Source organism: Thunnus maccoyii, chromosome 22, assembly GCF_910596095.1.
Source record: "Thunnus maccoyii chromosome 22, fThuMac1.1, whole genome shotgun sequence".
In the NCBI taxonomy this organism is placed as follows: Eukaryota; Metazoa; Chordata; class Actinopteri; order Scombriformes; family Scombridae; genus Thunnus; species Thunnus maccoyii.
The window spans coordinates 25644548-25788726 of NC_056554.1; the positions used below are offsets into that span (position 1 = coordinate 25644548).

At 37.6% G+C, this 144179-nt stretch overlaps 6 protein-coding genes and 1 pseudogene across 9 annotated transcripts in view; 1 reads left to right on the forward strand and 6 right to left on the reverse strand.

Moving 5' to 3' along the window:
• nfxl1 (nuclear transcription factor, X-box binding-like 1) overlaps window positions 1-691 on the reverse strand; it is a 23631-nt gene extending 22940 nt beyond the window's left edge. The window contains exon 1 of the mRNA XM_042401658.1: window positions 641-691. Within this exon, the coding sequence (XP_042257592.1) occupies window positions 641-679 (39 nt within the window). The 5' untranslated portion in view covers window positions 680-691. The remainder of the gene's footprint in view (window positions 1-640) is intronic.
• Window positions 692-2870: 2179 nt separating this feature from the next.
• On the reverse strand, window positions 2871-14109 carry cnga1b (cyclic nucleotide gated channel subunit alpha 1b). The gene is made up of 15 exons (XM_042402041.1): window positions 13617-14109; window positions 13084-13213; window positions 12010-12078; window positions 11742-11795; window positions 10984-11115; window positions 10711-10815; window positions 10300-10406; window positions 9168-9342; window positions 8155-8291; window positions 7894-8066; window positions 6137-6262; window positions 5468-5620; window positions 5157-5388; window positions 3530-3705; window positions 2871-3441 (listed from the first exon to the last, which is right to left on the reverse strand). The coding sequence occupies exons 2-15, from the start codon at window positions 13188-13190 to the stop codon at window positions 3217-3219; spliced, it is 1971 nt and encodes a 656-aa protein (XP_042257975.1). The 5' UTR covers window positions 13191-13213; window positions 13617-14109; the 3' UTR covers window positions 2871-3216.
• A 3476-nt stretch (window positions 14110-17585) lies between these two features.
• Window positions 17586-20872, reverse strand: LOC121889064 (high affinity immunoglobulin gamma Fc receptor I-like). Its single transcript, XM_042400753.1, has 5 exons — window positions 20842-20872; window positions 19472-19741; window positions 19154-19393; window positions 18037-18219; window positions 17586-17824 (listed from the first exon to the last, which is right to left on the reverse strand). The coding sequence occupies exons 1-5, from the start codon at window positions 20870-20872 to the stop codon at window positions 17715-17717; spliced, it is 834 nt and encodes a 277-aa protein (XP_042256687.1). The 3' UTR covers window positions 17586-17714.
• Window positions 20873-29742: 8870 nt separating this feature from the next.
• On the forward strand, window positions 29743-37384 carry LOC121889772 (hyaluronan and proteoglycan link protein 4-like). 3 transcript variants are annotated; one of them, XM_042402004.1, is made up of 4 exons: window positions 29743-29861; window positions 33638-33955; window positions 35814-35884; window positions 36405-37384. In XM_042402004.1, the coding sequence occupies exons 1-4, from the start codon at window positions 29789-29791 to the stop codon at window positions 36444-36446; spliced, it is 504 nt and encodes a 167-aa protein (XP_042257938.1). In that variant the 5' UTR covers window positions 29743-29788; the 3' UTR covers window positions 36447-37384. The 3 variants fall into 3 exon arrangements, with proteins under 3 accessions (XP_042257938.1, XP_042257939.1, XP_042257936.1); XM_042402005.1 differs by having other exon boundaries at window positions 35817-35884; XM_042402002.1 differs by lacking the exon at window positions 35814-35884.
• A 14034-nt stretch (window positions 37385-51418) lies between these two features.
• Window positions 51419-107159, reverse strand: LOC121889716 (annotated as a pseudogene).
• Window positions 78009-83505, reverse strand: LOC121889065. The gene is made up of 6 exons (XM_042400754.1): window positions 83235-83505; window positions 82807-82971; window positions 82475-82576; window positions 80897-80986; window positions 79675-79764; window positions 78009-78248 (listed from the first exon to the last, which is right to left on the reverse strand). Exons 1-6 carry the CDS (start codon window positions 83503-83505, stop codon window positions 78205-78207), a joined length of 762 nt encoding a protein of 253 aa, XP_042256688.1. The 3' UTR covers window positions 78009-78204.
• Window positions 107160-128495: 21336 nt separating the features above from the next.
• LOC121889672 (low affinity immunoglobulin gamma Fc region receptor II-like) lies at window positions 128496-141775 on the reverse strand. 2 transcript variants are annotated; one of them, XM_042401830.1, is made up of 10 exons: window positions 141727-141757; window positions 141359-141486; window positions 137461-137496; window positions 135991-136254; window positions 135673-135912; window positions 135249-135383; window positions 134903-135004; window positions 132130-132216; window positions 129720-129770; window positions 128496-128731 (listed from the first exon to the last, which is right to left on the reverse strand). In XM_042401830.1, exons 2-10 carry the CDS (start codon window positions 141387-141389, stop codon window positions 128655-128657), a joined length of 1023 nt encoding a protein of 340 aa, XP_042257764.1. In that variant the 5' UTR covers window positions 141390-141486; window positions 141727-141757; the 3' UTR covers window positions 128496-128654. The 2 variants fall into 2 exon arrangements, with proteins under 2 accessions (XP_042257764.1, XP_042257765.1); XM_042401831.1 differs by lacking the exon at window positions 141359-141486 and having other exon boundaries at window positions 141727-141775.
• Window positions 141776-144179: the final 2404 nt, after the last annotated feature.

The window sequence follows — 144179 nt, forward strand, 5'->3', positions numbered from 1 at the left end:
CATTTCAGGACATCATCTCCAGTCATTTCATAGACCAAACAACTAATCGATCAATCCAGGAAGTGATCATTAGGTCTGATTCTGTCCTGCAGTGTTTGCTCTGTTAATCACTGCAGTGCAGCAGCAGTCACAGCTAACAGGAAGACTTGAGCTGCTGTCTCATGTTTCCAGCAGGGACCAGACTACAACCTGCTGTGTGTCCACATTCAGACTCTGTCAATGTACAGAGATCAATGTTTACGTCTAAAATAAGAACACAAACAGCTGGTTTTCCTCCTGTCAGACTGTTTGTCAGGTTATAATGTTGCTGTAGCAGCTTCATGACTCCGGTAACCCACAGTAACGTGATGATAAATGATGATAAACTACTGTAACGCAGTTCTTCACCGGTCTTCAGCCCTTTAAACACGTTACCGACAGAGCCGGTTAACGTTAACGGTCAAGTTCAGCTTAAACTGGAGTTAGCCGGCTAGCTACGATAAGCTAACTGTAATTAAAATTAGCAGTAAAATATGCGGAGACAAACGTCACATCCGGGAAACAGTTCTTATTAAAATATAAATATCCACCTGAGCTGATGTACGTGAAAGTTTTAGATTAAAAGACGAAGTGAAAGCTAGTTGAGAAGAGTTACACACACCTCAGCAGCAGCAGTAGTGGTCCGTTGCTCGGCTGTCATGCGCAGTGCGTCGCGGTGCATGCCGGTACGTGTAGTCCTAATAGAGAACGTTTGCAGTGGATTGACAATAAATAAAACTACAAGTCCCACCGCGCACAGAGACACACGGGCAGTGCGACGTGTCAACGCCGTTTCATTCATACTCCGACAAATAAATTAATAAATAGAATAAAATAGAACATAAAACTAAAATCCTCATACAAAAATTAATTCAGAATTCCGTTAAATTCTGGGAAATTAGCAGCAACGCACAAAGTGTTTGCTACGTGAATCTGCTGCAGCTGTTTTCCTTGAAAATTAAATTAATTAATAAATAAAAATAAATTCATTGATAAAAAGTAGCAAAACAGAACAGAAATGATTAGAAAAGCATTTAAATAAATGTAGTATTTAAATAAATAAATACAAATAAAATTTAGAAATAGATAAAATAAATTAAAAGTGGTAAAGTATTAGTGGTGATAGCAGCAGTATTAGCAGAGTGCCTGCAGTAATTTCTATGAGTTTCTAGTTACTATTTAGCTTTTTAAAAACATTAAAACTGAAATTCAGATGTCCTGAATGTGTGTGAATGTGCGACTAATTGAAAAATAAAGACGCAGTTCTGTGTTTCCCTTATAAAATATATTTATTTCAGCACAGTGCTTTAAAAACTTAAATTATTTTGGTATATATTTCTGCTAATTAGCTTTAACAATTTGTTTTTGTTTTTTTACACAAAGCTGTGATGTGATTGGCTGGGTGAGCCCTGACAGAAAAAACAAACATGCAAAAGAAACGTCAGATCTTCTTCACAGAAAAGCAAACTATATGGATGCTCATGCTCTAAGTGTCTTCTCTCTGAAAAAAAAACAACAACCAGTCCAGGTTTACAACAAGATGCAATCAGCACTGATGACCTTTGACCTCTCTCTCTGGTTTTACAGCAGGTGATCTAGGAAGTGAAGCATGTTCTACGTTAGACCTCAGTAGAGTCTGTTTGGATAAAAGTCAGTAAAAATGTCAAAACTGAAAACTGAGCTTCATATTTTAGAAATTGCACAGTTTATATTCCATCAGGTGTGCTGTTTACAGACTCCACTCATTCATGTCCACACATTAACATATAATTTTTGATCATGTTTGTCACATAGTTAAAAATATTTAATGTCTTAAAGATGCAGTCAAATGTAGCCTATGTAGCCCTACACCACATTCAGCCCTCCGAATTGTGATTAATTTTTTTACTTAAGTAAAGGATCTGAATACTTCCTCCATAAACACTTCTGCACCGAGAAGAAAGCTTGTGGGAGTTCAACCAAAACTTTATAGGTTGTAAACAAAGGGGAAAATGTTTCATGAAACTTTTGGTTATTCTGTTAATTAACCGTTTTGGTCTCAAGTGATTATTAAATTGTCTCAAATTGCAGTTAAATATTCTGTTCAATCGTAGGTTTATCCTCAAATATGTTACACTCGACTGCATCTTTAAGACACAAAATAACTTCCGTACATTCTTAAATGTTTACAGCCAAAAGACAAAAACTAAATACAAGTAACTGGACATTATCAGATTTATAGTTCATAAATTGGATTTATACTTTTATAACATATGATGTTAAAACTATCCTGAGTAATAGCTGTGTTAATTTTAATATTTTATATATATTATACATTATAATAACAAAATTTTACATGAGAAACTTTTTCTCTCTTTCCCTCAGTTGTCCTGAACGTTGGTCGTCCTTCAACCAGTGTAATCTGGAGTCAGTTCATTTCCACTTCAGTTTGTTTTCCCAGTATAAACACGGCTTCCAGTTTGTGAAAGTTTGCAGGATTTTAATTACTTTGAAGGGGAAATCTAGACATTTCTGTAAGCGTCGCTCAAAAAGCAGCACGAAGTGCACAATGATTGATCCGATTAATTAATTAATTAACGATCAGAGAATGAAGAAGTTCAAATTCGGTTCTTTACACTCAGATTCAACTATAAACATCCAGGGAGGGAAGAAATGTGATGTTCTTTCCTTTTTTCGATCGGCTGAAATGGAGTCATGATGTGAAATGATGCGACGTACGGAAAGTCAAAGGGGTCAAAAACACATGAAACTGACATTAATTACAAAAATCCCAAATAATAAAATTTATATATGAAATGAATAAATTAATCAAATTGTTGATTACAATCAAAAAGTATATCTTAGATGATAAATAATATTAAATTAATACCTAAAACATAAAAATAATAATAATAAATAAGTAAACATGACTTGACTTGGGAAACAGGAATTTGACTGATTGAAATACAGACTTTTAAAGTGGTTTGTTTTTTTATTTACACCTCTGGACTTAATGTGAATCTGAATTTAAGGAACAGAATCTGAAGTTTATCTTTAAGCTGAAATGTGAAAATCAGGTTTTTTGGAACTTATTTTGATTAAACCCTGATCCCCACCCGCCTGGCTAACCCAGGCCCTGCAATCAAACACCCCCGTCTTTCCGTGAAACTTTTCATCTCCACTCCGTTTCTCCTCTTCTTCTTCTTCTTCTTCTGTGGTCTATGTCTCAGGTGTTGGAGGGGGCGGGGCGTCGCCGGGCTGGTCGGATCGAGACGGCAGCGGCAGCTTCCTCTCCAGTCTGGTGACTCGGTGTTTGATTTTGCTGTGCATGGCTTCGTGCTCGGCCAGCAGCCGGGCGTAACGCGTCTGCAGGACATCCAGCGTGGTCATCATCCGGTCCACCTTATCCTCGATCTCTTTGGGGTCGGGGCCCTGCGCTGCCACCTGGAGGACAACAGGAGTTATGACTTCTACTTTATCAGCCTCTCTGCTGTTTGTTTTCTGGTCTGTATGAGATCATGTGACGGTATACCTCCAGGTCCAGCAGTCCATCCTTCATCAGAATCTGTCGTCCCTTCTCTTCCAACATCGCCTTGGCATCCGGATACTCCGTCAGCGCCTCCATCAGGTCGTCTTTGGAGAGACAGAAGAGATCGGAGTAGCCGATGCTCCTGATATTGGCTGTCCTCCTGTTTCCTGCCTTACTGCCTGTTGAAGAAGAACAAAGACATAAGGTTCTTAATATCAGGATCAGTTCTTACCCCCCTCATATAGTCGAAAGCCAAATATTTGGAAGACTAAAGTAAGCAACATTTTGCTTTACAGGTCTCACAACCAAATTGTTCCAATTTCTTAAAAGTTCACTTTGTACTACACTGTAAATTTCTCACAGAACTTATATCTATAAAGTCAGAGGTTGTGATCTGCAGCGCAACAAGCTAGTGAAGCTGTAAACAGAACAGCGTTCCTGCACATGCTCAGTGGCGTCTGCCTTACACTGAACTACTCTCTGGAGACTGAAAACATGATGCTGTTATCAGACTTTGGAGCCGTTTCTAAACAAACTAACGTGACCAAACTCTTCACGATGAAGGAACATGTCACCCAGTGCAGCGGTGTGACTCACTGACATGTTTTTAATAGTTTTTGAAAAACAAAACACACAAGTGCACAAGATTAAAAGCCTAAAAACTTTAGAGGAAACACTCTAATTCCAGAAATGCTACAAATACCAAAACATATACAAAAAGACAAATGTTACTGTACAAAACTAATCGTTACAGCAGACGCTACCTGTGTGAATGACTGCTAAAGGTTCCTCTGACTGACATTCTGATGATAATGATAGTGATAGTGATTTCCTATTTATTTCAGGTTGGCAATATTGTGCCAATATATCACCACTATTTCTATTTTCTCTTGTCTGTCTGGATGTAGAGACACTATACTATTGTTATGTGATGGATGTTCTTTTTCCCAGACTGTCACATCTTGCCTGGACTTTGGGTGTTTTTTTTGGTCTTATGTTGTGTTCTGTGGGGTCTTCTGGTTTTGCACATCTGTTTAGTCCCTCGGTTCATAAGGGTTTTCTTTGATTTGGGTGGTGGGTTTTAGAGGACTGCATCATTAGTTTGTTGGGTTGTGTGCTTGGGTTTGTGTTTGTGGTTGGTTTTGGATGGGTTAGTGTAGATGGCATTGAGTTTGTTTTCTGGGTTTTTGTTCTGTTTCCCTTGTGTGTTCATGTGCTCCTCCACACCTGCCCTGTGTTAGCCTCGTTAGCCCTGCCCTGCTCCCTGTATGTCCTCAGCCAATCAGCTCCCTGTATGTTCATTCCCCTCTCGAGTTCTCCACCCATCTCCCCACCTGCACCTCATCTCCTTGTTAGTTCAGTTTCTTTAAGTTCTGGTTTTCTGTTCAGTCCTTGTTGGATCGTTTTGTGTTGTTTCGTCTGCTAGTTCTGTTCAGCTCTGTTTTGCCTGTTCATGACCATCCACAATTAAAGGAGAGTTTTTCATCATATCTGCGTTCCGGCCTCTGCGTTTGGGTCCAGTCCTGCTTCCCCGAGTCTGACACAGACTTGAGATGAATAAATGTGGAGCCGTTCTATATTTCTTTAAAAAGTCAAGGTGACAAACTGAATTAAGACCTCAAAAGTTTACCTTTAATAGCCAGGATGCTGATTTCGCCGAAGTAGCTTCCATCACTCAAGACGACAAACTGTGTGACGCCGTCGTCTGCGACAACAGCGAGTTTCCCCTCCTTGATGATGTACATCTCTCTGCCGATATCGCCCTTCTTACAGATATAATCTCCTGGACTGTAGACCTGAGGCTGCAGCTTCAGCACCAACTCCACCAGCAGACCGGCCTCGCAGTCCGCAAAGATACGAACCTGCAGCACAACACAGAGATTACGCATCAGTTTTTTTTCAAGGCTAACGTTTCATATCTTTTTTCTGTCGGGTGCAGACCTTCTTCAGGGTGTCCAGGTGGACGTTGATGGCGATCTCGGCTCTCAGTTTGTCAGGCAGGTACATCAGCACCGCCTTTTCGTCCACTGCTTTCTTATTGGTCCACAGGAAGTCAAACCACTTGATCACTCGCTTCTCCAGGTCAACTGTTACCTGGAGGGGGTTAAAGTTTAGACTTTAGACTGGTCTGTCAAGGACCAAAATTGGTCTTGTCCAATATTTGATAGAAACAACATTTATTTGTATATTTTTAACTTATCTATTTAACCGATTTGAAACATACAAACTTAATAATATTCCTTAACAACAAAACTTGAATAGCAGGACAAATAAAATAAAACTGCAAGTAAAGTAAGAATGATAAAGAGAAAAATGCACATTTATACACAACTGACTTCACTGTTGCACAAAAACTAGGCCTTAATTTCCTACTTTACCATCATAATTTGAAAGGTGGACACTGAACCCCCAAATGTCTCCGGATGTGCTTATATGTGTTTAACTTGTTTAGGGCAAAAGCCAAAATCAATGTGATTAAAATCCAACATTAGTAAGACATTGTGTGGTACGATCACCCCTGAAACACATTTTATTTTGCTGACTTTTCTTAAATCCACTCTGTGCAGCATGCGGACAGAAACATAACTAGTGTCTGACTCGCTAACTGACCTTTCGGAAGCTCATGTACTGTTTGATGGCGTCGATGCGAGCCTGGAAGTCGGCTCTTGCGGCGTTCATGTTGGTGATCATCGAGCCGACGTTACCGACGATGGTGGCGAAAATCAGCACACCCACCTGGAAGAAAACAAAATGAAATACGATATCAAAATAGTTGACCACCTGAACATTCCCTCGATTATTCCTGGATGACTGGATGACCTCTTATCCTCTAAAGCTTTTAACAGCACATACAAGTATCATCCAAGCATCATGATCATCATCTTAACCACACACCATAAAACATATTTACCTTCCAACAGTGATCTGAAACAGTTTTGGAAGGCACAGAAAGGTGATGTAGTCAGATCAGAAAACACGTTAATGTGTCGTCCTGTAGTACGCAGGCTAATGATATATTTTGTTGTTTAAATTGGAGGACTTGTTGGATTCACCACACATTCATAACACAATCTGACAACCTCAAACTGATATTATGCAGTAAACCTAAACCATTATTGTTGTTGTACAGTCTAAAGGCGCCTTTGGGATTATATTACATGACTGAATCAACCTAAAATACAGCATTGTTAAGTTTCTACTATAGCTTCTACCGATGCTAAGAAACCCAGTATCTGTCTTTGCCTGATCCTACACCCACACCCTGATCCAGCGTAAAATCCTTCGCCATGTGCGTCCGACCAAACGGCTAGAATCTATGGTAATGTCGACATATACATTCACATGCTTTGGTTGTGCCCTTTGCTGCACAGTTATTGGACAAAAATCTTTAGCACCATTTCAGTAATTGTTAGAACAACATCTCTCTCCCCCCCAAAATATCACTGTCAAAGTACAAGGCAGACCTCAAGGCCGATACTACACTCCTAACTCTACTGAAGCAGAAATCTCCGACCCCACCTGCTCATTCTCTGTGTATCAGACATATTCCTCATTTCATTAAACTGGAAAGAAGACAGGTTTAAGAAAACATGAGGGTCTTCCTTCATGGTAGCAGATAAGTTACAGTTCCCAAATATTCCAGAATACCGACTTCTAGTACTGATCTTCAGCCGAGTTGCTCTGAAATGCGTTGGGCCTGTTTATTGATATGTTTATTATATTGTTTCTCTTCTTTTCCTTGTATAAGTGAGGTACGCACATAAATATGTATCCACACATTGTCTCTGATGGGTGACCAGACTATGTGAGTCGTTTCCTTCTTTTGTTGTTGTTTTAGGTGTAAATGTTAACTCAGGGTATAAATTTAACAATTATACTTTTCCTTTTAGAAACAGTATGGTAAAGTTAATTTTCTCTCTTATCCTTTATTGTAATTTTTTTTTTGTAAATTGTATTTTTATTTTATTTTTTATTTATCTGTCTTTAATTAATTTTTGCTTAGATTTTTAGTACCACTATTACTATCTCTCTATTTAATTTTTATTCATTTATTTCTTTTCTTTTTTTTATTATTGGTATTATTTTTATTTATTTATTTAAGTCAGATTTATTATTATTTATTATTTATGTCATTTTACTATTTTTTTTTATCACTATTACTATTCCTCTATCTCTCCATGTACAGTGAGTTATTGAACTATTGATCCATGTATGTCCTGAAAATTTCAATAAACAAAACTGTTAAAAAAGACATCTGTCAGTTTACACTCCAAATGTGCAGATTTTGTCTTTATGACATTTTAGATGCGTATAAATGCTCTTACTGATTCCCAATCTTAACAAAATCATCTTTAAGTCACACTCACCAGGAAGTCAGTGACGACAAAGAAGTACTCCGAGTTCTCCTGCGGGGGCGGCGTTTCTCCGATGGTGGTGAGCGTCAGCGTGGACCAGTACATACTGTAGGCGTACTTCCTCACCAGACGACCGAACTCTGGATCTTTCGGGTCGGGATACACAAATCTGTCAGAGCCAAAACCTGCAGGAGCAGAACGGACACGATGGGTTAAAGGCTTTATAACCACCAACCAAACACCCAGAGGCAAGATTCAAACTGGCAACCCCACCAATGGCCTTGGAGAAGGAAAAGTACAGGCAGGCGTTCCAGTGGATGATGATGACGATGTACATGACAAGGTTGGAGATACGAAGAGCGTTGGGGTAGTTAGTCCTGGTCTCTGTCCTCTGGAAGAACTCCAGCATCCTGAGACAGGAGGAGAGTTTACAAAATAATTTCAGTATTTGTTTTTAACATGATACCGCCACAAGGGGTCGCTAAAGTTTGACATATTCAACGTTCACAAAGAGGCTTTAATCACATCTTTATGTGTGTTCAGACTAAACGTGAAGCAAATTTTAGACACAGAGTGATTCCAATCACATTCAGTACAGAGATGCAAGTGAAAAACATGTTGGGGATGCAAATATGAAGCTATTTGACATAAATATTGTCAAAGAATGTATAGTTTTATGATTATAGCATCTTTCAAATTAATCAGTAAATGAAACAAACCCAATGAAAACTGGTGCAGCCAATCTGCCACAGCATAAGTCTTAATGATACCACAGCGGGCGCCAAAATGAGCAATTTTCCAATTCTACATATATCTGCTTTCACATGCATGTTTATTAATATTGGACATTAATATACTGATGTTTAGCATGTAACATTTGATATGTTAGCATGCTAACCGTAGCATAGTAACATTTAGTACGTTATGAAGTACAGCTGAGACTGACGTGAGCTCATACATCAGTTAAAGATATCCTGTAAAGTATGGGACAAGTGTATATTTGACCTCATGGTGGTGCTAAAGGAAAAGTCAGAGGATAAGTAAAGTCACCAGGATTCATCCTCTAACAAATTCAGCGTATTTCACTCTGGATCAAAGCGCTGGGCCAACAAACCAAATTATATTTCCATGTGTAGACATCACAGTTAGACCCAAAAAGTGTTTGTTGTGATCCTAAACTTCATTTGTAACACTGTCCTGTTTACTCTAACATCTTCATTTTGTGTTTAACTTTAACTTTTTGTTATTTTCTTGTTTTTTTTTTTTAAATTGCAAAATGTGTGTACCTGTTGAACCTAAACAGCTTGTTGAGGCGGATCTCTGGATAAGTGATGCCAAAGACTAAGTATAGCAGGTCAGTGGGAATCATGGAGATCAGGTCCAATTTGAACTGGAAGCTCTTAATGTAGCGATCACGTAGCTTCTTCTCATCCTTCACCAGCAGACCCTGCTCCAGGTAGCCTGCACACACACACACACACACACACACACACACACACCATATACACATTTGCAGATTTATCATATTTGTTTAAGTCTATTGTGTGTGTTTGCATGTGTGGTAATTCATACTTGTCTGTATGTTTAGTAGAGATGTGCAGAGAGTCCAGTATTTGTATCTGTATTTGTTGAGGCAGCAAAATTATTTGTATTTTTATTCAAATGAAAGTGGGAAGAAAATCCTGTTTTTGTTATTATTACGCTTTTAATTTTAGAAAATTAAAGTGTTACAATAAGTGTTCATGAATAAACTACCTTACGAAGGAGGTCCCCACATTGGGTCTCGAACTAGAGTCTCCCAGATGACTACTGAGCTAAAACTTTACTCATCGCCTCATTGCAGACAGACCTCTACCTGTTTATACACCCATAACACAGAGACAGCACAGCATGTAACGTGTAGGGAGGAACTTCAAAGGTGATTCTTGCTTTGCTAACTTTGCTAGCTTTGCTAATTTTGTGGAGAGCAGAAGGGGAACAACAGGTTATGGAGAGTCTCTTGGGAGCACTTCACATGTGTCAGTAGCTCAGCTTTATCTCTGGGGAACACCCCCAACTCCAGGACTGATGTCCAAATTAGGAAATGTGCATCATGTAGCAGGTGGATGTGACTCCCCTTGTTGAGACCTGCTGATAGACGTCACAGCGGAGCAGAGGAGAGACACTGAGATAGTGATGTAACCGACATGCACGCTGGTATTTAACATGTTTTTTTCTTCCCAAAAACAAATAATTTTTAAAATATTTGTATGAAACAAATATTCATAAAAAAACCCACTATTTGTGCTTTGCACATCCCTAATGTTTAGTCATGTCTACACAAATGCATCTGTGTGTGCATTTACCAGTCTAACGATATATATGGTTTGTGTGTGTGTGTGTGTGTGTGTGTGTGTGTGTGTGTGTGTGTGATCAGACCTGTCCTGGTTCTGAAGATCATGTCAGCAACGTACACGATGTCGCAGAAAAGGTCTATAACGAACCAGTAAATCAGATAATCTGTCTGCAGCTCCTCGAAACATGCCCTGAAACACACACACATACACACACACACACACACACACACACACACACACACACATACACACACACACACACACACACAAGTAAATTAGTGTATTTTTTATTAAACAGGCTGCATGCACATTGACATTGAGGGGACCAAAACTTATTTTTTGTTAATTTTGTTTATGGTTCAGATCAGACTTCAGGTTAAAAGGTTTAGGTTGAGAGTTAGTAAACTTACTGCAGTCAGCAGAGAATCATGGTAAGACGTGTGTGTGTGTATGTGTGTGTGTGTATGTGTGTGTGTGTGTGTATGTGTGTTACCTGGCAATAATCAGGGTCCAGTTGTACATGACGGGCATGGTGATAATGGCCAGCCAGTGGTAGTATGTGTTTCCAGCTGGATCAATCACTGAGACCTCCTTAGGACTAAACATACACAACAATTAACTATACTTATTATTATAATGGATCATTGTATTAAATGACTTAATTTCATTCCAGTTTACATATCAACTCATAAACTTTAGCTGCACTGATTTATAAAAACAGGTCCTCTGATATCTGCTTCAGAAGGTCCCAATAAACCAAACCTACGCCTCCTCTTTGGCCTTCTTCTCTTTCTCCTTTTCCTTCTCCTTCTCTTTCTCCTTCTCCTTCTCTTTCTCCTTCTCCTCTTTCTCCTTCTGTTTCTTCTCCTTCCTTTCCTTCTTCTCCTGCTTCTCTTTCCTGGGAGAAAAGAAGAAGACGCAGGAAATGGAATCAGATCGGAATGGTTGATTTAAAAATGGTACTAATAATATTATTTTAAAATAATAATAATAAAACACATCATAACAACGGCCTGTTCTATAGTTTTCCATACAATTTTATTCCTTTAGAATAATCTACAGTTTTAGCACCATGATAACAAATAATAATATCATAATAATAATAGCTTTGTTTGTGTAGCACCTTTTAAAACACAATGTTAACAAAATGCTCCACACACTAAAAGACTAAAACATATATTATAAATGAAAACTTTCATGGAAAAAGTGAATCTGCTATGTTTTGAGAATGTGTTTACTATTATTGTTGCCCTGATACACAGGGGAAGGTGTTTAATATGAATATTTGTAAACAGGAAGCAATATTCAGGGTTTTTTTTGTATCTATGTGATGACAAAATGACATAACACTATAATAACAAAACACTTATTTCAAGTTATGTCAAGAATGGCAGTTCATTTTTTGTGATCATGAGAAACTATTGACATTTATCCAAAAAAAAAATACACTATAAACTTTATTAGTGGCTTCTCTGGGCTTCCATAGTTTTCAGAAACAAAGGTTGTAGTGAAGATCAAACTTACGCCCGCTGCTCCTTTCTCTCTTTCTTCTCTTTCTTCTTCTTCTTCTTTTCCTCCCTGTGAGACAACAGGAAACACATCATCCAGAGATCATACGTGTATGTTGTTTCACATACATTTGGAAAATACTAAATATAAAGAGCAACACACAGGTTGACAGGTGTGTAAACTCTACAGAGAAGCGCTACTGTATCTGTCTGTGTGATGCATCTGATGAGTACTATGAAGGTTAATTGGATGTAGAAATGTGTATTTTGTGTGTGTTTCTTACTCCTCGTCTTCGTTGTTGTTGCTGTTGTTAACGTTGAACAGAACTCCTGGTTCTGATGTCTGAGCAGCTCTGGAACAAAGAAAACAAGTCAGATAATACAACTTATTATCAACTGCACCTCAATCAATCAACTAATTTAGCCACCACTTTCTCACAGGACCTTCGTGTTGGTTTAACTAGACCTCAAGACCTACATTTACTCAACAGTACTTAAGTACAATTTTGAGGTACTTGTACTTTACTTGAGTATTTCCATGTGATGCTACTTTCTACATTTCAGAGGGAAATATTGTACTTTCTACTCCACTACATTTATTTGACAGCTTTAGTTACTTTTCAGATGAAGATTTGACACAATGGATAATATAACAAGCTTTTAAAATACAACACATTGTTAAAGATGAAACCAGTGGTTTCCAACCTTTTTTGGCTTTTGACGTCTTACAAAAAGCAGTGTGTAGTCGGGGTCACATTTCACATGTCTATGAGTTGTTAACAGCTCCACCAAATAGTGATTTTTCCCTCTAAACTTCTCACATGCTTTCATTTCAATAAATGTTCAAATGATCCAATATTTCAGCAAAAATCAAAGATTAGAGAAAAAGTCCAGAAACTGAAAACAGATTTGTCATTAATCATCTCACGACCCCTCAGATTTATCTGCTGACCCTTTGGAGGGGCCCCGACCCCTAGGTTGGGAACCACTGGACAAAACTAGCTAACTGTATATAAAGTAGTTGAAACTAGCTCCACCTCCAGCAGCTATTTGTGTTGACAGTTGCATTATGGGTAAACACCTCTTTTTCTTGTGGTCGTCTTCCCAGGCGGACCTTCCTCTCAGCTTGTTTGTGGTCCTTTATAAACTCCATCAATTAAATCTCACTAAACTATTTCTAACCTTCGACCCGCACTCACACAGCTCTGACCCGAAACCTCAGACTAAAGTTGTGGCACTTATTGGAGGATGAACTGCCTGACAGCCTGAATTCAGGGTAAGAAGTTCCACTGTCATCAGTATGTTTAATGTTTGCATTGAAATTTTTTTTTGTTTTTCTTGTTTCCATGACAGCTCACCTGTCCTCCTCCCTGATCTCTGGCTCCTCGTCCATGTCTTGCAGGACGATGGTGGGCGGTTTTAACCTGGAGACAGGGGGTGGGACTAATGGTGCCACTTTGGCCATGATGGTATTCTTCCTCTGGCTTTCTGTTGGCAGACAGACACATCACTGTCAGTTAAATCCTCCAAACAAAGCAAAAACAAACAACATTTGCATTGTGTTTAACTCAAATTTAAAAAATCTATTCCTGACTTTATACATCAGTCCACAAGCTTTTATCTTCTTACTATTGGATGGATTTGACATTCAAGGGATGAATTATATTCACTTTGAACGCTACATAGAAAAACAAAGCTATGATGACATTCCCATCAGCCTCTGCTGTACTTTGTGTTTGGTGCTAATTAGCAGATGTTAGCATGCTAACATGCTAAACTAAACTGTTTATTGTGTTTTTTTTTCTATGTTTCATATTGTCTGATGTTATTTTGAATATAACTCGTATAATAATTACAGCTCTACTCTCACTTTCATTATCTCCTTACTCACCTGTCAGCTGATAATCCTTGGTTGGCCCTTGGTTACGTGGCCTACATCCAACAACCACCCAGAAAGGTAATCGCCATGGAAACACAAGAGTTCCCCCCTACACACACACACACACACAAACCTCACCCCTTTAAGTCCTTTAAAAGTTTTAAATCCAGTGAGAAAAGAGGGGAGAATGGAGGGATGAAGGAGCGGAGGAGTGGCGGGTTCGGAGGATCCAGCAGAGGAGTCTCCTCTGTCACCCTGACACGGATAAAGAGATTAGAGGAGGGATGATACCGTCTGTTTCACATACACCTGCACTCGTAGATGCACCTGAATATCCACCCTGATGAAAAACTCACCTGTGAAAACTTCAGCTTTAAAGAAAAAAAAACAAAAAACACTTTTCACCTGTAAAGTTTAAAAGTTTCAAAGCTGTCAGAAAGCATCCAACTGTCCCACAGTGATAAACATCTCAAAGCAACTAACAATTCAATAGAAACATCGTAAAGAGCAGGAATACAAACAATACATGAAAAATATCACAAACATAAAAACACATATCTCATATATTAAACATTACATTAGATTCATCATCACAAATATCCAAAAACAACATCACATATGCTCAGAAAATACACCTATATATGCCTAGACATGCCTTATATACTGTATATATGTATATACCTATATGTTCCTTCATGATCCTGCAACACAATAATTTGTAAATATAGTACATACGTCTGTCAATTCTCTTAATGTTACCTGATCTAGTTAGATACCTCTTTTTGTACAAGAATTTAAAGGTTCCCTTTCCTCGAGCTTATTATGGTACATTTTAGAACATATATGATGTTTTTTATATATTTATATGTAATGATGAATCTGATGTCATGTGTTGGACTCTATTGAATTGTGTATTGCTTTTAGGTGTTTATCACTCTGGGCGGTTGGTTAACTACACCTGTCATCATAGAGCCTATTGGTATGTATGATGTATAAAATATGGATATGTTTTTCCATTTTTACAATTTTTCTGACCTGACGAAGATCCAACTAGGATAGAAATGTTGTCCTTACTGGTTACATTTTGTGTCTTAGAGTAAGTGTGCAGGCGTTCCTACTTTTTTCACAAAATACCTGCAAAATTAACGACATTCCCATCATCCTCAGCTGTACTTTGTGTTTAGTGCAAATTAGCAAATGTTAGCATGCTAACATGCTAAACGTCTTGACAAAAACTCAGCGTCAAGTGTAAAAAAAACATCACTCGTCACTAACAGAGTTGGATCTTGTTATTATTATTTTGCATGTTAGTAAAATTGAAGGTGCTAAATAGAACTAGAACATGAAATAGAAAAGACAGTTTCTTGATAAAAAGGTCTTCCTCAGGTGGATAATTTAGAGAGACAGAAATGAAGGCGTGAAGGATAACTTGAGGACATAAGGAGAAGCAGCAGGAATATCAGAGAGACATAACAAAGCAGGAAAGACAGTGAGAGTCAGCAAGCAGTGAGTGAAGTGAGGAAGAAACAAGGAATAAATGAGAGAAGGAAATAAAGTGAGGAGGAGCAGATTAGTAACAGTGGTGCTGATTTCCTTTAATCCTCCTGAGTCAGCACTGTAACACTAATGACACACACACACACACACACACACACACGGTTTAACAGGCAGCTTTGACAAGCTTATTGGGAATTAGACAATGTGTGTGTGTGGGTGTGTACCAGGTATAACTACCGTTGTGGGGACATTCATCTGTTTACAGTCCTATTGGGGACTCACCTCCCTTTTAGGGACAAAAGTCAAGTCCCCATAATGTAAATAATTCAGTTTTAGGGTGTAGCCTTGGTTTAATGTAAAGGGTAAGTGTCCAGGAAATTAATGTAAATCAGTGTAATTTCTTCTGAAGTGATGGAAACATGACTGTGAGTGTGTGTGTGTTAACATATGTTATATGTGTGTATGTTTATTAAATGCATTTAATAGTATAAATAAATAAAAATGGTAAATGACTGCATTTATAAAGCTCTTTTATCCACAGTGTTTTACAATGTTTCTGCTGCTCATTCTCCCATTCACACACACTCACCGATGGCAGTGAGTTACCACGCAGGGTGCTGTTGCAGCCATCGGTAGATATTTGGGGTTCAGTATCTTGCTCAAGGACACTTCGACATGTGGACAGGAGGAGTCAGGGATCAAACCACCGACCTTCTGATTAGTGGATGACCCGCTCTACCTCCCGATGCAGGAGTAATAAATACATATCAAGTCTGAAATGTTGAAGAGCTTCTCTGTTAAAACAAACAAAAACATAATTATTAGGTGGATTTCATGCCATCTAAAATATTTAACTGGATGTAACAAACATAGAATCATCTGATTAATGCAGCATTTATATGTTTTGATCCCAGGTTTTCATCTGCCTTACAAAGTTACAAGTTTCATACTTGTTTTGATATCACTTATATTTCTAATATGTGGTCAATCAATTCAAATTTGTCAGTTTGCTCCAACATTTTCAGAGATTCTCTCTTTGGTAATGCACCGTTGACTCTAATGTCTAGGTAAGATTTTGATATATGAGAAAAAAGTTCAGTTACACAGATGAAATCTGATATTTGTTACTGCTACATAAATTTACAGTGAATCTTCATGTTTTTATTAGTCAGAACAACAGTGTTGCCTCTGTGGATTTTGGGGTCCTTATATATACAGATATCACATTTAAATTGAAATCAATAAATATATATAAATGAAAATAGACAGGGGCAATGCGGTCTCCGCTAAATTTAGTTTTATTATTTAATTACACATTGGAATCAAACATTGCATCTTGCATCATTAACTTTTTTTATTATTATTTCCCTTAGGAGCTGGTAGAAACCAAACAAGAGCTAAAAGGAGAGAGAGTATTTGACTTACATTCATCAGGTGGACACAAACACATCTTTAATGGGATGATTGTGCTGCTGAATGTCTGTGGAAGCAGGTGTATAACATGTTTGCCCTGGGTTTTGTCTCTCAGGCTACAAACATGTATGCAGAGGAAGACTGCAGAAGCTCATCATGAAAAGTCAGATTAACATTGTCTGTTTTTTCAGGGTCCTGCCCACTTATGAGACAAAGATGTCAAAGAGATTTCTTGGAAGAACTGCGAGAAAACCACACAAACCAAAACCACACAAAGTGTTTGTCTCATTTGTGAAGTGCTAAACACAAATAGGTCAACTTCAGCCTGATGTGTTAAAAACGTCCACGTTAAAAATGTTCTCACATCAAAAATTCACTTTCACTTTCTCACTTTGGGGATCTATCAAAAATAGAGGTATATCACACACAGAGTTTTTTTGTTATTTAAGAAGATGTTGCATTGACTTACATTACAAACTTTAACGTTTAACAAAAACAAAATCTGAACCCTTGAATGTCATGATTACAGAACACATTTCTGTCACAGTGTGTGTAATTTAATATAAAATGACTATAAAGTCGCAGTAGATCAGTCTGGTAATAAACCGCAGTTGTGGTGGCCTAGTTTTCGTCTCACTCTGCCTTCATCAAATCACAACAAGAAAAGCTGTCTGACTGCTCTGTAGAACAATAACTCCAAATTAAATATACTGTGGTATATGGTCTAATACGTGGTTTGAACATGTGAAAGACACATAGACACATTTCTAATCTGGAACTTTGTTAAGGTTAGAGAAACATGCAGTGTGAGCTAAAGTTACTACTTCCTTAAAGTTAGGCCACCTTTGTCATCACGGCTACAATAATAACCACAGGGTTAAGGTTAGGGGACAATTGTAGTTATGCATAGATGCATCTGTCACTCAAACATTATGACCTGTTCTGTGGTTTTTCTTGGGAAGGTTTTCATTTACTCTGTAGTCACTCCAGCACAGATGAGCCATCAGGCATAAATACTGAAATAATTAAAAAAAACTTTATTCATAATATTCAAAGTTGCAAAGATGGATGTTTCTGGCAGTAAAGTAACAGAACAAACTTAAAGCAGTAACTTTATATTTTAAATGTTCAGCTTTTCAGCTTCTGTTCTAGTTCTCATGTTCACTACTGTCACTGTAAACTGTCTCTGATGTTTTCAGCTCAGAAGTGATGCTCAGTGGTGACCACCATGATGTCATCAAACTCCTCAGCCAATCCCTCCTCAGCCTGGGTGGGTGGGGGTGTTGCCATGGAGACAGGTAGGTCATTTCCTGATGTATGAGGAGTAAGTGATAAAATTTAGAAACATTTTCCAGAACACAACAGAGGAAAAGGTCTGTTGTAAATAACACGTAAAAAACACCATGTAACTGATAGAGATACTGTGCAACACATGATTGATTGATTGATTGACTGATTGATTGATTGATTGATTGATAGTTGCTGATTGTCTGTAAGGTGAGTGAATGATTCAGAGTGTTACCTGTGGACCTGTGTCGATATAAAGACACCATGATGAGCGTGGAGATGAAGTACGGACAGAACACCACTAGGTAGCAGACCAGTCTGAACACAAGCTGGAGGGAAGCTGAGGCAGGGGGCGGTGCTACAGATACAGGGGGCAGGGTTGCTGAGATATGGGGTGGGGCTTTGGTTGTAGGTTTCCCTACAGAGAGAAACACACCTGGTCAGGGGAACATGTGGATGAAATTAGGCTGTGGTCGATTAGCCTTTTTGAAAGCCTAACCAAGGGTTGATCACTGCAGGTATTTAATAATCCTTCTTCTGTAGCTCAACCAGGAAACACCGTCAATTAACATTAATTAATATTACATCCTTACGGTCCTGTTGTCATGTCTGGAAATTTGACTAATAAATGAAGTTACACTGCTTTCCACTTTTTCTTTCTCTGTACAGTATTTTCCTGTTGAGCTGCAGTGGACGGATCATAACAAAATTGAATTTGGCACTAAAACAACTATAACATTTCTTGAGTTTATTAAATACTTGCAGGGATCACCCACATTAAGAGAGAAGCTGTGCGCATTTACCCACCAGGCACAGCAGTGTAACTTCATTATTTAAATCACCAGACAAGCCGTTTCTTCACACGAAAAACAGCAACTAAATAATGCATTGTATATTTGTTTATCCTGTTATCAAACGAGTTGACCACAGCTTTGGATGGAGGGTACATGGACCTGCAGCCTGTATCAACCATAACAACTTTAACACACAATCAAGTTAACATTTCAAGGTGTCTGGGTTTGTATATGGTGGTTCTTAAACTGTTACACATTTATATAGACTGCATGAAAGATGCACTTTTTGTAGTCCATCTTCAGAACATTGGAGTATCACCATGGCAGACCACATCAATAACATCCACTGTTGCATAATTCCGTAGCCCAGTGTAAGTGCAGTTGGATTCCCTCAGTGCCGCAGTTGTCTTTTCCTAAGTCCTTATGAATTCTCCTTCACATCTTTCGATGACCTCGGTGGAAAACGTCACGAGGTCAAGAAAAAGTGGTTAGGAAAAGACAATAGGAGGGACTTTTCGATTGCAGCCTAAGTGGTGAAATCAAAGGTAACTTCCTCACCTGTGACAGTGATCCAGCTGGATGGAGACTCTCCATGACTGCTGCTGTTACACTTGTAGAGGCCTTCATCAGACTTGGAAACATGGTGGATGGTCATGTGACTAGCAGGCTCAGTCCTAATGAGGGAGCCATCTTTATAGAAATCAGCTGGGAGGTTGGAGGTCTTTGTTTTACAGTGCAGAGTGACATCATCTCCCTCCATCACAGGGAGGACAGGACTCTGCAGGATCACTGATCCATCTGAACACAGAGACAAACTACAGCATTTCATCATTTACACTCAGCTTCATCAATACTAACTCCACAGTCTGATCTTACCAGTGATAGTGATGTTGATGCTGTTACTGGTTGTTCCTCTGGACTCACACCAGTAAACTCCACTGTCCAGTGGGTCAATATAGTTGATGATACAAGAAGAACTAACTATTTTACCCCAGTCAACTCCACACAAAGATCTGGATTCTTCAGTTATGTTCCTCCTCAGCATCCATCCAGCAGAAGTGTCGTCCTCCTCACAGCTCAAAGAGACAAACTCATTTTGAAACAGCTGAGAGCTGCTGGGACTCACAGTCAGAGAGGCTGTGAGGGCTGAAATGACAAGTGACACTTTGCATTTTTCTCAAAACCAAAAGTTGTGATAAACAGCATCCAGCCATTCTTCATGAGGTCAACAAAGGCAGAAATAGTAACAGACAACTATATCAACTACCTCTGCAGCAATTGACATATTTACCATTATTTTGAAAATATGGCCCCTGCAATGGCTAAAGGCTAAAGCTAAAAGTAATAATCCTCACTGGCTGATGATCCACGAGGATCATAAATAAACAGCATTGTTCTTGTGTTTCTGGCAGAGCTGGTTAGTAGTTTAACAACTGTATCTATCACAGCACTGTTCAGGTGTTTACTGCAGTTACTTGTACAAGCAATAAAGAGGTCAGATTTATGCTTTGTTTGTATTTTTAAACTATTTTTAAGGACGAGTATCCTGGGCCAACTTCCAAAAATCAAATACTGAAGACATGTTAGCATAAACCCTTCATCCAAAGGTGCTTTTTAGACCTGCACTTTTTAGTCTGGTTGAATCGGACTCTGGTTGATTTTCCTCCCTGATTCATTTGTGCAGATCTGAACACAAGAATTGTTCTTGGACCAAAACAACTAGCACAGAGACCCTTTAGAGAATGTGTTCTCTGTCCAGTCCAAAGCAAACTCTGGAGCAGTTTATTAATGTTGTATCTCGGTATCTCAGACATATATATTTTTTAGGAGGCACACCACAGCGTAGGCACTGTAACTACGCTGTGATGCCTCAATGCACAGCTACAAATCAAGCTTGATGGATAAACAAATTAATTTACTAAAGAGGTGAAGCCCCATGATGCCTAAAACCTGACTTGCAGACAAATGATGTTGAGATACGACCTTGTAAGCCTGTCAGACTTCCAGCTCTGTCCTCAGCTCTAACTTTCCTCTCAGGGTCTCTCAGACTGAATCAGTGGCTTTCTGATTGTGATGGAAGACGTTTACTAACCTTGGTTTGTTGTGCAGCACAGCAGTGAGCTCAGAACTAAAGAGAAATGACACTCAGGTTAGTTTGAGCATTAATGACTGGTCTGCTGTGGGAAGCAGCAGTGATCATCTCTCCACATTTACACATCAACACACATCCAGCAGATTGGACTCACCCAGCAGCCTCTGGACAGATGTTTCCTCCATTTTGAAGCTGTATGAAATGAGAACAGCAGCAGTTTGACTTCTTCCTCTTTGTATAGCAATACGTCAGAGTGTCTGTGTGGTTTTTCTCTGCAGCAGCTACGAAGAACACTTTGACATGCGAGCAGAAGAGATGAAGCCATAGACAGAACCACAGACCACACGGTACCAAAACACACAGAAACATCTTTATCCTTATTTTTATGTGATGTTATGAGTTTTAAAAACTGCCAAAGCTCTTCTAAATAATGTAAACCCAACATGAGAAGGAAAGAAAAAAAAACAAAATGACTGACAATGAGTTACTGGCCATTAAAGATGACCTGGTGAAATGGAATAAATCATTATTACTGCTCTTAATCAATGTAGATATCCCAACACATGGACTGGCCTTTCTGTCTGACTTCTATAAAGAATTGAAAGAAGCCACAAACAAAATCATTTATCGTGCAAAAAAAGCTTGACAGACTCTGCCCACCAACTTCCAACCTCTACTTCCTTTCACATCAGATTAAGTATGTCTGGCAATAAAAAGGGCACACAAAACCACCCCAGCTGAACATGAAAAACAATAACTCAAGAAATCCCAAATAAGGAGTTTTTCATTGACAAAAGTATCAAATAGTACATACAGTGGAAAGCAAATGATGTTATGTCATCTTCAGCCTTCACCCCAATCAGGCTCATCCCCATATTACATACAATAAGAAACTTTTTAAGAGAAGATGGGAGACAAATATTTAATGGTGGTCTGTTCATGACCGATTGCTGTCACGGTCAATATATATAACTGAAAGAAACCATGTGGGAGAAACTTAACTGCCCCACCTTTACATTCTAAGTTAAATCCACTGAAACCTAAAACTTTATCTTGTTGTCTATTTATTACAAGATAATACAAGAAAAGAAAAATATGGCTTTACAATGCAGTAAACAAAACCCTCCTCTTTCCTCTGTGTCTGTGGCTGTCAGTATTGTGGTTTCCACTCCAGCAATAGTTATGAGAAAGGTTGGGTAGATTCGCTTGTTTTGTTTTGGTAATTTAACTGACAAAGTCAGATGCTGCACCAAATCATGAAGTAAAAAAGACAAATAAAATCTAGAAGCTGAGCTGGAAATCCTGCATGATGCGTTCACCATTGTTTTATTACCTGAGGTGAAAGAATAGGCAGATCTTTTCACCAGAAAGATCCAAAATCTTTAATTGAAGCTGTCAGATTCATTAGAAAATGTTATTTATTTAATTTTTTGTCTTATTTTGTCTTATAACCGAAAGGCTATGTTTTCCTGTAGGTGGCACGGGGTTGGTTTAGAGGAAGAGAGATGGAGGTGGTTTTCTAGCTACATGTGTGACAGCCTCTCTCTGCATTAACCACAGAAATGTGGTGAGAAAGAGACATAAATACACCATGTGGCTGCATGCTATCAAACTGCACAGTGAGCAGAAAAATGTGATTCATTCTTGGACACTCTCAACCTTTACACTATGTAGGAATTGTGCACTCAGATATCCTTATAGTTTATAGTTTATAGTTTATTGTGCACAACTCCAACATAAAATTATTCGTCCAGTGACGTAACTCATATTAGAGTATGTATAATAATAGGGAAATAATCCTCCTTGTTGGACACACAAGAGAGGTCTATTAGAATTATGATTGTTATTAATTGTAATTATGATTTTGCGAGGGTATAGGTCTTTCAAGGTTAAGTGACTGAGATGCAAGCACAAGAAAACACAAACAAGTTCACTTTAGTTACATGTACATTTATTACTAATACTACAGTTACAAGTACTTAACACTACAACATTTTACAAACAAGACACAAGAGGGAAAGGGAAACTGGTATACAAGGCTATGGCTAGTGAAAGTTCGAAATGCATGATGCAGAGTTATGTATTGTGTAGTTGGTAGGAGAGACCTGATAAACAGATGAGATGACCGGAGAAGCAGTGAGTCAAATCAATGGTACAACAGCTTAGTTCAGAATTGCCAATTGAAATTACAAATCATGAAAGCACCAGGGTTTAAGCAAGTTGATGGAGGTTTTGTACGAATACTTGCTTGCTCTCTGGGGTGGCTTCTTGTGGAGAATGGAGTCTGTGGTGCTGAGGTGAGGAGCTGGAGTCTGGATCTGGTAGTGATGAGTGAGTCGGCCGGTCCAGACTTGAAAAGTTCCCATTGGGAGAGAGCTCCTGGTTTATGCTCTCGTGCTCTCCTAGGCTTGACCCTCAACTCATGACTCCAGATTCAGAAGATGCTCTGAGTCACATCTTCAGACTAGCAAACTGCAAGCTTTCCACCGGCATGGCAGAACAGAAAAGGCAAAACAACAGCAGCAAAACAGCAAGACAGCACAGAGTCTCAGATAAAACAGTTTTAAAGTTTCAGTCTGTCCACCCAGAAGGTGCATCCTAGCCAATCCCAGGGGTTGCAAAGTTCTGGGGGAGCAAAGTCAGTCCCCCCCTGTCCACAGACAGGCGGGAACAGTTCCTGAATATGGTTACTCCATTAAACAAAGAATTCGTAATTTAATAATTTCATGATTCCTAATTTTGTAATTTGGATAGTAGCTTTAGTGTTCTGACAGTGAAACCAGCAGAATGGTACAAAACATGATATGATGGGATTATGTTAGTGGTACATGTCTTGGCTTAAAGGCAATAGAATAAAAGTCTAACCAAAGTACATAACAACACACATACGATATACACACATATCAACATACAACAATAATTGTCTTTGGACAAAATCTAAAACTAATCCATGGGTTTTATAGTCCTCTGGTCTTTGGTCTGACTGCAAACGGCAGGGGTCCATGCCATTTGAGGATATGTGTATGTGTGTGTGTGTGTGTGTGTGTGTGTGTGTGTGTCACTGGAGAATGGCATATTGTGCAGCATGTCTTGTGCCTTATGCGGGTCTGCCTAGTGATCAGTTCTTGGGTTGGTCACTCAAGTCCTGAAAATCAAAATCCACAGTGAGGTTAAAGTTTGGTGCCACTTCGTCTCTGTGTGTGACTGGCTCTTAGGTGGGGATTGTTTGTCAAAATGGTGCTCTCAATTCACACTGGGGTATGAATTGGTCTTCCTATCTTGCTGGCTCTTGTAGCTTGAAAGATCAAAGATGGTTTGGGTCAGTGGTCTGGTTTAGTGACCATGCAGGAGATGGGGGTTCCTTATCTGATCATTTCTGTTTGCACAAGGTTGTTTAGATGGTCTGGTTCTGGCTCTCACTTTATGGGCCAGCATTCCTTGGGTGTTGAAGAAAGAGCTGGTCTGTTGTTTGAGGCTTGTGCTGTCTGCCTTTGAAACATGCAGGGACTTTATCCTGCAACTATGAGCCTGCTGACATCTGACTGCAGGTACAAGACACACCAAGGTTGTGCAAATATACCTATAATTCTGGGCACATCTTCAGTGATGTTCCTGGAATCATCGGGTCTTTCAACATCATACACCCTCCTCCAGGCAACCCAGCTTAGGCTGATTAGACCCAAGTTTGTGTCTAGATGGCAAACTAGCTACTCTGTCCCCATGGCCCTCCTCTCTTGAACAACAGCCACATGAGGCCCACTCTGCCAAGTCGCTGGTACTGCGGATGGCTCTTCTGCTCCTCTCTCCCTCAATGACAGCTTACTGAGCCAAGGGCTCTGGATAGAGATCGGGCTGCAAAGCCTCTGCACCCAACCTCTATTGGCAGACATCTTGCTGTCAAGCCATCTTGCTGACATTCTCATTCTTGGTGAGCTTTCTCTGGAATGCCCCTTCCTGGCGGTCCTTCCATGGTACTGTCAACTCCAGGAGCACGACTTGCTTTCTGGAATCAGACACCAGAACCACGTCAGGTCTTAAGATTGTAGTCACAATGTGCTGAGGCCAGTATTCCTGCTGTTGTTCTAACAGAAGGTCCTGGCTGCTCCCCGGCTCTGAAGAAGGTGATGGCTTGTTTTGAGGGGCAAGTCTTTTGGCCCACTCGACTCCAACCCTGATGGATTCTGCAGTGGTCTTCATGACCTGGTCATGCCCCCATCTGTACCGCCCCTCTCCCAGTGCCTTGGTGCAGCAGCTTAGGTAGTACTCGAAGGTTCCACGTTTTGAGCAAAGTGGACATCGATTGATCTGATTGGGCTTAGCCTTCTACAGCTCAGCCCAGGTCACTTTCTGCTCCATAGCATTGTCCCATCTGGTCCATGCTCCCTGATGGCTCATTGCCACTGTTCTGCAAGTCCTTTCCTCCTTTACCACTGGGGTCGGAAGAGATCCCAGTCCAGCTCTGCCTCGAATCACCACTCCCACCAGCCTTTTGTGATGGAGCCACAACTCTGCCTGCAGAACAGCTTCCTCTGCTCTCCACTTCCTCCCAGTCCTCACCTGAATTCCAACTTTGGGCACCTTCAGATCTCTTGACTTCTTTTTTCAACCAGTGGAGTAGCCCTGTCCTGGCAATCAGAAAGAATGCACGTTTAAGGTACTTCCACATTGACTTCACTTCTCAGACCAGGAGCTACACACTTGATTGTACTTAAATGGTTGTACAGGTGAAGGTAAAACTTTATTGATCCCAAGGAGGCTAGTTAGGAGCACGATATAGATTACTGAAAAATATATATGGTAAAAATAACAAATAAATTAGACTTAGGAAGCTATATACCTTAAGCAAACATAAATACATTCAAATTAAAGGTATATACAAACCAATAGTGCAGTTTTCTGATAGTCTAGATCAAAGTAACATAGTAGATAAAGAATATTTGAAATATACCTTTTAAAAAAAAGTTTTGTTCATACATAATATGTTATATATGCTTTTACTCCGTGGAGCAGTTTGTATAAGCTGTGATGGTATAATATATATTCCTATACTTGAGTGTTGATTAAAAGACCAGTGTGTAAGATTTAGTGGCCTCTAGTGGAACAGTCTTGGCAGAAATTGAATATAATATTCAAAAGTATGTTTTAATCAGTGTATAGTCACCTGAAAATAAGAATCATAGTGCTTTCATTACTTTAAAATGAGCCCTTTATATCGACAGAGTTAGCAGGTCCTCTTCCATGGAGCCCGCCATGTTGCACCGCCATATTTCTACAGTAGCCCAGAATAGACAAACCAAACACTGGCTCTACAGAGGGCTTTTTGCATTCTTTGTGAGCTTCGCGACCTCTGTAGGTTCTCCTACACCCTTGGAAGGGGTGGGGGGGGTGGGAGGGGGAGTATTCAGTTGGTTCAATCTGCAACCTCACTGCTAGATGCCACTAAATCCTACACACTTCTTGGTGGTTCTTTCAAGAGTTGGAAATTTGATAGCCTCTTTTTGCATAAAAGAAAGGCAAAAATCTTAAAGACATCCTAATCTCTTCAGATTTGAGAAGCTGCCCTAAAGTCCATGATAACCTGAATTATCCTTATTACTCATGCACTCGTTGCAACAACACAACCCGCACATAAGAGTTCAGACATCCCCATTCAGGACAGACCTTTAATGTACAGGGACAAATTACTTGTGCCACCAGTGGGGTGGTTTGTATGCTGAGCCCATTTAGCTTGATGTATGCATGAAAGACAAAACAACAATTGAAAATTCCAATTTCAGAGCACAAAAGCCCTATTAGGAGACAGGACATGAAGCCTTTTGGAAACATAAATTAAACACACTATCGCCACTGGGACTGAATGAAGAGCACTTGAGGTGTTTCCTTACAAGCTTAGTTTATTTGATACAGTTTGTTGAAAATTATATTGGAATTTGAGTTTTGGCTTGCTCTTTTGTCTGGATTGATGTGTTTAATTTAACCACCAGATGGCACCATAATGTGTAAAGCAAACATAGGTGACAATACATGTGACAGATGATGGCTTGATTACCAAATGATGTAATCATCCTACAGGATTTTTGGAGATATATAAAAAGTGGTTTTCAACCCAGTATTCCTGTTTGGCCGCTGATGAAGGCATAAGCTGAAGTGTTGTACATACACATATAATATATACATAGATATTCATTCACATATTATAGGTAATGTTACGTGTGGCGCGTAAGTGCATTATTGCACTACCTGTGGGGGTGTTTTTGTTTCTTTCTCTCTCGCAGAGCTGCATCATCTGTCCATTGTTTTGTTACAGCCTACCACTGTATTTTATGATCTCTGTCAGATGAACATGACAGTGTTCATGGCAACTTATATATTTACTTTTAATTCAAATCATAACATGGAATAATATGGCAAGAATGTATGGATGTCATACATTGCACACACACACACACACACACACACACACACACACACACACACACACACACACACATATCCTTTATATATTTTATTGTATGAAGCACTACAAATGGTTTGTATATTCCAGCTGTGTGTCATGCCTCTTTTATACATCATGGGTGCCGAAAAGACTTCCACAAAGGATACACCTGTGCATAGCTCCTCCAGCAAGCCTCCTCTCTCCTCCTGATGCATTTTAGGAATTGAGACATCCTTAAACATGACATGCTGAGATCGTTTTCCGGGTCATGGCAGGAGGATGGAGGAGAGAGGAGACGAGGAGGCACAAAATAGAGAAATGAGAAGAGCCTACTCTCCAGCGCACTTCCACCTCTCTAGCTGTCTTCCTTTGTAGGAGTGAAGCACCTGCAGCCAATTAACTATGAGAGAAAAGTGGGAGCTGAGGAGCAGTGTGGAGACACACACATGGAGTGTGTGGCCTTTGTATGACTGGAATCGGAGTGGTGATGGGGTGTGTGGAGGACCCAATCATGGACGGATTCATGCATGGATTAATGATCAGGCTTCCTGGGCTCTGGGGGTCCTTGAGTCAGAGCTGCTGTTGGAGGTTTTTTATTGGAAAGTCACAGAGCTTTGTTAAAAGTTTAAACAGTTAAAATCAGGCTGAACAGCCCTTAAACTGTAGAAAAATAGAGTCTGCATGCTTCATCTTGGCCTTCTTTGACAGTTCTTTGTAGTATTTGGGGGAGGAGTGTCAGTGTAGATCTGCTGTGGCAGGAAGCTTCAGCCATGAGTCAGATAGCCACTTTCTGAAACAGCAGCACCTGACAGTTCTGGCTCACCTGTAAGATGTCTGCATTGCAATTTCATATAATACTCTAAAATTGTTTTCTGTCTTTTGCGATGTTGTCTCATGTTTCAGAGTCTATGAGTGATGAATCAGATGAGTCTATTGCCAGTTGCCTTCAGACTGTACTGTACCTAAGTTCAGTTTTGAGGTACTTGTACTTTACTTGAGTATTTCCATGTGATGCTACTTTCTACATTTCAGAGGGAAATATTGTACTTTCTACTCCACTACATTTATTTGACAGCTTTAGTTACTTTTCAGATGAAGATTTGACACAATGGATAATATAACAAGCTTTTAAAATACAACACATTGTTAAAGATGAAACCAGTGGTTTCCAACCTTTTTGGCTTTTGACGTCTTACAAAAAGCAGTGTGTAGTCGGGGTCACATTTCACATGTCTATGAGTTGTTAACAGCTCCACCAAATAGTGATTTTTCCCTCTAAACTTCTCACATGCTTTCATTTCAATAAATGTTCCTCTCCCATTAATCATCTCATGACCCTTCAGATTTATCTGCTGACCCTTTGGAGGGGCCCCGACCCCTAGGTTGGGAACCACTGGACTAAACTAGCTAACTGTATATAAAGTAGTGTAAACTAGCTCCACCTCCAGCAGCTACAACAGTAACATGCTGCTCTAACACTGATGCTTCACTATTAATAATCTAATGATGTCATATATAATAATATATCAGTCAGAGGGACCAAACCACTACTTTTACTGCAATACTTTAACTACATCAAGCTCATAATACTTATGTACTTTTACTGCAATACTTTAACTACATCAGGCTCATAATACTTATGTACTTTTACTGCAATACTTTAACTACATCAAGCTCATAATACTTGTGTACTTTTACTGTAGGAGGGTTTTCAATGCAGGACTTCTACTTGTGATGGAGTATTTTTACATTGTTGTATTGGTACTTTTACTTCAGTGAAGGATCTGAGTACTTCTTCCACCACTGGTTCTGATTCTTTTACTTTTCTTTTCTAGAGATGGACTGAAAAGTTCATTAAACCAGGGTGAGCTTGCCAATCAAAAAACAAGGGTAACACTTTAAATTTCTTACAGTCGCTTTGAATGGCTCACAAGTGATTCATAATATATCAACAAATAATTAATTAATTATCTACTAATTAGATATGTTTACATTGCTGTATTGGTACTTTTACTGAAGGATCTGAGTACTTCTTCCACCACAGAGCTGGTCTTCTGCTGCTGGCATCACCAGCCTCAATGCCTCCTCCTATGAAGTGCTGGCTTCAATAAAGTGACTGAAGATCTTTCGCTTGATGCACACTGACGGATCTCAACAATCAGGTTCACATAGTCTCTAGATTAATAAAGGAAAATATCACAATTATCAATCAATTAGTGAAAGTCCCATCAGACTTTCTCCACAGGGTGGTAGCATAACATCACATATGATGTAGCTTATTAGACAGTAAAAACTTTTACAAGGAATGTGTGGATACAGCATTACAACAAAAATTTAAAATCTTGTCACACGACTAAAATAGGATATCTATTTGGCCGTATGTTGTGTTAACTCAGCAAATTCATCAAAACATTGATTTCAATGTTTTTACAAGGCAGTGAACTCATGAAAGAGAGAGGGAGCAACAGCGTTGCTGAGGCCACGTTTGGAAACAATCCGCCATTAAATCGAGGAAATGGTGTAATGCTGTTACCTGGCTACCTGTGGATGCAGAGGTGTGCCAGTTTAGGTGCAGCCTCCCAACCAGGAAGTGATTTAAAGGGAAGTATCGGTGTTTTCAGATAGACTGGAATATTTTCAAGCAGCTGAAGGAGACGGACGCAGAATGTCTTTTTTTAGATATGGACTTATTTGGGCGGCATGCCTGCAGATGCTGGACCCTGTGTATTCTCCGAAAGGTGAGTTTAAAAACATCTGGGGGGTCTCTGCTGTGACTGCAATGTGGTGTAGCAAAGCTGTGAACGCGTCTGGTTTATGTGAGGGAAGGATTTGTGGTTGGAGTTTAAGCAGCCAGATGATCAGTTAAACCTGCTTTCTGGAATAGACACGGTCCACGGTTTATGCGCTCTTTTCTCTGTTCTACACCGGGTCTATTTTTGCCTGAGAGCCTGAAATTCAACTGTGAATGTACACAAATTCATGTAAGTGTAGGAATTGACTTAAAAGGGATTCTTATTCACCTGGCTCACTGTTAACCGTGGTAATCACCATGGTTGCCATCGCACGGCTAACTGCAGAAGATCAGATCCAAACCTGAGGACCTGTGTCATCGATACATGGATATGAAGTTAATTAATAAATGCTCATTCTCAGTCACCCAGTAGTAACAATATTGGACCAATAATAAAAGCCAGCATTTACTGATAAATCATTTTACTTAAAATAAAGAATTAATACCATTAATTAAGTTAATATTTTAAATGTATTTCTTATATTTTGTTCAGTTAAAATGAGCTTATATTTAAGATGTACTACGAAAACAAACAAAGCAGGTATGACTGCAATGACAATTTTCATGTTTTCATGTTTACTAGCGATTAGGGAGCCACATCACACAGATATGAATTCGGAAAGATGTAACACTACCATGAACAGTGCTGGATATCTGTCTTTCACAAGCAGCCAAACCCTGCCCGTTAACCGTCAGCTGACTATGCTCAGATTCAGTGGTCTGTGTGGTCTCTCAGTTGTTTTTGAGTCAAATCTTCGCACCGCTGCTCTGACGCTCACTCTGCTGAACTCTGAGATATAAGTATTTAATGTAAATGTTTGATTGTTTTGTGACTCATGCAGTTAAAAGCGTTTGATTTTGATGCAGCTTTTCTTTTTGTTTTATGTGCTCCTTTTATGGTAACATTGTGGGAATTGAGAAAAATTGCAAGCAAAGGAACTTAATGTGTTTTTGTAATAGATGTATTAGTTATTTCATTCTCAAATTCAAATTCTGCTCTTCACAACAAACCTGAATACCAGAAATTAAATTCTTCCTTTCTACAACAATCAGTTGATTGCTATGGTATTAGCCAAATTATTATTAAATTACAGTCATTGTCTGAAGTTACACAAATATTAAAATGGGAGTTATTGAAATATTAATGTCAAAGTTTCTAAATATGATTTGTGAAACTGCATTCAAAAGATCAAAACATAGCTTATGTTGATAATATAAAAGATTTGAATGATATATTAAATATACCTTTACCAAACAATGAAGATAAAGAGAGGTTAGACTCATTAAAGGAAAAATTTAATCTTTTTTTCCAGACAAAAGTGAAAGGAGCTTTCATGAAGAAAGAAATTCTTTCTTTTTTTATCTTGAGAAAAGACATGGTGAGGCAAGGAAAAGTTCTGCATTATATATTGATAACAGTCTTTCTAAGAATTAATTTTCTTTATTTTTGATGCTTTACAATATTTTGGGTTTAAAGAGAACTTTAGGAATATCATAAATACACTCTATACTAACACTAATAGTTGTGTAATTACTGTGGGATTAAACAAGGGTATGTTGATCAGAAAACGTATGCAGCTATTGACTCACTCTTATTCATTTGTTTGGAAACAAAATGTAAAGCAGAGGGAAAACAGACAATATTCAGAGAGTTGTTTTAATGGTTTAGATTTTCAAACTATTAATAGTATATTTAAGATTAATCGGCTAAAAAATTGTTTAGTTCATAATAATTCCCCTTGGTTTTTTATTCCCAACCTTGTGTTTGATTAGTGTGGGTGGATTAAGGTTCTTCTTTCCTGTAATTTTATTTCAGGTAATTTACCTGTTAAACTTGCTGACTTACATAAACAAGCCCCTGACACATGGAAGATTGCTTTCAAGCATAACTTCTATCCACACATATTTATCTTATGGAACAATTAACATACAAAAATAAGACCCCATTTTTTAAGGACTGGTATGACCAAGGTATTGTATTTATTTCTGAACTTCTAAATGACACGGAGGACCTAGCTACCTATGAAGAATTCATAAATATAAAATATGATTATAATATAAATTATATGAACCTTTCTTAAGAGTGACTGTAGCTTGGTGGAAAAGTTCTCAAAGAATGTTCTTGTAATAATGTTCATACCAGAAGTGTTCTTCAAAGTGTTGAATTCAAAGTCAGTGTCCCAGTCAGTCAGACTCCTTTAATAATTGGAAAGTGATGTTTTCTCACATTAACAGGAATGTTTGGACTGAATTTAATATATTTTTTGTCCTCAATAAAGTGAAAGAAATTCATATTAATAGCTGTACTATTCAAGTAACTTTGAATCAAATTTCCTTATTAATCTGGGAGACTCATAAGGTCTTGGTCCCTATTACAGAAAGTATGGTCTTTTTGTTGAATGTAGAGTCTAACAACAATGAAGTTAAATGTGCGATGTATGACATTCAGCCCCACTAGACACACTAGAGCACCAGCATCTCAGATCAAATCAAATGTGTGCATTGTTTACTTAATAAAGTTGGAGGGAAGAAAAAGCAGCCCGTGACACATGGCACAATCAAACTGTCAAACTTGGCAGAGCTGATCAAATATGCATAATGATTCTGTTACTATATTGTCTATTTCTTGCCACACATGTTTTCAGGAACATATTTCAGTGGACTGTTAAGCTGTAATATGTGAACATTTGTGAAGCAGTCGCTATCTTGGAAACAGACATGGAGGACACAGAGGGACTCACATGCGGTAACATGCACAAGCGGCTAGACCAGCTTCCAAAACACAGAACAGAGAAGCTTGGATCACAACACATACAGAGGGAGTGTGACTTCATTCTTTGCTCAGGACACCATTACTCAACTATATCTTTACATAGCAAATATTGGTTTGCTGTCATCTAGTGAGGCTCAATGTCATTTATTGCACCTTTAAATATACTGTATAAACTTACCAGCAAACATTTTACCAAGTTACACTGAAAACTTTTTAATACTTTTTCAATATAATATAGAATGCATTTTAATACCATTTTACCATCATACAATCCAAAGTATGATGTAAAACCAGCAGGGACGATCTGACCTACAATTTTTTTTCCCAGTACTTTCCCAGCTGTATATAACAATAATTTCTTATGATATCATTAATCTGAATAATGTGACCAGGAACTGGATAAACGACAGAAAAAGGATAGATGGATTAACTATGACAAATGATGAATGTAAGTTTCCTCTAATCTCTCCTCTTGTCCATGGTGAGTGGATGAACTTCCTGTAGCTGCATTAGTGACAATGTTTACTGCAGGTCTGATGATGTTGACTGAAACTCTTCCTGCAGCTCAATACACTCACACACCATCTCACTGTTGTTTAAAAACCTGAAAACACACACACAAAAACCTAACGTTACTGTCTACAGCAGGAACACATCCAAAACAAATTATGGATCAAATAAAAGTTTGGTCCACCCACGTGTTTTCATCAAAATAATGTGATCGGAAATGTCTATTAATGGCATCTGTAACACATAAACTTGGGATTCAGATGGTAAAATGAGTTTCATTTGAAAGGGGTTTGTGTACAAACAAAGGGGAGTATTAGTCCAAGTGCTGACTGTGGAGTTGTCTGATTTTTAACTGCTCAAAATGAAAACATTTCTTGACTGACTTTTTGTTTCTGCTTTTCTCTGTATCTTTTCCACCTGTTTTTGATGGCACCAACCAGTACATGTGAAACCAGGAAAGGATGTTACTCTTCCTTGTCAGGGTCACAATCCCATCGAGCTCTTAAAGTGGACCAAACAAGATCTGTATATGTATGTCTTCTTCCACCGAGACAACCGCTCATATGAAATCTACCAGAATCTATCTTTTCGTGGTCGAGTGCAGCTGAGAGATCCAGAGATGAAGGACGGAGACGTGTCAATAATTATAAGAAACGTGACCATCAACGACACTGGAAGATATGAATGTTCTACTGCAGAGAAAAATATTGGAACCACACCTAAGCTCAATCACATCGTTGACCTGAAAGTTGACTCAGGTGAGTTTGAAGTGCAGTTGTTTCATCACAGATCAGGTGTTTGTGTTTATAAAAGTGTTGATGAGACTGTATAGAAAACAGGTGTTATGAGTGATGTGATCAGAGTTCAGTAGATAATGTCTGACATGAGTGTTGGGACTCAGTTAGGAGCAGGTTTGGTTATTTAATAACCAATAGCAATAACCTAAACAGCTCAGAGAATTACAGACCTATAGCTTTAGCCAGCATTCTATCCAAAGTGCTGGCGAGAACTCTTCTAAATAGGCTGAAACAGTACATCCTGACTTCTGACAACCAGTTTGGCTTTAAACGAAAACATGGCACTGATATGTTCATTTTTGCTTTAAAGGAGATTTTAGATAAATATACTAGGCAAAATTCCACAATTTTTATGTGTCTTTGACCGCCTAGTTACCAATTCTATCATTGACCACCTCATGTACGCACATGACTTGTTTATTTTCTGTCCATGTAGTGCTGGTCTTCAACAGTTATTGAGGGTATGTTCACAATATGATATAGATTTTGACATCAAATATAATGCAACTAAGAGTAATATTATTATAGTCAGAAGTAGAGAAGACAGAAAATTGGTATTTCCTGATTTCTTCCTGTCTGGCATTGCCCTTAATGAGTGTAATGAGGCTAAATATTTGGGCCATTATATAACTAATGATTTATCAGATGACAGGGACATTTACAGACAGTGTCAAAAGTTGTACGCGTAAGCAAACATGTTGGCTCATAAATTTAGTATGTGTTCAGTGACTGTGAAGATCTCTCTTTTTAAAGCTTTTTGTATTGCTATACATGGCCCACCTGTGGCAGTGCTACAGAAAAGGCAGCATGCAGAGACTCACAGTGACTTATAATGACAGTATAAGGCTGCTGCTTAAAGTTCCAAGAAACTGCAGCACAAGCCAAATATTTGTTAATGTTGGAGTACCTACCTGCTCTGCTGTTATACATAATCTTATATATAGATGTATGTGCAGGTTATGTGATTCCGCCAACAGTGTTGTTTCAGCTTTGTCCAACTCTGAACTGAGTTCCGTCAGGTTCTTATCTAGACTGTGGAACTGTGGCATTATTACCTAAATGCAAATGCCTGATTATTGTGGAATGCCTTGTTTGTTTGTTTTTTGTAGTTGTGTTTTTTGAGATTGTTTATTAATTTATTCTTTTTTGTTTGTTTGTTTGTTTGGTTGGTTGGTTGGTTTTGTTTTATACTTTATTCTATATATTTTATTGTGCTATGGACCCTCCATGAGTTGTGTCCTTAATAAAGTTTGAATTGAATTGAATTGAATTGAAATGGAATAATTATTAATTATTAAAAATCAATAAAATTATTAATATGAATTAATAATTACAGGGCACCGGGGGAGATCAGGGACCAATAACCAAACAATGAAAACAGTCTCAAAAAGGGGTGTTCACTCTAAAAATGTCAATATCTGAGAGACATTAACATTTATAAGGTGAACAATGAAGGTTTGAGTCCAAGCACTGAGTCTCAGCCTTTACCACAATGTGTATACAAATAATAACAAAAAAAATCTTAAAGGTATAACAGAGTTTATTAATGTTAGCAATATCAATTAACAATTACCAAGTTTTCTGCTCACCACATGTATGTGTGCGTGTGTATGTGCATGGTTAGTAAAAGGAGAAAGGAGGTGGAAGCACCAAAGAACAAAAGATCTCAGTGATCATGAGGAGAAGTGGCACTTGCTTTTATTTACACAGAGACACAGTGTGTGAATGTCTTTATTCGCCGGCCGCAGTCTGATTTCAGCCGGTTCCTCAGCTCGGATGCTGACAGAACTGTCCTCTCCCTCTGTTGGCTGGTTCACAGCAGCTGATCCTCAGCAGTGTTGCGGAGGAAACAGCCGAGTCGACTCAATTAAAGATGAGCGGGGATCAGAGGTTATTGTTTGTCTTTCTTCTGCAGGAAAGGGTGAGAGCACTGGGTTGCACAGTGGTCTTCTTCAGATCTGGTAATGTGCTTGGTTGAACACAAAGAAAATCTCTACCCATCCAATGAGGTTGAAATTGTGTGGCCTTGTAACAGTCACTTATGTACGGTAGTTACTTCATTACGTTAGCTGGGTGACCAGCTGGAAGCACAGTTAAGGGAGTTTCTCCAGTGTTTATACTGACATCACGGCCAGGGATGGGTAATCCCTGTGATTTGCTGTGGGTCTCGTCCAATGGGAGCTGAAAGTTTGGCTGGGTGTAAGTTGAGCATAGCATGATGGGAGTTGAAGTCTGTTTGGAATCCTTTTGTTTGACTTGGCACCTTTGTTATCAGACTTTGAAACTGTGCAGGCCTGCTTTTGTCACCTGCATGTGGTCTAAGGCCCAACATTAGTTTGAAGAGTTTTTCAGTCATCATCTACCTGACAGCTGATACCTCACACCTGTTTCTGCTCTGTTGATCACACAGATGGAAACCCCCGGACTGAAGGAGACAAGAATGAAAACTTGACTGTTGGACTGGCTGTGGTTGCAGGTTTGATTGTTGTTGCTCTTGGTTCTCTTTTGATCTTCAAAACATGGCCAAGGAAATATTTTCACCTCTCTTCAGCTAAGAAATCAGGTGACCAACAGGATGTCTGAAATATGAATAGCAAATGTAAAATAGATGATGTGTACACTTTTATCTAAAGTTCTTCCTGTAACAGCAGTAGACAAATCAGTGAACCTTGATTCACTATCCAGCACTGAAAATACTTATAGAAATACCAGTGAAAATAAAACATTACTTATTAAAAATCTAAATCTAAAAGTGAGAGCTGGAATGTGGTTAAATCACGATGGTATGGTCCAATAGTAACAGCAATGATATTATTTCAGTCTTTGTGGAATTGATAGCTTATCTAGGTGGAGCTTTTAGTGTTCAGATGATCCTGAGAGCTGTTTTGTCACTCATATCCAAATGAAGGAGCATCAGATCAGAAAACACTTCTATGTGTTGTTCTGGACTTCATGGACCAACAATGTATTTTGCCATTTTGTTTTTTTTGTGTTTTTGCTGATGTTATTTTTACTGTCTGTGAAGTTATTGAATGACCTGAAAATAGGAGCAGCTGTACAAACCAATTCAGTTCATTACAACAGCTACAATGCTCTTTATAAAGACATTTTAATGTATTTGTAATTATATTTAAATACTTCATGCTTTAACTGATGTTGTGTCACAGAGGAGTTGATGGAAGTCTTTGGTCCTTTTGGAGGCTGTAGTCAGTGGTGGTGCAACAGACTGCATTACAGCAGGGAATGTGTCTGTGATGAACTCATGTTACTCAGGTTACATTAAGATTTGTTGTTTATGAAGCTTTTATTACTGAACTGTGATGATTTGTACACATGTATGCTGCACAGCTCTTTGAACTGCTCATATAAATGTAAATGTGTAATGCAAAAGCAAATATATATGAATGAAATGTATTTTTGAAATCAAATTAAATCAATCTTCTAATCAATTAAATTTAAAGCATCAGTGTAAGATTTGCTGGAGGGTGGGTGTTTCTCTCTGTAGAAGTGAATTAAAATGTTGTTTAAGCAGCTGCCACCACCAGAGCACAGGTCTACACCTCAAACACCAGCTCCTCACAGTGCAGCCGGCTGTAGAACCTGCTATTCCAAAGGCAAGGCAAGGCAAGTTTATTTGTATAGCACATTTCAACAACAAGGCAATTCAAAGTGCTTTACATAGAGAATAAAAGGCATTAAAACAGAATATAAAAGCAACACAAGTAAAAAGACATATAAAAACAATTAAACAGTGTTAAATTTGTAAATAAAAAAGAAGCTAAAAAGGGAATAAGACAGATAAAACAAGAGAATAAAAGTCACAGTGCAGTGTAAAATATTAACCCTTAATGTGGTTTAATAAAAAGCGGCAAACAGAAAAGTCTTCAGCTGTGATTTAAAAGAACTGAGAGTTGCAGCAGATCTACAGTTTTCTGGGAGTTTGTTCCAGATATGTGGAGCATAAAAACTGAACGCTGCTTCACCATGTTTAGTTTTTATTGTGGGGACAGAAAGCAGACGTGACCCAGACCACTTGAGAGGTCTGGATGGTTCATAATGTAGCAGCAGATCATGTATTTTGGCCCTAAACCATTCAGTGCTTTATAAACCAACAGCAACATCTTAAAGTCAATTCTTTGACAGACAGGAAACCAGTGTAAAGATCTGAGAACTGGAGTGATATGATCCACGTTCTTGGTCTTAGTGAGGACTCGAGCAGCAGCGTCTGAATCATCTGCAGCTGTCTGATCGATTTCATTACAGTAGTCAAGTCTACTGAAGATAAATGCATGGACAAGTTTTTCCAAATCCTGCTGAGACAAAAGTCTTTTAATTCTTGATATATTCTTCAGGTGATAGTAGGCTGACTTTGTAATTGTCTTAATGTGGCTGTTGAAATTCAGGTCTGAGTCCATGACGAGTTAAGTTTTCTGCAGCTGAATAGAGATAAAATGTAGTTCATCATCACTGGTAACCAAGAACAACAATGAGATATAATTCTCTTATCCTAAAAGCTGAAAGGATGTCAGAAATCTTGGAGTTGTTTTTGATTAGCAACGTGTCTGCAAATTATCTTTTTATCACCTGCGTGACATCTCCAGGGTTCATGACATGCTCACAGTGAAAGACTCTTACACACACATGGATTAGATTACTGTAATGGTCCCTTGTCTGGTTTACCAGAACACTGTTCACATTCACAGATTGCGTTTACATGGACCCTAATATTCCCATAAAAATCTGAATAATAGCCCAATCAGAATAAAAATGCCTCATGTAACCACATCAATCAGAAGAGACTGGCCCAATCTGGCCTGATCGGAAGGAATTTTCAATCGGGTGGTGTAAACCTTTGATAATCTGTTCAATACAAAAATATTAGCACTTAATAACCATGTAAACACTTAAGCCGATCGATTCTCTCTGGTTGGAATAAATATATTCTTTCTGTGCATGTTTCATGACATGATAGTAGAGAGAGAGAGTTTAGTACAGTTTAGTCAGTGAATAAATGCCAAAACTCCTTGCCACCTGCTGATTAAAGTGAAGGGGGTTAGCCCCGAAGTTAGCAACAATGGGTTAGCCTAACCTGACCAGGCTCACTTAAGGTGGACTGACTTAAGCTATTCTCATTGTAGTGACTATGTAGTGTATTGTAATGTGTAGATCACATCACAGGGAAACAGTTGACCTGAAATCTTCAATGGAAATGATTTCAATCAGAATGAAAAAAGAGAGAGACACATCACTCTAGTTATTAAATCCCTTTACAGTTGATTTTAAGGTATTTCTTTAGTCTTTAAGTGTCTCCATGACCTTTGCCCTGTTATCTCAGCAATCTGATGAGAAGGTTTGTTGCAACCAGATCACTTAGACTGTGGCGCAGTTACTCATTAGCACCCCTCCAACCTGGAGAATAATGCACGAATGGAGGAACTGTGACCTTCAATCCCTGACAGAGTGTTGAACCAGACAACCATCCAGGTGAAAAACACTGAGACACACTGAAACACAGAAAATGAGAGCCCAAGCCTGTCCCAGTGATTAGAGGCAACAAGATGCATTGTGGTTTGAAACTGTACTAGGCAGATTTTAACTGCAGCAGATCCCCCACTGTCTCAGCCTGAATCAGGAAGAGTAGTTTCAACAGGTAACACTAGTTCCTGGTGTGGTTTCAATGTATGAATCAGGGGCTGTTTCATGACAGCAATTTGCGAGCAATGTTTACTCGCAGATCTCAAATGATGCCGCTGTTCCGTTTCACAAATGATTGTCACTGTCACTTGCAGATAAATTTGCGTGTCTTACAGTCCTCTCGCATGCATATTCAGGGGTCGCAAGTATGGTGTTTCTTTTGTTTAGCTAAATGTGTTCAAATAAATTAAGGGGAAATGGTTGCATGTCACAGATTTGGCGAAATGGGCCCCAGATACTTACTCTAAATGTGGGTATTTTGTTGGAAAGGAGAAATAAATCATACTCCAAATCAGTGGTAGGTAAATAATGCCCTGTGTGCTAAATCTGGCATAAAATCTTTAACATGATTAATCATAAATCTGCAGTAGTTAACAATATTAACACAAATACCAATAAATATGACTTTGTAACATCCAAACTTACAAGATGAATAACATAACAGGTTAACAGGAACATGCTGGGGCGACCTGTGGCATAGGCGACATTTGACTAGGATGCAAAATTTCATGGGGGTGCAGCAAGATTAAGGTTTTTTTTTTTTAAAGTGAACCATTGTAAGATACTAGCTGCGAGAATGTTATGTTAAAAAATTAAATGGTGTTTAAGGTTTAGGGTTAGGCACATATGAGGCTGTGTGGGGAATGCCAATCTTAAATCAAATACTGACAGGGCTGGCCCTGGGTACATAATTTGTCTGATCTGAGCAGACAGATTTGTGTCATTAGCATTCAAACATAAATGAAGCAGGATACTGTTTGTGTGTGGAAAAGCTATTAATTACAGAACATAAGCTGCTGTGACTCTGACTAGACCTCACTTATTAATTACTATGAAACGGGAGTTATGAAATCTGAAAACCTCCTCTATATACAGTATGTACTATAGATATATTTGCTTTCTGTCTTTGTCCATGTTGAGTCTTGCGATGAAACACAGTTTTGTTGAAATGTTACATCATCTGTTTGAATCATTTAAAGGCTTTAAATCAGTCTGCCTTTAAATCTGGCTGCCTCCTGCTAAACTTAAATTTAGTTTAGTAACCCACTCTCTGATTAGATATGGACTGATTATCAGAGGTATCAAGCTGAGTTGTAACCCTTTCTGACAAATGTCAGAGGATCAAACTGATAAACAAAAACTCTGCATCTTAACTTGGGTGTGTTTGTCTTCTGTGAGTCATTCCAAACTGATCTGATCAGATCTTCCTGATGTCTTTGTTCAGTGAAACTTGGCAGACCGCCACCGAGTCAAGACCTAAACAGCTCAGAGAAACATGATGCTGACACAGCAAGAAAACATGGAACAAAAAGGATTCATGTTCTATGATTCAACATTTTGCCTCCACATGTGGATTAAATTCAGTTTAATTATTGACTGAATAAAGTTTCCACTCTTCACCAATCAGAAAGAGGATTTAGACATAAACAACAGACATAAAGAAGTTATTGATCGTTGTTGTAGCCTACAGCCACATTATAAATACTGATGAACAGAAATGTTTATTAAACCAGAGTGAGCCCTCTAATACATAAAGACAAGAAATGAGAACCTGCATCCCTCCCAGAACCACAGAACCACAGAACCACACCACCAAACTGAATGAACGTTACAATAAATAGATCAAATCTTGACTGAAGTGAAACAGATAACTTGGAGGTTGAAGTTTGTGGAAGATAGCAGCACGTTAAATAACATGAGTTCAGTCTGAAAGGTCTGTGAGCAGGTAGAAGCTTTAACCAAGCTTTCACCATTACTGTAACTGGGAATGTTGGTATCGGCAGTAGATGAAGAAGTACTCAAAGCTTTTCTTTCTCTTTATTAATACCCAACAGTCAAAGTCCTGCATTCATGTTTTTACTTAAAGTGAAGTCAAGTCAAGTTGGAGCTTTTAATTCTGTTTTATATAATGCTGGATAGTTTAATCAATAATAAATCATCATGTAGAAGCCACATACATAAGACTCCTGTATTTTCTATGTTTTATAGTCTTGTATTGTTCACTACGTGGTCATTTTAGGTGGTGGGTGTGTTCACCAGGGCTTGGGCGGTAATGATAGTGGTTATATTTGATTGCATTCATCTGTTCACCTTTCTTGGCAGAGAGAGGCTGTGAACATGGGAGTGAATAATTTTGGTTGACTGCACTCATGCACACCAAAGTATGATTCAGTAACTGGCACAAGTTGTATGTTTTCATACAACTTTCTTTTAACTATGCAGCGTAACCAGTAACATTCACCTGTCAGGTAATTGTAGTGGTACAGTGTTTTCTTCCAAGTATACAGTTGAATATATTTTGGATGATTTGGGGTCAATTTTAAGTTATTTCAGGGTACAATGAGTTAGAATAGTAACATCATTTAATATTTTTAATTTCCAAACATCATAATTAATCTATAACAGTTTGAAGCACCTTTTAGTTGGTTGCTCCAGGCATCGCCTACCTTGCCGGGGGTAAAGTAAAGTCCAGCCCTGCAGACGACTGGACTTCGCTTCTGTCTGAAGGACACAGCTGTGTACTGACGGCAGCTTTTATTTGTGTTATCATTTCCTGTTGGTTTCTACACAGAATCACAACACAGATCAGACCTGTTGAAATGTGAAATAGCCTGCTACATCTAAACTCCACAGACAGATCAACAGTAACAATCAGGTCCGTGACGTAGGTGGTTTTTTTGGATGGTTGACATTCTCTCTTTTTATTCAAGCTTAAACAACAAGTTTAGTTTTCAGTCCTGACAGTGTCAGAGTTGGAGGCAAGTGTTGTAAGTAAAAGTGCCAATACAGCAAAGTAAAAATACTCCATTACAAGTAAAAGTCCTGCATGAAAAATCCTCCTAAAGTAAAAGTACATAAGTATTATGAGCTTGATGTAGTTAAAGGGTTAAAATAAAAGTAGTGGTTTGGTCCATGTGACTAATAGTTGAGTCAGTGATGACACAAAAAGGAGAAAACAAGATACAGTTTTAAGGCTTTCCGTTGACGGTGAAGAGTAGTTTGAAGCCCGTTTTAAACATGACTGTAGAGGACTAAAAGCAGGAAGTTTTGTTTCACAGAAAACGAGAGCCAGAGAGCAGCAGCTCTGTAACTCCACCTGAATCTTTACTGAGTAGAAACCCCACAGAGATGTTTGTGGATTCTGTATTGTGTATTTTTCTCTCTGATTGGTTGCTGTGGATAATGGAAACTTTATGTCATCATTTTAATTATTTACTGATTATATCAACAGCTTGTTGTTCAGGCACCAGTTTCAGCATCGAGATAACCTGTAAGGCATGTTTACTATGTAAAGAAGAGAATCCAGTCAGTTTGTCATATCACAAAAGTTTCCAGCTCACATCTTCAGACCTGTGCTGATGTTTTTAGCTGCGTCAACCTGACAGCAGATCAGTCTTGTTTGAAATGAAACCTGTTTGTTTGTTTCCTCACACAACAATAAAATACAGAAAAAACAACATTATACAGCGTTTTTGGAACAGATTTAACTTGTGGGACTTAATCCACATGAATGCAGATCATGTTATGTCTATTAAAAATGTGACCTGATCAGTTTTACCTGAAGGCCACATCAGTGATACATGTCAGCAGAAAAGTGTCAGATGGAGACTATCTGTTTTGAATCCCAAATGTGGACGCAAAGTGTTTGACTTTCTTCCAAGCTAATAACATTGGTTTGAATATCTGTGTGTTGTTTTCTCTCTGTGTGTTTGGCACCATTTTGTTTCCTGGTGACTGAGACATGCTGGCTGTCTGCCAACATACTGAACAAAGAGATGAAACATGTATTTTTTTAAATACATTTTTTAAAAACAATTCTTTTGTAATGAAGAAGAGCCAATAACAGTATCAATAAGAGTGTCAATCAACCTCCTGTCAAGTCTTTTCACACATTGAAGTTCTTCTGTTTATGTTTTTTCATAACGTGATTGTTTTGACAGGATAAAGATTTTTTTTTTAAAGATGTGTTTCCTTATTATGAATTCAGTGTTTATGAGTGTAGTTGAGTCTGGATTGTTTTTATTTTAAACTGAGTCTGAACTTGTTGACTCATGTCTGAACTTCCTGGAATAAAAAGCAGTTGAACCAGTCTCTGTTGAGCTGTGATTCAGTTTGTGTCAGTTTTTGTCCAGTGAGGAGAGGTTTCCTGCTCTGAGAAGCTTCATGAATTCAGGCCCAGAGTTCACATCTCATCACAGACCTGCAGTGAAACTTTGTCTTTACATGAGCTGTCACCAAGATCTTCCCCTGACCTCAACCAACTGTAGTTACCATCAGTAGATGTTGTACAAGAGTTGTTTTTTCTACAACTGTGTCTCATATTGTTTTATCTGTGTGTGTTCAGCATGTCCACCAGAGCCAGAGGTTGTCTACTCTTCACTGAGGTAGACCTCCACACCTTCACACCAGTCCAACCACTGACGTCCAGCTGGCCTGTTACTGGTCTCCAGAGCCCCTCAGGCAGCAGTACATTCATTTTTTATACATATTTTATATATTTCATCTTGTTCTCTCTAAATAAGAGTCATGCAGCAACAGAAAGACAAACAACAGAATCATTTTCAGATGTGTTTTTAGTGAATTAACAATGAAATGTAAAAACTAAAACTAAAATGAACACATTTGTGGAAATATATTATGTACTATAATAATAATATATTAACTTTAATACGGAAACATGTCTTCAATAAGATGTTTCTGATCTAATAATGACCAATTAGTTGTTTTATGTTTAATGTCCTCATTAACTTAACTGTCATTTACATATATTATATAATATATATATTTGGAGCGTGCTTTTGTTGCTGCAGCATTAACTTATTTGCAGGATCAATACACTTTGGTCTTGCTTGTTGTTTTCTTCGTGTGGTTCTGTGGGTCTCACAAAGATGGAAAATTTGACTTGTTCTGGTTTTATTGTGGGTAACTGATCAACGCACACCTCTGACTATCTGTGTGTTTGTAGCTCTGCAGCACCGAAAACAAACGTACAAAAACTGCAACCGCAGTCTATAAACAGCAGAAATACCATTTAGCAGATGGAAACTCTGCACACACACAGCTGCAACACAGAGTGTGTGAAGAGTTTGGTTCATTACTTAGTGAAACATGAAGAAAATTCACTATAAAATGTCTCCTGGTTTATTTCAGAAGCTGTTTAATTATCATGTGATTCATCTTTTTCTATTTTAAACAGTCACAATTATTAATATCAGCAACACACATGAAAAAACATCCTGTACCTGCAGCCTTTCATTTGTTAATAGATTTTTTATAATAGATATTTGATAGATTTTATTTCAAGCATGAATATCCGATTGTATTCTTTCTGTAATTCGTTTGAACTGTTTATTGGTGTCATTTTCATTCAGTCAGAGGATCTATAATCGATCATGTTGCAGCAGCAGATATAATCAATGAGTGTGTTTACATGCACATTAGTCTTGAATCTTCTCCTGGTTTTGATTATATTCAGGATTTGGCATTTATATGGAACATGAGAAAACAGCTCTCATATTTATCAAACTGCTTAAAGTAAAAATTTGGGCTTCAGTGAAAGATGAAAGTAAAAATTCTTCACTTTTACTCACAAACTTAAGCCTTAAGCATGTTGTTGGCATTCAGGGACAGGCCCTTCAGTGGTTTGCTACCTACCTCCAAGACTGATCAACCTCTGTTTGAAGGGATAATACGTCTTCCTCTGTACACATTTCCTGTGGAGACCTATTTTGTTTTCCCTGTATATGCTTCCTTTGGGGTCTATTTTCAGAAAATATAATATCTCCAACCATTATGACACCCAGCTGTACCTCCAACTGAAACCGTGTGATCCATGCAGTGTTGACTCCCTCCTAAATTGCATTGAGGATGTAAAATCCTGGATGGCAAAAAGCTTCCTTCAACTGAAGCAGAATAAAACTGAGGTCCTAATCTTCGGCCCTGCAGACAACTCCACAACCACATTCAATGCCCTCGAGCTTCTGTCAATGAATGTTAAGTCCCACACAAGAAATCTTGGTATTATTTTCGATTCTGGTTTAAAATTTGATAAGGTGCAAAGCAGGGGTGCGCAGAGCTCAAAATCTTAAGCAGAGTATCAGGTGCACAGTAGTGGTAAATATGCGTTTCAGCCTAAAGCTATCATAAGTGTCCATTTCTGTAATTTCTGTCCACAATAAAAAAACATAAGAAGATGGATCAGTGAGTGCTGCTGTTTTGCTGTTTCAAGTTAAAATCATTCCTGTCCGCTAAAGATTTGGAGACCATAGTTCACGCTTTTATTTCTTCTTGCCTCAACAACTGAAATTCTCTCTATGTAGGAATCAGTCAGTCAGTTCTCATCTGCAGCTGATTCAAAATACAGCAGCGAGACTCCTCACTGGTACCAAGAATTCAGACCTGATACTGGCCTGTTCTGGCCTCTCTTCACTGGTTACCAGTTAAGTACAGAGTTGTTTGTTTGTTTTTAAAGCACTGCATGGACCACCAGGTTACATCTCTGAACCCTTCAACCCCTATTCTACCTCCAGACCCCTCAGATCTGCTGACCAGTCACCGTTCTCCATTTCCAGGCACCCAGTTAAAAACTAAAGGTGAGGGACTTCCAACGTTCAGCCGCAAAGATGGCAGCATAAGAGAAATTCTCACCCAACAACCTAGATTAAATAGCCCTGTAAACTTATTAAGCTCACGTAAAACTTGAGCTTAAGTCACAGATGAGGGCTGAATCATGACGAGAGACAGGCAGAACAAAATTAAAATCAAGAAATCTGCATAGAACGTTGATTCACACGACAACCTAGCTGAGAGTCCTCTCCAGCTAGCAGCAGCTCACCAGCTAATACTAACGGAGAAGAAGATGTGGATGCGGACATGGAGGTCACTCTGAACACCATATTCGCCGAGATAAAAAGTTTCTGACAAGATAACAAGCAACAACTGAAAGAAATCAAAGAAGAGATCAGCAAAACTAAACTAAGACTCGACGAGGCTGAGGAACGAATTGCAAACACAGAGGAGAGAATACAATCTATGGGAGAAGTGATGAAGGAGCTAATAAAACTTCAGACCCACATGGAAGCAAAACAAACAGACCAAGAGGGAAGATCGAGGCGAAACAACATCAGGATCTACTCTGTAATTGAGGGGTCTGAGAAAGAGCACCGTGAGCAGGAGCTCCCCCGAAGTCCATCATCGTGAAGTTTCTCAATTACAGAACCAAAGAGGAAATTCTCCGAATAGCGTGGCAGAAGAAGGACTTTATCTGAAAGAATAAGCAAATAATTTGGACAATGACTATGCACCAAGCATAATTAAGAAAAGTCAAGAATACGCAGAAGCAAAGAAGGTTCTGAAGGAAAAGGGAATATGGTTCCAGACTCCCTTCCTGGCTAGACCACGAGTCTTTTACCTGGACTGGACCCGCACCTACAACACCGCCGAAGCGAAGAGGGAGATGGCTGAGGAGGGGTTGTCGGTCACTCAAACCACCTGAGTCACTGATGGAGCAGATCCAGAGGCTGACATGGACAGTCAGCGGTAGACGGGGACAAACACAGGAGAGTAAACGAGGGTCAACATTTAGAGACAGGCTCCAGAAATTCAGCTGGGACCCATCATTGAGAGACCAGGATAGGGATGAGTAGACAATGAACATAAATATTGCTTGAATATGTAGATTACATACTGTGATATGTCATGTTTAAGTCAGGACGTGGTAAGGCTTAATTATCATCATGAAAACATGTCTGACCACACTCTGGCTTTTATTGGTTTGTAGTTTATTTGTTGTTTATGAAATGCTGTTTGTGTTAATTTTCTATCTTATTTATATCTGTGTTGTTATTTTGATCCTGTGTTTTTGTTTGATTGTAACCATCAATCAAATAATCCAATAATTTTAATCTCTCTGTAAAGCACTTTCGTCGACATCTGTTGTTTTAAATGTGCTCCATGAATGAATAAATAAATAATATAAATAAATTGACTTGACTTGACAAATTTTAGAATAAAAACTATTAATCAAACTAGTTTTGAGTGTAAGATGCCATTAGATGTTAGAAAGCTAATTTGTTTGCAGTTTGTTCAGTTTGATAAATATGAGCTCAGGTTTGTTGTTTATGTGATAAAGTAAGTTGCTTTGAACAAAAGCGTCTTCAAAATGAATATGATGTAATAAATGTAGGTCAGGCAGCAGGCTGATATTAATGATCTCCATACATGTATTTTATATTTACAGAATATAATGCAACAAATACTAACTAGAAAACAAGCATCTCTTGAACAGAAACGTATGAAAAGCTGTGAAAGTGCATTAAAAGAAGGAAATAAAGGAGGAAAGATGGGAAAGTAATCAGCAGCTTCCTCTTACTGTCTGAAGGGCTTTTAGTTTGAAGTCAAACCAACTCAAGATGAAAAGATGATGAGGTCTTCAGTCAGGACTGTGGCCTGTTTCCACAGCTGTAATCAATAATATTGATTATTAATTGCTTCTTTCAGTTCAGATATGACAGGGCCTGATCATTAACTGAACTGAGTCATTAAACAGAGAGAAAGAGAAGAAGACATTTTATGTACCAAAGTGAACCAAAAAAGGAGCAAAATAATAATAATAATATCTTACAATAATCTGTTATATGTTTAACTGCTGTGCAGTTTTTAATCAAACTAAAGAGTCTGCTGTCACCTACTGGCAATAAGTAGGATCACATCAGAGCTGCTGGGTTATAAATGAGTTACAGTTTCTCTTATATCGATTTTTCATTGCTTTTTATTTTTGCAAAATATTTTTGGTTTTATTGGTGTTCATTTGTCATTGTCTTTTTTATAGACCTTGTTATGTGCAAGTTTGTTGATTTTTTATAATTTAAATATATTGACTTTATTATTTATTATTTTGAATACTTTGCAATTGTCAATTGTATCTTAACTTCTCAAATTTTAATATATTTTTTATATATTTTAATAAAATATTTTTAATAGACATTGTTTTGTTCATGTTCATTCAGTTATGAGCAGTGTGTGTGATTTAGTGGTTGCGCTGGGAGTGTTTTGCTGCCACAACCATAATTTTGTTTAGGGCCACCAAAATTCTACGGCCGGCCAGAATAACTGAGTCTGGACTTCATAAAGCTCTCCACCTAAACCAAAGAATTTACACAGTGCTTCTATACTCTTTGCCTAAACACTAATACAACTACAACTGTAATGTCTGCCATGTTTCTTCCTGCCGAGCTCCAGGTAACATCTGCTCAATATCAACTCACAAGTAAGTGTTAATGACTAATTTACTGACATTTCTGACTCATTTCTAATCACTCTGATGGCAGATAAAAAAATGTATTTGTACTCTGTAGAAAAATGACAGTTTTTTAAACTTCTAGTTAATTCTAATATGGTCCTCAAGCAGCATTTTAATAATGGATTTAGTCCTTAAACAGCATAATGAGCTTTAGTCATTCAACCGCATTTTAATATTTTTAAATTTTTAAATTTTAATTTAAACTGCATTTTAATGATTGTAATTGTTCACCGTATTTTAATCATTTAATGGAGTTATTATTATAACAAAGGTTCAGGAACAAGACCACGCCCCTCCCTCTCACTAAATTCAATCATCCGTGCATACCTATATAAGCGTGTCTATTCCCTTTCACTCCCGTTCGTCTCAGTTCTCACAGCCCTCCCCCCAAACCCCATTTCCCTCCTTTTTCTCCTCTCAATGGGTGGCTCATAGTGGTTAGCACTTAACCTCACAGTAAGATCCTGGGTTTGAACACTGGCCATCCCAGGTCCTTTCTGTGTGGAGTTTGCATGTTCTCCCCGTTTTCGTGTGGGTTTCTGCAGAGTGCTCCGGTTTCCTCCCACCATCAAAGACATGCTCGTTAGGGTTAATACTTCTGCATAAGTAATTCTTCTTGTCCTATTCTAGGAACCACAGGGGGATGAGGAAGCAGAAAGCTCATCGAGACATGTCCCCCACCCTGAGTCTCGACCCCTGGGTTCCTAGACACTCAAGCCTCTTTGTGATTCCATTTGGTCCCTGGTCATCCCCCAGCAATCGACCCCCTTCATCCCTTTCCTCGACCCTCATCCAGCCCACCATACACTATCCTCATCCAATCCTGAACCCTCTTGACAATCCAAATAAATCTACTTTTTATACCGTTCAAATGGCGTGGTCTTTGTTAGTGAAAAAGCATTTTAATATATAACATATGTTATATCTGTGTATGTTTATCAAATGTGTTTAACAGTATTAACTCTGTCAATAAATAAAAGTGGTAAATGGCTGCATTTATGAAGCTCTTTTATCCAGGGTGCTTTACAATGTCTTTTCTGCTGCTCACTCTCCCATTCACACACACTCAATCACATACAACCTCTCACACTGATGGCGGTGAGTTACCACGCAGGGTGCTGGTGCAGCCATCAGGAGATATTTGGGTACAGTATCTTGCCCAAGGACACATCAACATGTGGACAGCGGAAGTCGGGGATCAAACCACCGACCTTCTGATTATTGGATGACCCGCTCTACCTCCCGATGCAGGAGTAATAAATACATATCAAGTCTGAAATGTTGAAGAGCTTCTCTGTTAAAACAAACTAACAAAAACATAATTATTAGGTGGATTTCATGCCATCTAAAATATTTAACTGGATGTAACAAACATAGAATCATCTGATTAATGCAGCATTTGTATGATTCGCTCCCAAGTTTTCACCTGCTGCACAAAGTTACAAGTTTCATACTTGTTTTGATATTTTTTCATGCATAAGAGTAACCATTTAGATTTCTAATATGTGGTCAATTCATCCAAATTTGGCAGTTTGCTCCAACATTTTCAGACATTCTCTCTTTGGTCATTCACCGTTGACTCTAATGTCTTTGTAAGATTTTCATATATGAGAAAAATTTCAGTCTTGCAGATGCAATTTGTTTATTTGCCACATTGGTTTAAAGTGAATCTTCATGTTTATATTAGTCAGAACAACAGTGTTGCCTCTGTTGAATTTTGGGTCTTTATATGTACAGATATCACATTTCAATTGAAATCAATAAATATATATAAATTAAAATAAACAGAGGCAGTGCAGTTTCTGCTAAATTTAGTTTTATTATTTAATATACATTACCGACTGAATTTTTAACACACATCACAAATTGGAATCACAGATTTCATCTTGCATCTTTTTTTTATATTATGTAAATGGACCTTTGAGCTGAGATTATTTCTCTCAGGAGCTGCTGGAGACCAAGCCACAGCTAAAAGGAATATTTGAGTTTCATTCATCAGGTGGACACAAACACAACTTCAGTGGTATAATCCTACTGCTGAGCGTCTGCCAGATGTAGAGTTAGGTTTCCCTGGGTTTTGCCTCTCAGGCTACAAACAGGCTGCCCCTACTTATTGTTGGAGGCTTTTGGGGATGTATGTGTTACACCCAAGAAAATAAAGAATACAAATGACAAAATGTTGCTTTGGATTTATGTTTACATTGGAATTACAGGTATGTATTTATTTTTTTATTCTATTAATACTTCTGTTAATAAACTAGACATCACATGGCTGTAATGGTGTATTTTGTCATTAGAGGAGGTTGCATTTGTTGGAGCGCTGCCCCTTTAAGAGAAGTTCTGGGTAAAAGGGGGGGGGGGGGGGGGGGGGTTTGTGGAGTAAAAAAATTAATAATAAAAAAAGACGAGAGTTGGAGACGAGAGGACAGTGGGCCTTGTCCATTTTAAGGGTGCAACATATGCAGAAGAAGAAGAAGAGGACTGCAGAAGCTAATCATGAAAAGCCACATAAACACTTTCAGCATCATAGATGATTTGCTAGATTGATATAAATGCAGGAAATAGCATTCTTTGTTTTTTTGTGTGTCCTACTCACTTCTGAAACAAGCACATCGAACAGATTTCAAGGGAAAACAAAACTGCAAGAAAACCACACAAACGAAAACCACAAGTGTTTGTCTCATTTGTGAAGTGCCAGACACAATTAGGTCAACTTCAGCCTGACACGTTAGAAATTTTCTCACTTTGGGGGTCTAACAAAAATAGAAGTATATCACACACAGTTTTTTGTCATTTAAGAGGACATTTCAAATGTTAAAGCTAAACAAAAAACAAAGCTGAACCCTCAAATGTCATGATCATAATGATGTTTTATAATGTGACAACACTGGTTAAGGTCTGGTTAGGTTTAGTGAAAGATTATTTTTGAGTTTGGGTTGAAATGATCACTTTTTTAAGGTTAGAGAAACATGTGGTGTGGGTTAATGTTACTGCTTCCTTAAAGTTAGGCATGGCTACAATAATAACCACAGCGTCAAGGTTAGGGGATGATTGTAGTTATGCACAGATGCATCTGTCACTCAAACTGATCATAGCTTGTTTTTTGGCGACTGACATCATGACTTGTTCTGTGGTTTTTCTTGGGAAGGTTTTCATTTACTCTGAAGTCACTCTAGCACAGATGAGCCATTGGGCAGAAATATGGAAATAATAAAAAAAAAACTTAATTCAGAATATTCAGAGTTACAAAGATTGATGTTTCTTGCAGTAAAGTAACAGAACAAACTTAAAGCAGTAACTTTATATTTTAAATGTTCAGCTTTTCAGCTTCTGTTCTAGTTCTCATGTTCACCATTGTCACTGTAAACTGTCTCTGACGTGTTCAGCTCAGAAGTGATGCTCAGTAGTGACCGCCACAATGTCATCAAACTCCTCAGCCAATCTCTCTGCAGCCTGGGTGGGCGGGGGTGTTACCATGGAGACGGGTAGGTCATTTCCTGCCGCTGAGGAGTAAGTGATAAACTTTGGAAACATTTTCCAGAGAATTTTCCAGATCTGTGGTAAATATCATGTAATCAACACCATGTAACTGATAGAGATACTGTGCAACAAATAATTGATTGATTAATTGATTGAGTGATTGATTGATAGTTACTGAGTGTCTCTAAGGTGAGTGAATGATTCAGAGTGTTACCTGCAGGCCTGTGTCGATATAAAGACACCATGATGAGAGTGGAGATGAAGTACGGACAGAACACCACTAGGTGGCAGACCAGTCTGAACACAAGCTGGAGGGGAGCTGAGGCAGGGGGCGGTGCTACAGAGACAGGGGGCAGGGCTGCTGAGACAGGGGGCAGGGCTGCTGAGACAGGGGGCAGGGCTGTGGTTGGTGGTTTATCTGCAGAGAGAATCACACCTGGTCAGGTGAACATGTGGATGAAATAAGTGGTGACATCAAAGGTGACTTCCTCACCTGTGACAGTGATCCAGCTGGATGGAGACTCTCCATGACTGCTGATGTTACACTTGTAGAGGCCTTCATCAGACTTGGAAACATTTATAGAAATCAGCTGGGAGGTTGGAGGTCTTTGTTTTACAGTGCAGAGTGACATCATCTCCCTCCATCACAGGGAGGACAGGACTCTGCAGGATCACTGATCCATCTGAACACAGAGACAAACTACAGCATTTCATCATTTACACTCAGCTTCATCAATACTAACTCCACTGTCTGATCTTACCAGTGACAGTGATGTTGATGCTGTTACTGGTTGCTCCCTCTCTGGACTCACACCAGTAAACTCCGCTGTCCATTGGGATGATGTGTGCGATGTTACAAGAAGAATGAACTGTCTTCCCCCATTTAGCTCCACACTCAGCTCTGGTTTCTTTGGTTGTGTTCCTCCTCAGCATCCATCCAGCAGAGCTGTCGTCCTCCTCACAGCTCAGAGAAACAAACTCTCCTTTAAACATCTGAGAGCTGCTGGGACTCACAGTCAGAGAGGCTGTGAGGGCTGAAATGGCATCATAGTGACCCTTTACATGTTCGAAGCCATATGTGGTAATAAACAGCATCTAGTCGTTTGAGTCGAGATCAGTACAGACAGAAACAGTAATAAACCACAATATCAACTACACCTGCAGCAAATCCTTGTTTAACAACCTAAAACCCTTCATGTGGATACTGACAAACACTGGTGCCTTTTAGTTATCATTTAGTTAAACTTTCATCATTATTCAAAGAATGAAGCCTTTTTCTTGTATTTTTTGTATAGGACCAGAAGCACAACAAGACTTTCAAGTAGTATGACACAATTTTATCAGATCAACCATAAAAACCTGGAGGACATTATACAACATCTGAAATCCTCCTACTGCCTTGATATTCTACCTACAGGCTTTTTCAAAATTGTTTCTAACTACATGGTCTTAGATGTTCAACATGTCTCTTCTCTCAGGTGCCTTCCCACAGGCCCTGAAAACTGCCATCATCAAGCCACTCTTAAAAAATAACTTCACTAATGAGCAATTATATGCCTATATCAAACCTCCTTAAGTAAAATCAAAACTGTTTTACAACAGCTGAACAACTTCTTGGCACTAGACAACCATTATGATGTCTTCCAGTCAGGATTTCGACCACACCACAGCACTGAGACTGCTCTTGTTAACGTCTTCAATAACATACACTTAAACACTGACAGTGGCAGAATTTCAGTCTTAGTATTACTGGATCTCAGTGCTGCATTTGACACAGTCAACCACAACATATTACTAGACAGAGTGGAAATCTGGGTGGGACTTTCTGGCACAGAGGACAAGGACAGGGACTACTTTGTGTCTATAGGTAAATACACATCTGAGCAGACAATACGGAGTACCCCGCAGCTCCATTTGGGGGCCTCCTCTGTTCAACATCCTCATGCTCCCACTGGCTCAGGTTATGGAAAACAACAAAATATGTTATCACAGTAATGCAGACGACACACAAATTTACATAACCACATCACCAGGAGACTATGGTCCAATACAAGCACTGAGTAAGTGCATTGAACAAATCAGCGATTGGATGTGCCAGAATTTTATTCAACTTAACAAAGATAAAACTGAAGTAGAAACGGGGTTCTCCACGCATCTTCCAACAAAAAGCAGCTGAATCAGGTACTTCTCAGTTTGAGGACAGCAGACTTCAAAAATCAGAAGGGACTGGAGCACACTGATTAATCTGCAGCCCTTAATAGTGCAAACAGACTAATGTTTTGACACTACTGTGTCTTGCCTGACTCTGATGAAGACACAGTAGTGTCAAAACATTAGTCTGTTTGCACTATTAAGGGCTGCAGATTAATCAGTGTGCCCCCAGTCCCTTCTGTTTTATAAAACTGAAGTAATTGTTTTTGGAGCCAAGAGAGAACGATTAAAAGTCAGCAATCAGCCTCAGTCGATAATGTTAAAAACCACAAACCAAGCCAGAAATCTTGGCGTCGTCATGGACTCAGACCTGAATTTCAATAGCCACATTAAAACAATAACAAAGTCAGCCTACTATCACCTGAAGAATATATCAAGAATTAAAAGACTTTTGTCTGAGCAGGATTTGGAAAAACTTGTTCATGAATTTATCTTAAGTAGACTCGACTACTGTAACGCTGTCTTCACAGGTCTCCCAAAAAAAATCGATCAGACAGATGCAGCTGATCCAGAATGCTGCTTGAGTCCTCACTAAGACCAAGAAAGTGGATCATATCACTCCAGTTTTCAGATCTTTACACTGGCTTCCTGTCTGTCAAAGAATTGATTTTAAAATACTGCTGTTGATTTATAAAGCACCAAATGGTTTAGGGCCAAAATACATTTCTGATCTGCTGCTACATTATGAACTATCCAGACCTCTCAGGTGGTCTGGATCAGGTCTGCTTTCTCTAAAAACTTAGTAAAAACTAAATCTTTATAAGCAGCGTTAAGTTTTTATGCTCCACATATCTGAACAAAATCCCAGAAAACTGCAGGTCTGCTGCAACTCTCAGTTCTTTTAAATCACAGCTGAAGACTCTTCTTTTAAATTAAACCAAATTTGAGGATTAATATCTTACACTGCACTGTAACTTTTATTCTATTTTAGCTTCTTTTTATTTCCAAATTCAACACTTTTTAATTGTATTTAAATGTCTTACATTGCTTTGTGTAGTTTTTATATTCTGTCTTGATGCCTTTTATGCTCTATGTAAAGCACTTTCAATGCCTTGTTGTTGAAATGTTCTGTACAAATAAACTTGCCTTGTCTAAAGCTGGATTCTTAGGGGGTTAATGTGAGTCCAGAGGGTTTACAGTGTGTTTGTTAGATGTGCTATCTCTGTATCTCACACATGGTGTAGCTACTACGTAGCCCCCATAACTACGAAGTTACGCCTTAATGCAAAACTACAAATCAAACTGGATGATGAACTAAGTAATTCACTGAAGAGGTGAAGCCCCATGATGCTGAAAACCTGATGAATAATGTTGAGAGTCGACCTCGTAACTCTGTCAGACTTCCAGCTCTGTCCTCGGCTCTAACTTTCCTCTCAGGGTCTCTCAGACTGAATCAGTGGCTTTCCGACTGTGATAGAAGAAGTTTACTAACCTTGGTTTGTTGTGCAGCACAGCAGTGAGCTCAGAACTAAAGAGAAATGACACTCAGGTTAGTTTGAGCATTAATGACTGGTCTGCTGTGGGAAGCAATCTCTCCACATTAACACATCAACAGACATCCAGCAGATTGGACTCACCCAGCAGCATCTGGGCAGATGTTTCCTCCATTCTTCAGCTGAATGAAATGAGAGCAGCAGCAGTTTGACTTCTTCCTCTTTGTATAGCATCACATGTCAGAGAGTCTTTGTGGTTTTTCTCTGCAGCAGCTACGAGGAAACATTTTGATATATGATAAACAGAAGAAATGAAGCCAGAGACAGAACCACAGACCACACGGTAACAAAACACACAGAAAACATCTTTATCCTCATATTTATGTGATATGATGAGTTTTAAAAGCTGCCAAGGCTCTTCTAAATCATCTAAACCAAACAGGAGAAGGAAAGAAACAAAACCAAAATTACAAATTAAACCACAATGTTTGTACCCAGCTGGTGATCACTGTACTTTTATCAGTGTCAACGTTTGAAGGGAAAAGGCTCAGGAACATGGTGTATGTTAATGCTTCCACTAACGACATTCAATATATGTATGGGGTTTATTGAATTTCCTTTTTTACAGGCCAAGATGAGATGGAATAAATCACTATTGCTGCTTTTAAATCACACTAAATAAACCATTACAGCAGTTATCCACTCCTGGACTGGCTCTTGAATTCCCAGTATGGAAGAAGAGGGAAAACAAATATTTAATGGTGTTCATGACCTTCGACACAGAAATATAACATACCCGGCTGCTGTCACTGTCATTATATAAAATTGAAAAAACCATCTATCCCACCTCTGCATCTTAAACTAAAGCCATTGAAACCTAATACTTGATGTCTATTTATTACAAGATAATATGTAAGAAAATAAAAATATGGCTTTTCAGTGCAGTGAAGACAGAAACCCCTCCTCCTTCCTCTGTGTCAGTGTTGTGGTTTCCACTCCAGTAACGGTTATGAGAAAGGTTGTGTAGTTTCATTTGTTTAGTTTTGATAAATGAAATGACAAAACCAGACGCTGTACCAAACCATGAAGTAAAAAAGACAGAAATAAAATCAAGAAGCTGAGCTGGAAATCCTACATGATGCATTCACCATTGTTATATTACCTGAGGTGACAAAATCGGCATCTTTCATTGAAGAGGTCAGAGATTCATTATGAAATGTTATTTTTTGTATTTTTTTTATCTTATTTTATCTTATAACCAAAAGGCCGTGTCTTCCTGTAGGTGGCAGCGGTTTGGTTTCGAGGAAGAGAGATGGAGGTGATTTTGTCGCTACATGTGTGACGGCTTCTCTCTGCTTTAACCACTGAAATGTGGTGAGAAAGAGACACAAACACATCATGTGGCTGCACGTTATCAGACTGCACAGTGAGCCGGACACTCTGAGCCTTTTTACATGATGAGCCTGCTGACATCAAGCTGCAGGTACGAGACACACTAAAGTTAGAAATAAGTGTCACTGTGTCTGTACTAAAGTAGCCTCCAGTCACCATCATGTGTCTCCTGTGATGTTTCATACTGTAAAGAGGCTCTTACATCCAGCAGACATAACCAGGTTTTATGTAACAGGTCATCTGAGTTAGAAGCAGCATCAGAAATATTTTGCATTGATGATAGTCTACCACAGGGTGGCGCCACCAGCCTGTTACTGTTTATGATGATATATCTGATTGCTTTGTTTGGGGTGTCTTCATGATCATCAATAGTTGTGGAGTTAATAATCACCACCATCGCCACCTTATCGTGGTAGAGGTGACCCTGTGACCCTGTTATCAGGTATAATAGTCTCTGGTAGGGTCTCCCAAGGTAAACTGGTCCCAGGTGAGGGTCCAGACTGAGAGAGGAACATCTGTGGTGTGCAGGAACTTCGACTGGAACAGGGAAAATAAAAATAAATAAAAACATTATGTAGCCTAAAATCATAATAGGTTACCTTGAAACCTGTTATTGGGATTAGTCAGAAAGTTTCAGAGAGACAGAAACAGTGTCCCTGTAACCATAGTAACTGACTTTCACTCCTGCCTGCGGGCACAAGAGGAAAACCACACAGGAACCATCACTTTAATAGTTGTGAAACACTAAGGAGCGGCACTTGGACTACTGAAAGAAGAAAACAAGGCAGGTAACCTGCGTCTACAGGTAGGCTGGAATCATTTTCATCGAGCTGAGGACGCAGGATGTCCAAGTTTCTGTTCCTGTGCGTGGCTTTCCCGCAGCTGTGGAGCCTGGTGTTTTCTCCGGATGGTGAGTAGATCGATTGTTAAATAAACCTGGATAATTTCTGCTGAGAGCTGCAGCTGTGATCATATGTACAGCAGTGTAATGCTGCCACCATGACGAACAACACTTGTATCATGTTATCATGTTATGTATGTATTTTACTGAGGGTATCAGTTCTGTGCTGCCGTACATTTACATTTAATAATATCTGAGGTTAACTAATGAAAGATAAAACCAGTGATGACTGACAGCCTCTAACACATGAACATATAGACCAGATATATCCTGATTCATAGTCTACAGCAGAATTTGAACATTTATTGAAATGAAAGCATGTGAGAAGTTTAGAGGGAAAAATCACTATTTGGTGGAGCTGTTAACAACTCATAGACATGTGAAATGTGACCCCGACTACACACTGCTTTTTGTAAGACGTCAAAAGACAAAAAGGTTGGAAACCACTGGTTTCATCTTTAACAATGTGTTGTATTTTAAAAGCTTGTTATATTATCCATTGAGTCAAATCTTCATCTGAAAAGTAACTAAAGCTGTCAAATAAATGTAGTGGAGTAGAAAGTACAATATTTCCCTCTGAAACATGTTCCTTAAAATATCAGATTATAAATCAAAATCTTGACAAAAAATAATGCTACACTTCTACAACTGTGTCACAACTACTGCTTACTGTATACTAATACTATTTACTGTTATTACTACTTCTACTGTTACTACCTCTAGTGCTGCAACAGTTACCACTATTATTTCTGTAACCTACAACTAGTAGCACCACTCTTACTACTAAAACTATGACATTAGTTTTACTGCTAGTACTAACGCGGCACATACTTACAGCTCTGAGTCATAACAACAGTCTGAGCTGTTATGACATGCAGCTGTAAAGAACACGTTTCTCTCAACTATTTAGTTCTATTTCTGTAACCCATTAAATACCAATTTAATATAGAAACTCATTAATATAACAAAAACTAACTTTATATGTGAGTAAATGTACTTAGTTATTTTCCAGCTTCAACACTGACTAACCTAGACTGAGTCTCTCTTATCAGTCATCACATCCAAATCATGTTCATAATCAACCCAACAGTCGTCATGTGACCCTGCTTATGGAAAGTTGTGTTTTGTTCGCCACAGCCGGCTCTACTACATATCTGAAATTGTTCACTGTGTTGGTGACACAGTGTCCTACTAATTAAAATAACCTGACTGACTTGAGTTCTGATTTATTATTACTTATTTTGAGTTTCGTTTGGAATTCCGGGGAAACCCGAGGCGGATTATTTTGTTGGAACTGGACTGTTTAAACCTGAACTGTATTGAGAAACGGGAAAAACCCGGAACGGAGCACTATTTTTGTTTATGGACCTGGACTGATTGGTGGAAGAGTTTTGTTTTTTGTGTGAGTGCTCTAATATAATTTTGGGAAATTCAAATGGTGGTGTGTTTGTCCTTATTAACTTTATTTAAGTGTTCATTTTGTGTTATTTATATTGTTTATACAATACCAAAAGGTCTTTCGAAAGCATTTTTTTTTGTGGGTCATGAGTTAACCATGTATCCTTTGTGGGGTTGAGGATAATACAAATTGTCCAAACCGCTACAACCTCTCTGCTGAAATAAGCTTATTTAAGTGCTGATCATGTGACTGCTGTTAAATGTGGTAGCTGTGGACAATGGATTATTAGACATAAGTCTAATTTTATGTGTATTGTGCTGTTATATTGTTCTACCTTGTCCTTCATATTTGGTTTTCATAACAAGTTTTCTAAAGAGGTTTGTTGGACATTTCACTAGAATCTGATGAAGACCATGTAAACTTGAAATCGTTGTATTGTACAACTCTGGATATTAAAAGGAAAGCCGCCTCTAAAGTCAAAAAAGCTGCTGCGACACAGAATATTCCTTGATATTTTTACAGGAGGCTCTTTGTGATGGTGTGGTAGTGAGGGTGCTGGACGCCGGATGGTGACAATATTTAATGGACTGTAATGATATTTGCAACAGATGTTCAAGTTTCTCAAAGTATAAAGTCCAGAATCATCTTTAAGCCCTGTGACTGTGTCTGTGTAGACAGCACACTGTAACATAACAGCTCCACTGTTCAGACTAACAACCTGCAGCAGGATACATACCAAGACCTTCTGCATTATCGTGAAGTTAAACACAGAGACAGACAATTAACTGCCAGGAAGCATTAATGGATAACACCTTTCTTCCCTTCAGTAGACTTTGATAAGGCTGTAACATCCTGTTTGACATTTACCTGCAGTTACAATCCAGATGGGCACAGTTTCACTTCAAAATTTAAAGGAGACATATTCTGCCTTTTGTGTTTTTTTTATTATTTATATCTTGTTCTGCTGTCAGATGTCAAACATGGTTAAAGTTCAGAAACTTGAGGTAGAACATATGTAAAAAGTCAGGGCCTCAACCTGCTCTGAACACTTCGTTAACGTTTTTTTTTTTCTACCTTGCTGTCGAGCTGATATTCGAGGAGAAAAAGAAGTGAAATCCTGCTACTATAGTTTGTTTACATAGTCTCCGGAGCCGGAGGAAGCTTCTTGAAGCTGACCAATCAGAACAGAGTGGGCTCATCAGGAGGCGGGCCTTAAACAGACAGGAGCTAAAACGGCCTGTTTCAGACAGAGGCTGAACTGAGGGGCTGCATAAAGGACCAGCAGAAGATAAATAAGGAGTTTTTAACCAGAAATCATGTAAATGTATTCCAGTAGAACCCCAGAATATAAATATAGAGCTGGAAATGTGCAGAATATTTGTCCTTTCTTGAAAATTGGGGAACATGTGGCTGCAACAATGAAATTTGACAAAGAAAATGATGATATTTTTATTTTAAACTAAAATGTGCACAGTGAATGAGTTGCTTTGGTTCCTGAGATAAAAGCCCACTGCTCCAGAGCAGGTTAACTGTTCAGCACAAGTGACCATGATTAAAAGTGAGACAGGAAACCTGAGTTGAACCCAAAGACAGCTGTGTGAAAAGATTGCTCCCATCAATGGACCCTGGTTACCACATTACTAGTGTTTTGTATTAAATCATTAAGTTCAGTCCAGTGTTTCTATTAATTTATCAGGTAGAAATGTAATACAGCTTTCAGTTGTTTGTGTTTCACAATGTTATATTTTGTTGAAGGGCTTCAGTCCTGGGGTCCGTTTCACAAAGCAGGTTCAACAAACTCTGAGTCTAATCCTGAACTCTGAGTTGATCTACTCTGAGATAGGAAACTCCGAGTTTCCGGTTCCAGAACAGCTGATTTGAGTCAACTCGGAGTAGTTTCACCTGGAGTTAAACGCGTGCACCACAACTATAAAAAGCCAGCATCAATTGAGCCCCGATTCAACGAGTCACCATGGCAACAGGGAAGCGGAGGGCTGCGTTTTTCGTCCCACTAGGGCTAGAAATCTTAATGCGATAATACGGCGAGTTTGAACATGTTTTCAAAAGGAAGTGCAACACCGCTGCAGCTGCAAAAGAGAGGGAGACGGCGTGGGAGAACATCGCTGCTCGGGTCAATGCGTAAGTTTAAATGTAGTCCTTTGCAATCACAATAATATTACAGAGGAAAACTGCTTGATTGGTCGCCTATTAATTTATTTTATTTAGGTCCAATCCCGCGAGGGAGAAGCGCACTTGGCAGCAGTTTAGGATGAAATATAAAAACATTGTTCAAACAGGTGAGACCTCGGCATAATCTGGGGGAACCTCACTTTGATCATGTTTTACATTGTAAAGTAAATATTAAGTGGCTGTTTGACTGAGCAGCTGTTTTATCCCCAACATAATGCTGGTTTCACACACATAAATGTCTTCTCATCTACATCATGTTCTGTTAAATAATTAATCCTATTTAAACTAACACAGACTTCTACTCAGCCAACAGAAAGAAGGCAGATGTCCGTAAAACGGATGGTGGTCCAGCACCGCCACCTCTAACGGAGGCAGAGGAGCTGGCCCTAAGCCAGACTATAGGAAGGCCAGTGGCTGGCCCCGACACTGTACAAGAAGCTTCCGTTTGCAAAGAAACGCAGCGCAACACACAATATCTGCTGGGATGTGAGAGCATGACTACGATTGGTAATGTTGCAAATGTAAGGACGGATTAGGTTGTGCATGTAGATGATGGACTGTGACGTGAAACGGTATCTCTCAAAAAGATAATTGTCTGGAAATGTTAGAACATCTATGCGCGGACTGATAACCATCTCTCAACGAATATTTAATTCTCTGCGCAGTAATGCTGCACCTTCATCCACGAAATCGTTATCAAAAGGACATGCCATGTTAGTGAAAAATGTTACTGTGCCTAATGGGCTTCTAATATACTGACTGATTTTTTTTTTCTTTTTAATGATTTTTTTAAATGATAGACGGCAGAACTCGCCTGCTGACTGAATGAATGAGGAAATCAAATGGAGTGTGTGGCTCTGAAAGAGGGCGGAGACTGAGAGAAACTCGAGGTTCATTGAGGAAAAACCTGGTCCCGACCAGGTTAGGTTCATAGAGTCTGTTACTACGGTAACTGACCGAGAGCTTAAGTTACCCCTCTCTGTGAAACAGGCTAGAGTTATCCCTCTTTCTCTGGTTTGAGTTACCTCCCTTTTTGAAACGGAAAACTCAGAGTTTCCCTCATTTCAGGGTTAACAAACTCTGAGTTTTCACTAAACCTGCTTTGTGAAACGGACCCCTGTTGTGATACTGTGAGAGTTGTGCTGTTGGCAGATCGTTTGCTTAGTCAGTGATAGTGACAACAGGTGTGCATCATTAGCGCAGTAAGTTGTGAGTCACGGCTCTGTCATGTGATTTTTGTAACATCCCTTTAAAGGTTTCCAGTGCCAAAAACAGGTCCTGACTGTGAAGCTGTTTGAATTCAAACTGCTCAATGAAAATTTTCTGAAGGAGATGTGTTATTGATTTTTTTCTTCACACTTTTCTGTTTTATTCTGTTTTTGTTTAGATCAGCAAGAGATAAAAGCAAAGTCTGGAGTTGATGTCGCTCTTCCGTGTCAGAGTCCCAGAGATGCAAACATAACAGTGTTAGAGTGGATCAGACCTGACCTGAAGACAGATGGTTACGTCTTCTTCATCAGAGAGAACCGATCATATGAATCCTTCCAGCATCCATCTTTTCGTGGTCGAGTGCAGCTGAGAGATCCAGAGATGAAGGACGGAAACGTTTCTGTGATTCTGAAGAACGTCACCATCAACGACACTGGAACATACAAATGTCGTGTTTCTGTGAACAGCACAGAGCTCATAAACACCACCATCAACCTGAAGGTTGAAGACTCAGGTGAGTTTGAAGTGCAGCTGCTTCATCACAGATCAGCTGTTTGTGTTTATAAAGGTGTTGATGGTGAGATGAGTGATGTGATCAGAGTTCAGTAGATAATGTCTGACATGAGTTTGAAGAGTTCTTCAGTCATCACCTACCTGACAGCTGATACCTCACACCTGTTTCTGCTCTGCTGGTCACACAGCTGGAAACACCCGGACTGAAGAACACAAGGATGAAGGAGACAAGGATGAAGGAAATCTTGGACTGATAGTAGGTCTGTCTGTTGCTGTTGTTGTTGTTGTTGTTATTGCTGGTTTTGTGATTCACAAAAAATGTAAACAACATCCTGACCGATCTGTTCATTATAGAGCAGCTGTCTCCCAGCAGGTCTGAAAGGTCTCAGATCTCAGACATCAGTTGTCTATCAGCCATAAAATGTCTTTTCTCAGATCTCTTTACACCTGAATCTGTGTGTCCTGCTGTTGTTCTCTGTGCAAAACCAAACCAACAATGTGTTAGTTGGTCTTGTTGTTTAAAGCTGAAGGAGAGGATGGAAACATGGGAGGATGTGTTGCACTGGCAGTTGGCCTGCCACTTACTCCTTCTGTGATTGTTGCTATTGCTGGTTTTGTGATCATCATGGTCTATAAAAAATAAGAAGTATATACCTCCCTCCTGCTGAGAAAGCAGTTGACTAACAGCAGGTCTGAAATATAAATAGCAAATCTAAAATCAGTTGTATGCAAATAACACGTTTGTCTAAAGTTCTTCCTGTAACAGCAGCAGACAAACCAGTGAGTCTTGATTCACTGTCCAGCACAATAGAAACACCTGTAAAAGTAAAAACATCACTCATCTACATTTCAGGTGTAAATTCCCCCCAAACGACTGATTATTGGATCCACTGAAGACAATCTGTGAAGGAAACATGTCAGAAAGAAATCTGTTGGTTATTACTCAGAGTTCATGATCACAGGTGAGAGCTGTACGGTCCAACAGTAACAGCAATGATATTTCATTCTTCATTGAACATCCACCTTATCTAGGTGGAGGTTTAGAGGAACCTGGGAGCTCACATGTGAAAAGAATTTAAGCATGTTGTGACAAAAAAAACAAAAAACTATTTCAGATTTATATGGAAACACTTGACGACTGAAACTTCTCTGATTCTCTCACAAATAACATCTCTAATCAATGTGATAAAACCTATGCAAGCAGAGTCCTGGACAATATAACCTCAAAGTTACCATCATTGTAACATATTTATTAGATATTGTGCCCTCTGCTGGGAAAAGTTTATTAAGTTTCATGATGTTTGTTTTGTTTGTTTATCTGCCTCCATTTAACTCCTTCAACCAGATGAAGAATCAGAGGAGATATTTAGTCCTGAGGAGGAAAACATCTTCTGTCCAGACAGCCTTAGAACATCCTTCTATTAAATATACAACAGACTGTCACTCCGACTGTTCATGTGCATATAATGTTCAAATATTGTACTGAATCACGAACATATCAACTTGAAAGCTGATGATATGTCAGTTTTGTGTTTCTGATGAAAACTAGTGGACATTAGTTTAAACATAACGTTTTCCAACAGTGTTGTGTGACGGTTTTTGAAGGCATCAGATCAGTTTGTAGTTTAATTTGAAGGACTTGTTTGAGTTTATATTTTAATGCTTTAACTAATGTTTTTGACTCATTACATCCTCATATGAGGCTTTTGTGACTGAACTGTGATGATTTTTACACACATATGCTGCAGAGTTTATACTGTTTGTATAGATATAAATATTTATATTTTATATTTATTTATATAAATATATATATTTATGAATAAAAATGTATTTTGAAGTCATAAGTGTTGGTTTCTCCTTCTGTAGAAATTAATTGTAAAGTTGTTTAAGCAGCTGCCTCGACCAGAGCAGAGCATTTATGCCCAAACTGATCCACTGTTATATCTGTTCTTAGCACCTGATGTCCAGAAATCTGTTAAATCCCTGCTGCACTTAGATCATATTAATGTCTGGATGTCTTTAAGTTTTCTGCAGCTTAATAGACATAAAACTCATATCTTCTCTTCTTAAAAGCTGAAAGGATGTCAGAAATCTTGGAGTTGTTTTTGATCTGCAAATCATCTTTTTATCGCCTGCGTGACATCTCCAGGGTTGATGAATCGCTCATAGTGAAAGACTGTTACACACCATTGTTTCAGCTGGATTAGATTACTGTAATGATCTCTTGTCCTGTTCATCTCCTGAACCAGGAGGAGACACACATCACTCTAGTTAATAAATAAATCCTTCTACAGTTGATTTTAAGGCGCTTCTTTTAGTCTTTAAGTGTCTCCATGACCTTTGCCCTGTTATCTCAGCAATCTGATGAGAAGATTTGTTGCAACCGGATCACTTAGTTACTCATTAGCACCCCTCCAACCTGGAGAATAATGCAAGAATGGAGGAGCTGTGGTCTTCAATCCCTGACATTTCAACACTCACCATGAGTATTGAACCAGACAACCATCCAGGTGAAAAACACTGAGACACACTGAAACACAGAGAAAATGAGAGCCTGAGCCTGTCCTAGTGATTTGCATTGTGGTTTGAAATTCCTCCAGGCAGGTTTTAACTGCAGCAGATCCCCCGCTGTCTAAGCCTGAACCAGGAAGAGTAGTTTCAACAGGTAACACTAGGTCCTGGTCTGGTTTCATTGTATGAATCGGGGGCCTGTTTCATGACAGCAGTTTGAGAGGAATGTTTACATGCAAATCTCAAATGGTGCCACTGTTCCTTTTCACAAATGATTGTCACTGTCAAGTTGAAGATACATTTGAGTTTCTGTTTGGTGCGTTAAATCTGTTGGTTTATATGTTCATCATGTCATGTTGAATCACAGTTTTATATCTCTGATAATCACTCTATATCTAAACAAAGATTGGGTTACTAAACTAAACTTAACACAACTTAGATAAAGTCAAACTAGTGTTGACTTTACAAAAGTTAACTAAATGTGAGAAGTACAACTAGAACTAAAGCTCTGTCAAAACTGCCAAATAAAGTATGATTGTGATGTATGAAACAAAAGCTGTCATGTTATTTAATTGTTGCTGATGTTTGAGTAATAGATGTGATAAAGTAAACTAAATTAGACAAAATGTGAAACAAATGTAAACTGTAGAGAAACTAAGGTGTGAGTTCATCGGAGGATCAAATTAATAAACAACAACTCTGCATCTGAACTTGGGAGTGTTTGTCCTCTGTGAGTCATTTCAGACTGATCTGATCAAATCTTTCTGAAGTTTGTTCAGTGAAACTGGGCAGACCGCCACCGAGTCAAGACCTGAACAGCTCAGAGAGAAACAACACGATGCTTGAAACACAGCAAGAAAACTAAAAGGATTCATGTTCTATGATTCAACACTTTGCCTCCACATGTAAAATGAATTCAGTCTAATTATTGACTGTATAAAGTTTCCACTCTTCACCAGTCAGAAAGAGGATTCAGACATAAAGGAGTTATTGATCATTGTTGTTGTAGCCTACAGCCACATCATAAATACTGCACTGTGTCTTTTCTAGAGATGGACGGAAATGTTCATTAAACCAGAGTGAGTCCTCTAATACATAAAGACAAGAAATGAGAACCTGCATCTCCCCCAGAACCACAGAACCACAGAACCACAGAACCACACCACCAAACTGAATGTACGTTACAATAAACAGTTAAAATCTTGACTGAAGTGAAACAGATAACTTGGAGATTGAAGTTTGTGGAAGATAGCAGCACGTTAAACAACATGAGTTCAGTCTGAAAGGTCTGTGAGCAGGTAGAAGCTTTAACCGAGCTTTCACCATTACTGTAACTGGGAGTGTTGGTATCGGCAGTAGATGAAGAAGTACTCAAAGCTTTTCTTTCTCTCTATTAATACCCAACAGTCAAAGTCCTGCATTCATGTTTTTACTTAAAGTGAAATCAAGTCAAGTTGGAGCTTTTAATTCTGTTTTATATAATGCTGGATAGTTTAATCAATAATAATCCATCATGTAGGAGCCACATACATAAGACTCCTGTATTTTCTATGTTTTATAGTCTTGTATTGTTCACTATGTGGTCATTTTAGGTGGTGGGTGTGTTCACCAGGGCTTGGGCGGTAATGATAGTGGTTATATTTGATTGCATTCATCTGTTCACCTTTCTCGGCAGAGAGAGGCTGTGAACATGGGAGTGAATAATTTTGGTTGACTGCACTCATGCACACCAAAGTATGATTCAGTAACTGGCACAAGTTGTATGTTTACATGTTAATGAAGTGGAAGAATAAATGATCAAACGCATATCTTTGAAGTGGAACTAAATTCTTTTAACTATGCAGCGTAACCAGTAACATTCACCTGTCAGGTAATTGTAGTGGTACAGTGTTTTCTTCCAAGTATACAGTTGAATATATTTTGGATGATTTGGGGTCAATTTTAAGTTATTTCAGGGTACAATGAGTTAGAATAGTAACATCATTTAATATTTTTAATTTCCAAACATCATAATTAATCTATAACAGTTTGAAGCATCTTTTAGTTGGTTGCCCCAGGCATCGCCTACCTTGCCGGGGGTAAAGTAAAGTCCAGCCCTGCAGACGACTGGACTTCGCTTCTGTCTGAAGGACACAGCTGTGTACTGACAGCAGCTTTTATTTGTGTTATCATTTCCTGGACCTGTTGGTTTCTACACAGAATCACAACACAGATCAGACCTGTTGAAATGTGAACTAGCCTACTACATCTAAACTCCACGGACAGATCAACAGTAACACTCAGGTCTGTGACATAGGTGGGGTTTTTTTGGATGGTTGACTGTTTCATTCTCTCTTTTTATTCAAGCTTAAACAACAAGTTTAGTTTTCAGTCCTGACAGCGTCAGAGTTGGAGGCAAGTGTCGTAAGTAAAAGTACCAATACAGCAAAGTAAAAATACTCCATTACAAGTAAAGGTCCTGCATGAAAAATCCTCCTAAAGTAAAAGTACATAAGTATTATGAGCTTGATGTAGTTAAAGGGTTAAAGTAAAAGTAGTGGTGTGGTCCATGTGACTAATAGTTGAGTCAGTGATGACACAAAAAGGAGAAAACAAGATACAGCTTTAAGGCTTTCCCTTGATATTGAAGAGCAGTTGGAGCCCATTTTAAACTCTGACTATAAAGAATTAAAAGCAGGAAGTTTCACAGAAAATGAGAGTCAGAGAGCAGCAGCACTGTAACTCCACCCAAAATCTTTACTGAGCAGAAACCCTCCTGGATTTTTCTCTCTGATTGGTTGCTGTGGATAATGGAAACTTAATGTCACCATTTTGATTATTTATTAATAATATCAACAGTTTGTTGTTCATGCACCAGTTTCAGTATCAAGATAACCTGTAAGGCATGTTTACTGTGTAAAGAAGAGAATCCAGTCAGTTTGTCGTATCACAAAAGTTTCCAGCTCACATCTTTAGACCTGTGCTGATGTTTTTAGCTTCGTCAACCTGACAGCAGATCAGTCTTGTTTGAAATGAATCCTGTTTGTTTGTTTCCTCACACAACAATAAAATACAGAAAAAACAACATTATACAGCGTTTTTGGAACAGATCTAACTTGTGAGACTTAATCCACATGAATGCGGATCAAAAAATGTGACCTGATCAGTTTTACCTGAAGGCCACATCAGTGATACATGTCAGCAGAAAAGTGTCAGATGGAGACTATCTGTTTTGAATCCCAAATGTGGAGGCAAAGTGTTTGACTTTCTTCCAAGCTAATAACATTGGTTTGAATATCTGTGTGTTGTTTTCTCTCTGTGTGTTTGGCACCATTTTGTTTCCTGGTGACTGAGACACGCTGGCTGTCTGCCAACATACTGAACAAAGAGATGAAACACGTTTAGTGATTAATCACACTGGAATGAGACAGAGAGCAAAACTGAGAAGACAGACTGGTTTAGAGCTCCTGGTTGAGGAGTAGTTTGAAATAGATTTGAATATTGTGAATTAAAAGCAGGATGTTTTACAGAAAACGGAAACAGTTTTGTGTGGAATAAATATCCCAAACTATGGGAAATATGTATATGATCGACAGTTTCTGTTGGACATAAGAAAATGAAAGACTAATGCTTGTCAGTGGCTAAGCCAACTAAGTGAGCTTGGTCTGTTATACCCAGCAGGCCTCAAGAAGACCACAGCCTTGCCTGGAGCTGTACTGAAAAGGAAGCATCGGAAGTAGTGCGAGGAGATGCGGAAGTGGGGGCAAGCGCAGAGGAGTCCAGGCTAAGCTAAGGGCCAACCCGAACAACCCATCATATCTGACAATCACAATGGCAAATGTTTGTTCACTGGACAACAAACTGGACAATATGAGCTTGAGCAACTGCTGTGTTTTCGTGTTCACAGAGACGTGGCACCTTACTGTTCTGCTAGTGCCTGCATACAGACCCTGGATGAAGAAAGACCAATCCTCAGCACTGACTTGTATGAATACACAGAGGCTGTCATTGGATGTATCAACAAGTGCATTGAGGATGTGACTGTTGTTTAAACTGTCAAGAAGCACGCCACATCTTTCTCTTAACACATCTCTCAGCCAAGCAGTGGTGCCCACCTGCCTCAAGAGCACCACCATCATACCCGTGACCAAGAAGTCAAACATATCCTGCATGAATGACCTCCGCCCTGTAGCACAACAAATTGGAGGTATGCAAATGTCCGCACAGAGCTTATGCATTCACCCTCTGATGACGAATTTTACATCACATGGACCCTAGTGGACCCTAGCAGACTTGCAAACACAGAAAATATAAATTCAGCTTTAGTCTTCTCTTTATGGAGATTGTACCCCTTTCTCTGCTTTAAGTCCCTCTTTAATACATAATTGATTTCAATTATTTATTTTCATGTACATGTTTTAATTTTTCATTTGTATTTGGCTTCGATGCAATACTGTTTTGTGCACAGAAACAGTTAAGTAGGAAAACATAGACAGAGCGTCATATGAGAAGCACCTTAGGCAGATGTGTTATAGACCCTCCTGAAGAGGAGCTGGGGCAGGACGCTTAACATTTGTTATGTACAGTTTTTAGGTTCTGTTTTCACTCTAGAGCCCTTTAGAGCTTTAAGGCTGTCTTATAATTTCAGAGCCCCACTCTCCATTGCTGTTCATTTAGGAGGCTTGTTATTGATTGCCACAAAATGTCAAATATCAGTAAGATTTATGAGGCATAAGCACGCTTCATTGTCTATTCTCACTTTGTATAATGTGTAAAAATAAGTGCAATGAAATCAACCACACAGGGTGCAGGAAGTCAAATGGCAGAACACTCACACCTGTGTCAAGTCAAGTCACTTTTATTTATATAGGCCACATGTGTCCCCTGCTACAATCTGAATAATTGTTTGTCTGGTTTCTGTGTGTATATTGCGGCATTTCATTGTGCAATCCTGTACAGTATTATGACAATAAAACTGAACCTCGAACGTTGAAAAGGACAACTGCCCCGCCCTACTCACTGTCTCACCTGCAGCTGAAGCTCAGACAGACAGAAAGACAGAAAACAGCCATCATGACAGTCATAGAAGCTCACTCCCTGCTGATGAAAGAACTCCCTTTATCTCAGTCTGGGATATTCCTATGGCAACATTCACATCTGCACCATTTGTGGCTTTTTTATTATTATTAGTTCAAACTTCTGCGTCTGAAGGTGAGCTCTTTCTCTTTTTCTGTGTGTGTGTGTGTGTGTGTGTGCAAAGATCAGCAAAACAGCAAAATCTCTTTGTCTTAGTCTTCAAAGTTGTTCTCATTTACTCAATAGGTAACACTTTATTTTACACTGATTTCTTGGAATTTTTTAATTGAATTTTTCAGTATGTAATGATTAATTTGGGGGCATTTTACAGAGAGAGTTGCACAGTAAAGTTCTTTACTTTACTCTCACATACTTTGATGATTAGTCTAATAAAAGACATTTTGCATTTTTAAAGGATAAAAATGAAAACAGCATGTAGCAGAGCAGGAGTAACTTCATTCATTATTAAAATCTCGGATCGTTCAGGATGTTATCTGTGTTTTCTCTACACATCCAGCAGATTAGCTGTTACACAGATTCCAGGTTTATACAGTGACATTATACAGCTGCTGTAGTGACGTAACTGTTTCCACATGCTGAACGCAGCCTCTCTAATGGTTAAAGTAAATCATTAAAGAAACATAAGTTAAAATAGTTGTTGCAGATTGGCTCATTATGCACAGACAGTCATTTTGGAGATATTATTGTGTTTTGGGACTTGATGGTTGGGGAGGTGAACTTTTCTGGGTCTCTATTTAAAGGGTCAGTTCACCCCTTTTTTCTCTCTTACCTCTAGTTGTATCTCTTCAGTCAGATAGTCTTTGTCTCTGACCACCTCACCACCCAAAAAACACAAAAAAAACAAAACAAAAAGATAAAACTCGACCGTCTTGGTTCGTCTTTTCCCTTCCTACGAATGTATCATCATCAACACACATTATATCACAGTTATCATTCTTCTTCTTCTTCTTCTTCTTCTCCTTCTTTAAAATGGAATAGTTAAGTTAAAGTCTCAGTTTTTATTTCTTGTTCCATTTCCTCATATGTCTGCAGGTCATTTTCCATTTCATAATGAATTTGTTTCCTGTTTTAACTCTTACAGTTTATATTTAATGTTTTTACTCGATCACATAAAGAGCTGCATTACTGACTTCTGCTTCCTGCTTTTTTTGTGTTTTCTTTTTGTGTTTTTTTTCCAGATACAGAAGAGATAAAAGCGAAGCCTAAAGATAATGTCACACTTCATTGTCGGGGTCCCAGACATGCAGCCATCATAATCTTAGAGTGGACCAGACCTGACCTGGAGGCAGATGAGTATGTCTTCTTCTACCAAGACGGGTATTCTCATGATCAAAACCTGCATCCATCTTTTCGTGGTCGAGTGCAGCTGAGAGATCCACACATGAAGGACGGAAACGTGTCTTTGATTCTGAAGAACGTCACCATCAACGACACTGGAATGTATACGTGTCGTGTTTCAGTGAAGAGTAAAGGACTTGAGCTCATCAACACCATCAACCTGACAGTTGAAGATTCAGGTGAGTTTGTAGAGTCTGTAGACCTGGACATCACCTACCTGACAGCTGATACCTCACACCTGTTTCTGCTCTGCAGGTCACACAGCTGGAAACACCTGGACTGAAGGAGACAAGGATGAAGGAGATAAGGATGGAGGAAAGAAGGAGGAACGAAATCATGGACTGACAGTTGGTCTGCCTGTTGTTGCTGGGCTTGTTGTTGCTGTTATTGTTGGTTTTGTGATTTATAAACAACGTAGACAACATCCTGACCAACAAGCTCATTATAGAGCAGCTGTCTCCCAGCAGGACTGAAAGGTCTCAGATCTCTGAACTCCTGAATCTTTGTGTCCTGCAGCTTTTACAGCAGCAACATGTTCTGAACTGAAACCAGGTCTAAAAGGTTGGTTCTTTCATCAGTAAACATGTTTTTCTTGCTGTAACCATTCCTCCTGAGCATAATTAGGGCTGCATCTACAACTAGCCTATAAAACTGATCTATAAAATGTCAGAAAATGGTGAAACCTGTCGATCAGTGTTTCCCAAAACCCAAGATGAATAAAAATATTCAGTTTACTGTCACAGAGACTAAAGAAACCAGAAAATATTTACATTTAAGAATCTGGAATCAGAGAATTTGGACATAAAAATGGCCCGAAATCATTAATCAATTATCAAAATAGTTGGTGATTAATTTAATGTCTGGCAGCTAATCAATTAATCAAGTAATCGTTGCAGCTCTAATCAAAATGCACTTTCAATGCAAGAGATTAAAGAGTTTATTTCTGCTGAGATGTTACTGAGCTTATAGTGACTTTACTGTTGCTGCTCTAGAAACAATATTATTATATTTAAAATATGAAATCAATTCTTATCCTGCTCCGAATTATTTATTTTTTTAAATAATATATTTTTAGAAACAACTCTCTTTTAATGAAGAAGAATTGATAATAGTATCAATAAATCTACTTCCTGTGAAGTCTTTTCACACATTGAAGTTCTTCTGTTTATGGTTTTTATAATGTGATTGTTCTGAAACAATAAAGATTATTGTTTTAAAGATTTGTTTCCTTATTATGAATTCAGTCTTTATGAGTGTAGATGAGTCTTGGTTGTTTTTATTTTAAACTGAGTCTGAACATGTCAGCTCACATCTGAACATCCTGGAATAAAAAGCAGTTGAACCGGTCTCAGCTGAGCTGTGATTCACTTGTGTTCAGTCTGTTGACAACAGCAGACAGTTTGTGATATTATCACATTTTCACTATTTACTGACTCCAGTTATTAGTCTGTGCCTTCATCCAGCTGCTATGACGATTACAAGCTGCATTACATTACTTACAATATGTGGAACAGATTTATTTATATGACATTATTTGTTTCTCTCTGACCCTCACAGGCCTCCGTACAAATCCACACAGTTTGTAGCAACTGCCTCAATTCATTCATATTTACATTTCATATCTGATGTTTTGTTACAATTGTTTGTTTACTAGATTTGCTCAGTGGAGGAAAGTAACTAAGTACATTTACTCAAGTACTGCACTTGAGTGAAGTTTTGAGGTACTTGTACTTTACTTGAGTATTTCCATATGATGCTACTTTATACTTCCACTCCACTACAATTCAAAGGGAAATATTGTACTTTCTACTCCACCACATTTATTTGACAGCTTTAGTTACTTCTCAGATGAAGATTTGACACAATGGATAATATAACAAGCTTTGAAGCTGTTTTATGATCACTTTTAAAACTTATAATCAAGTTTTCTCACCTTTCTTCTTCCATTCATCATTTTACTAAAGTAGAAGTACAGAAGTGCAGCTGAAGTGAAAAAAGTAAAAATACTCGTAATACAGCAGACTGAACTGTCACGTTTTATATGTAAAATCTGTAAATTAACTAGTGTTTTACAGATTTTAAAATTCATTTTATTGGTTTTCATTTTTATACTTTCTGTTTCTGATGTGCATTAGTCTGTAATTGTTTTACTGTCATATTATCAGCTGATCAGTCACCTGTAAAGCTCTTCAGATTACACTAACCTGTATGAAATGTGCTAAACAAATAAAGTTTGATTGACTGATTTATTATTAGTAACTGTAGCTTTACAAGTAGTACAAAGTACAAGTCGCTCAAAATTGTACTGAAGTACAGTAAATGTACTTTGATAGTTTCCACAGTTGGTGACCTACATTACATCTTATACAGTTTATTGTTGATGAGATGATACATGAAATATGTTTGAATGATGTGAGTAGATGATGTCTGATCACTTTATAATAATGATCAGCTATAAAACAGTTATCAGCAGTTAATTTAATGTTTTTTTGTGAAATAGTTTATTAATAATTAGTTCATATGTCATTAAACTGGTGTCATTTATAAACCAGCAGCTGTGGTGTAATAACCATTATGACCAGTAGGTGGCAGCAGACTTTAAAGAGTGATTGATGAGCTTTTAAAACAAAACCGGGCAGGTGTTGTTTCAGCTACAGGTGAGAAGATGGAGCATGAGTTTACTGATATCAATCAATAATCTGCTAATGATTACTTGTAATATGTCAACAAATAATAAATAAACATAAAGAATTGTAACATTATTACCAATATTATCTGTATCACCTTATTTACCTCATCAGTTACTGTATTTTCATTAAAATGTAAAAAAAAATAATAATATATTTTTTTTAGATATTCTACAGAGCAGGTGGTGCAGTTTCATACTAATTGTAAGAAAAAACAGAAAAAAGGTGATAAGTTGGTTTACTCATATTTGGGTTTATATGTAGTTGTTAATTCACAAAAATTCTTAATAAATTAGAAAATTCTTTAACTGACAGAAAATTCAGTTTTCAGTTTGTAGTTAAAAGTGTCAAATGCTGTTTGTAATGATCTCAAATGTAATGTAAATATAATGTAATGTGAGTAATGATCTCAGCAAATAAGCATCAATGTCTCAAGAACCCATTGGTCCATATGGATAGTTCACGCCTCTATTGAAAGGTCACAACCTCTAGCAAGTATTGCCTCTGGGTAAATCTGTCATTACTGCAGTTCAACCACTAGATGGAGACATGGAGTGTGTGTGTTCGCATGGAAGATCATGTAGCCCCACTGCAATATAGTCTGCACCACAGTTATTGTTAAAAGCAGGTGTGTGGTTCAGTTCATTTGTAACAACTCTGGTTATTCTTACAAGTCTGATGCAGTTGTGTGTTGGCAAAAATGAACAACGTGAAGAAGGGACAAGGTGATAATATAATTGAAAATACTAATGAACACCTCTAACTGCTGTAATTATGAAAATGTAATGATTTAGATTGTGAAACACTACACAGTCACATGTCCTACGTACAAAACATGTTTGAAGAGAGTCGATATGATCTTAAAGAAGCTGTGTGTTCAGAGTGCATTTAATAAACAGATGTATTTATAGAGGTGAATTTATGGAATAAACAAGGATGAATTAAATATATGTAAAACAATCATTATATTTCAGAAAACATTCAAAAATAATATATTGACTAAGCACAAGAATGTGGTCTAATTACATGTTAACTTTCATTTAAAGATTATTCCAGTTATTTATTGGTTTATTGACTTTGAATGAGTATAAAGTGGTGAATATAGAAGGGTCGGCATCATAACTGCACATTATTAGTACATTGTTAAGTGCTTGTACTTGTTCAATGACAAGTTGAATCTAATCTAAGAAGCTTTGGCTTCAGTCGACACCTTTCCCGTCTTATTTAAGAGGATTTGTTGTTGTTGTTGTTGTTGTTGAGTTCCAGTTTGATAACATTTACATTTTTCCTCATGTGCTGCAAGTTGAAAACATCATGATGAGTGTGTTCATCTAGTGTGACATCAAAGCACTCAAAGTAATCTACACATGTACCTGCACTCATTTACTGTACATCTACACTCACCGATCAGTTTATTAGGAACACCTGTGCAATCTACTGCAATCCAATACAACAGCTCTGCTATTAATTATACTTTACAAAGCTTATACACTTTCAGTTTTTGTCCCAAATATTTTGTCCATCCCATAAACATACATGAGGGGGGCAAAATATTAGGGAAAACTTTTCAATATAATACACTCCAGTGGACCAACACCACCCACTATGACCTCAATAATAAACAAAAAGTACCTTTCTGACAATTTCAATGACTGAATTAGATTTCATTAGATTGCACAGGTGTTCCTAATAAAGTGCTTGCTGAGTGTTTGTATCTACAGTGTCTGCAGACAAGGAAATACATAAATATACATAATAAATACATAAATAGACTGTTATAGTATCTGCAGACAAAAACAAGATTGCATTCTTCTTCCCTCCTGCCTTTGATGATGTATTTCTGAGTTTCCTGGTGTGTTACAGCCACCTGTATCAGTGGAATAATGTGAAATCATCAGCAGGATTGTGTATCATGTCACTCGCACTATACAAACACAACAGGGACCCTCCAGTGAAAACACTGCTCACTAGCACTTCTAGTGGTCAAAACCTCCACAGGGAAGCTTTTTAAGTTATCCAGATAACCCAATAGATTCACAACAGTTTGATGTTACAAAGCGTCACATCAACAACAGAACAGATTCATTGTTTAAAGTGTTTAAGATGAACTACATGATGTGTGATGTTTAAACCAGGAGACGTTTTACAGACTGAATTTTCTTCATGTTTCACTGAGTAAAGAATCTAAACTTCACACATTCTGTGCTGCAGCTGTGTGTGTGCAGAGTTTCCCACTGCTGAATGGCGTTCCTGCTGTTTATAGACTGCAGTTGCAGTTTGTATATGTTTGTTATCAGCGCTGCAGAGCTACAAACACACAGATAGTCAGAAGTGTGTGTGGATCGGTTACCCACAACCAAACCGGAACAAGTCACAGAACCACACAAAGAAAACAAAAAACAAGACCAAAGTTTATTGTTCTTGCAAACAAGTTAACGCTGCAGCAACAACAGTACACTCCAAATATATATATTATATATTATATATATAAATAACAGTAAAGTTAATGAGGACATTAAACACAAAACAATTAATATCAATCCTTAATATGAGATACAATATTGAAGATGTGTTGCTGTTTCAAACTTTAATATATTTTTATACTTTTAATATATATATTATTATAATATATAATATATTTCAACAAATGTATTAATTTATTTTTTTACATTTCACTGTTTATTCACTAAAAACACATCTGAAAATGAATCTGTTGTTTGTCTTTCTGTTGCTGCATGAGTCTAATTTAGAGAGAACAACATGAAATATATAAAATATGTTTAAAAAATGAATGTACTACTGCCTGAGGGGCTCTGGAGACCAGTAACAGGCCAGCTGGACATCAGTGGTTGGACTGGTGTGAAGGTGTGGAGGTCTACCTCAGTGAAGAGTAGACAACCTCTGGCTCCGGTGGACATGCTGAACACAAACAGATAAAACAATATGAGACACAGTTGTAGAAAAAACAACTCTTGTACAACATCTACTGATGGTAACTACAGTTGGTTGAGGTCAGGGGAAGATCTTGGTGACAGTTCATGTAAAGACAAAGTTTCACTGCAGGTCTGTGATGAGATGTGAACTCTGGGCCTGAATTCATGAAGCTTCTCAGAGCAGGAAATCTCTCCTCACTGGACAAAAACTGACACATTGTTGGTCCTAGTTTTAGGAGAAGGAGTAACTCAGGAAATCACTCCTGTCTGAGCAGAAGATATTTAGCAGCTACAGCGATGTTTGAATGTTTGATAACAATAAAATCATTAAAAGATCCTTTAGATGATCCTCATTTCATTTGTTAGTCTGCAGGATGCAGAGAACACCTGCGGTCCCCATAAACCCTGATGTCCCCACAATGTCACATTTTTTTACATTGAGGAAAATGCAGCTTTGTGACGGTGATGTTTCTGTCAGAACCAACTACTTCAGCTGTAATAAATCAAACTCTGATCACTGATGTGCCTCATAAAGATAATGTGCATGACGAGGGACTAAAACACCATCATGTCCCCCTGCTGGATGACTGCTGTGTAATGATGGAGATCTCACCACAAGAACAGTTTCTTGCTGACTACAGTTGGCCCTTCACATCTAACATGTTACATTAATGCAATTATTTGTATTCTTTGTATTGTTACACTTGCACATTACATATACTGTTTATACTGTGAATATTCTGAACATATTCTCAGTCAATATCTTCATTATTTTTCAAACTCAACAGCCCTCTTCACACAGAATAGATTTTTACTAATTCTATATTGTAAATGTTATTTATATAGTTATACCACCTGTCTTTTTGGTACTTAAGTTTTCTTTTTCTTTTTTAACACATATATTTATATTTATTACTTATTCTACCAGTATTGTAGATGCAACAGTAACCCTTACCCCCCAACCTCACCCCCACTACAACAACAGTACTATTAGTACTATATTAGTATTAGTAATAACAAACTTATAATGACAGTAGTTATATTTTTCTTACTTTGTATATATACTTGTTTTCTTTCTCTTACCTTCTATTCTTTGATTGTTATGCACCACAATACCAAGACAAGACTACTTAGCAATAAACCTGATTCTTATATTCTAATCTTGATCCTTTATTTCTAACATGCTTATTACTTTTAAATGAATAGTTCTACAAATTCAGAATATACATTTTCTTTCTTTGAGAGAATGAGATGAGAAGATTGATATCAATCTCATGAATGTGTGTTAAGGAAAGTTAAGTATAGAGTCAGGATGTGGTTAGCTTAGCTTAGCATAAAGAATGTAAGCAGGGGGAAACAGTTAGCCTGACTCTGTTCAAAGTTCAGAAATAAAGACAGAAGAGCAGCTGTACCTCTCCTCTTGTTTGATTTGACGACTATTTGTCCATAACTGACGTCTTCTGTTCTTTTCACTGCTGAGTAAACTGCAGCTGGATCACTCTCTGGAAGATAAAATACATTAATATTAACCAGTACTGTTAGAATACTCTATTTACTGGGAGTAATACTGTTGCACATGTAATATAAATCAGAATATTAATACTACTCTTATGGCAAATAAAGTCATTATTTTTCATGAAGCATTATAAGATTTTAAAGATAAACACCATGTGTAACTGGAAAGTGTTCATCTGAAACAGGAAACTTGACGACCGCAGAGCTGCTCGCTGCTATTAAAACATGTTTGCAATTTGACCACAAGGTACAACAGACAAACACACTGTCATCGCCCAAATCAGACCACACTATAGTGAGAAACCTCACCAGCTTCAGAATAGACTTAACTGGAATCAACAAGAGGAAGTTGTTGCTGTGGTTTTATCTGCACAGTTTTAAAAACAACTAAATTATAAACTTTATTAAAGGACAGTTCAAGATGGATTCATGGAGCTTGTTGGGAGACTGTTCAGCTAAACCAGATTCTGTAGGGGTTAATCTAAATTAGACTCTGCTGGAACTTAAATACTCTGTCATTTCCAACTTTCAACCTAAAATGAACCATCTCTAACTGAAGGGTTTTAAATAACCATTTTTGGGAGAAAGCACAACCTGACAGACTGAATTCAGGGTAAAGAGGTGTCTGAAGATGGCACACTGGTGTTTCAGGGGTAAAGTTCCCGTCTATAACTGCAGAGACCAGTTCTGTGTCTGAAATCGCTTCCTTGTTAACTCGTTCACTGCTTCTGATATAACAGACACAATAATTTAATTAATAGTTACTAATCATCATCAGTTTGTGTCATCACTGACAGCTGTGGCGTCGCACAACAGTTATTTCCACATCTACAAAATGTGACACGTTGCATTGTGAGATTGTTAGCAGAAAGTGGTGGGAAGCCAGTGAGGGATTCTGCACTCTGTCAGCACTCTGTAACTTCTGTTTTTAAAAGTATATATAAAGTTTTCTTGCATGCTGACCTCAATGGCTTCCCACTCAAGAACAACGACAGTTAGAACATGTGACCAAGTGTCTACCAGGAACTGCTAAAGCCACTGATATACATATTTTTAACTACGTGTACGTCTCATGGCTACCTCGCATTAGGAGCATTGTGTAAAGAAGAGCAGCTGTACCTCTCGTCCTGTTAGATTTGATGACTATTTGTCCATAACTGACGTCTTCTGTTGTTTTCACTGCTGAGTAAACTGCAGCTGGATCACTCTCTGGAAGATAAAATACATACAATATACATTATTGACATTACCACAACTGATACTCATATAAGTACTGCTAGAATATCTACTACTACTACTGCAGTACAAGTCATTATACAAGTCGTATTCAGATTATTTAAGCCTCTAGTATAATCAATAATGATATTATTTTTGTAAAGTATTATAACAGGACAAAATAAAATTAATAAAGTATAACAGCAAACATCAGTTTATAGTTGAAAAAGAGGTTTTAGTGTGTTAGAAGTGTTAACAGAACAATTTAGGTTTGACAGTTTTTTTTCATCTTAACACCACTGCTGTTGTGAAAGAGACCAACATGAGTGGCAAGTTCAGAAAACGGAACTTGGAACTGCTAGTTTTTATTAAAACAAGTTGTTCACCACGAGATGAACATGTGTAACTTTAAAAATGTATTTATAATTGTAAATTGTAAAAAATGTTGGTGTCACATAAAACTGGAAAAGTAAAAGGATTCATCAACAAAAAGTGAGATAAAGTTGAAGGTAAAACAGTGTATAACACTGAAGTAAGTTCATTTAATGTAGTATTAATCACATTACATAAACATATCAATAACAATGTTTGTGTAAAATACATAAAAGTAAAATACTGTGTTCAGATATATGCAAATATGAACATTTATATCTATGGAGGACTGTCAGGACTGTCAGAAACAGGAAACTGGACGACCACAGATCTGTTAGCTTCTGTTACTGATTCACCACAAAGACAGTTTCACATGTGAGCACATCACACATTGTCATCAACAAAAACAGACCAAACTACACTCTGAAACTCCACAGACAAAAGATTAAATATGTTTTGTTTAAATATGTCATGAAAAAGTATCAAATGTTAATATAAATGTAATGTGATGTTAAAAGGTTTATGTTAATGTACAAGGTTCAATGTATGAAAATGTAAAATCTAAAAATAGAAATAAGAATTTGACTGAAATATAGTATGAATTAATATAAAATGTCAACTAAAACTCAAGAGCATCAAATAAGTTACATTTTAGTACTTCTGTACGCGTTGACATAATTATTCCCCTAGTCCTCAACATTTTGCAATGTCCTCAAATCCAACAATATCTTTCTAAAGTCAAGTCTAACATAAACACTAAAATCAAGTCTTAAATGTTTCAAGAACTGCAAAATATCCTCACTTTCCCCCCAAAAAGTCTTAATTACCCAGCAATCTCTTCACAATCCAAGAATTCACATATTAGTGTTTTTACTTTTTCTCAAAATGTCCTCACTTTATAAAAACTTCCCCGTACTATAATACCGTCCTCATCCCCTGAAAATATTCTGACTTTCTAAAAATGTGTACCCATTCCAGTGTCACTTTCCCAGAGTTCCCATTGACCCCATGTTTCTAAATATCCTCGCTTTCCAAAAATGTCCCTATATTCACTTTTTCAAAATGTTTACTCTCAAAATCCAAAGAGTCCTCACAAAGATACAAGTTTACCTCTACTCTGTCTGATTGGCTGTGGCTGGTGATGCAATATTTTGATGTCACTGTATGTGATGTCATCTGTGATGTCATCTTCTCCAACTTCTAATTTAGCAGCTGGAAGGAACCAAAATGATCAGAATATAATTTACAATATAATATTCTTAATGGACATTTAATTTAAGAAAACTGAACATGCAAATCAACAGAAATGATAAATTAATAAATTATAAAATGTCGTCATGAACTGTAGTTAATGGGTGTAAAACAAAAAATTCTAAATAAAAAAAAATCTGAAAAGGTTAAAGTTAAATGTTTAGTGTGAAATCCAGAAGTCTGTGTCTGACCTTTAGGTTTCCTCTGAACACATCGTCTCACCAGTATCACCAGTAGAAACAGTAGCATCAGTACAACCAGACCACAGACAGATGGAACAAACCATGAAATGAGAGGTTGAGAGGTGGACGTGGGAGTGGAGAGGGGTGTAGACTGAGAGGTTGTGGTGGGTTTCTCTAAAATGAAATAAAAATAATTATTAAAAAAGATTGGTGAAGTTTATTGGACGTTAAGCTTTGTTTAGGTAAAATGATTACATTCTAAATTTTGGGTTGAAAGTTGACAAATTTCACGCCAAGTAACTAAATTAGTGTTAGAAGAGTTAGAAATGTTTTCTCTCACTATGAATGACCACTGTTGTCCCTTTCAGTGCAAAAACCTGCAAACATCAATAAATGAAACACAACGAGGTCTGAAGATTTGTCTTTAACTTCCTCACCTGTGACAGTGATCCAGCTGGATGGAGACTCTCCATGACTGCTGATGTTACACTTGTAGAGGCCTTCATCAGACTTGGAAACATGGTGGATGGTCATGTGACCTGCAGGCTCAGTCCTGATGAAGGAGCCATCTTTATAGAAATCAGCTGGGAGGTTGGAGGTGTTTGTTTTACAGTGCAGAGTGACATCATCTCCCTCCATCACAGGGAGGACAGGACTCTGCAGGATCAGTGATCCACCTGAACACAGAGACAAACTACAGCATTTCATCATTTACACTCAGCTTCATCAATACTAACTCCACAGTCTGATCTTACCAGTGACAGTGATGTTGATGCTGTTACTGGTTGCTCCCTGTCTGGACTCACACCAGTAATCTCCACTGTCTGGCGGGATGACGTAGCTGATGTTGCAGGAGGAACCAGCTGGTTCTCCCCAGTCAGCTTCACACTTAGCTGCAGTTTGTTTGGTTGTGTTCCTCCTCAACGTCCATCCAGCAGAGCTGTTGTCCTCCTCACAGCTCAGAGAGACAGAATCTCCTTCAAACAGCTGAGAGCTGCTGGGACTCACAGTCAGAGAGGCTGCAGAAAATCATTGTATATTGAGGAAAACATAATGGCCTATTGAGTATCACACAGTAACACTCAATGGTCAACAACAGTAATCCTAGTTGTACAGTTATATTCTCAGTTTTCATCTATAAATGTGTCTGAATGCTGCAGCCAGTTACCAGAAGATGTTCATTTCACCACATTTACACTTAACCACTTCATGCGTCATCGGGTAAATCAGATAGTTGTTCAATATCAATCAGTAAAGATACAAATTCCTCAAAGAAGCATTTTAGATGGAGGGAAAATTTGACACATTCTAGCCAGATGTTGAAAAAAAGGATGTTTTCTCTGAGATGCATATATAATCTTTACCCGACAGAAGAAAGCATCTCCAATGATTTCCACACATTCAATCAGGGAAGGTCCGTAGGCTAACAGGACTTAAGCCACAAATGTTTTCAGCAAAGCTGTGAATCTGTTACTGTCCATTACACGTGGCATTTGTGATACCAAATCACTGCTGCAGAGGAACCAATGTGTTTTGAACAGATTGTTTCTTGGCTCAGTCGCAGTCATCTGTTTAAGGAACCCAGCCAGGAGAGTTCACAGTTTCTAGCTTTTATCTCCTGACAGCCTGTCTCATAAAATGAAACACATAAACACAACCCAGGACAGAGCTAATCTGACCTACGCTGTAAAAACTAAGAGCTCACTTTACCATAATGTTATTAAAGTTATTATATTTAGCAGCTCATCATGTGTTTACGTTCCTGTGCGGACTGATTAGAAAACGTAAACTGAATGAATGATGCAGCCTTGTCCCTGGTGATGAAGATGATGGTGATGATGATGATACTGAGGTGTTGAAGAAAGTTCTCCTGCACAGTCTGAACCAACCTGCAGACTGCCTGACTCACCCCTCCCCCACAGGTGTTAATACATTATGTTACATTAATACATAATGTTACAGTGTTTTCATTCATTAGCTCCAGTTTCAGACTCAGAGAGGCTGGAATATTTATTTAAAACTATTTGATACTGTCTGATATAATATTTTGTAGTTTCTTTTATTATGCTGATTTGTTGGTGTAACATGTTGTTGTAGTGTTTATCTGATCCCTGACCAGTTCAACCACTGATCTGTATGTTAGAGAGCAGTAATGTGAGTGAGGGAAAGGTGTGAGAGAGTCTATGAAGATGCTGGTTTTAATTTATGCATATGCATGCATTATTAGCTAGCTAGCTAACCTGCTATGGTTGTAACTGAACAACTAAACTGTAAAAGGTTTTGTTCTCTTTTAGCTGTTACCAAACAGCTCCAGTAGAGCCGATATGTATGTAACCCTGAAAAACAAGTCTTATATCTCCTCCAGGTTTCATCATGATACATGAATAACAAGTTTAACAGATAATGTCAGCTGTGGACACGTTATGACTCAATTAAGCGTTTAAACCACATGTTTTGTGTTATTATTTATTTGCCTTTTCAGTTTCAGTATTTTTGATATATCTCATATTTTTTTAATTAGTAAGGTGGCTTTCAGTTAGTCATCAGGCTACATTTACAGTACATGTGCACAGTAATGCCTCTCCTATAAATATTGTAAGAAAAACAGTCTGGCCACATAAACGGAGAACATCCTGTAATAATCCTGCTGACAGACAGTTTATTTTGATCATCCAGAGGAAACTGGGTTTGGAGGTTTGCTTAATGTAGAATAGTCAGCACTATTAATAACGTAATGGTATAAATGTATCTGTGTTGAACAGCTCACCAGAGAGTAGAAAAGGAGGATAAATTACTCTTAGATCCCGTTGTGACTGACAATTTAAATAATTCATGAAGGTGTCGCTGTGCCAGCTGAGCATAAAATGACTTGCTGTGCATCACAAAACTGCAGATGTGATGCACATATTTCTGCTGCTGGTACTTAACTGAAAAAGAACTTGAAAATAATACAACTTGATTTCAGAGAGGTCTGAGTGCAGTCAACAAGTAAACATCCAAATATACATAATATGTTGACAACAATGAAGACGCTCTTCTCCCCAAAATCTGATGTATTATCTCTTTCTCTCAAATCAGCAGAGCGACCATATAACAGCTTTAGATTATCAGATGAGAAGTTTACTAACCTTGGTTTGTTGTGCAGCACAGCAGTGAGATCAGAACTGAAGAGAAATGACACTCAGGTTGGTTTAAGCTTTTGAGCTTCAACATACAACAAGACAGTTCTACTCCAGAGAAATGAGAAACCCATAAAATACAGAATTCAGATATAATATTTACTACTAATAATAATAACAGGGATCATGTTGGGACAACCAGACAACCTGTTCTAAAAGGTTGTTTTAGAACAGTGATTGAGTGAGTAAAAACAATAATATTGAGACAGAGGAAAATCTATCAATAATATATCAATACAGCAGACAATCCAGTAATACAACCATAAAAATGAGGAAACAGGAAGAGATGTAAACACTGCTGAAGTTTGTCTGAGCATCATTCATGTAATCTGCCACAAACATTTCAATAAAATACGTTTAGATAAAACTAACATCATCTGAATTAAAATACTGTTGTCATGTGTCATCTTCTTTCTACTGTCAAACTTTCCTTTTCTCCACTTTTTTCTGTTCCGTCCTGTTCTGGCAGATGTTGTATGTTGTTATCAAGCTTATTAACATCAATTGCTAAAAAATTACAAATGATACTTTGATATGAAACACGACTTTATCTGGAAATCAAATATTTGACCTGATGTCTATTTTCTGGTGTAAAATGCTGCTTTAAAGTAATGTAATTAAAATTTTCTGACCTTATTAAACTATTGAAGAATTAATTTCTCTTCCTGTTTGTTGCATTTTACTCTGTCTAGACTTGTCTTTGTTGCGTATTTTCTTGATGCTGATCACTTTTATGTTATTTAGATTCTCGTTTCATTGTAAGATGATCAATGACCTTCAAATCATATATTGTAACTGAAATTTATTTTGGTCTGTAATCAATAACAGACACAATTAGGTCATTTGCATATATACATGTATTCACATATATACATGCATTTGCATATACATACATACAGTATATGAAATCAAAAAGTAACATCAAACAAACAAACAAAACTTACATATCCTGTTCCAATTATGCTACGCCAATGTTCCTCTCTGATCGGACGTTTTTATATTTGTTCAATAGATTATTTTAAACATAGTTTTAAACTTATGTGTTTAACATGATTAAAGTTCTTCACTACAGCTGTTCCATAAATTCACCCCTTTAACTGAAATATATACAATTTTTTACATTAGTCCTCACAATTAGGTTTTTCAACAAATAAATTCTTTAAACAACTTTTAGATACTTTTAATTGTTTTTTGTTTGTTTGTTTTTTAGCTCTATACATTACTTTAACCAAATCTTTTAATAATAGAGCCTTTTATTTATTTAACAGTGAATTTCCTGGTTCTCTATGTGTAGTTTCATTTACAATTCTTATGGCTTTCTTTTGAAGTAAGAAAATTTGATTTTGTATTTTTTGTATGCATTTCCCCATACTTAAGTTCTATATGGAAACATTTTTAAAAAACGGTTAAAACTATAAAGTACAACTTACAACAAACTGTCTCTCTTTGGACACAGCCAAGATATTTATACAGCTATGATTCTTTCCCATATGTCTTATTGCATTACATGTTGGGGGCAGGCTGGAGAAACAGCCATAAAACCTCTTCGGCCCTACGCCTGGCACAAAGCATGGGCCTTAAGGTCACACTGTAATTCTTAAGCAGGAAGGGGACATTTTCTCCTCTCCTTGAGACTCCAGCTGTCTGTGATGTTTTGGGGAAAGGTGCAAGCACACCTGGGAATGGGAGATGACACTTTGATTGGTTTATTGGATGTTGCACCAAAAACACAACCATGATCAATTAGGACTATGGACAACCCCTTTGAACCATGCGCCTGGCGCTCCGACCATTTTTCCGCCGTTAAAATAGCAAAAGTGGATTTGGACACACCCTCAATGCACTTGCACCATGCGCTTCAGACCGTACGCTTTAGATCGTTAAATAGGGCCCCTTGAGTCCTTATACAAACAAACTGTAAGAACTCCGACCAAAAACTCAATGCGTTTCCATCACTGTAGGGTTCTGGAGAAATACAATTTACTGAGCTTTGACAATTCTAGATTATTCTAAAATTTGTGCCTAGTTTATAAAATGTTAAATGGTTTGTCCTCCTCCACTATGTGACTTTGTGTTCACTCGCTCAGTAAGTTCTATTAGATCCTCCAGAATATCCTCTATAGATTGGACCATTTCATCACACTGTATTTGGACAGTCAGCTTTCTCTGTGAAAGCCACAACCTGTGCCCTACCAACGTCCTACCTGATGATACGAAGAACTGCAGTTCAATCAATACATTCAAGGCCGAATTAAAAAATCTACTGAAGACCAATCAGCTGTGTGACCACTGAGTGTAAACTTCATCTATGGTCTTCTCATTAGCGCAGGCAGTCTTGCTTTTAATTTGACATGTTTACATTATTAATTTCTAATTGACATTGTGGGTGTATGTGATGTGCTGCTGTGTGTAGCTTTGTATTTTGTATTTTGTACGGTGTGTTCTGCATGTTTTTCTGCTTTGTACTGTTTGTTGTTGTATGTTTTGATTGTGGGGGACTGCAGATGTAAATTAGCTTTGAGCTAACTCCAGTGCAGTGCATCTTTTATGTTAAAAACTGCACCTGTCCCAATAAATAAATACAACCAATATAATATAATATAATATAATATAATATAATATAATATAATATAATATAATATAATATAATATAATATAATATAATATAATATAATATAATATAATATTGATTTAGAAAATCTATCTCTCTATTGCAATAGACTTTTTGCTTTTTGAACACTTACATTTTGTAGCTGCCAACATGATTTATTATTACTATCTATCATCACTTCAATACATTTAATTTCAGACACTTTAAATTTCAATATCATTCATGATGAGCTTTCTTTGTAAATTTGTCAAACAATTACTAAAGATTATAAATCTAGTTTTACTTCCTTTTCCACTGGATCCAAACGTTCTTACCACAACAGAAAACATTTGTATCATCTCCAAACAAGATACATTTTAGTGTTTTAGAAACATAACATATATCATTTATATTCAAAATAAACAGTAATGGTCCAAACACGGAGCCTTGAGGAACCCCCTTCAGTTGGTGTAAATTAAAATCATTTAATTGAACATATTGATACCTATTCCCCAAGTAAGTACTTAACCAAAAGCATGCCTCCACTATTATTCCATATCTCTGTAATGTATTCATTAGTAAGTCATGGTCAACAGTATCAAATGCTGTTTTGAAATCCAGGAATATCTCTACTGTATATTAACCATTTTCTATTACTGTTGATATTTCCTCCACAAATTCCATTACTGCAAACAAAGTTGTCCTATTAGCTCTAAAGTCATTTTCTGTCCAGACAGTACATTATGTTTTGAGATGAAATCATCTAGTCTTTGATTGAATATTTTTTTCCAATATTTTAGAGAACTGTGAGAGCAAAGAAACAGGTCTGTCATGAGAATACATGTCTATCTCTAACCTTATATGACTTCAGCTGTTTTCATTTTGCTGGGAAATAAAACAGCTTGTAGAGACTGATTATTTAATTTAAGTGTTGTTTTATCCCACACTCAGTAATATTTCTGGTCATAGACAAGTCAACTCCACTACAGTCTGTAGATTTATCTTTCATCTGTTCCTCTTATAAACATGAATGTATATTTACATTAATAGTATTTATCACCTCATCTTTACTGCTGGGCTTAATAATCTCCGTAGTTACATTAGATCAAACACTGACGAAAGAATCATTCAACTCATTTACAACTATATACATATCAATAATAGTTGTTTATTCTTTGTCAGGAAATAGGTTGGCTAACCTGCTTTTCTAGTTCTAGTTTTTTAATAATGTCATTCATTACTGTCCATGTATTTTTAATATTATTTGTGTTGTCTTCCAATAATTTACTGTAATAATCACTTTTGCTGCATCTCATAATACTTGTCAGCTTGTTTTTATATGTCTATTATGTGTCAATTTATATATTTTTCATTTTGCAAGCATTTTGTATTCCCTTAGTTAAACGGCTTTTCAGAAAATTTCTGTTTCACTACTTTCTTTATTCAAAGGACCTTTTTTTCATAAAGAGTGGTTATTGTGGATAAAAATATCTCAGAGGCTTCAATCTTGTTTCATAATGTCTTTAAAATAAGTAATTGCACCTTGTGTTTTGATACAGTTCTGAAGGGTTGCAAAGACTGATAAATGGTCACTTATCAATAACATTGGTAACTATATTGTCAGTTAGTGTAGCACTGTGTTGTTTTCCTGCTTGGTCATGTAATTTAGGGATTTAGACTCATACTGAACATGAATTAATGAACTCTGTAGTTGTTTTGTGTTTGTGTGGGTTTAACAAGTCAATTAAAATCCCCACAAAAAACATTTTACTGTTCATGTTGTCATACAAACCAACTAATTAAAGGTATCAATGTAAGATCCTATTCAGACTCTATATACACAGTTTATAATTATATTTTTGGATTTCTTCATCTCAGTTTCTACAGTGATACATGTATCATAAATGACTGTGTATCTCACCACCACTCTCCTATAACTCAGCTGACTGCTATAAGTATAATTATTTAAATGTGGACAGTACAGATTGTACTTACAGAGCAGACACTGAAGAGATGTTTGGTCCATTCTGCCTCTCGGTGATGTGAGAACAACTTAGTTTGGTCACAGCAGTTAAACCCAACTTCCTTCCTTTGTAGGTGAGAATGCTGCTGTGTGGTTTACTCTCCAGCAGTTAGCAGGAAACAGCTCATTTATAGCAGTTTATATTATTAGCACAGAGATGAACCATCAATGATTGACACTATTTAACTAGTTTAAATTCTCAAATAGTGTCTGAAGTCTTATTTACATCAACTGCAGAGGACCAGGCTGATCAAATGTCTGTATGAAGCCTCCATGTTTTCTGATCTGCTCCTGTTTTAATTTGCTGTTAATACAAACTGAACACTTCCTCCATGTTTACCTGATGTCATAATAAGATCAGTATAATGTCCTCTTCCACAGCATTAATTCAATTTAAACAACAGTCTCACTCATTCATTATTTCTGTCTTTCCACTTTGCTGTTTCTCTCAAACAACATTAAGCTAACATAAATAAAACTCAAAACTTCCTGCTCATTTTTCACATTAAAAGTCTTACAGCCTTCCCTGTATTGGGAGGCTTTTAAAATGAAAAATGTAGAGGAAGTGTTGAGTTGAGTTTCATGAACAGTAGATTACGATTGACCAATAATAATGGCCCAGAGGAATGGCTGCATTAATAAATTATTAAAAACAATATTTCTTGAGTTAAAAAGAGGAAGGAAGAGCAGCAGAGTGAATATAACATGACTGATGTTGTACTGAATGAATTATTACTGTGCAAACTGCCATTACTCAATGTGTCATTTTAACGGTTTTATTGTTTTGTTGTTGTTTTTTTCAACCTGATCTTTATTAACAACGATCATGATTTGTCTGTGCTGGTTATACCTGTTCTATTATTTAATTATTAGCCTTTATATGAGAATTGAAGGTGTTTTTTGTTTCATAGGTGACAGAAGTGATAGATAATATAAAACTATTGTGTCATCAGACAGTGAAGTGAACACTTAGAGTCATTTCCATCTATGGCGCCTCATGACTGTTCACAGCTTTCAAAACTGCTGTTTCTGTACAATATGCACTTTGTTTTCATAGCCTCTTTAAATACATTCAACACCATAATATGCATCCTGTTCATTTTGAATCTAAGTTATACCGGGTTGTTTGTATTATTATGTTTTGCTAAAAGGCCTCTAATTTGATGATTTAAAGGTGTCTAATTTGTGGTTTTATGAATAGACTCTTTGATATGTCAGACTGATGTCCTACAGCAACATCTAGTGGCCACATATCAAAGCATCTTCATGACTCATTTCATTAAATTACACAAAGTAATAGTGAATATATTACCAGATGTCACTATTTTACATATACACACACTACACTTACAGCCATGAACAAGTAAAAACTCATCCTGTCCTAAAAAAGTGGTTGTGATGTCTCTAGTCTAGTCTAGTCTCTAGAAAGTAAACTCCAGGAACACACTTCATTCATTTCAGAAAGACTGATGACAGACGTGCTGACTGAGCGGCTGCAGAGTTACAAGGTAGGTCGCTGCCCCCTCCATATAAAGCTGCGTCCAACTTGTTTGATAACAAGATAAACAAATATACAACGCATTATTTTGTTTTTCCGTTTTTCATATGAATTAAAAACATGTTTAAACTCTAATGTAATGGACACAGTGTTTTGGTAAATGGATGCACTTATATAACACTTTTATCCAAAGCTCTTAACAGTGTTTTTCCTGCTGCTCAGTCACACATTCACACACACAAGATACCTCACAGCAGGACAAGCTACCAGTTTGGGGTTCAGTATCTCGACTCTTACCCTCTTCATCATGTGGACAGGAGGAGTCGAGGATCAATGTTGTTGCCAGTGTTCAGTAACTTAACCCTCATTCAGTCAATACTGTAATCATACAACTGTCTTGAGTTGTTTCACAACATTATAAACATGGAAATGTTTCTGATCTTTATTATCAGTCCTCTGTCACAGCGCGTAGCAGAGGAGACGTGACGTCATGACGCTTTCTCACCATACAGTTCATGTGAACAAAGAAAACGAAAGTAATCAGTCAGGCGGCAACTGTAACTACTGGTAGCAACATGACAAAATAATCAGAGATCAAGGTCCATTTACCAACTTCTAACTGTCGAATATTCTTCAAGCGTAACTGGTCTGGACTTCATCAATTCTGGAAACTAACAGCCAACAAATACTATAGAAGAAGAAGAGAGAAATGCCTACGTTGACCTTTTCTGTGTGTCTCCTCGCTTGTTTCCTGTCTTATTCTGTCTCTGCAGGTAAGCTGTGTGTGATTCACCACTAACTGAAAACTCTGTAACTGGTTCAGCTGCAGGTTAAAGTTACTGTGCTGGAAAAACAACTTTTATTCTGTTCGCTGGCAGGTTTCAGACTCTGTTTCCTCCCTCATTCAGAGGCTAATGGCGGCTGATGGCGGCACAGACACGCTGTTTCATTTCCTCATTTTTATCAAGTGAATATGATGAGTCATTATGGAGGTTTATGTCGGGAGATGAAGATCATAACAATATTAGATTTAATATTATTCACATATTTCCTCGCAGACAAACATTAGGCTGCTGCTGTCTTCAGGTTATTGTTGCTCTTCTTTTGGTTTGATGGTGTTTGGCATCGTCACTGAAGTGAGGACCAGTTATCATCCCTTAAATAACCTTATTGATTATTTATATCAGATCAGTTTGTTACCATAGTTACTAGTTTCTGAGTTGTGTTCAGTCCAATATCACACATCACAGATCAGTCTCAGAGGGTTTTACAGTCAGTACAGTAATACAACATCCTCTGGTATCTGATCCTCCATTCAAATGAGGAAAAACTCCAACAGAGGAGGATCCCTCTGCAGGACGGACAGGAAACACATTACAGAATACAGCATTGAACAGGATCACATGACTTCCTTTAGTTATTGGTTATGATTCTGTTCTGTGTCATGAAAGCAGCAGGAAATATGACGTATTGTTCAACAACTGTGTGAAAAATGAAAGCAAAGAACCTGCAAAACTGAACCAACAAGCAGAGCTACTCAATCATTCAAAATACACAATAAACAAGTTAATTATGATTAAATATATAACTCAGTTGCTTTTTATCTTCAAGTCCTGCATCATATATACAGACAGTAAACTTATTTTACATTAACGTCACTGTAACATTTCATGTTTTACATTCTTATGACATTAAGTTCTATTTCTCAGACATTCTTGACTTTATCCAACTTTGTTTTAATCTATGATAACAACTCAGCAGTATAATATTACAGGGACTCTGTCAAGGCTCTGTTACTGTTATTTAACAGTGTGAGCAGCTGTGCAGGTGACATCTGCTGGATATGAATAAAAATAGGTGTTGATTCACACAGTGGTCGCCATGCTGATCATGCTGAAAAATGAAATTACTCCATGTTACATTAATCATGTAATAATTACTTATTTAATAAATGATGTTCTCCCAAAACACCATATTACACCAAATTAATTGACACCTTCACACATACACACAAAATATATATATATATATATATATATATATATATAGATAGATAGATAGAGAGTTGTATCATTAACTTTTATTTCCTGCTTTTCTGTGAATTTCCCGTTTTTGTTGGAATCTTTCAGAGATAACAGTAAAGCCTGGAGATGATGTCACTCTTCAGTGTCAGAGTCCCAGAGATGAAGCCATCACAGCGTTAATGTGGATCAGACCTGACCTGAAGAAAGATGATTACGTCTTCTTCTTCAGAGAGAACCGACTATATGAAATCTACCAGCATCCATCTTTTCGTGATCGAGTGCAGCTCATAGATCGAGAGATGAAGGACGGAAACGTTTCTGTGATTCTGAAGAACGTCAACATCAACGACACTGGAACATATGAGTGTCGCGTTTCTGTGAACAGCAAAAAACAGGAGCTCATGACCACCATCAATCTGAAAGTTACTGACTCAGGTGAGTTTGTAGAGTTTGTAGAGGTGAGTCATCACCTACCTGACAGCTGATACCTCACACCTGTTTCTGCTCTGCAGGTCAGACTGAAGGACACAAGGCTGAAGGACACAAGGCTGAAGGAGACAAGGATGAAGGAAAGAAGGTAGAAAGAAATCATGGACTAACAGTTGGTCTGCCTGTTGTTGCTGTGCTTGTTGTTGCTGTTATTTGTTTTGTGATTTATAGAAAACGTAGACAACGTAGACAACATCCTGACCAACAAGCTCATTATTGAGCAGCTGTCCCCCAGCAGGTCTGAAAAGTCTCAGATCTCTGAACTCCTGAATCTTTGTGTCCTGAAGCTTTTACAGCAGCAACATGTTCTGAACTGGAACCAGGTCTAAAAGGTCGGACTTTCATCAGTAAACATGTTTTTCTTGCTGTAATCATTCCTCCTGTTCATACTGAGCATTAGAGGATCCCTTCATAATTAGAGCTGCAGATATTCTACTAATGCAAGTGATAAAAACTAGTTTATTTCATTTTCACTTCAGTTTTGTTTAATAGCATTTTACTGTGTTGTGTAAGTAATGTTATTTGTGTTCAGAGTGTGTAAGAGTGAGATTATTGCTGTGAGTCTGTAGAGATGCAGACTGGAAAGTGAGTTTTATTGTGTTTTCCAGCCAATATTAGACTGTCTACAGTAGTTTATACTGTAAACACTGTTATAACGTGATGTTTTCAGTGTGTATGATCTATTGTTTCTGTATTGTGTAGGAAATGTTCAGGTGCAGATGCAGGTATTTGTAGTGTTGTTTATGGGATGTTTGAAGTAAGTGAAGTTCATTGAGAACTTTAAAGCAGGACTGGAGGCTAAAGTTATTAAAGTTCACAGTTCAGAGATAATAGAGCTGATGCAAGCTGAGTTAACACTACAATGATATGAATAACATGCTGAACAACTATTTTAAATATGTTTGCACAACACATTTATTCACAGTTAACCCCTGTGAATAAATGTGTTGCATCAGTTTGTACCCAGAGCTTCATTCTGAACTTGTAACATATAATATATTTACTGCACTGCGTATTTGTTGACATTTAATTTTTCATTATTAAATATCTATACTTTTTAACATGTTTCCTGTTTTGATAAAGACTTTGTTCATAATGTAGATGAGCTGGATTCATGTTATATATTCATTTATGTTTATAACCTGACTTCCTGTTTAGTTGTTTACCTGAAGCTGAGCTGTTGAACCTGTTGATACTCGTCAGCTGTGCAGGTTTAATAAAACACACAGTGCAGAGTTCATCTAGCGCCACCATCTGGTAATGTGTTCTTATCTGATCAATTACCTGCAAAACTTTGTTTTCAGTGTTAAGTTTTATAATATGCAAAAGTCTCCATCATCAAAATGAAACAACTCTGCTGAAAGGACACTTTTTATCTTTCTGTGTGTGTGTGTGTGTGTGTGTGTGTGTGTGTTACGGTTCAGAGGACTCAGCAGCACATGAATGTCAACCAGATAAGAAAAGATAAAACTTTGTTGATCCCTCCGACTCACAGTTCAGAGGAGGTGAAATGTCATAAGCAGGAGGAGGAAGTCCTGGGGGAGTGATTTGTCACAACAAGTCACATGACTTTGACAACTGACACCTTTGTTGCTGCGTTCATGTGCTCCTCGGATGAAGTCATTCTTTCACTTCAGTGTGTTTATGAGCTTTTAAGTTGTAATGTGGAAACAACATGGACGCTACTAAGAAGATGTGTTGAATTTTGTCCCAGATTTGTTGCTGCACCAGTACATTCCCTAAAACCACTAAACCAAACCACTAATGCTGACTTGTTATCAGCATTAATGCCAATACATAACTTTACATGGACACAGTTACAACCTAAAACTATATTACAAGTTACATGTGAGCAAAAAATTGATGTGAAATATGTGAATTAGTAAAAGTTTCTTGCTATCAACCAAACATTTACTTTCATCCATCATGTTTCTGCGTAGACAAACTTTCAGCAAGTCATGTACCAAACTTTCCACTGACTTTCTGAGTTGTTGTTTCAACTTGAGGGGTTGAGGGGTCTTCCAATTACTCCGACTCCACATGAACGCCAGTGAAGTCAGTGTTTACTTTTTAATATTTAACCAACATCTTTCCTGAACCTTGAAGTGCTGTGAATGTCTAAACATCATTATCAACTAATACTTTAGTTGATAAAGATGTGACTGCAGCATGTTTCTCTTTTTTCTCTATTATTGAATGTGAAGAACATTTTTGAATAAATAAAGGTTCAATTTAACTGTGTGTTTAATGTGCAAAGATGAATTAAAGTTGAAATATTTACACTTTTGTATATTCTGTTTCAATTTAGGAAAAGTTATAAAGTTTCAGGTGAAAACAAAAGTTTTTATTGTTCTCACGTATAAAAAATGGGTCAAATTTGACCTGAACAGTATGATTCTGATCATAAAATTACATCTAAAAACACTTCAAACAGCCAGAAAATAAAAACTTACAGCTGACAGACATCACATGACTCCTGAAATTAGTTCAGATTCCACATCTGGAGCTTAAAAGATGTCCAGATGTTAACCCATAGAGCACGCTAGAGTCCTTCTCCAGTGTGTCTGAGACCTTCACTGGCCGAGCTGGCAGACTTCCAGTTGGCTCCTTGATTACTTGAATGAGATGAAATAATTTAATCATGTGGCTCCTTTAGACTTTGAGTCATTTCACTGTTCCTAGGGGCATGGTCTCAGCACCCATAAGCTCTGATTATATATACGTTCCAATATTTAACATCTTTCCTGAACCTTGAAGTGCTGTGAATGTCTAAACATCTTTATCAACTAATACTTTAGTTGATAAAGATGTGACTGCAGCATGTTTCTCTTTTTTCTCTATTATTGAATGTAAAGAATGTTTTTGAATAAATAAATGTTAAATTTAACTGCGTGTAAAATGTGCAATGTTGAAATATTTCCACTTTTGTATATTCTGGCTCAATTTAGGAAAAGTTATGAAGTTTCAAGTGAAAACAAAAGTGTTTTTACTGCTCTCAGTATAAAACTGAATCAAAACAGTCAAATTGAATAAGATGAAATAATTTAATTATGCAGCTTTTTTAGACTTTCCAGATGTTATTCGACCAAATGGATCACATTCTAATAATAAAATGAGCCAATCTTAATGATTCTTAAATTCACAGAAAATACTTAGTTCTTCCAAATGATTTATTTAAAAAAATATTTATTTTTTTTTAGAAACAATTCTTTTGTAATGAAGAACCGATAAGAGTATCAATGATAGTGGTACCAATAAATCTCTACTACCTCCTGTAAAGTCTTTTCACACACTGAAGTTCTTCTGTTTATGGTTTTTATAATGTGATTGTTCTGAAACAATAAAGATTATTGTTTTAAAGATTTGTTTCCTTATTATGAATTCAGTCTTTATGAGTGTAGATGAGTCTTGGTTGTTTTTATTTTAAACTGAGTCTGAACATGTCAGCTCACATCTGAACATCCTGGAATAAAAAGCAGTTGAACCGGTCTCAGCTGAGCTGTGATTCACTTGTGTTCAGTCTGTTGACAACAGCAGACAGTTTGTGATATTATCACATTTTCACTATTTACTGACACCAGTTATTAGTCTGTGCCTTCATCCAGCTGCTATGATAATTACAAGCTGAATTACATTACTTACAATATGTGGAACAGATTTATTTATATGACATTATTTGTTTCTATATGACCCTCACAGGCCTCCGTATAAATCCACACAGTTTGTAGCAACTGCCTCAATTCATTCATATTTACATTTCATATCTGATGTTTTGATACAATTGTTTGTTCATTAGACTCAGTGGAGGAAAGTAACTAAGTACATTTACTCAACTACTGTACTCAAATACAGCTTTGAGGTACTTGTACTTTACTTGAGTATTTCCATGTGATGCTACTTTCTACATTTCAGAGGGAAATATTGTACTTTCTACTCCACTACATTTATTTGACAGCTTTAGTTACTTTTCAGATGAAGATTTGACACAATGGATAATATAACAAGCTTTGAAGTTTTTGTTTTATGATCACTTTTAAAACTTATAATCAGGAGTTTATAATCCAGTTTTCTAATTTTTTTCTTTTTTTTACAGTGTTTTACTGAAGTAAAAGTAACAATTATTCCATTGTGAGTAAATCTCTTCCATTCATCATTTTACTAAAACAGAAGTACAGAAGTGCAGCTGAAGTGAAAATACTCATAACACAGCAGACTGAACTCTGTCACATTGTAAAATCTATAAAATAACTAGTGTTTTACAGTTTTTAAAATGTTTTATTGGTTTTATGATTTGATTTTTATCATTTCTGTTTCTGATGTGTATTAAGGCCTTTACACACTGGGGACGTTTTTTTTTTTTTCATGCAATGAATTTGCAAGTCAAAAGGTTTTTTCGAACTGTTGTTTTTGTCATGAGTACTTTCACACAGAACAAAAATATTATGAGGTCGTTTTCTCTGACTTTTCACACAGTGAATAAAACATCAACCAGTCACGAAGCGTAGACAGCTGTTTATTGTGAAGGCCAACATGGGATGTATGTGTTTAGAAGTTATTTTCCGTATTTATATTGGTTGATCAGCTCCCAGTCAGTCTGTGAGCCTGTTTCACTAAGGTGGGCAGAGAAATAAAGCCAATGAATCAATATATTGATGTATCATGTATCATATCAATCATCATAATGCATTTATAAATACAAAAACTGTGGATTTCTTCCCATGGAGCTGACATGCAAACTGTTTTGGTTCAGTAATACAACCTTTAATACAACACTGACTGGGCAGATTGGCAAATGGACAATTTATTTTTAGTTCACTCCTTGTGACGTATTATAAGTATATAAGTATATGTATTATGTATAACTTTATTATTATTATTTATTTATAATAATGCTGGGTGTCCAGCTCAGTCATGATAGTCATTCTTAGGTTAAGGTCGTAAGAGCTTGATACCCAATCTCGGTGTGTGGAGAGGATGATGATATCTCCCCTCTGTTGCTCTCTGTTGTCTGCTGAGTCACTGCTGCTAAATGTTTTTATTGGATTGTTGTCTTCTGATTGGTTAGTTTTTCTGCTGGTTTTATGAGCTTCTTGTTGTCATTTATTTTTTGTTGTATTTCCCTAAATTATTTTAGCTTGGTTTTTGTTTATTTTTGTAATTGTTTGTTTTTCTCCTTAAGTTGAAGGGAGGTCTGACATTTGGTACCATGGTAACCATCCAGCTAAAAACAGTTCAATGGAGCCATTCATTATCACACAGTCCACAGATGTTTTTCTTTATATCCAGTATGAAAGGTTGATGCTTCATTTCAGTTGTAGTATGAACCTCTGACGGTGTTTCTCTATACTTACACTGTACTAAATATGATCCCTATCTGCTGTAGACAGATGCTTCATTTATGACTGTGAGTGTGATTCAGCTTCTGCTTTGTCTGTGTCTGGGTCACTTATAACACAAAAGTCCTGAGAATCATATTTATCCTACAGCATGAGAGACATCACATGAAAGTAAAAAGTTAACATGATAATGTGTTGACTGTTAAAAGTAAAACAGAAATGTAGATGATGTTCAGCCTCCAACGCACATTGAGAGCCAGTTTTACTTCTGATGGTTTGATAGTTTCAGGTTCTGCTACTGATCAATAAATCAATAACTGCATCAGAAGATTCTGATCAAACTTAAGCTGCCTGGATTCTTGTGTATGTTTGGACTTTCTGATGTTTTAGCTACGATGAGGCTCCAGTGAAGTTACCATGAAATCTGGTTCGCACATTCATGTTCCATCAATCAAGTCTTGATGTGTGTTTAGACTGAAGCTGCTTAAAATACTTTAACAGCTCAAACAGCTTTAAATAACCACAGCAGACAGCAGAGTGAACTCACTGTGACTCAGTTTACTGGATAACAAATGAGTTCAAGCTGAACTTCACCTCTGAACCAAGTAGAATCATTTTAATCCTTCCAACAGATCTGTGTATGTGTGTAAAAACCTGCCTCATCCTCCAAAACCTGTCTGAAACTTGATAATAAAACTGTTTTGAATTCTAAATGTGGAGGCAAATATTTTCAGCTGCTGCTGATAAAGAGTCACTTCATTTGTCCTGAGAGTGTCGGATCATTTAGTTTCTACTTTTCTCTCTGACTGAAATCTCTCCTCCTCCCCTCATTCACTACTTCCTACATAACAGACACTCAGTAGTGAGCAGTGTCTGATCTATAAGATGTGACAGATTGTCAACAGAAAGAAGTGTCCATGAGGTGAACAAATGTCCAGATTCAGTATTCAGACACTCAGATCAAATGTTGGAGGATAGAAACTGCACACAGTCTCTGTTCACTGTATTATTTACTGCTGCTGGCTGTGATACTGATCAACAAGATGAAAAAGGTTTGATGAGTAATCACACTGGAACTATTCAGAACTGAGACAATTTAGGGATTTCCCTGAGAGAACTAAAAGCAGGAAGTTTGGTTTTACTGTAAACAAGAGACAAATAGCAGCAGCTTTGTAACTCCACCCACAGAGACGTTCAGGAGAAAAGTTTTGATCATTTATTCACGTATCTTTTGTGATCTAAAATGACTAATTATTAAAACTCAGTAACTCCCTCTGATTCCTCTATTTAGTAAAAATATCCAGATCTCATCTTCATTGGTTTTGTCTCCTCCAAACTTTCACTGAAAGACGTCACAGTTTCAGGTCCTGTGGTGCGTTCAGGAAACATCTGAAAAGTCAGCTCCTCTGTGAACACTGAACACTTCAGCACTCTGTTGATTGACGCACTGCTTTCTTGTTGTTTATGATATTTATTGTGCACTTATTTACTTCTTATCTTAATAATTAAAGTAACTTCTCATTGCACTTGTACCTGATCAGCTGCTTGAGAATTTATACCACAGTTCTTTCTGAGTCACTGTCCTCTAACATTTGATTGTCTTTGGATAAAAGCATCTGACATCTGGCATCTGTGTGTGTGTGTGTGTGTGTGTGTGTGTGTGTGTGTGTGTGTGTGTGTGTGTGTGTGTGTGTGTGTGTGTGTGTGTGTGTGTGTGTGAAGTATAACATGCTAAACTCCAGCAACCATTAAATTCTTGCTCTGAGCAAACTGTCAGTTTTGTTACTGTTTAAAACTCTGTTCAGCAGCCAACTTTCAGTTGAATCCATTCTCAGAACTTGTAGGAACTTGTCTTATCTGCTGACAGCAGACTGCAGAGACTGAAGGTGGTTTTATTGGAGCTCAGTTGTGTTGTGTTTATCAGAGAACATGTGGCTCTTTTTTAAATGTCTGAGTCAAGTCACCTCTGTCTGAATGACATGAAGCCTCTGAAGCTTCAGTTAAAATGAGTCAAATCAAGTAGATATCTTTCAACGTTACAGTCTTTTTAGTGCCAAAGTTCCTCTTTTTGTTACTATACTTCCACCTGCAGCTCAACAGGGAAACACTGTCTGAGGAAACACAAAGAGGGAATTTGATGCTAAAAAGACTGTAAATGTGTCAGATATCCACTTGATATGACTAACTCAGACTGCTGAAGCTGAATAGAAGCTTCACACAGACTTTTAAATAACTGTGTGGACACACTGTGGATTTTGGCCTCCATCACTTCCATTGAAAGCACATTTGAAGATCTTTTAATATCCAGTATGAACAGGAGGAATGATTACAGCGAGGAAAACCTCTTTCACTGTTGTCAACTTCAATAGTTATAACATTAGTTATTGATCCTGAGTCAACATTGATTGAACCCAGATCTCATTTGAAGCTTTGGATGAGTTGATTAATGGAGTTTGGTGGTGTTTCTACATCAGGACTGAGCTCATAGTTTCCCACTGAACACCTGAAGTCTCCAGTAATGAACCCAGTTTACACACAACTGACTGGAAGACCTCAAAGCTTTAATGGGAGGATGATGAAGTGGCGACACCTGCTGGACAAATCTTCATGATGCACTTATATGGAATGATTCAATGTAACCAAGTCAGAATATAAATTAACTTCCTGTTTATCATCTTTAATGATTTGATTTATAAAGGTCATAGTCATCATTCAACTCAACAATTCAAAAACAGAAGTCATACCATTCAGTCCCCCTAATCCAAATAACCCCAGCAGTCTTGGTCCCCTATCCACCCACATGAAGCCCACCGCCAGAAATCTCGGAGTACTGTTCGATTCAGGTCTAAGTTTCAAACCACACATTAACAAAGTTGTCCAGTCCTGCTTCCTCCAAATCAGAACCATCTCCAGAATTAAGCCAATGCTCCACCATTCCGACCTTGAAAAAACCATCCACACTTTCATTTTCTCTAGACTAGATTACTGCAACTCCCTCCTTTCCGGTATAACACAAAAATCCCTGTTCCACCTCCAACTAGTTCAGAACGCAGCAGCTCGACTTCTTACTGGTTTTAACAGACAACATCACATCACCCCAATCCTGGCTTCTCTCCATTGGCTCCCTGTTCATGAATTGATTTTAAGATTTTACTGATCACTTTTAAAGCACATCTGGGTCTGGCTCCAATCTACATAACAGATATGCTGACCCCGTATGAGCCAGCCCGCAGCCTTAGATCCTCAGTTGGGGCCCCTCTGGCTGTTCCAAAGTCGAGGCTTAAATCTACAGGTGACCGTGCTTTTGCCATCAGGGCCCCTCAACTTTGGAACAACCTGTCTGAGGAGATAAGGCTTCCAGAATCAGTAACTTCTTTTAAATCACTCCATGACCAGCGAGAGAAATATAAATTCATTTGTCTTTCTCTGTCCAATATAATTCTGTATTTGCCATTTAGTTTAATATATGACGACATTTATGTACGTTAAAAAGAACATTATTGAATCCTACAGGCGTGGTTTTCTGTCTGTGTTGTAGCTGCTCCTCCCCATCATCAGAAAACAGGTTTGAGAGGTTCGAAGTCACAGCAGCCAAGAAAAAAGAAATGAGTCACATTCAGAGAAACTGTTCTACCGGACAGCACCTAGCAGCAGCATGACAAAATAAGCTTAAATCAAGGTCCGCTTACTGGCTTTCAACTGCATCTCATCAACAGCCATTAAATACTAAACATGATAAGAAGAGGAGAAAGATGTCTACTTCAGCCTTCGCTGTGTGTTTCCTTGTATGTTTCCTGACGTGTTCCATCTCTGCAGGTAAGCTGTGTGTGATGATGCTGTGTGCGATGGGTCAATTTTGAGGAGTCATTATGTGCTGTCATCAAAAAAAGTGAAATGGTTTTAAAACATTATACTGACTAAACTTTTACATATACCAGTCTGCCATAATCCATCAACATATTTTCCTCTGATCTCAACTATAGTTAAAATAATTCATAATTTCTTATTCAGGATACTGTTTTGAAACTATTTCAATTTTTTTGATGACAGCACATAATGATACCTGTTGTCCTCCCGGGTCAATTTTGACCCGAGGACAACAAGAGGGTTAACATTTACTGAAAACTCTGTTACTGGTTCAGTTACTGTTACAGGTAGTGAGGAGCTCCGGGTTAAAGTTACTGTGGTGGAAAAACACCTTTTAGTCTGATCCCTGGCAGGTTTCCAGACTCTTGTCTCCTTCCTCATACAGAGGCTGCGGGCGTTGCAGACAAAGAATGAAAAGAAAGAAAGAAAGAAAGAAAGAAAGAAAGAAAGAAACATAACATTACATAACTTTTTACTCAGCTTCCCAGAGGAGCAAAAAGTGAGTTATGGACATAAATGGAAGCTAGATACAAATACATGTCTAAACATTTAAAATCTACTGTATTATAATCTCGAAGTTCAAATCATCAAACACATTATTACTGATCAGACTGTGAGCTACAGTCGTGTCTCTGTGTCTTTGATCTGTTTATGTTTATATTTATATTTATGTAAGGTGATAATTTTACTTTATTATTGAGATCGTAGTGGGTGTTGGTGTACTGAAGTGAATTATATTGAAAAGTGTTCCTAATATTTTGTCCACACCGTGTTAATTAAGTGTTCAGTGAGTGTATCTACATACTCAATATATAAGATGGTGATTGTTCGCGTTTTATATTAAACTTTAGCTATTGTGTTGACAAGTTGCTAACAAACTGTAGTTTCACTCTATAAGAAATCTAATTATTATCTCCAGATATTAGTTATTGATAAAGTTTTAGACAGTACCTGTGTCTCAGATTCTCTATGGAGCAGCGCTTCCTCCTTTAAGCCACTTTGTTAAACTCGACACCCGCAAGAAAACAAAGGCAGTTTCCATAGTAACTGTATTATATTGATTATATTTCATTAAATGGGGATCAGATCTAACAGGATGGACCTTAACTGTCTGACTTGTCTACAGCTCTTTGCTGCTGCCTGGTCCTGTCCACTTTCCAGGTTCCAGGTTTATCTCAAACGAGCCTGTTGTTGTAGTCATGAAGTGACACAAAGCCAAGTCAGCTAAACTAAGAAAACATTATTAAAGCTATATTTAGTTTGGCTTTATTGAGAGCAGCAATAGGCCACAAGAATGCAGTGACAACATTACCATTAAGCAAGGTAGACCACTGCCTGGGGCCCCAGACTGCTATAGATTTATTATGATGTTTAGATATGAAACATAAAATTATGTTTCTAATCTAACTCATTATACTCATTATAAATTACTTACAGAAAGCCCCTGGATGAACCACTGCCACCACTGGACATCTCTCGACTCACATGTTGTTAAGGACGCAGAAACACAATTCAACATATCAAGCAGTGAAACAGAGAAAAACAAAGAGGAAAAGTAGAAAAAGAAAGAAGGAAAAAAAGAGTCACATTCAGAGAAACTGTTCTACCAGACAGCACCTAGCAGCAGCATGACAAAATAAGCTTAAATCAAGGTCCGCTTACTGGCTTTCAACTGCATCTCACGGCCTTCATCAACAAATGGAGTTTATATATATATATATATATATATATATATATATATATATGTGTGTGTGTGTGTGTGTGTGTGTGTGTGTGTGTGTGTGTGTGTGTATAATTTATTATTATATAAATAATTTAAAACTAATAAAAAAATATATTAGATCAAAATAAATAAGATTAAGTATGTTGTGGTGCACTTCCACAACCTACTGGAAACTACTAACCATACGTTCAAAACACACAAAATAACTTAGATCATATTATTGTAGCGATTGTTAAAATGCATGTTGTGTGGAGAGTGATCAATACTAAAAGGATCATTCATTGGTACTTTAAGAAACAGTGTTTGACAGAAACCATTGACTTGTATTATCATGCAGTGTGTAAACATGCATTTAACCAGCTTACAGCCAGTTTTCTCCAGGAAGCTGATTTCTTAACTGTCATGTGAACAAGAAACCTGCTTTCTGTAATCAGAGTTTGGGAGAGAAAGCTGGTTTCACAGGAGGCTGAACAGGAACAGGTAGATTTTACTCTCTGGAGAAGACTGATTTATCTGCCATGTATTCAAGTAACCAGGTTTATAATCAGCTTTTTACAAGTAAGCATATTCACAATAACAGACTGCAGACAGAGAAAGCATGGCGCTGAGGGAAAGAAGAGAGTTTGTAGATGCCTCTGTGAGGAAGACTCTGTGTCTGTGTTTGTGTTTCCGACACATGATGTGCTGGATTTATACCACAAGACAAAAGGAGAATTGCAAAACGGAGTGAAGCACAATAATTGCTTTATCTCGATTATCTTGTTTTCATAATTGTTGGAAGCCAAAATTTTAACTGACAATAAATCTCACTTTAAATCTAAACAATCAGTATGAAGCTTTAGACATGTAGGATCAATGAATAATTATCTCTATCACTGATTGGTCACACTGATGGAACATCATTCCGATAATATTGTAGATTATATGTAATATTTCTGAGTGAGCAGCATCACTGAATGATGTTGAGCTGAGATACAAATAGACGTCTAAACATTTAAAATATTCTGTATTTTAACCTTGATGCCTTTTCAAGTAAAAATCACCAAACACATTATCACTGATCGGACTGTGAGCTACAGTCATGTCTCTGTGTCTCTGATCTATTTATGTTTTAAATCCTTAACTATATTTTTCATCTTCGGTTGCTGCTTCCTGTGTTTTGCCCGTCAGATTAAAGCTGAACAAATATGTTGTGTAATGTATTGAAGCTGCAGCCTGATACACAGATTCCGCTTTATCATCATTAAGGAAATGTGAGTCTGATAAATGATGAATTAATGGACGACAGCAAATAAAACTTTATTGACACTTTTCCTGATCTGACATAGGCTCTTTGTTTAAAGATAAATGTGCATCGTCCACATACACATGCTCTAAAAGTTTAGTTCTAAATATATTTGAGTGTCTAAACTGTAGAGCTGTTCGAATATTAAATGATGAAAATGTAATTATTAAGGAGTTGTATCACTGATTTTTACTTCCTGCTTTTCTGCGTCTTTGTCTGTTTTTGTTTAGCTCAGCGAGAGATAAAAGCAAAGTCTGGAGATGATGTCACTCTTCATTGTCGGGGTCCCAGAGATGAAGCCATCTCACTGTTAAGGTGGAGAAGAGCTGACCTGTCAGATGGTTATGTCTTCTTCCTCCGTGATGACCTCTCATATGTTAGCTACCAGCATCCATCTGTTCGTGGTCGAGTGCAGCTGAGAGATCCAGAGATGAAGGATGGAGACGTTTCTGTGGTTCTGAAGAACGTCAACATCAATGACACTGGAACATATGAGTGTCGAATTAAAATCAGCAACACAGAAGGCAGAGAGAGAGACCACATTGAGATCATCCAGCTGGAAGTTAGTGACTCAGGTGAGTTTGAAGTGCAGCTGCTTCATCACAGATCAGCTGTTTGTGTTTATAAAGGTGTTGATGGTGAGATGAGTGATGTAATCAGAGTTCAGTAGATAATGTCTGACATGAGTTTGAAGAGTTCTTCAGTCATCACCTACCTGACAGCTGATACCTCACACCTGTTTCTGCTCTGCAGGTCACACAGCTGGAAACACCTGGACTGAAGGAGACAAGGATGAAGGAAAGATGGTTAGATATACTGGAGTGGTAATTGGTCTGTCAGTTGGTCTTGTCAGTGTTGTCCCTCTTGTTATTTTTGGTTTGTTGATCTTTAAAATGCTTAAATCTATGAGGCAGAATTCATTCCAGCATCCTGCGATATCAGATGTCTCTTTTCTCAGATCTCTCTGAATCTGTGTGTCCTGCTGTTGTTCTCTGTGCAAAACCAAACCAACAATGTGTTAGTCTGTGTTTTTGTGTAAAGCTTTAACTCTCACAAGATGTTTATCCAGGACCAGGAGAAAGTCCTGAATCATTTATTACTACTGCTCAGAGCCTGGCAGAGTATTGTGCATTAGGAGATCATTGTTGGTTTGAAAGACACAGAACTGTGTGTAACATTAATGTTCTCACAACAGAATATAAACCAGGGATCAAAAGATTTTGGGTCTTATTTGCCTTAAAGAGGGCGCAGCACAGATCCAACTCTTAACTCCTAATGTATGGAGTGTCAGTGTGGCAAAGCCAGGAACAACATGGAGGAGAGACTGAATCCATTATTAGTGGGAGGAATCTATTATTCAGTATTGACCAATCACATGAGCTCCTTTAAACTTCCCTTTAAACACAGCAACAGGTGAAACAGAGGAGAGGCTGAGTGAGAGAGAGGATGAGTTCACCCCAAACATTAATATAGGAACATTTATAAATAAACAGAATAAATATCTGTTTCCTCCAAATACTGAAGTGATGGACGAAGGTGTCCACACTGTGTACAGTAAGCCAGGACTGTGATTAAACCTGTTTTAAAATGTTTCCATCAACATATTTTATTTATTTACATCATACAGGATGTTGATGCAGGTCGACTCTGTTTAGGAAACAGTGCAAACAGCACAGAAGCTCCTGCTATCAGAGACTATTTGACACACTGATTATATAGATACACATGCAGAGAACTGACTGACACTGATCCTGTCAGAGGATTTAAATAATGAATGAAGTTTCCTCTGCTGTGTCATCTGTGTGTAAACTGATGAACAGTTCATCTCTCACATCAGAGACTGTAGATGAAACAGGTTCTTTATTATTCCTGCTGCTGTTTGATAAACATGGAAAAGATCCCACATTCTACAAGTTGTTGTGGGAAACGTATTTTTGAACTCAACAGATTAAGCTCATGTGGATTTTATTGGTAATAATCTTAAATAAAATTGTGTTTTAATTCCATGTAAATCTGCAGTAAATGAAAAAATATGCAGCAAACTAAAAGGGGCAAAACTGACTGAAGCTATGATAAATGCCCTGCGTCTGCATCTGAAAAAAAATTGATGTGTTAATGATATACTAAGTAGAGTTTGGAATAATAAAACAAAGGATCTGATTAAAAGCATATAAAACATTTTACAACATGGGCAAGATGAGAATGTACAAGCTAAAGATAGATGAGAAGATGATCGATACGCTTGAATGAGGGAACATGTAGAACAACACCCACAGCTACGGTACATTTAGTTTCTGAGAAAACCAGTTCAACAAGCTGAATATAGTTTATCAGTGACACCAAAACACTGGAGAGGATGTAGAGAAAGACTTTTGGTTTTGTTCGATGTTAAAGAATGAATTATCATCATTTATGATGTAGAGTTTACATCACCTGCTAGAATACCAACCCAAGTTCTGTGTAAAAATATTGTTGTTTTCTTGTATTTTCTGCTTTGAAACTATTATGGTTATACAAATCATGTTTACATTTTGTATTATATGTATATATGTATACCGACAGGAATGAAACTTCTTTAATGTATTTTATAAAACAGGCAGAAAAAAATGCTTTCTGATGACGTTAAATGATGAAACTGAAAAAGTTTCATTTCTCACAAACTCATCGAAGCTCTTCCTGTAAACATCCTGTCATGTCTGAATGAAAATGTAAAGAACATTAACATAAAATGACAAAGAGCATCACTTTAACAAACAGATGAAGCCAGAAATGTTTTATTATTATTATTATTATTTAATGTTTGAAAAGGGCTTAAGAGTCAGTAACTGTATCTATGTTAGTAACCAGTTGCACCAGCTGCTCTTTAGTTTAAACTTAACCTCGTTACTAAGTTTGTTTCCTAGGGGAGATTTACTCATCACTAAATTATTAAAAGGTTGCAGCACATAAACTGGTTCTTATTGTTACTAAATGGTTACACACAGTAACTGTAGGTGGATATTGTACAATATTATAAATTATAGACTATATTTTTTTATCATTTATTTGCACAAATAATATGTACAACAAAATATACAGTCATAAATAATAATAATAATAATAAGAAGAAGAAGAAGATAGATCCAGATAAATGTAATAGTGCAACCTGATTCAGTAACAAAGTGAGTAAAAACTTCAGAAGAACAATAATCATAATTAAATCAAATTTCCTGATGTATTAATGAACAGCTGATGCAGCCGAGTCCTGCAGACTGACGCTCATGAACATTTTTATGATTTATTCATTTTTACTTTCAAACAGATGATGTAACAGTTAGTGAGGAGGTTCTTCATTTGTTTGTTACTTCAGACATTTTAAAACATTTACCTAATAGGTCGTGACCTTGAAATTATCAGGTTTTTATCTGACATTATGACAAAAATTAGTTATTGACATTAAATTATTCTTTGTTTAGTTCTTAACATTTTGGCCTTAAAGTTTGAGAAAAGAAAAGGTTCCATTTCAAAAATCAATGTCTAACTTGATGCTGTGACTGTGGTTGGAGGAGCTGAAAAGATCATGAAATGTTCTTCAATCTTTAGTTTTGAAACCTCCAAATTGATTATTTTATCAAAATCATTATGAATGACACTGATATAAACACAAGCTGAGTCAGTTTTTTATCTTGTTTTAACTCAGTGAGAAGCAGATTTTCACTGTTAGCTGCCATGCTAGTCAGCTAGCTTTCCAAGTTTAATTACACAGTTGTAAACAATAATTACTGTTATTATTAGTGACTTAAGTTGCTATGTTTACTTTAAAAAATGAGCACTGAAAGCCAAAATGTTTATATGTAAGAATGTAAGATATATTCAGGCTGCTAGCTGATGTTAATGTTGCCCGCTGCTAACTGGGTTTGTGCCCATTTAATGTTGTAACTTGTTCTCAAATTATAACATTAAACGGGCATTAAACAAACATTTAGCATTATATAAGGTATAATGTTAAACAAGCATTTAATGTTATGTAAGTTATAACATAAAACAAAGTGTCCATCTGCAGCAGACACATGATGAGAGTGAAACATTCTGTAAATCTGGGAGCAGAAAAGACAAGAAGCGTTAACAGACAGACAGCAACAAAAAACAACAAAATGAAGCAGAGCAAAGAGAGAAAATATCAGCAAATGAATGGAGAAACATTTTTAAATTTGATTAACTGTATTATTAGTTTAAATCCATCAGTAAAAACAAAGGTAATTATGTCTCAATTTAAACCATGCAGCTAAATTGTTGTCTGTACCCAAATATTTTGAATCATAACTCCCTTCATTAGTTTATATATTGGTTTTGTGTATTAAAACAAAATCAAACAGTGAGTTCTCAGAGTTATAAGATTCTATCTGAAAGCCACATTTACCACATTTTTAACTGTGATATTTGTCAAATAAAAGTGAACTGTTCTGTCAGTTTTGATAATGAGGATGTCAAAACTTTGAACCTCAATAACTCAAAGCCACTCGGATGTTGATAAGAAGCTGATAATTATAACGTCATGTGATGTAATTGATTAATGGATTGTATATTACATCAGATGTACACCTTGTTAGTTGTATTTTTGTAATTGCATTTTGCTGCTTATATTTGCACTTTATCACTGATAATTTTATATTTCTGTCTCATTTATTGTTTGTATTTATGTGTGAAGTCTTAAATACAAATGTGCCATCTGAAGTTGATACAGTTGCAGTTTCGTTGTATTTTCATTATGACAATAAAGTTCTTGAATCTTGAATCTTTGTGTTATGTACATAAAGTTTTACATGTAGTAGTATTAAATATGTTTCATTATTGATGCAGTATTTATTATTAATGTAGATGGTAAATAGTTTTAATGGTTAGTTTCTGTATGAAGTGAATCTAAAAGTTGTTTACAGGAACCTGAAACTATCTGAACTGTTGATCCTGTTGGCTCATGTGCTTACCTGTTGAACCTGTCCTAAAAAAACTACAACATACCAGATTTGTATCAGGCAACACAGTCACACAACACAAAGGGCCTAAAAAAGTCCAACATAATCATCATCATCATCATCATCATCATCTCCTCAGACAGTCGATCTTCAGATCATAACTTCACAAACAGGAAGCTCACAGTCTGACTCTTTATATCCAGTATGAAAGGTTGATGCTTCATTTCAGGTTTAGTTGACTTGAACATTATCATCTTCTGACTGTAACCAAGAGAAGAAAAGTCAAAATAGAAAGTAAATTAAAAAGAGAAGATGTGTTTCTTTACTGTAACTCTGTACTGTAAGCCCCCTGACTTCTCATGGACGTGGCAACCACATATTAAAAAGTCAGAGCTCCAGTAGATTTAGAAAACATAATGTGTCTAACCTGACCAATGTTGAAAGAGGATGTGAGGAATGGAGACTAGACTTACATCATCCTCAGCCTGATCCCTCCAAAGACATACTTTTTTTTCCAAATGCTTAAAGGAGTTTGGGATTTACTGGGTGAACCTGATATCTCATTATTAACTGAAACCTGGTTAAAGACGACTATCAATGATTCCGATGTGTCTCAGAACAGTTTTAATCTGTACAGGATGGACAGATCTAGACGGGGAGGTTGGGAAGCCATTTATGTAAAATCTGGGTTCAGTCATGCTGTACAACATGCTGCTAATATTGCAGAATGTTTTGAATTCTTAGCTCTGAAAATCAACATAGGGTCTAACGATTCTGTACAGGATGGACAGATCTAGAAGGGGAGGTTGGGTAGCAATTCATGTAAATTCTCAGTTCAGTCATGGCTCTACATGCCATTGAATTCTTAGCTCTGAAAGTCAACATAGGGTCTAACGATTCAGTCATTGTGGTAAGTGTGTGTAAACCCTCATCTACAGATCCCTCCAGCATAGATAAATTGGCTCCACCAATTTTCTGAATTCTGTAATTCTGAGTTACTAATCTTGGGTGACCTCAACCTAAATTGGCTGACTACTGTGAAAGATATGTGCAATAACCTTAATTTAAAACAATTAATTACATAGGATAAGGCTGCCAAGTCAACATACTATTTGGAATTAATTACAAACTCCTATTCAGACCTGGCCAAATTCTGTAAGGCAGTCAAAAAGAATGAAACCATTATTTCTCTACCAACAGGTGTTGAATTTGACCAATTTGACGTTTGTTTAGTGTCCAAATGATGTATGTTCAGATTTTAATAAGCTGCTACTGACCACTTATTTGAATATAGACCCATATGGACCACTTCTACAAATTTGTACAATTGTGTGCATACAGCTAGCCCAGAGTCACAGTTTTCCATTCAACCTTTCCCCATTGATCTTGTTCTAGAAGCATTGCAGGTCATCGATACCAGGAAGTCAGTTGGCGAGAATAATTTGGATCCTTTTTTCTTAAGATCATCTGCAACTTTTATTAAGGAACATACCACATATATATTCAACCTTTCTAAATCACCAGGCACAGTTCCCAGCATTTGGACAGGTGAGACAAAGAGCAGCAGTTCTGTGTCTCCACCCACAGAGACGTTCAGGAGGAAATCATTTATTCTCTCACAATAGTCATTGTGACTTAAAATGTCTGATTATTGAAACTCAGTGACTCTTTCTAATTCATTGTTTTTTTGAAAAAACAACTTTTTTTTGAAAGCACATTTGAAGGGGATCTCTTAATATCCAGTATGAACAGGAGGAATGATTACAGCGAGGAAAATCTCTTTCACTGTTGTCAACTTCAATAGTTATAACATTAGTTATTGATCCTGAGTCAACATTGATTGAACCCAGATCTCATAAGCTTTGGATGAGTTGATTAATGGAGTTTGGTGGTTTTTCTACATCAGGACTGAGCTCATAGTGTACAACTGGGGTCCGTTTCACAAAGCAGGTTCAACAAACTCTGAGTCTAATCCTGAACTCTGAGTTGATCTACTCTGAGATAAGAAACTCTGAGTTTCCGGTTCCAGAACAGCTGATTTGAGTCAGTTTATTCAACTCGGAGTAGTTTCACCTGGAGTTAAGCGCGTGCACCACAACTATAAAAAGCCAGCATCAATGGAGCCCCGATTCAACGAGTCACCATGGCAACAGGGAAGAGGAGGGCTGCGTTTTTCGCCCCCCTAGAACTAGACATCTTAATTCGCTCATACGACGAGTTTGAGCATGTTTTCAGAAAGAAGTGCAACACCGCTGCAGCTGCAAAAGAGAGGGAGACTGCGTGGGAGAACATCGCTGCTCGGGTCAATGCGTAAGTTTAAATGTAGTCCTTTGCAATCACAATAATATTACAGAGGAAAACTGCTTGATTGGTCGCCTATTAATTTATTTTATTTAGGTCCAATCCCGCGAGGGAGAAGCGCACTTGGCAGCAGTTTAGGATAAAATATAAAAACATTGTTCAAACAGGTGAGACCTCGGCATAATCTCATGGGGGTACCTCATTTTGATCATTTTTTACATTGTAAAGTAAATATTAAGTGGCTGTTTGACTGTGCAGTTGTTTTATCCCCAACATAATGCTGGTTTCACACACATAAATGTCTTCTCATCTACATCATGTTCTGTTAAATAATTAATCCTATTTAAATTAACACAGACTTCTACTCAGCCAACAGAAAGAAGGCAGATGTCCGTAAAACGGGTGGTGGTCCAGCACCGCCACCTCTAACGGAGGCAGAGGAGCTGGCCCTAAACCAGAATTTAGGAAGGCCAGTGGCTGGCCCCGACACTGTACAAAAAACTTCCGTTTGCAAAGAAACGCAGCGCAACATATAATATCTGCTGGGATGTGAGAGAATTGATTACGATTAGTAATGTTGCAAATGTAAGGACGGATTAGGTTTTGTATGTAGATGATGGACTGTGACGTGAAACGGTACCGCTCAAAAAGATAATTGTCTGGAAATGCTAGAACATCTATGCGCGGTCTGATAACCATCTCTCAACGAATATTTAATTCTCTGCGCAGTAATGCTGCACCTTCATCCACGGGATCGTTATCAAAAGGACATGCCATGTTAGTGAAAAAGTCGCCACCTACTGTGCCTAATGGACTTCTAATATACTGACTCTGATTTTTTTTAATGATTTTTTTAAATGACAGACGGCAGAACTAGGCTACGCCAAAACTCGCCTGCTGACTGAATGAATGAGGAAATCAAATGGAGTGTGTGGCTCTGAAAGAGGGCGGAGACTGAGAGAAACTCGAGGTTCATTGAGAAAAACCTGGTCCCGACCAGGTTAGGTTCATAGAGTCTGTTACTACGGTAACTGACCAAGAGCTTAAGTTACCCCTCTCTGTGAAACAGGCTAGAGTTATCCCTCTTTCTCTGGTTTGAGTTACCTCCCTTTTTGAAACGGAAAACTCAGAGTTTCCCTCATTTCAGGGTTAACATACCCTGAGTTTTCACTAAACCTGCTTTGTGAAACGGACCCCTGACCTTGAAAACCTCAAAGCTTTAATGGGAGGATGATGAAGTGGCGACACCTGCTGGACAAATGTTGGTGATGCACCTATATGGAATGATTCAATGCAAGTGAGTCAGAATATAAATGAACTTCCTGTTTATTGACATCTTTGATGATTTGATAAATAAAGGTCAAATTATTAAAAACAGAAAATTATTAATTAATAACCTCTGTTATTATTATTAATAACAGACATTACGAAGGTTTCTGACTGGAATATTTCATCAGTCACATCTGTTCAGTTCAGAAGTGATGCTCTGTGGTGACAGATGTGATGATGTCATCATAGTCATCATCCAATCCTTGCTCAGCCTGGGTGGACGGGGTCCATCATGGAGACGGGCATGTCATTTCCTGCAGTCAGAGCAGGTTAGAAAGAAAATGTAGATAATTTATCAGCTGTTATCTTTCTTTTAAAGTTTTTATCATCTCTTTATTGTCTTTCTTTGCCTTTGGCCTCCATCTTTTTAAGGTCAGATCTGTTATTGTCTTCTGTTTCATGTCTTTGTTTTGCGTTGTACTGCTTTTGCTTTGTCTGTCAAAGCACTTTGTAAACTTTGCTTTAAAAAGGTGCTGTATAAATAAAGTTATTATTATTATTATTATTATTATTATTATTATTATTATTATTATTATTATCCAATGCCTGCTCAGCCTGGGTGGGCGGGGTCATCACCATGGAGACGGGCATGCTGGAGGGGAGCTGAGACAAGGGGCGGGACTGCTGAGACAGGGGGCAAGGCTGTGGTTGTAGGTTTACCTGCAAAGAGAATCACACCTGCTTCGGTGAACATGTGGATGGAATAAGTGGTGGTATCAAAGGTAACTTCCTCACCTGTGACAGTGATCCAGCTGGATGGAGACTCTCCATGACTGCTGATGTGACACTTGTAGAGGCCTTCATCAGACTTGATAACACGGTGGATGGTCATGTGACCTGCAGGCTCTGTCATGATGAGTAAGCCATCTTTATAGAAATCAGCTGGAAGGTTGGAGGTCTTTGTTTTACAGTGCAGAGTGACATCATCTCCCTCCATCACAGGGAGGACAGGACTCTGCAGGATCACTGATCCACCTCAACACAGAGACAAACTACAGCATTTCATCATTTACACTCAGCTTCATCAATACTAACTCCACAGTCTGATCTTACCAGTGACAGTGATGTTGATGCTGTTACTGGTTGTTCCCATCTCATATTGATTCAATATCATTACAGTGTTTATCTTACTGTAGCCAACAACAGTGGTTCTCAAAATGGGGTCCCTGGACTCTTAGGGGTCTATGAAACCAGACCAGGGGGTCAAAATAATTTTAAATTAAGTCACAGTCATCACAGTTGTAGTCATGAAGTGACACAACACCCAAATCCTCTAAACTAAGAACATATGATTAAAGCTAAATTTAGTTTGGTTTTATTTAGAGCAGCCATGGGCCACCAGAATGCAGGGACAGACTTTACCATTAGCAAGGTAGGCCACTGCTTGGGGACCCTAACTGTTATAAATTTATTATGGTGTTTAGATATGAAACATAGAATTATGTTACTATTCTAACTTATTATACCCCAAATTAAATAAAAAAGGCCCCCAACTCACATTTAAAAAAAATAATGGTGCATTGTATTTTATCACTTCATATATTTTCTATAAAAATTCTTCATCTGCAAATGTAGTTAGGTATAAATATAAAGTAGCATAAGGAATATAATATACAAGTAGCCTACCTCACTTGAGTAAATTAATTGAGCTCTTTTTCACTGGCTGGTTTCACAAGCAGTTTATGTCAGAGAAGCAAAGGAAAAACCTGGTAAATGATTGCAGTTATGGAAATCATCAACCTCCTTCAGGCTGAATGTATATTTCTCTATGAAACTTATCAACAATGCTGTTCTTGTTTGGTCTCTTTAGTACCAAAAATTCTTGATTTCATAATGAGACAGTAAAGATTGTTCTAAAAGAGCAGCCATTGAAGAGATGTTTGTACCATTGTACCACTTCATGATATGAGATCAACATGAAAGTCATCAGTCACTGCAGGTAGTTAAACCCTCCCACTTCCTATCTGTAGGTGAGACCTGTGTAGTTTTCTCTCCAGCAGATGGCAGAAATAAACTTAAACATAGCACAAAAAGTAAGGAAATTTGTGTTTGGTAGAATATTTCTTTGATGTAACAATGCTTCTTGGCAATAAATCTTATACCATTGGAAAGCCTGTTTATTTCCCTTAAATGGCGCCACATTTGTAAGGAACATGCATTTGTGGGATGAGCAGCAGAGTTGGGTATGTGGGTTGTGCCCATGAAAAATTTGCCAAATCTTCTCTGCCAATGCCAAACAGCTTATTTTGCTGTCGCTACTGACTCTTGTTTTGAGCTTCTGGGGGTGCAGCCCCAGGTGCTGCCAATCAGGTGCCTGGTGATGGTGTGGGGTGGTATCTCCCTCACTGGAAAAATGAGGCTTGTCATCATTTGAGGCAATCTCAATGCAGAGAGATATCAAGATGAGATTCTGCAACCATATCTCCACAGTCTGGGACCGAATTCTAGCCTCCAAGATGACAATGCTTGCCCCCACAAAGCAGGGTTTATCAGAGACTACCTCTAGAATTAGGGAGTGGAGACGATGGAATGGCCTGCCAGCAGTCCTGACCTCAACCCCACTGAACACTTGTGGGATCAGCTTGAGCGTGCTTTTCGTGCCAGAGTGACCAACACAACCACGTTGGCTGGCTTGCGACAAATGCTGGTTGAAGAATGGGATGCCATCCCACAGCAGTGTGTGACCAGGCTGGTGACCAGCATGAGGAGGAGGTGCCAGGCTGTTGTGGCTGTGTATGGTTCTTCCACACGCTACTGAGGCTCCTGTTTGTTAAATGAATAAATTGTTAAATTGCCAATATGTCTTGTTTCTTCAAACTTCAATCATCCAATCCACCAAACATCAAACAAGAGTCAATGGCAGAATAAGCTGTTTGGCATTGGCAGAGAAGATTTGGCAAATTTTTTATGGACGCAACCCACATACTCAGCTCTGCTACTCATCCCACAAATGCATGTTCCTTACAAATATGGCACCATTTAAAAGGGAAATAAACAGGCTTTCCAATGGTACAAGATTTATTGCCAAGAAGCATTGTTATAACAAAGAAATAATCTACCAAACACAAATTTCCTTACTTTTTGTGCTATGTTTAGTTTACTTTATTAGACACGGAGATGAACCATAAGGAGGTTTATTAAACCATCAACAACAACACACACGGGTAAAGAGGATGAAATGAAGCAGGTGAACTGAAAACCTTCCAGGAGGGTTGTTAGACATCCAACCTGAAAAGAAAGAAGAAATGAAAATGATTAACAACACGATGATACATCATGTATGTTGTATGGCATCATGTATATAGGGTTTCATCTACTTTAATCAATATGAAATCAACTCATCAGGGCACCTACTCCTTAAAAGGAAATCTTTAATGTCCGATCAATCTTGATCAATTATTCAGTCTCATAAAATCATAAGTTCTTTACAAAACAGTGACCTCTGTCTTCCGTGCTCAAAGGAAAGCATAACAATGACTTCTTAAGATAAATGAAGATATTTATTAATAGCTAAACATCTTAATAATACATGACAAAGCATAGGATAATGAAGCAAAAGAATATTAAGGCCGTTAAATGATAATAGAAATTTTTTAAAATCCTTTAAAAGTAGTGGCTCAAAGTGTGTGACTTGAAGCTAACGTATAGCAATGAGTCAACATCGACCCTTGATCACAAAAGCCTTTTTATGCGTCCTAGATTGAAGATTGGTCAATGTCGATGTAGTCTTGGCAGGTCCGGGGTTGCGTTGCGTTGAGCTGGAGTTAGCTGCAGTGTTTAGTCACCAGTGAGGTTTAGGCCAGTCTTGCTTCAGACTGACCGGGGAAGAGTCTTTGCTGTCTGCTTGTACAGCAGGTCCAGCAGCGGTGAATCACCGGTGAAGCGGGTCCAGCCTTGTTTTCAGACTGTGCTGTGAAAAGAGTCCACCTGTCGGCTTAGCTCCCAGGCAGCCGGTTGTTTAACATTCAGTTTGGCTGTACTGCTATCAGCAAGCAAGCAAGCCAGGATCCAGTTCAAGTGTTGCAGTCTTCTTCAGAGCAACGTGCCAGTTTGAGTTGAGGCCTCTGCTGACTTTGGGATGTTTATGGTTGAGTCAAATAAAACTTGGTCTGGCTACACTGACTTCTAATTCACTTGGTTGGATGACTTCAAAAGTAAAATACTACCCATGAAAACTCAAGACTTAATGTTACAAATAAAAACAAAAACAGACTGACTTCTTTCAACAAAAGACTAATATGTGCATTTTTGGTTGAGAAAAAGAAAATAGAGTAAATGAAACAGGTTTAACAGTAATTACATTACCTCAAGTAAAAATGAAAAGTTACCCCATTCTTTTAGCAATTTTACAATGAACAACATGCTATGGTTCATATACTGATCATACAGTTAATTTCACAGTTATTAAAGCTTGGCTGATATAGGGTTTCCAGTTGATGATTGTTCATCTGGAATGCGCCTTAAGATTTTGGCAGGCAGTCTGTGGAGATAAGCAAGACCCAAAAAAAGGTGTTTACTGTCTATGTTTATGTGGAGTTATCTGGTTCCAGTGAGCCCAAAGGTCAGCTTATGTTATATGTATAATAGTTTTAGTTATTCAGTGTGAAATGGTCTCTCAGTAGGTCTGTTTAACCTCCCTTTTGTTTGTTTGATTTTGGTCAGTGTCTTGCTGTTAGACACCCTCTTGGGAAAGAGGTAAGTTTGTGTAGGTCCTGGGTGAGACACTCACCCCATGTCTCTGTGGAATTCAAGACAGGTTTGTCCAATGGGAGAGGAAAATAAACTGTCCTCCTTTCTCACGAAAAAAAGTTTTTGTTCAGAAAATTTCAAAACAAACAGACCGTCCTCCTACATGTATGTGAATGATTCACCATGCAGACAAGACAAACAGTTTTCATTGTGAACCACCAGATGTCAGCAGAGAGCAGCTCACCAGGATCTGTGTCACAGTACAGAGTTTGATATATGGAGGACAGAAGATGCTGCTTGGCACTGATAACTTTAAAGTGGATGTTGAAGAAGCAGGGTGGTGCACAAAGGCGTCATTTATTAACAAAAATATTGATTCATAAGAGGCAGAAATGAACTTGGCAAATGCAACAAAGTTGAACTTATTTTATTTTATCTCTCTATATAAAGCATGAATCTCTGTATGTATGTATTAGTTTGTCCTTCGCATATCTCGAGAACTGTTCATCCGATCTACTTCACACCTGGCAGGTGGATTGCTGGGGAAACGAGGAAGTGCAATGTCAATGTATGAAGTTGTTTGGATGAGCAGTTTTGAGAAATATATAAAAATACCTCATAAATAATGTTGCTTCTACAATATTGACTTGCTTCTTCTCCTGCCTGTGAAGTTAATGAGTGGAAATACGGACAGCGCCACTCTGCTATTGCAACCCACGCTGTGGTCGGAGGTGGGATTACATCTGTAGTGTTAATGACTTGAAAACATTTCAGAGACTTGAACTCTACTATTGAATTGGGTAAGATTACTGTGAATGTCCAGTGCCTCTGTACACATGAAGCATGTCTATGGAGGATATTATTATTATTATTACATAATTAAAATTAAAAGTCCAAATAGAAAATTAAACAAGATACATTTAAAACAATGATTATTTTTACTACACTACTAGGAATAATCAGGCCATAATTAAACGTAAAAGGAAATTGAAAAAGCAAATTTAAAATTAAATTATCTTAAATTAAATTTAAAATGATAATTTGAAAATGTAAAGTGACAATGATCAAAGTGAAATTTCCAATGCAAAAGCTTAAATGGAAATACTTAAAGGCCCAGTGTGTAGTATTTAGTAACATCTAAAAGAACAGACTTGGTAAAAATTGAATAGATTATTTATAAGTATATCTTAATTAGTGTCTAATCAGCTGAAAATAATAATTGTTGTGTTTTTGTTACCTTAGAAATAAGTCCTTTATATCTACATGGGAGCGGGTCCCCCTCCTCAGTGGCCGCCATGTTGCAACGCCATGTTTCTACAGTAGCGCAGAACGGACAAACCTAACACTGGCTCCAGTGAGGGCCTTATGCGTTTTAGATTCAGTGGGCGACTACTGGAAATGCACCGGTTTTAAAACGAAGAAGAAGAGCGGACCAAACATTTTGTATTGTGAGATGTTTTTGAAACCAAAATCTGATAAATGGAGGATTATACTTATTTAGGAAATCACAGGAGCGTGAATTGTTGTCGTCAAAGAAAAGAAAAACACGAAGAAGCTAAATGAAATCGGGACAAGCAACAGCATAAAACGAGGATAAACCCAGATGGAAATCCCCAATGAGAGAAATGTTTGCAGACTGATGCCGAAGTTTCCTGTTTACTGCTGGACAGGTAAGAGTGTAATGTATATTTATTTTGCCCTGCTGGTAATGTTTCAAAACCTAGATGATGTACAGTGTTTATTAGCAGTACATTAGTTTCCCTGAAAAGAAACACTGCCACGCAACGTTAAATATTAGCACACTTTAGCTTCAGTTTGTGCCTCTCACGAAGCTGGTGGTCTGACAAGAGACAACAGGGAGGCAACGTTGTGCTAATAACCCATTTTCTGTGGCAGTAAGACAATACATTGACTGATAACTAAGATATTTAGCGCTGGTAATGTGCTAAAGACAGTAAGTCAGAGTAATGAGTTAGTGTGAAAGATAAACTGAGGAGAAGTCTGCTCATCACCGAGTTAATAAATCTTGTGAATTTATATTTATATTTTTCACAGTGCTCCATGATTTCATTGTTTGCTCCTAATTTGTCATTTAGGAGCACATGTACACATTGGGGGGCAAAGTTAGCTTATAGTCCAACACAAGTAATGTTTTCCCCATTTCAATGTTGAAAAACACTAATTGCGACCAGAATTTTAATTTTTTTTTTTTTTCATTCATCAGTCAGAAGTAGAATTTTTCTGTTATTTATTTTGGTGTGTTTATCCAGGCCAGCCAAGGCTCCCAGCATCTTAGGACGTAACATAATATATTATAAGGGTTTGTGACTGTGTCATAAAGCACTTATTTTCTTGATGTTGCTGTTGTTTCTCCAGCTATGAGAGAGGTCCTGTAGCATCGATGCATGGTATTGCCTTTATCTTCATCCTAAAGTGACTGTGTAATAGGTCAGGGGTATTTCACCATGTGCCATTGATGGCTGGGAGTACGTTGGTTTTCATTACAACTAAAGACAACAAAAGTTGATTTCACTGAATAGCTACTCGTCTCTGGCTGAAAGTGTGTTAATCAATTAAATAATCTGATCTAGTCTGTTGTTGGGATGAAAATCTGCATGGAATAAGGTTGAACAGTTTCTGGTGAGCACATTAGACATACACATACACATTAGATAGATAGATAGATAGATAGATAGATAGATAGATAGATAGATAGATAGATAGATAGATAGATAGATGGATGATTTATAATAGTAAGTTCATTCATTTGTGTTGTTTTATTTTTCTCAGGCACCATGGGTTGGCATTATTCACTATGTCGTTGACATTCACACCTGCCATATCAGAAGTATTGCAGACCAAGTCAGGAGAGGTCTAGGTAAGTGATACACATTTGTTTGCCTATGTAGCATATTACCCTGTATGTCCTACTCTTGGTTAAATAGCACTATTTTCACATGTACAACTGTATAAAATGTATGAAATAGTAAATTATCTCTATGTGCAATGGTACTGTCTTCCACAGAAGCAGTTTTCTATGCAGCTGCTGCTCTACACACAGATCCTGGAGCAGATGAGGAACAGTAGTGCCAGTGAATCATGGGTGTTGTTCCTGCCATGAGAGCATTTTCATCCCGAGCAGTAAATTGAATACCTTTGGTGTGGTTTTGGTCTGACCCTTGTCAGCTATTATATGTGCAGCAATTTGACTGCTGGAAGGTGATCAGATAAGTTTAATCACACTGCTTTTAGTGTTCAAACAGACTAATGATTTGATAGATTATTCTGTCTTTATCAGAATTAACTCTAAAGAACACAGAATAAGCTGTCAAAATGTTTGTTTGAACAGTAAAAGCTGCATGTTTATGTTATCCTTTTATTGTCCAGATTGAAAAGGATGAGAAAAATGTTTCTGTTAAATAAAATATATTTCTATTACAAATAAATTCTTAGAGTTTTTTATACTTTTATTTTGTGGTTCATACTAGTGAATTACAGTTAACATAACCTGAAGTGGCAAGAAAATTAATCCATAACATGTACTACAGTGCCCTGTTCTGAGGATCAGTGGTATTCCAACTTCACTACTGTTTTATGTTGCTTTATAAATATAAAAAATGACAATATAAATTAATGGTGGAAGTGGTAATGACAATATACTGACTGCAGGGAAATACTGTCATTGTATAAGTATATATTAATATGTTTGTCATTGCAATTATCACAGCACATCTGATGAATATCTTTTATTTGGTAAACTTGCACATTTAAGTTGAACAAATGTGAATATATAAACAAAAAGTTTAATAATTATTCAGAGAATATATAAATATAGAAAATGTATAGAACAAGTATAAAATAAATAAAATATCAGAAATGTAACAAATAAATATGAGATGATTTGATGCCTTGATGATGAACAGGCACGTGTGTGAGTACCTGAGATACTGTGTGGACGTTCCAGAGGACCTGGAGGGAAACTCAGAGGCCAGGTGTGAAACCAGTGTGATGTCTTTGAAGGACCAGGGAACTTGTCCCTGATCCTCCAAACACAGCAACTGGGGATGACAAGTCGGTTTCCCTGGCCTAAAGACCTATGCTTTCAATAGATAAAATGTCTATAGGCAACATAACGGTACTCCTGGTTGTCATCAGGTTTCCAGGTTTCCTGGTTTGGCCAAATACAATAATATCCTCCCAGTACTGCCTGTGAATGCAGAAAAAGCATTTTCAAGACAGTACTGGGGGAAGTGTGGTATTAGGCTCACACAATCTGCAGGGTACTGGCCACAGCATTTCCTCTCCCGGTCCGTAGACATGTCTGTACAGTTGCTACAAGTACACCATGGTACCCCTGGCACTCCAGCAAACGGTGGGACACCATGCCTGCACTGATGCATCATCAAGGCATCAAAAATGAACCCTGGCTGCCTCTGAAGCAGTTCACTGGTGAGCTGCCTGTGCTCATCCAAGGTCATCTCTTCAAGAAGTTTCTGAAAAAATAAAACACAGGAAAAACACAGATAAGGTTTTATAGGTTGTAAGTTTCATGATATGTTGGAAATATGATCATGGTAGTGCAGAATATGGATTGTAGCTTGTCCAGTGTTCCCAAACATGTCTACAACAATAACATGATTTTTGAAAAAAGTCAAAATATTGCCGCTCGATACTGTTCCTATATAGTATTTATATAATCATTCAGTAGTGTTGCTGATGTTTTCAGTAGCCTCTTTTATACAGAGAACCCGCATTATAGCCGTAAAGAGGATCCAAGGGGAGGACATTTCTCTTCGTTTGATAACGTTAAAAGTAAAGTTAGACTTTTCTGTCGGCTTCCTGGCTCATTTTAAAAAGACGAGAGAAAGAGAGAGAGAGAGCAGCTGTGGTCGAGTGAGCTAGAGGGTGATCGCTGGTAGTGAGGGAGTTATTTTCTGATTGTTTCACAGCGGTTAGCTTCTAAAGCACAAACACACCCACACACCTCTTCAACCCTGCATGTGCACTGCGCCGCCTGATTTGGTCTGAATACAGGCTAAACAGAATAGCGAGGCGGTTTACAGGCACAGTATTCCCGCCTTGTACGGGCTGTGTAAAAGGGGCCACTGACTCACGTTACACTGATTATACATCAAACTATACAGACTACAGTAATGTAAAGCACAGAGCTGCTATGTAAATACCACTTTGTGTTGTATTGGCATTTTTAATATCGTGCAGAACGAGTAGGAATATGATAAAATAATTGTATAAATAACATCACAAACCTCAGTCACTTGGTCCCTTTGGGGGGTTTCCAGCCTCTTCCCCTGCTTCCGCGGTGCCGGTGTTTGCTCTCCTCCCTCGCCTGGCCCTACCTGCAGCAGCACCACTAACTCGCCCCCTTCCTCTCCCTCTAACTTCCAGTACTTGACTCTGCAAACGGATAATAAAATATGTAACGTTATCCTGCCAACGCTATCTCGCTATCAATAATGCCTAACGTTAGAATAAAATAACGTAAGTTTTGTTTAGCATGACGTTGCTAATGTTAGCTTGTATTATCAAAACAATAAAACACTTATAATTGCTATCTTACTTGTGAGCTATAACCTATAGTACTATAGACTAAATAACTAAATACATATTCACCTCATCGCTTGACCTGTTAGAAATGCTCGAAGTTGTCGTGGACGATGACATCTTCAGCAAATAGCTTCTTGTCCTTGAAGGCCACCATAGCTTCTGGAACCTCTCCAAAGTCTTAGGGAGGGGAGGGGTGAGTGGCGGAGTGCTTCAATCTAGAACCTCACCGTTAGAGGCCGCTAAATACCACACATATTACACACTGGACCTTTAAATTAAAAGCTTATATATATTTGGCCTGAAATTTAATGACTTCTCCTCATGTCACTCAGAATATACAAGAATGGAAATATTTCAACTTTTTAAAAACATTTTTATGCAGCTGATACACATTTTTGTAGCATGTTTGACCCACCATTCAAAAATATGTTGCATTCTTCACATTTAATATAACTCATTGAAATTGTCATGTTGTCCTGTTTTATGCAGCTGAAGCAACTGGAAATGTAATTTTACCAACATGAAACTAAATCTACATAAGTTTTTATAACTGTAGAGTTAAACTTTAGAGCCTTAAACAGAATCACATCAGTCTCAACACGGTCTCTCAACATCAACAGTCCCCCTGCAACAAGTTCCCTCTACTTAGTTCTGCTTCACATTAACGACTCATCAATTATCAGTTCGTTCCTGATTTGTGTCTCAGTAACTATGCACAGTTTCATATACATTTGATGATCAACACAATTATTTAAACTCACAGCTATGGTGTAATACCCATTATGACCAGCAGGTGGCAGCAGACTTTAAAGAGTGACTGATGAGCCTTTAGAACAAAACCAGGCAGGTGTTGTTTCAGATGCAGGTGAGAAGATGGAACATGAGTTTACTAATATCAATCAATAATCTGCTAATGATTACTTGTAATATGTCAACAAATAACAAATATACATAAAAATTGTAACATTACTACTGATAATATCCGCATAGCCTTATATTTACCTCATTAGTCACTGTATTCACATTTAAAACGATCATTATCATAAACAACAACAATCATTTGCAGGTATTTAATGCTTAATTTTTTTCACATTCATTTAACAGAGATGATGAAGCAAATTATAAGAAAAAAACTGAAAAAAGTTGAAAGGAAAATACTCAGTTTTCAGTGTGTAGTTTTGTGCATCAAACAATATATTAATATATCAGGTTTTTTCAATATTTTCCTAAAATTTAGCTGCTTCTTAGAACATTTCTTTGAAAGGTTGTGTAATTTGGTAGTATACAAGAAATGTGCTCATTACAGAGATTTAAGAAACAACATAATATAATAATATGTAATTTGACACAAAAAAAACACATTGAAAACAGAGTATTGTTGGTCAGTTAAAGAAATGTTATGAGTCTAATAACAACATATGAACCCAAATATAATTACCAACTAAACCTACTTAACACATTTTGTTTCTTTTTATGATTTCTACCAAATTGCACCCTCTATGTAAAATGCAGAGGGTGCAGAGGAAAGATACTCAGTTTAGAAACCAGAACCAGAAAATATTCACATTTAAGACGCTGGAATCAGAGAATTCTGGCATTTTATCTCTAAAAAATGACTCAAAACAATAAATTGATTATCAATATAGATATTTATATATATCCTGTCATTCTATTTATGTCATTATGATACAGATCCCAGCAGGCTTTGATGTGAGCAAAGTCCTGGGCTGCTTGACATTAATAGCGTGCCTCCTCGTTTCAGCCTTTTATACAGCCGTCACTGAAAGCATCCTCACTTCATCTGCAACAGTCTGGTACGACATCCTGAACACTCAGACACAGAAAACTGCAGGACATTGTCATCAGATCCTCGTACAGCACAGACTCCCCCCTCCCACCAACCAATCACTGTACAACACACACATAACCAATAATTATCTCTTTCTTCCCTTAAATGTCAAAAAGAAGATTGCATTCTTCTTCCCTCCTGCCTTTAATGGTGTATTTCTGAGTTCTTGGTGAGTTACAGCCACCTGTATCAGTGGAATAATGTGAAACAATCAGCAGGATTGTGTATTTTGTCATTTGTACTACAAAAACACAACAGGGACCCTCCAGTGAAAACACTGCTCTCTAGCAGAACTAGTGGTCAAAACCCCCACAGGGAAACTTTAAAGTTATCCAGAGAACCCAGTTTATTCACAACAGTTTGATGTTAAAAAGCGTCACATCAACAACAGAACAGATTCACTGTTTAAAGAGTTTAAGATGAACTACATGATGTGTGATGTTTAAACCAGGAGACGTTTTACAGACTGAATTTTCTTCATGTTTCACTGAGTAGAGAATCTAAACTTCACACATTCTGTGCTGCAGCTGTGTGTGTGCATAGTTTCCCGCTGCTGAAAGGCATTCCTGCTGTTTATAGACTGTGGTTTTTGGACATTTGTTGTTGGTGCTGAAGGGCTATAAACACACAGATAGTCAGAAGTGTGTGTGGATCAGTTACCCAAAACCAAACCAGAACAAGTCAAATTTTCCATCTGAATGCTTTGTGAAACCCACAGAACCACACGAAGAAAACAACAAACAAGACCAAAGTTTATTGATCCTGCAAACAACTACAGGCATGCAGCAAGAACAGCATGCCCCAAATATATATATTATGTATTATATATATAAATAACAGTCAAGTTAGAGCATTAAACATAAAACAACTAACTTAGAAACATCTTAATGTCACGTGTTGTTGTTTTGAACTAAAACACAAAGTTAACATATTATTAACATAATATATAATATATTTCAATAAATGTATTCATTTTAGTTTTTACATTTCATTGTTTATTCACTAAAAACACATCTGAAAATGAATCTGTTGTTTGTCTTTCTGTTGCTGCATGAGTCTAATTTAGAGAGAACAACATGAAATATATAAAATATGTATGAAAAATGAATGTACTACTGCCTGAGGGGCTCTGGAGACCAGTAACAGGCCAGCTGGACATCAGTGGTTGGACTGGTGTGAAGGTGTGGAGGTCTTCCTCAGTGAAGAGTAGATAACCTCTGGGTCTGATGGACACGCTGAACACACACAGATAAAACAGTATGAGACACAGTTGTAGAAAAAACAACTCTTGTACAACATCTACTGATGGTAACTACAGTTGGTTGAGGTCAGGGGAAGATCTTAGTGACAGTTCATGTAAAGACAAAGTTTCACTGCAGGTCTGTGATGAGATGTGAACTCTGGGCCTGAATTCATGAAGCTTCTCAGAGCAGGAAACCTCTCCTCACTGGACAAAAACTGACACATCTTTGGTCCTAGTTTCAGGAGAAGTAACTCAGGAAATCATTCCTGTCTGAGCTGATATTTAGCAGCAGCAGAGATGTTTGAATGTTTGATGACAATAAAATCATTAAAAGATCCTTTAGATGATCCTCATTTCATTTGTTGGTCTGCAGGATGCAGAGAACACCTGCGGTCCCCATAAACCCTGATGTCCCCACAATGTCACATTTTTTTACATTGAGGAAAATGCAGCTTTGTGACAGTGATGTTTCTGTCAGAACCAACTACTTCAGCTGTAATAAATCAAACTCTGATCACTGATGTGCCTCATAAAGATAATGTGCATGACGAGGGACTAAAACTTAAACACCATCATGTCCCCCTGCTGGATGTCTGCTGTAAAATGACAGAGATCTCAACAGGTAACATTTCACTGTAGTAGACATGTCATGTATGCTGTAATAGAATAGCATAAATACAGTTTCAGGAAAAATTACCTTTAAAATGATGTCTGATAATTCATAGACAATATGTTGACATTTCATTTGAAGAGCATCTGATAATAGAGCTGTAACTTTAAGCTTTACACCAAGACGAGTGTCTCTTTAACCCAAAACTAGAACTGGTTTGATCTGATCTTATATTTCTGACATGCTTTTCACTTTAAAGGAATAGTTCAACATTTCAGGAAATATGTTTACTTTCTTTCTTTTGGAGAGTGAAATGAGAAGATTGACATCAATCTCATGAATGTGTGTTAAGACAGAAGAGCAGCTGTACCTCTCGTCTCTGTTCTTCTCACTGCTGAGTAAACTGCTGCTGGATCACTCTCTGGAAGATAAAATACATACATATTAACCAATACTGTTAGTATACTGTATTTACTATGAGTAGTACTGTTGCACATGTAATATAAATCAGAATATTAATACTACTCTTATGGCAAATAAAGTTTTTTTTCATGCAATACTCGCAGTATTATTTGGTTGAGGTCAGGGGATCTTGGTGACAGTTCATGTAAAGACAAAGTTTCACTGCAGGTCTGTGATGAGATTTGAACTCTGGGCCTGAATTCATGAAGCTTCTCAGAGCAGGAAACCTCTCCTCACTGGACAAAAACTGACACATTTTCAGTCCTTGTTTTAGGAGAAGGAGTAACTCAGGAAATCACTCCTGTAACACAATTATTTGTGTTCTTTGTATTATAACATTTGCACATTCCCAGTCAATATTTTCATTATTTTTTGAAATTCAGCAGCCCTTCTCAAACAGAACAGATTTTTACTAATTCGTTATTGTTATTTTTATCTATATAGTTATACCCCCTGTCTTTTGTAGTACTGTAGTTGTAGTTGTACAGTACTGTTAGTATAAACAAGTCATTATTTTTCATGTAGCATTATAAGATTTGAAAGACAAATGACCAAGTGTAACTGGAAAGTATTTATCTGAAACAGGAAACTGAACGACCACTCAGCTGCTCACTGCTATTAATACATGTTTGACCACAAGGTACAAAACAGATGAACAAAATGTCACAGGGTGTGTGTGGGTTGTGGGTCTGCTTCTCTCCCCCGTTACCTGTGAGAGTGTGCCGACCAATTACCTGCATGGACTTTATAAGTAATACCTGTCCTGTGGGTTCTTTTCCAGGGATAGTTTTCTTTTAATACAGGTGTGTAGGGCTGAGCACGGGGAAGAAGCCAGCACAGAGAGAGACAGTGAGCAGCCAGTCAGGGCATGAGGAGCGTTGAGACAGGGGTATGCACAACCGAGAGAGACAGCGTGACTGAGAGACGTCACCCGAGAGTGGAGTCTGGGCAGCAGATAGTTCCGGGTGTGTCCGACGGAGAGGGAGTAGCATCCCAGTAGCAGTTGTGCTGGTCTTCTTTAATACAGGCCCAAGGGGATACATACAGCCGCTTAAATTCGACTGATGCTAGGGCCAATTGTTTGTTAACTTACAAACAAGATGACCAACAGCTACAAATGGACGTTATGACATGAATACTTCATCTCCATAATAGAAAGAAGAAGACATCAGATAACATGAGTCAGATACAGCTTCTCTCTCTCTGTCTCTTTGGTCGCTAATTTCATCTCTGATGGTTAAATGTCTGTCTTAAGCAGGATAAAGTGTATTTTTACAAAGACTCAAACTGTGTGCTGTTCTGTCTGAGTGCTTCCCAGTAGGACAGGAAAAAAAACAGACTAGGGGTTTCACCCCGTTACAAGAAGTTCAAATCAGTCCACACTACAGTGAGAAACCTCACCAGCTTCAGAATACACTCCACTCCACTTGGAATCAACAGAAAGAAGTTGTTCCTGTGATTTTATGTTTTGAAAACGATTAAATTATAAACTTTATTAAAGGACAGTTTAAGATGGATTCATAGAGGTTGTTGCTCGACTGTTTGGGTAAACCAGATTCTGTAACTAAATTACTCTGCTGGAGCTTAAATACTCTATCATTTCCAACTTTCAACCTAAAATGAACCATCTCTACCTGGATAGTTCAAAATAACCATTTTTGGAAGAAAGCACAACCTGATAGACTGAATTCAGGGTAAAGAGGTGTCTGAAGATGGCACACTGGTGTTTCAGGGGTAAAGTTCCCGTCTATAACTGCAGAGACCAGTTCTGTGTCTGAAATCACTTCCTCCTTCACTCATTCACTGTTCTTGATATAACAGACACTCAGTAGTCGCTAATCATCATCAGTTTGAGTTATAACTGACAGCTGTGGAGTTGCACAGCAGTTATATAAATGTGACACATTGCATTGTGGGATTGTTAGCAGCAAGTAGAGTACATGTCATGGACTCGACTTGTCAGAGTTCATATAAAGAAAAATAGACATATAGTGAATTGGGAAGGATTTAATGATTCCTGTTAACAGTCCCTCCGGCTTGTGTGTTCCAACAAACATCATTGACTGTGTTCAAGGTGGTGGGAAGCCATTGAAGGATCTTGTCTTCACTCTGTAACTTCTGTATTTAAAAGTATTAAGTTTGCTTCTATGCTTGTTTGAACCCTCACCGGCTTCCCACTCAAGAATGACGATAGCTAGAACATGAGACCAAGCCACAACTAGGAACTGCTAAAGCCACTGATATACTTGCTTTTAACTACATGTACACATCATGGCTACCTAACATTAGAAGCATTGTGCAAAGAAAAGCAGCTGTACCTCTCATCCTGTTTGATTTGACGACTATTTGTCCATAACTGACGTCTGTTCTTTTCACTGCTGAGTAAACTGCATCAGGATCACTCTCTGGAAGATAGAATACATACAAAATACATTACTTACAGTACTACAATTGATACAAGTACTGTTAGAATATCCACTACTACTACTGCAGCGCTAGTCAATATAGAAATAGTATTCAGATTATTTATGCCCTCACTACAATCAATAATGATACTATTATTGTATAGTATTGAAACAGAACATGATGGGAAAATGATCAATTATAGAAGCAAACATCAGTTCATAGCTGAAGACAGAAAGTGTTAGAATTGTTTGACAGTTTTTTTTTCTTCATAACACCACTGCTGCTGTGAAAGAGACCAACACAAGAGGTGAGTTCGGAAAACGGAAAATTAAATGACCACAGAGCTGCTAACTTTTATAAAAAAAACAAGTTGTTCAACACAGGATGAACATGCGTAACTTTAAAAATGTATTTATAATTGTATTTATACATATAATGTAAAAATGTTGGTGTCACATAAAGCTGGAAAAGTATCAACAAAAAGTGAGTTAAAGTTGAAGGGAAAATAATGTATAAAACTGAAGTTCACTTAATGTATGTAATTAATCAAATTACATAAATATGTCAATAATAAGTATAATAGTTTGCGTAAAATACATTAAATTAAAATAGTTTTGTCTAGAAATCCACATATTCAGATATATGCAAATATGAACATTTATAAACTATGTAGAACATGTGCAGGACAAACTGTCCTCATCAGAAACAGGAAACTGGACGACCACAGATCTGTTAGCTTCTGTTAACTGAGTCACCACAGAGACAATTTCACACGCGAGCAAATCACACATTGTCATCAACAAAAACAGACCAAACTACAGTCTGAAACTTCACAGATTAAAGAAGATTAAATGTTTTGTTTAAACATGTCAATAATAATAATATATATAATTAATATAAATGTAATATGATGTTAAAAGGTTTATGTTAATGTACAAGGTTCAATGTATGAAAATGTAAAATCTAAAATATAGAAATAAGAATTTGACTGTAACATAGTATAAATGATTATAAAATGTCAACTAAAACTCAAGAGCATAAATTAAGTTACATTTTAGTACTTCTGTACGCGTTGACATAATTATACCCCTACTCCTCAACATTTTGCCTGTCCTCAAATCCAACAATATCTTTTTAAAACTACCCTCCTGGACCCAAATTAAATATTAAATAGTGAGGGCTAGGCAAAATATCCTCACTTTCTCCCCATAAAAGTCTTCATTATCCAACAATCTCTTCACAATCTAAGAATTCCAACATATTGGTGTTTTCACTTTTCCCAAAATTGCCTCATTTTCCAAACATGTCCTTGCTTTATAAACATTTCTTCATATTCCTCTATTTTTTCATCTTATGGAAATATTCTCCATTTCTGAAAACATCTATACTTTATACAAATGTCCTTACATTCCAAAATGTTCTCATTTTTATAAAAACTTCCCCATTAAATAAAACTGTCCTAAGCTCCCAAAAATATTCTGACTCTCTACAAATGTACACTCATTCTAAAATGTCACATTCTCAGTGTTCCCAATGACCCCATACTGCACAAAGTTCTCACTCTAAACGCACAATATGTAATTTCAGCCGCTAGGGGTCTCTCAATCAAAACAATAACAAAAGACAGAGCGTGATGACAGTGTGAAGTAGCAAGGGATCATGGGAGTTGTTGTCTTCGTTGTTAAATAACCAGCTTCACCGGGATAGGATTATTCCAGTGTTAATCATTCGGGATGTTTTTACCGGGAGCCAAATTACCTGCAGAGGTCTCCTCCTCTCCAGAACAAACACACCCGGTGATTACAGGTAAAAACACTGAATAAAGCAGTTTCACCTAAAAAAAAACAAAAAAAAAACAGTGTTTCTCTGACGATGTACGGCGACCACCGGACGTCCGGTACGGGCTGTTCGCTGAGCTGCTGTTAACAGTTGTTCGGTCTATTTCTCTTATAACTTTAGATCCAGACGTTCGGCCAGTTTCTCCCCGGAGCCGATTTATCCGCAGAGGTCTCCTCCTCTCCAGAAACAAACGTACACCCAGATTAAAATTGTTAAAAATATTAATTGAAGCTGTTTCACCTAAAAAATCAATATTTCTCAGATGATGTTCGGCGACCACCGGACTTCCTGGAGGGGCTGTTAGCCGAGCTGCTGCTAACGTTTGTCCAGTTTATTTCTCTGATAACTTAAGATCCAGACGTCCAACGTCCTAAAAGAAAACCACCTAAATTTATCATGAAAATGTGGCTTAAAACTGAATAAAAGTCAATTTATAACAGTTTCTGTGGAACAACCACAACGCTGATGTATTATCTTGTATGTGTGTCAGTTACTCTTTGGTAGACGCCATTGTAGCGGACAAACACAGCGCCGCCGTATGCATCTTGTGCATGTTTACTCTTTGGTAGAGGAGGTATGATGCCATTGACAGGCGACCAAATGAAAAATGATTTCTCTGGGTTTGAAAATTGTTGGAAACATTTGGGATAATGTAACAAAATATATAACATAGGTCTAGTTGTTTTTAGACATTTTAATGTGGAATAATTACATATTATACTTTTAAGGACATGTCCCCACTTTCTCAGTTTTTCCAATTTTCCAGTTGTCCCCATATTTCCTAACTGTCCTCACTTTCCAAAAATGTCCCCATACTGCACAGTGTTCCCAATGTTCCAAGTTTACCTCTACTCCGTCTGGTTGGCTGTGGTTGGTGACACAATACTTTGATGTCACTGTATGTGATGTCATCTGTGATGTCATTTTCTCCAACTTCCAATTCAGCAGCTGGAATAAACCAAAATAAACAACAATATAATTTACATTATTAGAATGTTAATGGACATTTGATTTAAGAAAACCAAACATGCAAATCAACAGAAATGCAAATATTAAAATGTCATCGTGAACTGTAGTAAATGGGTGTAAAACAAAATTTCAAAATGTTCTAAAAAATTCTAAATTAAAAAAATCTGAAAAAGTAACCTAGAAGTTAAATGTTTACTGTGAAATCCAAAATTCTGTGTCTGACCTTTAGGTTTTCTCCGAACACTTCGTCTCACCAGCAGAACCAGTATCACAAGGAGAACCAGTAACATCAGTAAAACCAGACCACAGACAGATGGAACAGACAACACAATGGGAGGAGAGGTGGAGGTGAGTTTCTCTAAAATGAAACAAAAATAATTATTAAAAGTATAAATTTAAAAAATAGATAATTTTATTAATTTCACTGTTCTGGAAGTAATAAGATTATTGAGATTGGTGCAGTTTATTAAACATTAAGCTTTGTTTGGGTAAAATTATCACATATTAGATTAAATATTATTTGGTGTTAGTAGAGTTAGAAATGTTTTCTCTCACCATGAATGACCACTGTTGTCCCTTTCAGAAACCTGCAAACATCAATAAATTAAACACAACAAAGTCTGAAGATTTGTCTTTAACTTCCTCACCTGTGACAGTGATCCAGCTGGATGGAGACTCTCCATGACTGCTGATGTTACACTTGTAGAGGCCTTCATCAGACTTGGAAACATGGTGGATGGTCATGTGACCTGCAGGCTCAGTCCTGATGAGGGAGCCATCTTTATAGAAATCAGCTGGGAGGTTGGAGGTCTTTGTTTTACAGTGCAGAGTGACATCATCTCCCTCCATCACAGGGAGGACAGGACTCTGCAGGATCACTGATCCACCTGAACACAGAGACAAACTACAGCATTTCATCATTTACACTCAGCTTCATCAATACTAACTCCACAGTCTGATCTTACCAGTGACAGTGATGTTGATGCTGTTACTGGTTGCTCCCTCTCTGGACTCACACCAGTAAACTCCACTGTCCAATGGGACCATGTAGCCGACGTTACAGGAGGAACCAGCTGATTTTCCCCAGTCAGCTCCACACTCAGCTCTGGTTTCTCTGGTTGTGTTCCTCCTCAGCGTCCATCCAGCAGAGCTGTCATCCTCCTCACAGCTCAGAGAGACAGAATCTCCTTTAAACATCTGAGAGCTGCTGGGACTCACAGTCAGAGAGGCTGCAGAAAATCATTGTATATTGAGGAAAACATAATGGCCTATTGAGTATCACACAGTAACACTCAATGGTCAACAACAGTAATCCTAGTCGTACAGTTATATTGTCAGTTTTCATCTATAAATGTGTCTCAGTGCTGCAGCCAGTTACCAGAAGGTGTTCATTTCACCACATTTACACTTAACCACTTCATGTGTCTTCAGTAAATCAGATAGTTGTTCAATATCAATGAATAAAGACAAAAATTCCTCAAAGAAGCATTTTAGATAGAGGGAAAATTTGACACGTTCTGGCCAAATGTTGAAAAAAAGGATGTTCTCTTCAAGATGCATACATAATCTTTACCCGACAGAGGAAAGCATCTCTAATGATTTCCACACATTCAATCAGGGGCAGTTCATAGGCTAACAGGACTTAAGCCACAAATTTTTTCAGCAAAGCTGTGAACCTTTAATGTCCATCACGCGTGATATTTTTGATACTAAACCCAAATCACAGCTGCAGAGGAACCAGTGTGTTTTGAACAGATTGATTCTTGGCTCAGTCCCAATCATCTGTTTAAGGAACCCAGCCAGGAGAGTTCACAGTTTCTAGCTTTTATCTCCTGACAGCCTTTCTGATAAAATGAACCACATAAACACAACCCAGGACAGAGCTAAGCTGACCTACACTGTAAAAACTAAGAGCTCACTTTACCATAACGTAAGTTATTATATTTAGCAGCTCATCTTGTGTCTACGTTCTTGTTTAGACTGATTATAACACATAAATGCAATGTTAGGTGTCTCAGAAAGCTGAGATCGCTTGTTAACTAATCATTTAAGTTACATTTTAGTGAAGTAAGTCCACATTTACATACAAAATATGGGCCGATTTAATCAGTGACTCCTAGCGTGACTTTATTTTTGAAATATCATCCATGTTGCTTGTCTTACACCCACAAACAAGGCCCTGAATATTTTTTAAGGGAGTTCGTCACGTATTTCTGCTGCTGGCACTTAACTGAAAATTAACTTGAAAGCAACAAAACTTGATTTCAGAGAGGTCTGAGTGCACGTCTCAGTCAACAAGTAAACATCCAAATGTACATAATATGTTGACAACAATGAAGATGCTCTTCTCCCCAAAATCTGATGTATAATCTCTTTCTCTCAAATCAGCAGTGCGACCATATAACAGCTTTAGATTATGAGATCAGTTTACTAACCTTGGTTTGTTGTGCAGCACAGCAGTGAGATCAGAACTGAAGAGAAATGACACTCAGGTTGGTTTGAGATTTTGAGCTTTGACATACAACAAGACATTTCTACTCCAGAGAAATGAGAAACTCATAAAATACAGAATTCAGATATATTTACTACTACTACTAATAATAATAGAGTTCACGGCAGGGTTCACGGCAGGGATCAAGTTGCAACGACCAGACAATAGGGTTGTTTGAGAACAGCAGTGAGTGAGTACAAACAATAATATTCAGACAGAGGAAAATCTATCAATGATATATCAACACAGCAGACAATCCAGTGATACAATCATAGAAATGAGGAGACAGGAAGAGATTTATACACTGCTGAAGTTGATCTGAGCATCATTCATATAATCTGCCACAAACGTTTCAATAAGATAAGTTTAGATAAAACTAACACCTAGGGATGTGCAGAGAGCCTAGTATTTGTATTTGTATCTATATTTGTTGAGGCAGCAAAATTATTTGTATTTGTATTCAAATAAAAGTGGAAAGAGGCTTAAAAATCCTGTTTTTGCTTTTATTACACTCTTTATTACACACTTTTAGAAAATTAAAGTGTTAAAATAAGTGTTCATGAATAAACTACCTTATGAAGGAGGTCCCCACACCAGGTCTCAAACTGGAGTCTCTCAGATCAAAGATGACTGCGCTGACTACTGAGATAAAACTTTACTCATCGCCTCAGTGCAGACAGACCTCTACCTATTTATACACCCATAACACAGAGACAGCACAGCGTGTAACATGTAGGGAAGAACTTCAAAGGCAATTCTTGCTTTGCACTTTTCATTTATTGCCTGTTTTTTACAACCTAACTTTGTGGAAAGGAGAAGAGGAACAACAGGTTTTAAAGAGTCCCTTGGTAGCACTTTGTGTGTGTCAGTAGCTCAGCTTTATCTCTGTGCAGCATGTAGCAGGTGGATGTGACTCCCCTCGTTGAGACCTCCTGATAGACGTAGCAGCGGAGCAGAGGAGAGACACTGAGATAGTGATGTAACCGACCTGCTCACTGGTGTAGTTTTTTTTTTCTTCCCGAAAACTAATAATTTTCAAATATTTGTATGAAACAAATATTTGTTTAAAAAAACACTTGTTGTGCTTTGCCAAATAATGTATTTGTATTCGGGCACACCCCTAGTGGAGACTCAGTTATACAGTGGTGGTCAGCGGTACAGGCCACATATACACCTATAGGCAGCTGCCTACAGGCCCCATTAAAGTCTGTTCTTTTATCAGCACTTAAAGAAGGAAGTGAGGTCAGCTGATCAGAAAACAGACCTTTGGTTTGATGTCATTTTTGGTGGTGCTGCAGCTCTCTGAGTCAGTTTATAGGACAAGGCTCAGAGACAGCACTTATTTTGACTTTATAAGGAGCAAACAATGCGTTTCGCTTGTAGCTTCTTCATGTTCGCTCAGCGCTCAGAGCAATATATATTTTTATAGGTCAGTGGAAACATGTTATTGTTCCATGTTTCTATTTCCACTCTGGTTTTAAAACAGAGTGTCTAACAAACTGAGAGATCGTTTACAACACTAAACACATAATAATGATTTTAGCTGCATTTTAATTATTAGTCGATTTTATCCCCGATTGCAGAAACAGTCTGGCATTACTTTTAAGTTTTATTATACAACATATTCAGAATGGTTTCTTCATCATCCAACTAAATAGCAAAGAATACTCCCTCTATATCTATTCAGTCAAAAAAAAATCCCACATGTATTTTAAGCCTTAGTTGACTGAGCTAGTTGATAACCAGCTTCCTTAATGAATGAGCTTTGATAAGGACTGAATGAGGAAATGAATGAAACAGCAGCTCTGTAAGAGGAGAAAAGTGGAATCTGACTGTGTATCAGGCTGCAGCTACATTACACTTTATATATATTTGTTCAGCTTTAATCTGACGGACAAAACACAGGAAGCAGCAACTGAAGATGAAAAATATAGTTAAAGATTTAAAACATAAATAGATCAAAGACACAGAGACATGATCAGTAATAATGTGTTTGGTGATTTTTACTTGAAAAGGCATCAATGCTGTTAAAACATGTTAGGATTATGCTCCCTATTTAAAAAACTCACTTTCAAACTACATTCTGAAGCTGCACCACGATCCTGGTCACTCAGCATATTAACATATAATCTCCAATATTATAGATGGTAAAATGGTAAATGGACTGTACTTGTATAGCGCCTTTCTAGTCTTCCAACCACTCAAAGCGCTTTTTACACTATGAATCACATTCACCCATTCACACACATTCATACGCTGAATGGGTACAGGGGCTACCATGCAAGGTCCCAACCTGCCCATCAGAGGAAGCTAACCATTCACACACATTCATACACTGATGGCACAGCCATCAGGAGCAATTTGGGGTTAAGTGTCTTGCCCAAGGACACATCGGCATGTGGATTGGAGGAGCCAGGAATTGAACCGCCGATCTTCCGATTAGTGGACGACCCGTTCTACCTCCTGAGCCACAGCCACATGGTGTTCCATCAATGGACCTACCACATCATGACTGATAGAGATAATTATTCATTGATCCCATGTGTCTAAAGCTTCTTCCTGATATTTCAAAAAACTGAGATCATACATTATGTGCAATAAAGATTTCAGGTCAGGAGCTGCTCTAACTGACAGAGTCACAGTGTTATAACAGAAGGACGCAGAGGTTTGATTCTGAGCTGAGGATGAATTCACGCTGTTTAATATCTGAACGTGAGGGCAAAAAACGCTGTTCAAAGAAATGACTGATGTGCATTAAAGCGGTAACTTTAGAAAGTCCTGAGTAACAAACTAATATCCAACCAGAATTTAGATTCTGACAGACAGTAAACCTCCACTAATGAATGAGCTTTGATACGGACTGAATGAGGAAATGAATGAAACAGCAGCTCTGTAAGAGGAGACAGAGAGGAACTCGGGGTTTCTTGAAGAAAACCTTCCAGCAAGCACATTAGCTTCATTTCCTCACAGCTAAGATTAGCTTTAGATCTCTTTCTGTAACTGAAAAAACAGAGTTTCTTTCATCTCAGGGTGAATAAACTCAGAGTTTTAACCAAACTTGCTTTCTGAAACAGGCCCCTGGTTATCTGGTCAGCCAATGTCAGGATCAGTGAAGCCTGCACCCAAAGAGAGCCAGACTAAGTTGAACTTGCTTCGTAGTACAGGCCCCAAGACTACTATACAAACTGAACTAATGAAAGAACAAGGAACAGGTGGCAAGACACAAGGGGAGGCTGGGAGCTGATTGGCTGGGAAGTCACAGAGCAACAGAAAACCAAAAACCCAGAAAACATCATATGACCATGCACAAATCATCCACAGCTAAATAAACTTCAGCACACACTGCTGTTGACAAAAACGTGAACAATCAGTCCGTCAGAGTGGCTGCATATTAAGGCTGAACGAAACACAAATCAAACTAAAAGACAACTGCAGCTATGAATAACATAACTAGTGTTAAATGTATGTATGTAAGTCAAACTTACATACATACATACAGACAGACAGAGATTCCTTGCTTTATATATTCATACTGAACATGAATGGATGAACTCTGTAGTTGTTTTGTGTTTGTGTGGGTTTAACAAGTCAATTAAAATCCCCACAAAAACATTTTACTGTTCATGTTGTCATACAAACCAACTAATTCAAGGTATCAATGTAAGATCCTATTCAGACTCTATATACACAGTTTATAATTATATTTTTGGATTTCTTCATCTCAGTTTCTACAGTGATACATGTATCATAAATGACTGTGTATCTCACCACCACTCTCCTATAACTCAGCTGACTGCTATAAGTATAATTATTTAAATGTGGACAGTACAGATTGTACTTACAGAGCAGACACTGAAGAGATGTTTGGTCCATTCTGCCTCTCGGTGATGTGAGAACAACTTAGTTTGGTCACAGCAGTTAAACCCAACTTCCTTCCTTTGTAGGAGAGTTTGCTGCTGCGTGGTTTACTCTCCAGCAGTTAGCAGGAAACAGCTCATTTATAGCAGTTTATGTTATTAGCACAGAGACGAACCATCAATGATTGATACTATTTAACTAGTTTAAATCCTCAAATAGTGTTTGAAGTCTTATTTACATCAACTGCAGAGGACCAGGCTGATCAAATGTCTGTATGAAGCCTCCATGTTTTCTGATCTGCTCCTGTTTTAATTTGCTGTTAATACAAACTGAACATTTCCTCCATGCTTACCTGATGTCATAATAAGATCAGTATAATGTCCTCTTCCACAGCATTAATTCAATTTAAACAACAGTATCACTCATTCATTATTTCTGTCTTTCCACGTTGCTGTTTCTCTCAAACAACGTTAAGCTAACATAAATAAAACTCAAAACTTCCTGCTGATTTTTCACATTAAAAGTCTTACAGCCTTCCCTGTATTGGGAGGCTTTTAAAATGAAAAATGTAGAGGAAGTGTTGAGTTGAGTTTCATGAACAGTAGATTAAGATTGACCAAGAATAATGGCCCAGAGGAATGGCTGCATTAATAAATTATTAAAAACAATATTTCTTGAGTTAAAAAGAGGAAGGAAGAGCAGCAGAGTGAATATAACATGACTGATGTTGTACTGAAGGAATTATTACTGTGCAAACTGTCATTACTCAGTGTGTCATTTTAATGGTTTTATAATTTTGTTGTTTTTTTATTTAACCTGATCTTTATTAACAACAGTCATGATTTGTTTGTGCTGGTCATACCTGTTCTATTATTAGAGGGTTAGGGTTTCATTTGAATATCAAGTTTTATATGAGAATTAATGCCACCCTGCCGCTGTCAATCAAACACAGACACCAGCATTTCCTCCCAGCTGCTGTCAATTAAACAGTTAAACAGACACCTACACGCTCCCTAGCTGCTGTCAATCAAAGACTGATACCGACAAGCACCCCTTGCTAATGTCAATCAAACACAGACACAGAAGTTTGGAGTATGAGCTAGTAGTTAATGTTGCACCTAAGAGAAATATTTTTGTAATACATCGCTATTGATATGGATTTATAGTGCATATTTGAGATTTCTAAACAGTAAATAAAACATAACTTATGGGTTGAGTGTGTTTAGGCTTTGTGATTCTGTTGACTATTATCTGTCTTTATTATGTTGCAGCTCAGCTGATTTTGGATCAATGGCAAAGGGAGAGGGAAGATGGAGGACCTAAGTGAGATAGAAAACACAAGGTAAGTTTAAAAGAGGCAATTTTGAAAACTGAATCATACTAGGCTAAATAGGGAATCATGCTAATTACCAAAAGTATTATACAAGTAGTCAGTATTACATAAGTAGTCATACTAAACATGTTTTCTATTACTGTATTATATACATAATCTTGTTAGTGTACATTAGTAACCTACTGGAGCATCAGTGATGCTGCAGGTCAGGAGTGCTGAGTGGACCACGGTGAGGTTCAAAACACAACAAAGTATGTTTCAAATAAGCCAGCAATAAGGAATCAGACTAAATGTGTATTATACTGCCGTATTATATAAGGAATCATACTAAACATTTTATATTAACCATATAGTAACTAATAAGTAGACTATAAATAATTAGAAGTAATCATTTTAAGGAATCATACTGCAGTGATGTTGCATGCTGCATGACAGGAGTGCTGCAGGGTGAGGACCAATGATGTTACAGGTGGAGGAGAAGTGATGGATGGGTGCTGGTAGGTGGAGGTCTGCTTTCTCTCTCTGTCTCTCTCTCTCTCTCTCTCTCTGTCTCTCTCTCTCTCTCTTTGTACTCCTTTCTCTTAGCAATTGGAGCACAGCAAACCATAGTGGAGTTTATAGGCAAGGACAACATGGAGGAAAGGGCACAAACATGACATGCTATTCATGTTTATAAGATATTTATTTCATGAATTCATTGCAGTAAATAATTACAAAGAAATATGAGTATACATACATACATGTGTCCTGTCCGGATGTGATGTGTTTTAATGTAACCTTTTTAATAGCAGATTTCTGCACATGCAAGCCAAAGAGAAATTTCTGCCTTTTGCATGCAAAAAGTAGATAATGAAGTAGTTTTGAATTTGAATATATATTATGGATCAATGTATATATTAATAAGTACAGAGGTACAGAAGAACTGTAAACAAAAAGATTAATTTAATTCCACCTATTTGCAATGGATTTCCTAAGACAACACACTTAACATCATCGTGCTGCTGCTGTTGAGTTTCATTTATACTCCCGAGCGGACACGGACAGCTGCGGACACCACGGACGGGTAGTTGATGTGTTTATACTACCTTCTGGGGTCCGCTCGGAGAACGCGCTCCACACATGCGCAGTAGATCGCCGTCTACAGCAGAAGCATTAGTCCATTGCCTCATGTTGCTGTCAGTTGATCAATCACTGATAGTCACCTGTTGGTCTCCTTCTGTCATATATGAAAGTCAGAAAGATTACAAGATTCCTTCCTTCTAAATATATCAAGAACCATCAGGATGTGATTGCCCTTGACTATAATTTTAAGAACATAATAAAAAGAATTCAAAGCAATAAAAAAGAACAACACACTCTTAACCAAGGTAACGTTAGTCTACAATATGTCAACTAGGTAAGTAACTGAAGTTCACACTAATAATACAATATTAGCGAATTTTACTTTTCTTTTTAAACAAACATATTGATGT

What these genes read in the sequence shown, in the direction of transcription:
- LOC121889064 (XM_042400753.1), bottom strand. Translation starts at nt 20,872, where the DNA reads ATGGAGGAAACATCTGTCCAGAGGCTGCTGG. An exon ending in CATCAACATCACTATCACTG is followed by an intron (nt 19,394 to 19,471) that starts GTAAGATCAGAC and finishes CTCTGTGTTCAG; the next exon opens with ATGGATCAGTGATCCTGCAG. An exon ending in CAGCTGGATCACTGTCACAG is followed by an intron (nt 18,220 to 19,153) that starts GTGAGGAAGTTA and finishes TTCTCTCTGTAG; the next exon opens with GGAAACCTACAACCAAAGCC.
- LOC121889772 (XM_042402002.1), top strand. Translation starts at nt 29,789, where the DNA reads ATGTCTTTTTTTAGATATGGACTTATTTGGGCGGCATGCCTGCAGATG. An exon ending in CCCTGTGTATTCTCCGAAAG is followed by an intron (nt 29,862 to 33,637) that starts GTGAGTTTAAAA and finishes GGCACCAACCAG; the next exon opens with TACATGTGAAACCAGGAAAG. An exon ending in TGACCTGAAAGTTGACTCAG is followed by an intron (nt 33,956 to 36,404) that starts GTGAGTTTGAAG and finishes TTGATCACACAG; the next exon opens with ATGGAAACCCCCGGACTGAA.
- LOC121889065 (XM_042400754.1), bottom strand. Translation starts at nt 83,505, where the DNA reads ATGAAATGCTGTAGTTTGTCTCTGTGTTCAGGTGGATCACTGATCCTG. An exon ending in TGTTCAGAGGAAACCTAAAG is followed by an intron (nt 82,577 to 82,806) that starts GTCAGACACAGA and finishes GGTTCCTTCCAG; the next exon opens with CTGCTAAATTAGAAGTTGGA. An exon ending in CAAATCAAACAAGAGGAGAG is followed by an intron (nt 78,249 to 79,674) that starts GTACAGCTGCTC and finishes GTTTGTGTTCAG; the next exon opens with CATGTCCACCGGAGCCAGAG.
- cnga1b (XM_042402041.1), bottom strand. Translation starts at nt 13,190, where the DNA reads ATGGCCAAAGTGGCACCATTAGTCCCACCCCCTGTCTCCAGGTTAAAA. An exon ending in TGGACCCTGATTATTGCCAG is followed by an intron (nt 10,407 to 10,710) that starts GTAACACACATA and finishes TGTGTGTTTCAG; the next exon opens with GGCATGTTTCGAGGAGCTGC. An exon ending in TTGTCGTCACTGACTTCCTG is followed by an intron (nt 6,263 to 7,893) that starts GTGAGTGTGACT and finishes GTTTTCTTCCAG; the next exon opens with GTGGGTGTGCTGATTTTCGC.
- LOC121889672 (XM_042401830.1), bottom strand. Translation starts at nt 141,389, where the DNA reads ATGGACCAAACATCTCTTCAGTGTCTGCTCT. An exon ending in ATCTCTTCAGTGTCTGCTCT is followed by an intron (nt 137,497 to 141,358) that starts GTAAGTACAATC and finishes ATTTCTCTTCAG; the next exon opens with TTCTGATCTCACTGCTGTGC. An exon ending in CATCAACATCACTGTCACTG is followed by an intron (nt 135,913 to 135,990) that starts GTAAGATCAGAC and finishes CTCTGTGTTCAG; the next exon opens with GTGGATCAGTGATCCTGCAG.